Genomic DNA, 108,447 nt, shown 5'->3' with positions numbered 1-108,447 from the left:
CAAGATCATGAACTTTTAACTATGTGGGATTCTGATGTAATTTCCAAAATTGGGATTCCATAGCAATGTGCTAAGATGTCTGCTTTATTAAATTGGAACTTTAAGGAAAGTTTTGCCTTGGACTCTGATTTAATTCTACATGATACTTGGAATGCTGACATTTGATTCCATTTAAGAAAATTGCTAATAAGAAGAATACTTCTGTAGAATATTTTGGCTAATTGGAATGAAATGTATATATAATTTCTTAGTGCTCACATCCTGAACAATTGAAATTCAAATTTTCTTCTTCCTGTTCCTCTGAATTGGCACATACTGTGACCACTGTGACCATATGTAATCTGTGTCTGCTCCTTCATCATAGCATAGGATTGCAGGTTTCATGACTTTTTTTATGTCACTGATAGATGTTAAGATTCAGTCTGAATCAGAAGTTGATAAAGTTCACAAAAAGGCCCCTGAACATGTTTCTCTCTTGCTGCTTTCCATTTTCATATACTGCTTACAATATTTAAATATTTTATTGATATCCTCTGTTTTATTGAGAATCCTCTGTGAAAGATATAGGTGGTTTTAAAATATGATAAATAAACCAATGATTGTGCTCTGATTATGAAGTATCCGAATTTTAATGACCATGGAACTACAATGAGTACAAATATGAGGACCTTTCAGAAGTTCCCTTTCAATATCATCATAAATTCAATTGGTCTCTTAAGGAGTGGACATTAAACAATCCATAAACAATTAACTATGTATTTATATTGAAGGATATTTAAACAGCAAGAGATAAATGGAGAGAATTATAGTTCAGACTTGCTGAGTTGTGCACACATCCCTTGATTATGTTAGCATCTATCCAGACGTGGGTTGCTCCCGGTTCAGCTGAACCAGTAGTGGTATTCAGGCCTGAGTCGCATAACTGGCAGCAACCCTAGGTTTGCCACGCCCCTGAACCGGTTCCCTCACCTCTGCTGGGCCATCACCATTTTGGATTTTAGTGACTTTGTGTGCTCAGTTCACTGTAAATTGTTCTGCTCATGCGCGAAGAACAATTTACATTGAACAGTGCACATGTGCACAGGTTGTGAGCCCATGGTAAAACTGGCAGCAACCCACCTCTGCATCTATCAGACAAAATTGCTGAAGTTTGTTCATAGACCCAGGAAGCCAATGCCTATGGAGGAGTCTCGCTTCAATATCTGAATATATGGATATATTGAATCCATTGAGCCTGAGAAAATGTTCTCCTTCTTTCTATAGGGTACATTTCAGACCGTGGTAACTGGGGAAGCAATGTTGTCTTTGGACGCTACTGTGCAGTGTGAGGTATCATTAGTACAAAAAGTGGCATACTATGGATCTTATTTGCTAGAAAGATGTTTTTGATGGGTCCTAGAGGAAGGAAGGAAGAAGATAGGAAGATAAGAAGAAGGGAGGAAAGAAAGGAGGGAAAGAGGGAGGGGATTTTCTATCTTTTTTACAGTTTTCAGTTATCAGATAAATATAAATAAATATCATTTTTAAGAAATAGTTTTATTAAACATTTTCAAGTATAAAAAGAACAAAAACATACAAAAACAAATTCAAAACAGATAAAAACACGAACAACATAACAATATAATATACTTTTACAGCTTCCCGTATCAGCATGTATATACTGCTTTTGTAGTTTACGACTCAATTTTTGCCCTCTCATAATTTTAACAGTTGTAGTGATAACATCATAATTATGTTATAATATAACAGTATAATAATATTATGGAGGTGGGAGTGGGAGGCACCGTGCTGTTGCAGCAGATTGTGGTTTGTAATCTACTTACGAAAGATCAGGACTTGAGACCACGAAGGAAGAGAAACAGGTTTATTGGATGCATCGAGTTCAGCATGTTCACACACCAAAATCTGAACTGGCCTGGCTATGCCCAGGGCAGTGATTTTATACCTTTAATCAAACTCCGTCAATCAGAGGGCGTTTAAAGAGGCGTATTCATACAAAACGTAAAAACCCCTGTTCAGAACAGGGAAGTACATATTGGAAAACTACAAAAGCAGATATTCATACCAACAGTTTTCTGCAACTTCTCTGTTCTATCTCTACCCCCACGTCTGGCTTCCTGTGCCCCTCCTTTACAGAGTCTTGCCACACTGTTCAGCCCTATTTATAATATGAGGAAGTTAAAAGTCAACTTTGGGACTCCAGGGCACTGGAGTAAAAGGCCAAACTAAAATGAATCTATAAGGTCCATTCTATTAAGACCACCTAACCTGGCCAGCCACTGGTGGGTTTACCTGTGCAACCCATGCTGTATCATTCCCCCCTATTGAAACTTCACCCAATCCTAAGATTACTGTGTAGTTTCATAAATGGCAGGTTCCTCTCCATGAAGCATGAGCCCAACATATTTGCTCGAGCGTCCTTCTTCTGAGCATCCCACCAGGGCCAGGACCTTTGCAGTGGCCCATTCCTCCATCAAGAGGGGTGAAACCCTGGCAATTTCGGGAACCAGGAGTTAGAAGTGGAGGTGAAATCAAATCCTTTCCATTCCTACCCTGGGAAATGAGTGAGTTGCCTCATTTCTGTGGTGAGCTGCTTAATGACACATCCAGTCTCATCAATGTGAAGGCAGCAATTAAACAAGTTGAACTTCCCACAGACCCTCCTTCCCTTGCGTGGAAGTAATCAAGAGCCAATCGATTTTGGTACACTGCAGTACAGAGTTTGCCAGTGGCACTGGAGAGGATATTCAAAGATTTATCAATCCTCTCCCCAGCCAAGTCCAATGCTGCCTGCAAATGCATGATCCAGTTAATCATGTAGATTGGGGTGCAGTAACCCCAAGACCCATCCTCTGCCCTAGTGGCCCTCCCATAGGTGCATACGGTTCTCTCTGAGTTCCACATGTCGAATTTCTCGTATTCAGCCAGTTCCTTACAAGGAAAGTTAGAGAAGGCTATGTCTACCTTCCTCTTCTGACGATGGGGCCTACTGAGTCATACACCAGGACCCCTAGCACCTGTTGTGATTGGATGGGCAACAGAAAGAACCCAAAGTTTTATCCATCCAAGAACACAGGGAGGACTTCGTAGGCCAATGTGCCACGAATCCAATACATGTTTTCCGGGGCTTCCCAAGTGCTAGATGGGGTTTTTGTGGCTTTTTTTCCCCATTTTGCATTCCAATGGAGAGGGGGTAATGGCCTCCCTTGTGGCCCTGGGTTCCCTTGGGGCTCCCTTTTCCTTCCCTTGCGGGCCGCCCCTCCCACCCTCCTGAGTGGTCCATCTGGGATGGGGGTTCCTACCCTGTTGTAGGAGTGGCTCCAGAACCACCGTTCCCTTTCCCTGTGTGTTTAGGGTGGCTATAGCTGTTCTGCTGAGGTTCTTATCAAGTGTCCCCGCATGGCATTGATATGTTTCCAAGTAGTTGGATTGGGTTATCCAGACCTCCAGGCAACTGGCTTTAGCACTAGTGTTGCACGTTACACCTATGCGCCAGTACTTACTCAGGTCTTGTGCATCCATGCTTGACAGATTTTCATCCTCTGACCACCATTGTAGAAACCACTGATTCCCTATATCCCCAATAAGCTGACAAGTTATCTCCACTATTATGGGAATCTGGTCATAAGTTATGTCATATTCCATTTTCATACTGAAATCAAGGGGGGCCCACTTCACCTGAGCCCTTGTCCTTTCTGGAAAGGGGTCTGGGAAGGGTCTCTGAATGGGCTTTTTTCGATGGCACCTAATGGTCAAAGTGTATCATTTGTTTGGTGCCCAAGTTGTGACATTGGGGTTCATGCAACACTGCCAATAGTTCCCTGTCTCCTCTGAACAGGGGGATAGCCCCTCCTCCGGATGGCAATTTAATAACCAGCATTCATTATACACAAAATTCAGTCCCTGTTCACCCTGATAAAAGCAGTCTTTGCAAAGGGGGAAAGGCCCTGAACCCATTTTTTCTAGCATTGGCTCAGAAGTTACCTGTGCAGGGGAGTCATTTATAGAGGTGAGGGGCCTAGCTTCCATTTGTTGGGGAGTACCCTCATTATCCTCATTCCCCTCTATAGGAAAGGATGGAGTGGGGGTCCTCGTAATCATTCGGAACTTCCCACACCACCAATGGGCCTCACCCTTTGCTCTGGCCAAGATTGCCTGATAGAGATAAAGAGAGTCAATGAGAATAGAAATGAATAGGAGAAAAACCACGATCAGAACTGCCGGCATCAGGCCTCTCCTAATGCATGCAGCTTGGCGTAGGTGCTAGTCAGTCTCCATGGTTGTGCCTGGGCATTGGACGGGGCGGAGTTTCCACGGTAGGCGCGGTATGTTGCCTGTGCGATGGGTGTCGACGGCACCTGGAGCGACACCTGCAGAGGGCGTTGGTTCTTCACCACCTGTTCGTAGAGTGACAGCTTCCCGTGTGTCCGCAGAAGAGGTGGCGTTCCTCCTGGTGTTTCCAAAACGTGAGGTATAGAGGCTTGGCAGGGTCTTCCAGAGGCTTGGAGGCCTTCCAGTAAGCTTTCGCAGCCAATTTAAAACAGGTCCAGTGAATCCAAGGCCTAATTTCAGTTACCTTAACAACAAGGGGAGAAAAAACAACAACAGTATACGGCCCCCACCATTTGGGGCCCAATAGTTCCTTCTACCAGTCCTTCACCCAGACTTCTTGTCCTGGGTGGAAGTTGTGGACTGGAGTTACAATTCCATGAGAACGACAAGACAGAACATATTTTTGCAATTTGTGGACTATGGCATTCAGGGCTGGCAACTGTTTGAGCTTCACCATGTCTGTAACTTGGGGTTGGGCAACACCTGTGGGCCACGCAAATTAGGAACCCTCCCATACAACAACTCAAATGGCGAGACACCCAACTCCTTGGTGAGAGTGCACCTCTTTGCCAGCAACGCCATGCTGTGGGCATCATCCAGCCATTTGAGATGGGTTTCCTGACAAATTTTGGCCAACTTATCCTCTATGGTGTGATCTGCCCTCTTGACCCTCCCACCTGAACTGGGCCTTGATGGAGGGTTATTAGCAGCACATACCTGACATCGAGAGCAAACAGCAGCTGCCAGGCTAGACAAATTGTTGACATAGACCTCCCTGAGCCAAGGCTTTTTCCAAAGCCGTTTTTCCTAAGTGCAAATGCTTATGCAGGGAGGAGACAGCATCCCATGCCAACTGCTGGGAAACAAACACCTTTGTGTCCAGCAGAACCTACCACCCATATAGTAGTTCCACCCCTATTGCTTCAGCTTGCTGGGTTCCTGAGTGACTATACGATGGGGGTTGTTCTTCCTGGGCCGGGGTCCACAGTGTAAGGCATGTGGCCTGTAAAGAAGGGGGATCCAAGGCTGCTGCTCTGGCAACTTGATCAGCTTCGTTGTTTCCTCTTTCAGTTGTTGAAACCCCTTTCTGATGACCCATACATGCATAATGGCAACTTGTTTGGGGGCCCATACACTGTCCAACAAATGCACAATTTGGGCCATATTTGATGTCCTTTTCCCCAGCTGTGATGAGGCCTCTTTCCTGTGAAGAGCTCTTTCCTAAAACTCCATGGACTTGGACGGTTAGGAAGGCCTATTTGGACTCTGTGTAAATGTTGACTCGTAGATCTCATGCCAATTTCAAAGCCTTGTGAGGGCATGTAGTTCTGCCAAGTGGGCACTGGTTTCCGGTGGTAGGGGCATGGCTTCCCACACATCATCACGGGTGACTACAGCATAAGCTGCTTTTCGCATGCCCTCATGTAGAAAGCTGGTTCCATCTGTACAAAGTGTTGCATCTTTGTGTGAGGGGGGTTTATCCTTCAAATCTGGGTGACTGGCATAGGTTTCTTCAATGGTTTGCAAACAATCATGAGTAATTTCAGAGTCTGGTTCAGGCAACAGGGTTGCTGGATTCAAAACATATGACTGGACAAGCTTGATGAGGGGGTTATGTGTAATAAACCCCTGGTATTTCAACATTCGTGGATTGGTAAGCCACAAATGACCTTTCTGGTCTAGGACAGCTCGAAGAGCATGGGGGGGTGTAGATATTTAATTGCTGTCCAAAGGTGAGCTTATTGGCTTCCTGGGTAAGTAGGGCAGTTCCTGTCACAGCCTTGAGACAGGCTGGCCACCCTTTGGCCACCTGATCCAGCTGTTTGGACAAATATGCAACCGGACGATTCCATGTTCCCAACTGTTGGGTCAGTATCCCAATGGCCATATTCTGCTCAATGTCCACAAACAACTGAAAAGGCTGTCAAGTCAGAAAACTAGGAGCCTGAGTCACAGCATGCTTCAATTCCAAAAAGCTGTTCTGTTCCTCTTCCTCCTAACTCAAGGGTTCCTTTTCCATTCCCCTTGGTAGCTTCATAAAGTGGCTTTGCTAACAATGCAAAGTTGAGAATCCAAATGCGGCAAAATTCTGCTGCCCCCAAAAAGCTCCTTAATTCCTTCCTATTTCGTGGGGCTGGAAATTGGCAAATGGCTTCCTTCCTCTCATGGCCCAAAGTTCTTTGTCCCTGCTGGATGTTGTAGCCCAAATATTTAACTTCCAATTGGACTAATTGGGCTTTGGTCCGAGAGGCCTCATAGGCTTTCTCCTGTAGGAGGAGCAGTAGGGCTGCTGCATTGGCATGACAGGTTTCCTCCGTCTGGCCTGTGACCAACAAGTCAGCTACATCTTGCAAAACCACATCAGGTGGGGCAATGTCTAAAAGTTTCAAATCCATGGCTAATGCAGCTCCAAATAAGGTGGATAAGCCTTGATGCAAGCGTGTCCAAGCATATTGCTGCTTTCTGCCTGTGACTGGGCATTTGAAGGCAAACAAAAGCTGACTTTTCTGATTGATGGGGATTTCAAAGAAAGCATCCTTTGAATCAATGGCTGAAAACCATTTTCCTCTGCATGCCATTGAAGGCCCTCCTGTAAGATTCAGGTCTCCTGGGGCAGCTTGGTGGGGGGGGATCCTAGGGCGGTCATCTTCCCTTTCCTCAGGGGGTGGAGCCCAGTCCTGGTTGAGGCACTCCCCTCCCCAGTGGCCATGTTCGTAACAGATGGCACATCGGTTCCGTCCCAAGGGTGGGGCCCTGTTCCCCTCCCTAATTGCTGCCGCGAGCACTTCTGCTTTTTTTCTGCATCTTTTGATTTTTTTTTCTTTTCCTCCAACAAGTCTCTATTGACGAGAGTTTTTCTAGCTACTTCCATAAGCTCATTGAGGGGCTTCCCCAGTGCCCCTTCCAGCTTCTACAGCTTGTGTCGGATGACTGAGAAATAAAGGCCATAGCTAGCATCCGAGCATTTTCAGGAAGGTTAGTGGTTACCATAAATAAAAACCTCGGGGCTTTCGGCAGAGTTTAGACATTTTAGTGGCTGGCTTTCCTCCCAGCCGGACAGCCCTTACAATTAACTGTTGATGATTACGTAGCAGAGTCAACTGGTGGGGGTCATAGGGGCTCCATCTCGGGTCCCTTGAAGGGAAGCGTTGCTCAGTAAAGTCAGCCAGATTGGTGTGAGCAGGAACATCAGGTTTTAGAATGTTAGACACTGCAATTCTAATCTTCTCCCTCTCTTCAGACTGCTCTATCTCCTCTTCCTTCTTCTCCCAAAATTCTGGTGAGCTCAGAGGGTCCCCATCCCCTGTCCCTCTGACAGGACTTTCTTCTGACATCATAGAGGTCACACCGTCCAGCCCTCACTCTATCAACTCCACAGATGCTCGGCTTGTTGATGCCCTCAAGTCTCTTGAGCTACTAGGTGTAGCCCCCCTTTGGCATGGTCGTGGTGAGGGTCGTGGTGATCCTCTTCCTGTTCTGGCAAGTCTTCTGGGGCACTAGCTAGGATTGGTGGTCTCTGCTTGGGACATTTGGGGTTTGCAACCCGAACAGCCATAAGAATACACTGTTGGTCTTTTGCATTTGTTTTTTTAGCCAAGCTGTCTCCTCAACAAATTGTACAGTGGTTCTCCTCTTACCTCTCTGACAGGTCGCAGTCAGTGTTGGTTGGGCGACAGAGGTCGACCCCTAGGCCCTTTAAATGTGGGGTGCTGCAGGGTTCGGTTCTGTCCCCCCTCCTATTTAACATCTACATGAAGCCTCTGGATGAGATCACTAGACAGCACAGGGTGAAGTATCATCAGTATGCTGATGATACACAATTATATCTCTCTGCCCCATGCCAGTTCAGTTCAGGCTGACGTGATGTGCCGGTGCCTGGAGGCTGTTAGGATCTGGATGGGGGTAAACAGACTCGTGCTTAATCCCGACAAGACTGAGTGGCTATGGATGTTCCCCCCGAAGGACAGCCCAGACAGTCCATCCTTGATCCTGGGGGGCAAAAACTTACACCCCTCAGAGAGGTCACATAATTTAGGGGTCCTCCTGGATTCACAGCTGACACTGAAACACCATCTGTCAGCTGTAACCATGGGAGTCTTTGCCCAGGTTCGCCTGGTGCATCAATTGCGGCCCTACTTGGATCGGGGGGCACTCCAGACTGTCAGTCACGCCCTAGTCACCATAAGGCTGGATTACTGCAACGCGCTCTACATGGGGCTACCCTTGAAAAGCGTTTGGAGACTGCAACTAGTCCAGAATGCAGCCGTGTGAGCGATATTGGGTGCACCTAGGTACACTCATGTTACACCTATCCTCCGCGAGCTGCACTGGTTACCCATTGGTCTCCGGACGCAATTCAAGGTGTTGGTTATTACCTTTAAAGCCCTTCATGGCTTAGGACCAGCATACCTGCGAGACCGCCTCCTGCCACACTCCTCCCAATGGCCGGTAAGATCCCACGGGGTGGGCCTCCTCCAGATGCCGTCAGCCAGACTATGTCGGCTGGCGGCTCCCCGGAGGAGAGCCTTCTCTGTGGCTGCCCCGACTCTTTGGAACGAACTACCCCCAGAAATCCGGACCTCGCCCACTCTCATGGCCTTCAGAAAAGCTCTCAAGACCTGGATATTCCGGCAGGCCTGGGGCTGTTGACCTCATTGCTGAGGTCCAGCCCCGACTGAAGTGAATGTATTGGTGCTGTTTTTTTTAACTTGTTTATTTTTATTTTTTATTTTATTTTATTTCTTTTTCTGTAAGCCGCCCGGAATCCTCCGGGATTGGGTGGCCTATAAATAAAATTAAACTTCAAACTTCAAACTTCATATAATCAAATTTTACATATATACATTTTTCTCCATAGTATAAATAGTTTTCAAAAAAATTATTTCTTATTTTGTCTTCTATTCTCTAGCCACTTGTACAGTCTACTCCAAAATTTATAATAGTCTGACTCTTCTCTTTCTTTTAATTCCATGGTCATCCTGTCCATTTCAGCACATTCGAGTATCTTTCTAATTACTATCTCATCTGGAAAGGGGGTAGTTTTTTGTTTCCAATTTTGCATAAAAGTGATCCTAGCAGTGGTTAGTATGTGTAATGTTATATATTGATATTTCTTATCCATTAGTATACCTAATAAATATAATTCTGGTTTCAATGCTATCCTCTGTTCCGTGATTCCTTCCAATCAATCCTTAATTTTAAGCCAATATTTCCTAGCATGGGGACATGTCCACCACATATAAAATGTTCCAGATTTATGCCTACATTTCCAACTTTCTGAAGATAGGTTTGGATACATCTTGCCCAATCTGGTGGTAAGTGCCATTGGTAGAACATTTTATATAAATTCTCCTTATAGGCTACTGCCATCATAAGTTGATAGTTTCTTTCCCACAATTTGTCCCAATCCTCTAATTTTATACTATGTCCAAAATTTCTGGACCAGGTTATCATGGTCTCTTTTACAGTCTCTTCTTCCATTTTATATCTTAAGAAAAAGTTGTATATTTTGGTAATCATTTTTCTCCCGTTTCTTGCAATAATTTGTCTATTTCCAATTGTTTATCATATATGCCATATTGTTCACAGTCTTTTTTAAACCTTGTTATAATCTGTAAATAAGGCCACCATTCCATCACATTTCCTTGTATTTTCAAATCCTGGACTAATTTTAATTCTCCTTTGTTGTCTAATAGTTCTGCATAGCTGACCATTTTATTGAGAACTGTGGTATTTGGGTAGATCATTGCCTCCATCACTGGAGGCAAATTGGGATCTTCATATAATGTTTTTTTTTTTTAAAAAAAAAACCCAGGTTGTAAAAGAAAAAAAAAATCAGTATATAGAAAAAGAGCTGAAGTTTTTAAAACAGAAAATTGGAACAAACATACTTATATACAAAATTTATGGGACACAACTAAGGCCTATATGCGGGGCATAACAATTGCATATATGGCAAGAAGGAACAAAGATAAAAAAACCAATATGTAGAGCTCCAGGGGAAACTGAAGAAATTGGAACTAAAAATGCAAAAAGAACCCCAAAATCAGAAACTTGAAGAAGAAAAAGAACTAACCAAGCACATGGTTATATGAACCATAATGAAGGTTCACCCAGGAAAATGATCGGCATTGATATTTTTTGATACACAAAAAGCATTTGATAAACTGAATTGGGATTTTCTTATAAATAAATTAGTAGAAATGAACTTTGGAGAGAAATTTATTGGCATGATTAGAGCAATCTACTCAAACCAGGTGGCAAAAATAATATTAAATGGAGAATTAACAGAAGGATTTAATTAAGCTAAAGGGGTGAGACAGAGATGTCCCCCAATTCCCCCTGTTGTTCATTCTCTCAATAGAGTAATTAATGATACAAATCAGGCAAAACTAGGAAATAAAGGGATTAAAAATTAAAAAGGAGGAATATAAACCCCCAGCCTTCGCAGACAATATGGCATTTACTATAGAAGACCCATTAGAAAGTGGACAAATATTATTACAAGAAATAAAACAATTCAGCAAAGTAGCAGGGCTTCAAATAAATAAAGAGAAAACCATAATGTTAACCAAGAATCTTACTGATAGACAAATTGAAGAACTGGAGGAGAAATTGGGGATTTCAAGGTCAAAAAAAATTAGATATTTGGGAATATGGCTAACGGCAAAATGTACAACAATAAAAGAAGACAATTACAAGAGACTGCTAAAACAAATACAAAAGGATTTGGATAATTGGGCCAAACTATAGATAACATTAATTGGCAGAATTTCAACAATTAAAATAAATATATTATTTGAATTGCTATATATTTTTCAAACAATACCAATAAAATTAGGCATTTTTTGAACAATTAAATAAAATAGTATTTAAATTTATTTGGGTAGGGGGAAAAAACTACGTATAAAACTCAAACTCTTACAAGGACAGCAGAAGTAAAGGAGGATTGCCCTCCTGGGGACTGGGGACTCTATTATCAAGCTGCAGCCATGATGTGGCTTAAGAATTGGATTCAACTGAAAAATAAAAGGATACTAATGATAGAAGGCCATGACCTCCAACTTGGCTGACATTCCTTCCTCTGGGAGGGGAAAGTAAATCCCACTCATATTTTCAGAAGCACATATTAAGAGATGCCATATTAGGTACATGGGAAGAAAATATCATTATTCTACTTTCTCATGATATAGTGCAAATGAATGAAAACTGCACATAAAATGAATTAAAATGTTCTATGCATGAGTTAAAATCATCCTGTTTAATGGACTGTCAAAGGGGATTTAAGAAAAAGACCAGAACTAAAAGAGAAATAGATGACCTACTACAATGCTTATTACACATTTTTGCTGATATATACTAACGTTTGATAAACACAGAATACTATGATATTATAAGAATTTCTCCTCCTTCTCCTAAAATCAGAATATTCAATGGATTAATAATTTCTAAGTAGGCATTGTCATTTTCTTTACTCTACTCTACTCTATTCATTTGTTTTTCAATTCTAACAAAGAGTTTAGCTTCTCTCTCTTGAAAATGCAAGCCAGCATAAGGCATTATAATGCAAGCTAGCCTTAACTTTCAAACAGTTCATTTAGTGACCAAAGTTACAATGGCATTGAAAAAAGTGTCTGATGACAGTTTTCACACTTAGTGACCATTTTCACACTTAGCGACCATTGCAGCATCCTCATGGTCATGTGATCAAAATTTTGATGTTTGGCAACAGATTCATATTTATGATAATTTCAGTGTCCTGGGGTCATGTTTGACAAAATATAAAATTTTTAATCAAGCCCCCCACCCCGCCCTCCCGGTCAATGGTGTCCCTCTTTACCAATCTGAAAATCTGGTCACCTTAATCTTATACGATGAAAAATACAGTAATCATCATTTCTAACCTGGGATCTTCTGTTTCATCAAAGTATAGAGTTGCAGACTTCATGACCTTGTAAAAAAGCACCATAATATTTTTCTCCCTGACTTCCATCAGTTCAAATATGAGTTTGGGTAAGAAAATGTGAATAGTCCTTCCTCACTAATGGTAATTGGGATGAGAGACTTTATTGCTAAGTGCCTGATGTTCTGTCACAGAAGATCCAGCAGTCCCAGTTGCCATTGTTAGAGAGATCCTGTGAAGTCACAGGAACCTGTGGTCATGTGATCACTATTGCCAACCTCCTACTGGCTTCCCTATTGATTTTGCTCTTAGGAAATGAAAGTTACAAATGACAATTGTGGGTCATTTCATGTTTTAATGAGGGACAGGCCTAGGGGGCCTGTCTATGGAACCACTACATTATCCTGTCCCACCAGGTCAGGCAGTGGAGGTACTGTATATTGCTGACCTCATTAGCCAAATAGCAATAGCAATTAGATTACTATACCACTCCATAGTGCTTTACAGTATTCTCTGAGTGATTTTCAAAGAACATCATATTGCCCCCAACACTCTGAGTCCTCATTTTAACACCCTCAGAAGGATAGAAGGCTGAGCTGGTCAGAATCAAATTCCTGGCAGTTGGCAGAGCCTGCAATACTGCATTCTAACCACTGCACCAACCCAGCTCCTATCCTGTATGCTGACTGGCGAGGTTCGGGAAGTTTTCTCTGCCATTGCCTCCACCTTGTGAAACACTTTCCCCTCATAAGGGAGGCAGGGCCCCCTCTCCTAACCTTCCAGAAAGGCATGAAAACATAGTTCAATGGTGTAGCTTAGGGCATATCCAGAAGCATGTAACTATGGGGTAGTTAGTGAGCTAAAAACTCTTTTGTCAACTTTGAATTAATTTTTAGTATTGTTTGATACACATGTGTGTGTAAGTGTATGCATATGTGTGTATAAATTTTTTGTATTTTATTTAATATATCTATATATTTTATATATATATATATATATATATATATATATATATATATATATATATATATATATATATATATATATATATATATATATATATATATATATATAATTTTGTTATTGTGTGTGTGTGTACAAAGTTTTTAATATTTTATTCACATTCACACACACCAAAGTCCCTCAGTTAGGATGATAGTTGGGTTTAAAATTTGATAAATCAATAATTGTGATTTAAATTCCAAACACTCATATTGTGATCCTATGACAATGGAGGTATTACAATCAGTGCAGCCACAATGACCTGTCAGCAGTGGTGGGATTCACATTTTTTACTACCGATTCTGTGAGCATGGCTTGGTGGGCGTGGCTTGGCAGGTGTGGCTTGGTGAGCATAGAAGGGTAAGGTTACTGCAAAATTCCCATTTCCTCCCAATCAGCTGGGACTCGGGAGGCAGAGAATAGATGGGGGCAGGGCCGTTCAGAGGTGGTATTTACCGGTTCTCCTAATTACTCAAAATTTCTGCTACTGGTTCTCCAGAACTGGTCAGAACCTGCTGAATACCACCTCTGCCTGTCAGATATACCCCACATTCCTTACCATCGTAACTTCAAATGATCATTTAGAGAGTGGACATTAAATGTGATAACCTATAAACAATTAAATATCAATTGACATTGCAGCTGCTAAAATATTAAAAGATAAATGGATGTAATTGCAGCTCTGTATTCTCACCAAACTTGCTAAGTTATGGCACACGCCTCTTGATTATGAATTAATAATTATGTGTAGTAAATGAATATAGGGAAACAATCCATTCTTTTTTTCTGCTTTTTAAAAAGTGTTGAAAAAGGGGCCTCTCATTAAAACATATTTATTTCCTCACATTCTAACCTGGGATCATTTGGGGATTAAGCTTTAATAGTATATACAAGCTTTTCTGGGGAAATTATAGACCTAAAACTCTCTTGCTATTTCAGATTTTAAAAAAAGTTATTTTCCATTCATTGTCTCTGGAAGGAGTCATGATTATCTTTCCTATAATTACCAAAATACATTTTATAAATTAAATTCCTTCTGAAACCTCTATGGGGCTTCAGGGAGCATACCATAACAATGAAATATGATTGAAGGGAGCCAATAACATTTCTTGTCCATTCAGGCGTGGGATGCAAAAGGCAGAACTGTGACAATCCAGTTCTTCAAACTGTACACTTCCAAGTTCCAAGCAAGCAAGTAAAATAGCATATATGCAGGCTATTATACTTTAATGACACTTTTATTTTTCAGAAGGAAATTCAGATTTCTTGTACAATATGTTACTGTTCATGTCGCTGATGATATTACTGCCAGATGTGGTATGCCATATTCCTGCTACTGCTAGCTGTCTAGTGGGCAAGACTAATCTTCTTAAGCATAATTATTATCATAGAGGAGATCTCATCATTGCTGGCATTATTTCTCAGTTCTACATGATTTCTGATGCAGTGGATTTTAGAAGGCATCCAGATGAAGAACTAGTTGATGACCTCATGTATACTGCTATTAGATATCTTTCTTTACTATGATGACTTGCATGTTTAACTATATTTAAAGAGGGAATGTCGACCTAATAGTAGTAACTGTGAAAAGGATCTTGGAATCCTAGTGGACAACCATTTAAATATGAGCCAGCAGTGTGCATCAGCTGCCAAAAAAGCCAACACAGTCCTAGGCTACATAAACAGAGTGATAGAATCAAGATCATATGAAGGGTTAATACAACTTTATATTGCCCTGGTAAGGTCATACTTGGAATACTGCAACCAGTTTTGGTCCCCATGATGTAAAAAAGATGTGGAGACTCTAGAAAGAGTGCAGAGAAGAGCAACAAAGGTGATTAAGGGATTGGAGGCTAAAACATATGAAGAACGGTTGTAGGTACTGGGTATGTCTAGTTGAATGAAAAGAAGGACTAGGGGAGACGTGATAGCAGTGTTCCAATATCTCAGGAGATGCCATAAAGAAGAGGGAGTAAAACTATTCTCCAAAGCACCTGAGTGTAGAACAAGAAGCAATGGGTGGAAACTAATCAAGGAGAGAAGCAACTTAGAACCAAGGAGAAATTTCCTGACAGTTGGAACAATTAATCAGTGGAACGGCTTGTCTCCAGAAATTATGAATGCCCCAATACTGGAAGTCTTTAAAAAGATGTTGGATAGCCATTTGTCTGAAATGGTATAGGGTTTCCTGCCCAGGCAAGGGGTTGGACTAGAAGACCTCCAAGATCCTTCCAACTCTGCTATTGTATTATTGATGGAAATCCTACCTTCCAATTGCTTTATAGTAATGTTTAGCATATAATAATTGCATTATAGCATAGTATCATCATTATCAACCATGCCAATAATAGTTGGTATTTCTTGTTGATTGATCCAAGTTTCTTGTATGTACTTAGATGCCCATGTATACTTCTTGCCTTAAAAAAATAAAACAAAACCTATAATATCAAGTGACTAAATAAAATGTGCAGTCATTCCTTTTGTTTTTAGAAATGGTGAAAATCTACAGTTCACTTTTTAATTTATATACTGTAGAATGTATCACCAATAATGTGTCCCTGATCACTTTTTGCAATTAATCAGACATCAATATTTAGGATTTGAATTATTTTCATGGATATTAAGAAAAATATAGGTCTGTGTGCATTTTGACTTCAAGTCTTAGATGGTCCTTTAGACCTTCTAAGTTCTAAAGTATATCTTGAACATATTTGAAGTAGATACATTTTTCTCGAGGATTGCTTATTCTGCTTTCTGCAGTTGTTGCGTGATCCTGGCAAATAGCAAGGTTGCTTTAACAGTTTCAAAGAATTAAAATAATTGCATTCTTGCATCTTGCAGAGCTTAAACTTTTACAGAAAAAAAGTGAAGAATAGAATAGAAAAAATGGAATGGAATAGAATAGAATAGAATTCTTTGTTGGCCAAGTCTGATTGGACACGCAAGGAATTTGTCTTTGGTGCATATGCTCTCAGTGTACATAAAAAGAAAAGATACATTCATCAAGAATCATAAGATACAACACTTAATGATAGTCATAGGGTACAAATAAGCAATCAGGAAACAATCAATATCAATATAAATTGTAAGGATACAAGCAACAAAATTACAGTTCTGCAGTCATAATTGGGAGGAGATGGGTGATAGGAATGATGAGAAGACTAATAGTAATAGTAATGCAACCTTAGTGAATAGTTTGACCATGGTAAGGGAATTATTTGTTTAGCAGAGTGATAGCATTAGGGGAAAAGCTGTCCTTGTGTCTAGTTGTCTTGGTGTGCAGAGCTCTATAGCGTCATTTTGAGGGTAGGAGTTGAAACAATTTATGTCCAGGATATGAGGGGTCTTAAATATTTTCACGGCCCTCTTTCTGACTTGTGCAGTATATAGATCCTCAATTCTGCAATTCTGATTATCCTCTGAAATCTGTGTCTGTCTTGTTTGGTTGCAGAACCCAACCAGACAGTTATAGAGGTGCCAATGACAGACTCTATAAGAAAGAAGATGTATAAAGCAGGATTAAAAATAGTAAGACAAGCCAAATGTAATATCATTCATGAATATTCTATTTGGCCATTCATCCATTCTCTAGTGAAATATGTTTGTTCTTTTTCATATAAACATATATTTCATGTTTTAAGTTAGTTTTAAAATATATTTGAAAGCAGAAAACCCAATTCTAGTTGCTGCCTGAAGATCACATTGTTTTTCACTCTAGAACTCTATGCATCCATAATTCTCATTGCAGGTTTTTTCTTCAAAACTATCAACACACCTTAGCTTTAATTTTTGCTGTAAAGGAGATCAATGAAAACCCTCAGCTCTTATCTAATGTGACCCTGGGCATTCGCATCACGAACAGCAATTTCATGGCTAAATGGACCTATTTTGCTTCACTGGAGCTATTGTCCACACAGGGCAAATTCATCCCTAATTATAAATGTGATATGCAGGAGAAGACAATATCTGTTATTGCAGGACCTAATGCAAACATCTGTCCATTTATGCCAAATATTCTGAATATCTACAAGATGCCACAAGTAAGAATAACTTATGAATAAATATCTTTCTTTTCACAATGTCTAATATTCATGGTTGGTTAGCTTTTTTATTTAAATTTCATATATAGTGTGAGTGTGCATGTGTGAGTGTGTGTGTATGTGTGTGTATGTAAATTTGAGATTTGCATACAAATTGACCATCTGAGTAAAAAAAAAAAGGCAACATTGCCTAAACAGTAGGGATTAGTTATGTGATATGTGCCTAAAGGACGTGGAGGCTCAGTGGCTAAGACGCTGAGCTTGTCAATCAGAAAAGTCGGCAGTTCGGCGGTTGAATCCCTAGCGCCGCATAATGGAGTGAGCTCCCATTACTTGTCCCAGCTTCTGCCAAACTAGCAGTTTGAAAGCATGTAAAAATGCAAGTAGAAAAATAAGAACCACCTTTGGTGGGAAGGTAATAGCATTATGTGCACTTTCAGTGTTTACTCATGCTGGAGTGGAATTGATGCAATCTTACAAAGCATTCCCTTAAGCTGCATGGCCTTTTATGTAACTAGATAAAAACTTGTATTCATATCCATGATAGTTGGAAGGAACAAAGAAATATTTAATTCAGTTGGTTTGAAATAGAAATGCAAATATTTAGAAAATCTCATTCCTTTTTGGTGGAGAGAAGCAATCCCAACAAGCAGAGCCTCCCTTGAAGACTGAAAATTGTGCAGATGGCTTCATTTGTTCTATCATGCTTACAACTCTTTGGGATAATTTTCCCCCAAAAAAATATTTTTATTTTTGAAGAAGGTGAAAACAGCTTGAGATTCATTTGACTTTGTGGAATCTGAGGACATGGATAAGGTGTTCATCAGTATAAGTTTTATCACCTGTGGGCTAGATCCATGATTCTTCTGTGTCCTTCCGATGGCCCATCAGAATCTGTGCACTTGAAACCTTATGTAATATTCTAACACCGATGATGTTGCCTAGTTTGAGTAATAAAACATCTGCAAGAAAATAACCTGAGATAGTGTCCTTTATTGAGATATTCTTTATTTTCATTTGAGTGTAGAAGAGTGTGGGCAATCAAGGCGGTGATCACAGTGCATGTGTGACACTGGCAAGTGTATTTGAGTAATTACCTGGAAAACACATTCATAGCTCCTCTAATCTCCAAACTTCCTTCCAAGACAGCATATTGTCTTGGAAAAATACATAGAGCACATTGCAATAGTCTGACTATTGTACAAATGTGAATCAGTGTCTTCAGATTATTATTTGTATTTCTCACTCCTGTTCTAAAGAACGGGGCAAGGAGACACTACTTCCTAATCAGGCCACTCTTATATGGAAGGCAATATACTATATCATATTGTACCATATCATATATCACTTGTCATACCATCAAATATCATAGCAGATCATCACATGGAAAATGAGAAGATTTTGTGAATTCAAATAAATCTAGAAACATTGCAGAGACCAGCAACAAAAATGTTTAGGGAACCGAAAGCTAAAAACTATGAAGAACAGTTGCAGGAAGTATGTATATCTAGTTTAATGAAAAGAAGAACTAGGAGTGACATGATAGCAGTGTTCCAATATCTAAGAATATCTGAGATAAAAAAGGGGAGGTGGCAACCTATCTTCTAAAGTGCCTGAAGGCAGAACAAGAAGCAATGGATGAGAATTAATCAAGGAGAGAAACAACTAGAATTAAGGGCAGAACAATTAATCAATGGAATGACTTGCCTTCAGAAGTTGTGGGTGGAGTAGAGGATCTCAGAGGATTGGACATGAGAATTTTAAGAAGAGATTGGACAATGATTTGTCTGAACTGGTATATGGTTTCCTGCTTGAGCAGAGGTTTGACTAGAAAACTTCCAAGGTCCCTTCCAATTCTGTTATTCTGTTATTTTGTTATCCTGTTAAAGTTCAGGAATTACTGAAACAATAAATCATCAAATCTCTGGCATTGAAATATTATTTATTTTTATTCACTTATACTTATTAAAGCAAAAAAAATCTTTCTAGACTATATTTCTTTTGAAGTTTGCAATCAACGTAGTCTGAATCATAAACTCTAAAACCCAACAAATTTAAATTATTTTTCTTAGCTCATCTATGGATCCGCTCCAATGGTAGACAACAGCGAAGACACCGTTTTCTTTCATCGTTTTTTCCCAAATGAGGCGCTTCAGACCAAGGGGATTCTTCAGCTGCTGTTGCATTTAAAGTGGGTGTGGATAGGGCTGATCTCCCAACGTGATGAGAGTGGGCAGAGGTTCGTACGGAATGCCCATATACTGTTTGCCCAGAAAGGTATTTGCTTTGACTTCATGCAAGAGTTGCCCAAAGAAACTTTTTCGAATGACATTGACATGGTATTTAAAGATTTTATTGCCTTGTACAAGATTGTCATGAACAGCACGGCCAATGTTGTCATCCTCTACTGTGAAAACCAGGTCATTGCCGTTTTCAGGATATTTCCCTATCTTTCAGAATATGAGTATATACCGGTAAGGAGAAAAGACAAAGTCTGGATCATGCCAGCCCAAATGGAGTTCACATCAGTCCCTTTTCAAAAAATACGGCCTTTGGACTTTATTCATGGTGCCATATCTTTTGCAGTTTCTTCCAAGGAGGTGACGGAATTCAAACCATTCTTGCAGATGAGAAGTCCTACTTCAGAAGAAGAAGACCATATAACAAGATTGTTCTGGGAACAGGCATTTGAATGTTCTTTCTTTAAAGATAGGTTAGGTGAGGCGGGTGGAGTGCTGTGCACTGGAGAAGAGAAGCTGGAGACTCTTCCTAATTCGATATTTGAGACCACCATGACTGGGCAGAGTTACAGCATTTATAATGCAATCTATGCCATGGCATATGCTTTACAAGCCATGTTTTCATCCAAACACAAACACGGAGCAAGGGCGGACCATGGAAGCCTGATGATTCTCAAGGAAGAAACATGGCTGGTAATATTAGAAGAAATTACTGTATTTTTGGAGTATAAGACACACCTTAGTTTTTGGGGAGGAAAATAAGAAAAAAAATTCTGCTTCTACCTACCAGCATCCATCGCAGGGCTGACGTTCAATTTTTTCTCCTACTAGTTTTGTGGGCATGGCTTGATGGGGGGAGGTTCCTGTGACTGAGTGGGTGTGGCCAACTTAATGTCACTCACGGCCATGCCCACTCAATCACAGGACCCCCCCCACCAAGCAATGCCCACAGAACTCAGTAGGAAAAAAATGTGTGTATGGCACGAGAAGGGCTCATAGTGAATGCTGTGTCAAAGAGAATCTGAACATTTCTCCCTCCATTCACAGAAGAACTGCTGCTCCCTTTATGGTCCCCCCCCGGCCCACTCCCTCCCAGGGACTACCTTAAAGCGATAGGCTGCAGGAGCTCCTCTGTGAATGGAGGAGAAAGATTCAGATTCTCTCTGCCGCATTTAACATTGACTTATGTGCTAGAGAGAATCCAACTGTTTCTCTCTCCATTCACAGCAGATTTGCTCTTCCCTTTATCATCCACCCTGGCCCCCTCCCTCCAAGGGACTGCCTTAAAGGGACAGGCTGCAGCAGCTCTGCTGTGAATGGAGGGATAAATGTTTGGATTAGTTAGGCGGGTTGAGCAGTCAGAAGGGCCATGCGAGTGGACGGAAGAGATGAGCGGTAACTGGGTGGCCATGGATGGGGCCAACCAGGGGTGATTTCTACTGGTTCAGGGAGCCGATTCAAATTGTCCCTATTGGTTTGCCCGAGCTGATGAGATCCAGTCAAATTTCAGCCTGATCCATCAGTATTTATCTGGCTAGCATCATTAATAAACAGCCTGGTCAGTTTCAGCACTTTACCCTAATTCAGCACAAGCAGCTGATTGGCGGGTGGATCAGCCTCCCGGAATACCCTCAATCAGCTGTTCCCAGAGATGAACGTTAGCAACAGGTTCGCAGGTTGTGAGCACACAGGCCTTGTTGGGGCTGATATGCAGCTTCAAAACCACAGCTGATTGTCACAGGGAGATCCAGTGAGTACAGCAGGCAAAGCATGGAACTAGTCAGACAAGGCAGCAGCTGTTCAGGGTCACTATTTTGGCCTCTATGCCTTGCATTTTCACCCTCCAAATGCTCCATTTGAAACTGTTCCAGGCTGCAGGGACCACTAAAGCACATTGCCGCCGATCGTCGCCCGAAAACATGATTTGTGGACGAGAAAGGGTAGGGGCCGGTGGGTCTGAGGGGCTACATTTGGTGTAGAGCTGAGTTGGTGCAGTGGTTAGGGTGCAGTACTGCAGGCCACTTCAGCTGACTGTTATCTGCAGTTCAGCGGTTCTAATCTCACCGGCTCAAGGTTGACTCAGCCTTCCATCCTTCTGAGGTGGGTGAAATGAGGACCCAGACTGTGGGGGCGATATGCTGACTCTGTAAACCACTTACAGAAGGCTGAAAGCCCTATGAAGCGGTATATAAGTTTAACTGCTATTGCTATTGTATAAGATGCACCAAATTTCCAGCCTCTTTTAGGGGGGGGGTTATGTCTTACACTCTGAAAAATATGGTAGAATGATACATTGATCAAACTTTCCTGATGTGTTCAGGTGATTTTCTGACCGGAAAAATGCACATTTCAAGTTCAGTATCCACATAGTTTAGAAATTACACAAATCTTTGCCCTGGTCCACTTTTTATGACAGCAGTGTGGGGGAGCTGTGTAAGAACAATTCAATTTGGGGAAAAATGCATTTGACTAAATCACCGTTTCATAATGCTGTTTGAAGCTTTGTCAAGCCATTTCCCTTTGGTGAAATTATGTTTATTAATATTATAATTCACCTGTACAGTATTACCCAGAACTTTTAAAAAGTAGTACTGTACATTTAGCATAGGAATATTTATTTTTTCAAGATCAATTGCATTTATTTATTTATTTATTGAATTTATATAGCTGCCCATCTCACACACGTAACCCTGGACAGCCTGCACAATTAAAACACAAAGCTAAAGAATCAACATAATTCAAACACAAAACATTTGTGTTTGATTTGCTTCCATTTAGCTCCATCCTTACCTGAGAACAGTCTTATTTAACAACAGTGTTGGGGAAAAAGTTTTCTTTAATGAAAAGGGGGAATTAGGAACTGGATTTGATATCATCAACTGGATCACATTCCCAAACCAAACTTTCCTTAAAATCAAAGTTGGAAAGGTAGACCCATTGGCTTCTCCAGAAGAGTCTTTCATAATTTCTGAAGAAAACATCATCTGGCCGACCATGTTCAACCAGGTATTTCCTACTGACATTTCAGGTTGTCTAGAATCCTCCTCCTTGCCATTTTCAAGCATCACTTTTATCATTTGAGATTCTTCATTTAGTAATAAAATTAAGGCAATAAAATGTGTTGAAAAATGAACAGAGTAGGGATTGGGTTGGATTGGAATGGAATGGAATGGAATAGAATAGAATAACAGAGTTGGAAGGTCTTCTAGTTTAACCCCCTGCTTAGACCCCCAATTATATAGGGCTTCCATTATTAAATTTTTACTGTCTTTTCAGAAGTACATAGGAAACCATCTTTGAATTATAAAAGCTGGAAATTATTTAATAATAAACAAGCTACATGCTGAGACACGGTACTGGTTAAAATATCTTATTCCTCATTGTTTCAAATTTTTCCTTCTTCATCAATTAAAGGTCGTAAATCACTACCTTATAATTTTATTATATTCTAATTGCACATGTTTTGAAATTTCATCTATTTTCTTTAGTTTTAACCTGTAACTTTGACACCTTTACAAAGTGATCTGTTTCATAATTTTATATTCTACAAGGCTGATTAAATGCAAGTGGAACTCCGTATCCCATGAGTAAATGCTCTATAGTACTACTTTTCACGATCTATTTGACAGAAAGGACTGGAATCAGTGAAAATGCAAATAATGCCAAGGTTTAATTTCACCTATAAATCATGGGATACATTACTGATCAGATTCACCCCAAAGGTGCTTTTCAAAAGACAACCGGGCTTTGTTTTTTTCCCCTTGTAAATATTTCATTTCTTATCCAAGAAGCTTCTTCAGTTCTCAAAGAACTAAAGGTTTCTCAAATGTTTTCAAGGACAAAACCCAAGAAAGTTCTGTTGCTTTTTGTAAAGCACCTTTGGGACAACCCATCAGATGGATGTTTGAGAATCTCCATGGATATTTTCTGATTAGATTGACCAAAATGGAATTTGAGGGAAATCCAGTTCGAACAATTAAGCCTTCAGAAAATCTCTTAGACTATATCAGGAAATGCACGATTCCATGAGGACATATAGACAATGTCACGTTATTATGGTGACATTCATTCAAGTTTCCTATCTAATAAAATGTGGATTTGTATGCCATGTATAGAATTTCTCAAAACCTCATTCAGATTTATCAGAATATCATATATACAGTGAAATACGAGTGTATAAAACAAAACTATTGAACTCCCTCCTGGTTTCATTTCTGAATAGGCGCTACCACTTTCTGTATGCAATGAAAATTGTTATCCAGGCTACCTCAAGAAAAAAATAGACGAGAAACCGTTTTGCTGCTATGATTGTCTTCCTTGTGCAGAGGGGAAAATTTCAAACAGAGTAGGTAAGATGTGCCATGTATATAATGGAGAAAGCTTATTGACTCTCGCCAGGAGTATTGTGTACCTATCTGTGTTTAGTCTGCACTGTATTGTTCTCAAATGTAATCAGTTATTCAGAATGCAGAGTATTGGCTTCATTGAAGCAAGGCAACCTCAGTATTATATATTTTTTTTCAAAAGTGTTTCCTAACATCTAAATCTAAATTGCTGGCCCCTGTTGTTGTCCCTGACATTATATGTTTTGACCCAGCTACCCCAAAATGACAAACCGGCTGACATGAACTCAAAAGATTCTTTTATTAGGAATGCTGGCAGCCCTAACAAAATGTTTCTCTGGCAGGCTAACAAGTCCTTCTGAGCAGAAGATGAATAGCTGTCTGCCACACCTATTCATCTCCGTCCCCTGCCTTTTATCCCCAGTGCAAGGTGGGGTCTAGTGGTGGGTTTCAAAACTTTTTAGAACCTCTTCTGTAGGTGTGTCCGGCTTTGTGAGAGTGGCTTGCCAGCCATGTGAGAGTGGCTTGCTGGCCCTGTGACTGGGTGGGAGTGGCCTGCTAGCCATGTGACTGGGTGGGCATGGCCAACTTGTAAAATGTGGTGAAACGTACTTAATAACACTCTTGCTTAGCAACTAAAATGTTGGCTCAGAAACTCTGGCATTTGAAGCACACAAGTCTTAAAGCTGTCAAGTTACAAGACCCTTGCACCCCTAACACCAGGAGTGTTCAAACTTGACAGCTTTAAGACTTGTGGACTCCAAGTCCCAGAATTTCTTCTCCAATGATGTTGGCTCAGGAACTCTGGCATTGAAGTGTGCAAGTCTTAAAGCTGTCAAGTTACAAGACCCTTGCACCCCTAACCCTTTAGAAAAAAAAACAGGGGTGTTCAAACTTGACAGTTTTAAGACTTGTGGACTTCAACTCCCAGAATTCCTCCTCTCATTCTTCTCCTTGATGATGTGCAGATGGGCAGGGGGGGAGCTGGAACCAGTTCTAAATGGCACTGTAGATTTGTGGAACCTCTTCTACGGAAGAGGTTAGAATTGGCTGCCCGGAGTCCTCCAGGATTGGGCGGTCTATAAATTCAATAAATGAAATGAAATGAAATGTCAGGAACCCACCCCTGGTGGGGCCTCACTAGCAGCAGTGGCACTTCCTTCCCTAGGATCGGCCCATAGATTTCCATTGCTTTCCTCTCCTCTGCTTTTTGTGCATCTGTGCATCAGACACTGGACCCAGCTGTTCCTCCTCTTCCTCATCAGCCACCTCCAGATCTGGGAGCTGTTGACTCTCCATCTGAGGGCTGACGGATGGCCCAGGCTTTGTCTCTTTCTCTCTCTCTCTCTTTGTCAGCTCCATTCCCTCTTCCCCCTTGGAGCTCCCAGATTGCTTTGAAGCTGACCCTGACTCCCATGCCTCCACCTCTTCTGATTTGGCTGCTGAACTGGCTGGTGGCTGACAGGCTACAACATTATATCTGATTTTGACTTTCCATATGTGCAGAATCAGATGTAAAAAAATTCTACATGATGAAAAGACTTCTCACTAGGTGAGAGTAAAATTATCTTAAAATTAAGGGAGCACTTAGGAAAAGTTGAGCACTTCTGTTTTATTATTCTTCATCTTTGAAGGAAGAGAATTGAATATGACAATAGCACTTTGACGTATATAACACTTCACAATGCTTTATAGCCCTCTCTAAACAAGTTACAGACTTGGCAATATGCCAAAAATCTGGCTCTTCATTTTATCTGCCTTGGAAGGATGGAAGGCTGAGTCAATCTTGAGCCAGTGAGAATTGAACTACTGAACTGCTGGCAGCCAGCAATCAGCAGAAGTTGCCTACAGTACTTCATTCTAACCACTGCACCACCATGGCTCATGATACTGTTAGGTATAAAGAAGCAAGAAGATGAGTGTGTGCATTTTGGAGAGAAGCAGGCACATAAATAGATATGGAACATAAATATTGGTTCTTCTGCTGCTCTGATAATGAATTACAATATTAATGGATCTTTAAATATAAATAACTGGAATTCTTGTTAAAATAATTGTCAGTTGAACATGAAGAATATCCAAAATGAAAAACTTTATGAGTTAAGGGAAATTTCTCCAAGGAATTAGATTACTTCTTCCTAGATATGGTGTTTTCCAGAAATTGACCCTGTCTCATATTTTTTTGCCACTAAAAAAAGCACCAGCTCTTTTTTTTGTGGTGGGGTTGGAGGAATGTCATCCACTGATTCACCTCACTTGGGCATGTCATCACCAGCAAGGCCAGTAAGACTTTCCTGAAGGCCTATGTAGCCGATAACAGAGCTCTGGATTGATATGGAGCTCTGTTATCTAGAGAGGCCTTTTGGAAAGGTTTCTGCAACTGATAACAGAGCTCCGGATCAATCCAGAGCTCTGTTATTGGCTACATAGGCCTTCAGGAAAGCCTTGCCAACTGCAGAGGAAATAGGCTGAGGTGTGTGATGCATGGCTGCAACTGTCCAAAGGTATTTCCCTGTGCACCTGGAGTGGGCGAGGTCTTAAATAGGGCTTATTTTGGGGATAGGGCTTATATTGGGCACAGGTGTAAAAATCAAGCTAGGACATACTTTCTGAGTTGGTTGTATTTTCGGAAAAACACCAGAGGTGGTATTCAGCAAGTTCTGACCAGTTCTGGAGAACCAGTAGAAGAAATTTTGAGTAGTTCGGAGAACCAGTAAATACCACTTCTGACTGGCTCCACCCCCCCCCCCCCCCCATCTATTCTCTGCCTCCCTAGGCCCAGCTGTCCGGTATGAAATGGAGATTTTACAGTATCCTTTCCCTGGAGTGGGGAGGGAATGGAGATTTTACAATATCCTTCCCCTGCCATGCCCAACAAACCATGTTCACTAGGCCATGCCACACCCACCAAGCCATGCCCACAGAACTGGTAGTAAAAAAAAATGAATCCTATCACTGAGAAACATGGTATTAAGAAAAAAGATAGATTTTAACTCATCTTTCATAAAATAAGTCAGTTGTTAAGTAAGATTCCAAGATGAGCTCACAAAGAAGTATCACAATATTTCTCTGCAAAAAAATAAATTAGGAAACTCTGAATTGACATAAACTTTTGTCTTATACAATCCTTCCATCCTCCAAAATGACATTGAGATCGACACAAGCAACATTCTTGGTCTCTATATGACCAAGCATATACAGGTTACTTTTCTGCATGTAGATGTTCCCATTCTCAAGTTGCAATGCTGTAATACAAATAAAATGTACACAATTAATTAGAAATAAATGGAGTTGCATTCACAGGTTATTTGGGCCACAATGTTTTCTTTGAGCAGTCCTTAGTGCTCTCTGAGCTTGGTTGTTTTCTTGCAAATGTTTCATTATCCCAACTAGACAGGGGTGGGTTCCAGCAGGCACTACTGTCAGTTTGCTCATGTGTGCTTTATGTGCATGCATGCACTTTGTGCTTTGGGTGCGTTTGATGCACACTGTGCACCCATGCACAGTGCAATTAAAATTGCTCTGCATATGCACAGAACTAAAATGCAAGATTGTTGCGCTTATGGCGCCGCCCAGAGAACCAGTTCGCGGGCGTGGTATACCTGGGTTCGCTGCCTGTTCCAGTGACCCAGGCTGCCAAACCACTACTGGTTCAGCGAAACCGGTCCTAACCGGTAGGAACCCACCACTGAAACTAGGTAACATCATCAGTGTAGTCACTAGAACTGATGATATTACCTAGGTTGGGTAATGAAATATCTGCAGGAAAACAACCAAGAGAACACCAAGGATCCTTCATTTCATAACTCTGCGTATAAATATTAATGCTTTCTTTTGCAGATGCAGATGACTGTTTACAATGTCCAGAAGGTCAATACCCAAATGTAGCTCACAATCTTTGCATTGAAAAACGGATAACATTCTTGTCTTACGAAGAACCCTTGGGAATCACTTTGACCACCGTAGCTGTCTTGTTTCTTGCAACTTCGGCTTTGGTGCTGAGGATCTTCATTAAACAGTGGGAAACCCCCATAGTCAAAGCCAACAACAGGAACATCACCTACATTCTTCTCATTGCTCTCCAGCTATCTTTCCTCTGCACTTTTCTTTTCATTGGGCAGCCTGATCCAGTGAAATGTCTCATGCGGCAAACTGCTTTTGGCATCATCTTCTCTGTAGCCATATCTTGCATTTTGGGTAAAACAACCATAGTGGTTCTTGCTTTCATGGCCACCAAGCCAGGATCCCAAATAAAAAAATGGGTGGGGAAAAGGCTAGCCAACTCCATTGTCCTTTCCTGCTCCCTGATACAAGTCACAATTTGTGTTGTGTGGCTGGCAATTTCTCCCCCATTTCCAGATTCTAATAGTCACTCAATGGCTGAAGAAATTATACTAGAATGTAATGAAGGATCAACCATCATGTTTTATACTGTCCTTGGCTTTATGGGATTCTTGACCTTTATCAGCTTCACTGTGGCCTTCCTAGCTAGGAAGTTACCTGACAGCTTCAATGAAGCCAAATTCATCACCTTTAGCATGTTGGTCTTTTGCAGTGTCTGGGTAACATTTGTTCCCACCTATCTGAGCACCAAGGGGAAGTACATGGTGGTGGTGGAGATCTTCTCCATTTTGGCTTCAGCAATGGGATTGCTTGGCTGCATCTTTTTCCCAAAATGCTATATTATTCTTCTGAGACCTGATTTAAATAGAAAGGACAAACTTATTAAAAAAAACTGAATTATGTTTCTGAATCTTATAAATTCTCCTCAATGTTATGTTTCCTTTTTCTGCTAGACTTTGCAGTCTGGGAAAACTGAGCCAGATTTTTTTTTCAAAAATGCACAAAATAAATGTTTGTCTAATGTTGGAATGTGTCTAGGTTTATATCCATGTCAACCAATAAAGTACAATTTCTTCCCATGGCAATTTTGTCCAGCATTTTGTTTGCCAGTGGCTTAGATTTTTTTATAGTCTTGGATGTTCATGAGTAATGCTTTGAAGGAGGCTTAAGTATAATATGGTAGTTACCAAAATCCAATTCAGAGGTTTTGAGACGCTAAGAAGCCCTTATTGGATTCTGATAGTAGTATCCAACTTTTTGGGGGGTGGGTGGGAGGACAGATTATTGAGTAAATAGTATAGATTCACTGTCAGGTCAGCCTAGGTGGATCTTTTTCAGTCAGAATACATTAATAGATGGTAAAGACCAGGGTGTTAAACTCAAGGCCCAGGGATTGGATCTGTCCCACGGGGTACTTAAATCTGGCCCATGGGGCCACCCTGGAAACAGCAAAGGACTGGCCTGCAGTGCTTCTTCCCGTGAAAATGGAGCTCAGGATGGCTGCAAACCTTTTTGCTGGAAGATGGTTGCAGGACACTATCGCAGCCAAAAATGGCACCCATGAGGGCCATCGTTGGCGTTCCCATCACTATTGCATGTGCAGTAGTGAAAAATTGCTTCTGTGCATGCGCAGAAGAAAAAACAAGATGGTGGTGCCTACGGCACCACCAACAGAACCAGTTCAGAGGCTTGGGCACCCAAATTACTATCTTCTCGGTTGAACCAGTCTGAACTGTAGTAGCCCACCTCTGAAATGAACCCATTATATGATCATTATTTAAAAGATGGTTGGCCAGAGAAGAAGAATAAACTATTGGAAAAGTATCAGTAATTGCATATGACAGATTTATTAATATATAAAGTTTTAATTGATTATGATGTCATGCTGTCTGTACCAGTACAGAGCTAGTAAACTTGTTCTTTGTCCCTCATTATCTTATTCATTTGCTCTTCTTTGCCTTTGATTGCAATCTGTTGTTGATTTTTCTTGCTGCTACACAGAGAGCTACAAATCTTTTACACCAAGGTAATATCACCTATCTTCTTTTGCAATATCACAAACAGCTGAGCAAGCGGTGTTATGCCCTATAATTTACCATGTTTAATTTTATTCCTTTGGACCCTAGAGGGTTCCAAACAGCAAAGCAAAAACAGGAGCCCAACCAAGACGGACTGATGTTATTAATAGTTCCCTTTTCCTAAACATATTTAAACATAAAGTCAGAAAAATGATGCTGTTTTTGCTATACATTTTTGGGTTCAGCTCAAGAGAAACAGCCATAGCAACGTGATCTGCTATGTTACTCTTCAAGCTATGGGTGATAATATGGCTTTCACAATTCACATGCTATGATGCTAAATGCTCCATCAGCAGCCTTAGTATTAAATACAAGTCTTATCATTCAGGTGATCTCATCATTGGTGGCATTATATATCTGATTTACATAATGTCCAACCTGATTACCTTCAAAACAATTCCATCTGAAGACTTTCTTGATGATCCTGTGTATGTAGCTATTATTCTTACTTATACCAGCACTCAGCTGACAATGGGTCAATGTGTCTGAAATGATTGAAATTTAAATTTCATCTCTTTCAATTATCCTTCCTCTGCTTGGATAATTCTTACATACGTCATGATACCTGGTTAATAACAAGGTTTTCCACTTTGTTTCACCTTCATAAATTTTGTAAAACTGTACTTGCTTAGGTGTTGCTTAAAAGATATCTGAATTTTATCCAACCTCTGCTTCCTAATTTCCAAATGCTTCTGCCCAAACATTTCCATGACAGACCACTTCCAACCTAGTACTTTATACCTGTAACAGATAAGATCCCGTCCTAAACAGAAATTTCAGAGATACATTTAAAATTTTCAGTTGGGAAATGAAATACACTAGTCTATGCATTTCTACTGTTTCCATTATGTAAATACTATGGTTCCACGTCACTTTTTTTCTTCATTGAGTCTGCTTGAATTCCTCAGTGAATTAAAGAAGTTGAGGTAACAGATGTAACAGCATCTGGTTTGCGTCATCATATTATTAAAAAGATGTTGATTCTCTGGAAAGAATATAAATAAGAGTAACAAAGATGATTAGGGGGCTGGAGGCTAAACCATATGAAGAACAACTGCAGGAAATGAGTTTGTCTAGTCTAGTGAAAAATAGGATTGGGGTGACATGATAGCAGTGTTCTAATGTTTGAGGGACTCCCAGAAAGAAGAGGGGGGTCAAACTATTTTCCAAAACACCAGCATGCAAGGCAAGAAACAATTGATGGAAACTAATCAAGGAGAGAAGCAATCTAGAACTAAGGAGAAATTTCCTAACCTTAAGAATAATTAACTAGGCCTTGCCTTCAGAAGTTATGGGTGTTCCATCACTGGAGGCTTTTAAGAAGAGACTGGATAGCCATTTGCTTGAGCAGCGAGTTGGACTAGAAGACCATCAAGATCCCTTCCAATTCTGTATTATCTTCTGTTCTGTTAGAAACCAAGCCAAGCCTATCTTCAGTTGTGAAGGATAATCCTTATAATGGTTTATGACAACATAAAATCTAATTACACTATTATCCCATGTACTTTTCAAGTCTATAACTCATTTCTTCAGATATATAGAATAGGGTCCTGAGATGACCCAGAAGAATGATGTAGAATAATTCTTTATAGAGGGATCCAGAAAAGAGGGATAATTGTTTTAGAGGTGAGAGATAAAGAGGATTACTTTATGTAATGACTGTAAACAAAGAACAGATGGCAAACAATTTGCTTCTAGGGGAATACTTGAATCAGTCCTAGATACTTGAGAATCCTATATACTTTCTTATAAATTAAATTATGAATTCTTGCATGACATTATTGTTATGTTGAGAAAGGAGTTTAATTACACTGCAGTAGAGAGGGGAGAAAGAAGTCAAATAGGAAGAAATGATGGAAAGGAAGGTGGAATTTTTAAATGTGATCACATAGAAAACATATATATGTTTTCATTAACCAAATACAGTTTTTATCAAAAATATGATTCCCTAAGAGCTGAAAATGTATTATATATTGCTTTTTTCAAATATGGTTCAGGATACTAGAATTATAATAACAGAGTTGGAAGGGATCTTGAATTTCTTCTAGTCCAACCCGCTGCTTAGGCAGGAAACCCTACATTACTTCTGACAAATGGATATCCAACATCTTCTTAAAAACATCCAGTGTTGGGGCATTCGCAACTTCTGGAGGCAAGTCATTTCACTAATTAATTATTCTGTCTGGAAATTTCTGCTTAGTTCTAAGTTGCTTCTCTCCTTGATTAGTTTCCACCCATTGCTTCTTGTCCTACCCTCAGGTGCTTTGGAGAATAGCTTGACTCCCTCTTCTTTGTGGCAACCCCTGAGATATCAGAACACTGCTATCATGTCTCCCCTAGTCCTTCTTTTCATCAAATAGACATACTCAGTTTCTCCAACTGTTCTTTATATGTTTTCGCCTCCAGTGCCCTAATCATCTTTGTTGCTCTTCTCTGCACCTTTTCTAGAGTCTCCATATCTTTTTTTTTACATTGTGGTGATCAAAACTGAATGCAGTATTCCAAGTATGGCCTTACCATGGCATTATAAAATGGTATCAACACTTTACGTGATCATGATTCTATCCCTATGTAGTCTAGAACCATGTTGGCTTTTTTGGCAGCTGCTGCACACTGATGGCTCATATTTAAATGGTTGTCCACTAGGACTCCAAGATCCTTCTCACATTTATTACTCTTACATACTACTACCATATATATGGTACCTATGCATTTTGTTTTTCTTGCCTAAATGTATAATCTTACTTTTTTCACCATTGAATTTCATTTTGTTAGATAATGCACAATATTCAAGTCTGTGAAGATCTTTCTTAAGCCTGTCTTCTGGAGCATTGGCTATTCCTGTCAGCTTGGTGTCATCTGCAAATTTGATGACTTACCCAATCCATGTAAAACAAAATGAGTTTTTAATTTAGGGAATAGCGAAGACAAATATTTTCTATACTGTTTTTCTTGAAGGGTGGGATGCAGTCTAATTTTTGACCTTGTTGTTAACAATGATTTTTAATTTGAAATGTAAAAAAAATTCTCTGCTTGGAAATGCAAGTGTGTGACAAGGTCATTAACCTCCCTTGAAGTATGTTTCTACAGAACTACCAGCATATCCTATCCTTGATCTTTGCTACAAAGGAGATCAATGAAACTCCTCAGATCTTGCCAAATATCACTCTGGGTTTTGGGCTATCTAACAGTTATTTCATGGCAACATGGACCTACCTTGCCTCTATGGAGCTTCTTTCTTCAGAAGGCAGATTTGTTCCCAACTATAAATGCAGCATTGACCAAAATTCAGTTTGTATTATTGCGGGACCCAATTCTTTTATCAGTGAGGTTATGGAAGACATCCTGAGCATTTACAAGATTCCACAGGTAATCACTGCTCAAGAAAAAAAATCATATTGATATGTGACTTCCTCTTTAAAGCAAATGAAATCCTAGGCTGCATTAATAGAGGGATAGAATCAAGTTCACATGAAGTTTTAGTACTGCTTTACAAAGCCTTAGTAAGGCCACACTTGGAATACTGCATCCAGTTCTGGTCAACACAATATAAAAAAAGATGTTGAAACCCTGAAAGAGTACAGATAAGATGATTAGGCAATTGGAGGCTAAAACATAAAAAGAATGGTTACAGGAATTCAGTATGTTTGCTCTAATGAAAAGAAGGACTAGGGGAGTCATAATAGCAATGTTCCAATATTTGAGGGACTCCTACAAAGATGAGGCATCAAACTATTTTCCAAAATGCCAAAAGGTGAGACTCGGAACATTGTTACCTTCCCACCAAAGGTTGTTCCTATTTTTCTACTTGCACTTTTTACATGCTTTCAAACTGCTAGGTTGGAAGAAGAAGGGACAAATAACAGGAGCTCATTCCATTATGAGGCTCTAGGGATTCAAACCATTGAACTGCTGGTCTTTCTGATTGACAAAGTGAAACAAGTAATAATGGATGGAGACTAAGCAAGAGAGAAGCAAGCTAGAACTGAGGAAAAAATTCTTAATGGAGACAACAATCAACCAATGGAATAGCTTTCCCTCAGAAGTTGTGAGTGCTTCATCATTGGAGGCTTTCAAAAAGAGACTGGACAACCATGTGTCTGAAATGGTATAGGGTCTCTTGCTTGAGCAGGGGTTGGACTAGAAGACCTCTAATAGACCTCTTCTAGCTCTAATATTCTATGTTGTATGAAATTTTATTTATTTTTATAAATAAATTGAGGTAGTGAATTCACACAATTCTCTTTCCTCCCATTTTTCAATGCTGTGAAATAAGTTGGCTGAAAGTTATCCAGCCAGCTTTTATGCCTAAGATCAGACTAGAAGTCACAGTCTTCTAGCTTCTATTCTTGTGCCTTAACCAGGAGAACACATTGGCTCCATTGGAATTGCTTAACAACCTTAGTGCAACAAAAAAGTAGATAAAATTCAGTGCAGCTGATTTAACAACTACATTAGTGATGTGAGTTTCAATTGTGGTTGTAAGTTGAGGACTATATGTACTGCAAAAATTGTCCCAGAACACAAGTAATCGGAACACACTCCATTATGTGGTACTAGGGATTCGAACCACTGAACTGCCGACCTTTCTGATTGACATGCTCAGCGTCTTAGCCACTGAGCCACCATGTGCCCTTAAGAGTATTTAAAAAGGTTCTTTCTAAAAGGCTTTCTAGGTCTCATTTACTTGTGGACTGAGATATTTTTTTACGTGATTGTTGGCTAGTCTATGACTCTGTCTCCAGCTTCTCAAGGTTGTCCCCACATCCCATGTCCCACATACTTTTTAAAATACCTATGTCTATGTTTATGTCTATGTCTATGTCTTTTTCTATTTTCTTCCCCCCCCCCCCTTTAGCTTACATATGGCTCTGCTCCAGTGATCAATAATGTGTTTCATGCAGCTTTCTTTCATCAGATGTTTCCAAATGAACATCTCCAAATTCTGGGGATCCTCCAGTTGCTGCTATATTTTAAGTGGAGTTGGATTGGGTTGATTTGTCAAGCAAATGGGATCGGTGAAAGATTTCTGCGGGAAGCTCTGATCCTGTTTTCCGAAAAAGGAATCTGCTTCGATTACATTGAAGAGCTTGTGCTAGAGGTTTTCACGAGCGAGCTGGAAGAGAAAATGGACAACTTTCTTAACATATATGAAACCATTATGACAAGTTTGTCCAATGTTGTGGTTGTGTATTGTGAAAACCAGATCATGGTTCTTTTCAGAATGATGTCCTCTGTTTCAGAATATTTGGATACACAGGTTCAGCAAAAAGACAAAATTTGGATTTTTCCAGCCCAGATGGAGTACACTTCAGTTCCATTTCAAAGAGAAAGCAGTATGGGCATCATCCATGGGGCTCTTTCTTTTGCAGTTTCATCAAAAGAACTATTAGGGTTCAATAATTTTTTTCAGGCAAGAAACAGTGTTCTAGAAATTGAAGATCATTTTTCAAAGGTATTTTGGGAACAAGCCTTTGGATGTTCCTTCTCAAATTCAACTTTAAAACCAAAATCGGAGAAAAAATGCACAGGGGAAGAGAAGCTGAAGACTCTTCCAGACTCTGTTTTTGAACTGAGCATGACTGGGCAAAGCTACAGTATCTACAATGCAGTCTATGCTGTGGCATACGCTCTCCAAGCCATGCTTACACCACACTCCAAAAACAGAGCAATGTCTGCTAGAGGGACATGGAAGCTTCTCAATCCTCAAGTGTGGCAGGTAATCTCCCGTATTTATTAATCTAGCAGATGATATTGCTTTCCTCTCTACAGCTGTCCACGTTTATAGAAACCAATTTAAATATGAGGCTTGAGAAAAGGCTTAGATAGATCATAATGTCCACATCTTTTCATATCAAATGATGGTCCTCCCAGATTGCTTTTTTAATGACACAAAATTCCAGATATTTTGATTAGTCTTCATATTCATATTTTATATAGATTTTTTTTAAAGTATTGATAACTGGTATCAGTTCTGCTCTGTAACAATACAGCATTTTAGTCATCTGCTGATCAAAGTGGGCTTTAGAATAGAATAGAATAGAATAGAATAGAATAGAATAGAATAGAATAGAATAGAATAGAATAGAATAGAATAGAATAGAATAGAATAGAATAGAATAGAATAGAATAGAATAGAATAGAATAGAATAGAATAGAATAGAATAACAGAGTTGGAAGGGACCTTGGAAGTCTTCTAGTCCAACCCCCTGCTCAGGCAGGAAACCCTACACCACTTCAGAGAAATGATTATCCAATATCTTCTTAAAGATTTTCAGTGTTGGAGCATTCACAACTTCTGGATGCAAGTTGTTCAACTGATTAATCGTTCTCACTATCAGGAAATTTCTCCTCATGTTTAAAATTGCTTCTCTCCTTGATTAGTTTCCACCGATTGCTTCTTGTCTGACCCTCAGGTGCTTTGGAGAATAGGTTGAGTCCCTCTTCTTTGTGGAAGCCCTTGAGATGTTGGATTTTTGTTTCATTAGACTAGACATGCCCAGTTCCTGCAACCGTTCTTCATATGTTTTAGCCTCCAGTCCTCTAATCATCTTTGTTGCTCTTCTTTGCACTCTTTCCAAAGTCTCAATATCTTTTTAAAATCATGGTAATCATGGCCTTACCAAGGCATTATAAGTGGTATTTCTAAAATCGTGTCTCCTCTATTATGTCATTCTTTAGTTAAATTATAAGCAGTTCTGTCACCCACAGAACTTTCCCTTTAGTACTATAACTGTCTGAACATATTTAAAAGTGGTGTGAGAAACACTCTTTTCTCTGTAGAAATCTAGGCACGTGATGCATCCATTTGTCTCTCAACATATATAGTAGAGAATTTTGAAAGGCCATTTTTGGTTTAAAGAAGGATGCATAACTTTAAAAGGAAATAACAGGGCAAAATGTTGCTAGGATCAGGCACTAAGAATGAAAATTATATGGCAAGAGGATGATATTGTTGTGAAACAATAGTAAGGCTGAAAGGCTGATGCTGATATAACTGATGATTTAGTGCTACTGCTAACATACTTTGGGACCACATTAATATTTTTTGATTGAGATATATATATCTCAATCAAAGCTGCCGTCTTTCTATAAATCTTGGTGGGTGGGTGTGGAGTGCTGGCTTTGTTTCAGTAAGTGGATTGATTGGCTGTGTGGTTGTATCATGATTGGTAGATTGGTGCTGATTGATGCTGGCTGCGTGTCTATTGTTGTTTCGTGTTGTAACAGCCTGGGTGGTGGGTGGGGCTCGTTTGTTGACTAGGGCTGGTTTCCAGATGTCTGGTAGGTGGGAGGTATCATCATGTTTATTCATGTTGTGGTGGTGTTCATCTATTTCGATAGCTTCCATAATTATTCTCTTGTTAAAGTGTTCAGTTTGAAGATTAATTTGATTCCTTCAAAATTAATTTCATGTCCTGTAGCTTTAAGGTGCTGGAAAAGGGAGAAGTTTTTTCTTTTTTTCTTACTGGGTTCTTTCATTCTGCGATGCGTGCATTTATTCTCCTGTTAGTTTGTTCTATGTATGTTGCAGGGCAGATTTTGCCTGGTATTTCATAGACTCCTTGGTTTTCCAGCTGGATTTTGTCTTTGGGGTTTCTTAAGATGTTGACTATTTTTTCGTCAGTGTTGAAGGCTGTCTTGATATTGTGTTTGTGGAGAATTTTGCTGATTTTATCTGTGGTGCCTTTGATGTAAGGGAGGAGGGTGATGCCGTTGTCCTGTTCTGTGTCTCGGTTCTTGTGTATACATACATACATACATACATACATACATACATACATACATACATACATACATACATACACACACACACACACACACACACACACACACACATTTGTTTTCATAGATTTTCATGGGTATAGGTATTCAGGTCTTCCCGTATAAGACTGACAGTATGTTGGCGATGTTTCGATGAGGTCACACTTGTTATCTTCAGGCTGGTGCCTTTGGCTTCATGCTTGTGTGAGCAAAGCATGATCTGAGCTGCCATTTTTCTATAAATATAGGCGTGTGTGTGTGTGTGTGTGTGTGTGTGTGTGTGTGTGTGTGTGTGTAATGTTGGTTTTGTTGCTTTAAACGGATTGGTTGGCTGTATTGTCACATCTGGATTGGTTGATGGAATTGATGTTTGGTGATGGTTATTGGTGATGGTGTCCTGTGTTCTTCTGGGTCCTGTGTTGGTTTTTGTGGCTGGGACTCATTTATTGACTAGGGCTAGTTTCCGGATGTCTGGGAGGCGGCAGGTATCATCACATTTATTCATGTACTATTTTGTGTGTGTGTATGTGTGTGCGTGTGTGCGTGCATGTGTGTGTGTGTGTGTGTGTGTGTGTGTGTGTGTGTGTGTGTGTGTGTGTGTATGGATACTCTGGAATGCCTCAAGCAATTTCAACCAAACTTACCCTTTGGAAAAAAATTACTGTGGAGGTAAGACACCCTAACACCTCTTGGGTAGTGTGTTCTGTTAAGATGCAGCCTGTTGTGCCTTATAATGGCTTTTACTATATTGCTATTAAATGGTGCAGTGTTGTGGAATTGCCATGGTAACAGGTTTTTTAAATTTTGTTTAAACCAGAAATGTTTCTCCTAGGCATAATACTGGAGGGGTTTAAGAAAAATGTATATCTAATTATACATGTACTAACTGTGGCACACATAACTTTTGTGCAGTATTGGAAAAAAAGAAAATATACCATCAGAACTAGATTAAATCAGAAAAGTGTTGGCCTGTGTGGAAGCAGAAAGGCTCACTCTTGAACTTAAAAATAAAAGGGAATCAGAATATTTTGGAGTCGGGAAAAGATTTTATGATTGGTATAAGACAAGGTGACAAGACTGGAACAAACTGTATATATTGTGATTGGACAGAAGGATAGATAATGCACTAAGTAGGCTAATAGTTAATGGTTAAGACTAATTGTGTATAATGTGAATGTATGGTCACTTCGAATCTGCGGTACTGCATTGTTTTAAATGTAAAAATAATAAAAATATATTTTTTAAAAAATTACATTTTGTTCAGACATTTTCCCCCTATAAACAAATACATGGGCAATGCTGGGTTATCAGCTAGTGTGTGTGTGTGTGTGTGTGTGTGTGTGTGTGTGTGTGTGTGTGTGTGTGTGCAATGTCTACCATTTTTGCATATTTTTATTAATTACTGTCATGTTTTCCCCTTTAGCTTCATCACTATCTGAGAAAAGTCTCATTTAACAACAGTGCTGGAGAAAACATTTTCTTTGACCAGAATGGGAAGGTTGCAACTGGCTTTGATATTATCAACTGGGTCACCTTCCCAAATCAGTCTTTTCATAAGATCAAAGTTGGGAAAGTAAATCCATCGACTCCACTTGAAAGCCTTCTCTCTCTATCAGCAGATAACATTGTCTGGCCCAACCTTTTCAACCAGGTATTTTTTTTAAGGCCATATTTTTAAGAAGTGGTTCACTGCTCATGCTGGAGCTGATCTTCAGATAACTTGCTTGAACAGTTGGACAAATTAATGAATGAGATATTTGCTGATAGTTTTAAAACTACAGTTGGAGTAGCCTACATGAAAAGCAATGTTTCTTGATGTATAGTCAATAGTCCTTCCTATGTCTGTGCTAACTAGCACTAACCCTTGAGATCTGTCAGATGAATAAGAGAAAGTTCCATTTGCATGATCATTATGCCAGAATGATATTTTAAGGGATGAGAAAAGCATAGGATTTTGATAACTCTAATAAAAAAGGAAGTAAAGATTCCTTAAAGAAGGTCATCTCTAGATTGCTAATGTTTAAATTCTGTATAGAATGATCTTTGTTTTATTTACAGACTCAACCTCTTTCTTTGTGCAATGCTCATTGCTCCTTGGGTTACAGCAAGATCAAAATAGAAGGGGAGCCATTTTGCTGTTACGGATGCCTTCGTTGTCCAGAAGGAAAAATTGCCAACCAGACAGGTAAGAAATATTATACAGTACAAGAATGATGATATCTATTAGTTGTGATGGTCAATAGGTTCAAAGCATTACCTGAGTTTTAGAGGCTGGAGTCTTTACCCCCTACAGACTTTGGGGATAGGAATGGTTGAGAGAACAATAGTCAAACACAAGAAACCAGGAGTTAGGATAGAGTTCAAAGGCATTGTGAGTTTATTACCATATAACATATACAATAATCTGATCAACTAACAGTTGGCACCAGTTTCCTCAACCATTGGACTTCAAGTGGGATTGGACTTAGGTCTGTTTTGGACAATAAATAATGTCAAAGTAATTTCAAAGGATTTCATATCAGACAGTTTAGTTTTAGAACTTTCCTGGCCTTACAAATAAATTAGATATCTGTTCTGACCCCCCCCCCTGTACAGTGAGGCACGCTGACACAAGATTACTGCTAGACAATTTATTCACAGTAAATTAACACACCGACAAGACTTTTGCAGCAACCCAGACTTCCAAGATAAGAAATACACATGAGAGCTTCTCCAGCATTAGTATATTAGTGGAATCTCGCAAACAGCCTCCTCTCAAAGTCTCTCCTTATATACTCTCTTGGGAGGGACCTAATCACAACCACCTGGGTCCAATTATCTTCTTTGTCTCCTTAATTGCTGCCGGCATTTATCCGCCCGCCTCTGCCAGGCATCCGGGACCAATTCCTTCTAAACCTTGTCGCTGCTCAAAGGCCTGATGTCTTCACCACTGCTCTAGGGCCTGACTTCATGGGCATGTTTCCTTTGGCTTTCACCACTGCTCCATGCCTCAGGCACCTCCTGGTGACCAACCAGCCTCTCTAGTCCCTGCTCAGAGTCTGAACCCTGTTCAGGGTTCTCCACATCTTCCAGAGCCAACTCATAGGGCCCCTTGCTGTCGGAGTCTGTTTGCAGTTCTAACAGCTCATGCTGGGCCACAACAGATATCAAATCCTAAAACTCCCCCTCTGTATGGTGACAGTTCTGAAATTCCAGGTACTGAACATCAATGCTTCTGAAAGTTGGGGGTGACTGTGCTAACTCTCAATATGCTTGACAACACTGTTTCTTCTTCCAGATTCAGATGACTGCTTCCCATGTCCTGAAGAAAGTTATCCCAACAAGGATCAGATCGTTTGCATCAAAAAACTCACAACTTTCTTGTCTTACAAAGAACCCTTGGGAATCATTTTGATCAGTGTTGCTTTCTTCTTTTCTTTCATATCAACTGTGGTGCTGGGGATCTTCATTAAAAATCAGCACACTCCCATTGTCAAAGCCAACAACAGGACCCTCACTTACATTCTTCTCATTGTTCTGCTGTTCTCTTTCCTTTGCATTTTGCTTTTCATTGGTCAGCCTAACCAAGTAAAATGTCTCTTGAGACAAGTTACTTTTGGCATCCTTTTCTCCGTAGCCCTTTCTTGCATATTGGGCAAAACAGCCATAGTGATTCTTGCTTTCATGGCCACCAAGCCTGATTCCAAAATGAGGAAATGGGTGGGGAAAAGGCTAGCTAACACCATTGTCTTGTCTTGCTCTCTAGTGCAAATCACCATTTGTAGCGTGTGGCTGTCAATTTCTCCCCCATTTCCAGATTCAGACATGCATTCCATAGCAGGAGAAATTGTCCTGGAGTGTAATGAAGGTTCAGCCATCATGTTTTATATTGTCCTTGGCTTTATGGGATTCTTGACCTTTATCAGCTTCATTGTGGCTTTCCTAGCCAGGAAGTTACCTGATAGCTTTAATGAAGCCAAATTTATAACTTTCAGCATGTTTGTTTTTTGCAGTGTCTGGATGTTGTTTGTCCCCACCTATTTAAGCACCAAGGGAAAGTACATGGTAGCTGTGGAAGTCTTCTCCATTTTGGCTTCTGCAGCAGGATTATTGGGTTGCATCTTTTCCCCCAAATGCTACATTATTGTTCTGAGGCCTGATTTGAATAGAAAGGAGCAACTGATAAAACACCAAAAATGAATACCAGCTTTTGTTGTTACTTATTTAGTAGGTTTCTTAATAGATCAAGCTTCATTCTGATGAACTGCTTAGGCTTTGCTAAAATTAGCTCTAACTTTAAATTTCCCTTAGTATTTAAAAGAATAATTAGTTTCTCCAACTGGAGTTTAAATGGAAGAAAAGTAATGGAAAATTACAATGATCTTTAGGTTTCCTAGGTTTCACGAAATTCTACAGGCAATTCATCCCCTCCTTTGTGAAAATTGCCAAACCCCTAACAGACCTCCTGAAGAGATAGAGCCCAGGAATGAAACCCTGTCTGGGGCAACCCTTGACCTCAAGACTGGATTATTGTAATGTGCTCTACATGGGGCTGCCCTTGAAGAGTGTTCAAAGACTTCAGTTAGTCCAGAATGCAGCCGCGTGAGCGATTGTGGGTGCACCCAGGTACACCTACGTCACATCTATCCTCCGCAAGCTGCAGTGGCTACCCATTAGTCTCCGAATCCACTTCAAGGTGCTGGTCGCTATCTATAAAGCCCTACATGGCATCGGACCTGGGTACCTGAGAGACCGCCTCCTGCCAATTACCTCCCATAGACCGATTAGATCTCACAGGTTAGGTCTCCTCCGGATTCCATCCACCAGCCAATGTCGGCTGGCGACCCCCCGGGGGAGAGCCTTCTCTGTTGCAGCTCTAGCCCTCTGGAATGATCTCCCCATCGAGATCCGGACCCTTACTACCCTCCCAGCCTTCCGCAAAGCCACCAAATCCTGGCTGCTCCAGCAGGCCGGGGGGCTTGTGAAACATCCAGCCCCACGGAAATGGTGAATGTTGCAGTTTTTGTTTTAAAGTGTTGTTTGTCCAGTTTTCCCCTTCCCTTGTCTATTGTGAGCCGCCCGGAGTCCTTCGGGAGTGGGCAGCATACAAGACAAATAAATACAATACAGTACAACCCCTACAGTGGAACCTAACCTGCCAAGAGGCGTTCAAAACAGAGATCCCTCCTTCCGGCCCTATGAGTCCCACTCCAAGGCCAGATGGCGTGAGTAGTCAGGACCCTGGTCTCAGGCTGCTGTTGCTAAATGCCAGGTCTGTTGTTCACAAGGCTCCTCTCGTCCGGGACTTAATTTCTGACGAGAGGGCAGACCTGGCATGTATTACTGAAACCTGGCTGGGCACAGAAGGAGGAGTCCCCCTTGTAGAGATGTGCCCAGAAGGATTTCAGGTGCTTCATCAGCCGAGAGCCCAGGGAAGGGGTGGCGGTGTGGCTATTGTTATCCGGGAGTCTCTAGTACCTCGTAGGGTCCCTGCTCCGGAGCTTGTCGGGTGTGAGACTCTGCTGGTGAAGTTGGACCTCAAGGATCAAGTGGGTCTGCTGCTAACGTACCTGCCTCCCAACTGCGTTGCAGCAGCCCTCCCCTCGCTCTTCGAGTCAGTAGCCGAGCTGGCAATTGAGTTCCCCAGGCTTATGGTTCTGGGGGACTTCAATTTGCCATCGCTCGGTGAACACTCTGATGGGGCGCAGGAGTTCATGGCTTCCATGACAGCCATGGGCTTGACCCAGGTAATTCGGGGCCCAACCCACTCAGCGGGTCACATGCTCGACCTCGTATTTCTCTCGGAGCAGTGGATGTGTGATCTTGGTCTGAGGGGAAATGACACCATACCCCTGTCATGGTCAGACCACTGCCTACTGAGGCTTGACTTCCGGAGGCCAAACCCCCACCGTAGGGAGGAGGAACTGACCAGGTGGTTCCGCCCCAGGCGACTGATGGACCCCTTGAGGTTCCAGACGGAGCTTGGGGTTATTCCTGATACTCTCGCCCACAGTTCGGCGGAGACTCTGGCTGCTGCCTGGTATTCGGCGGCATCGGAGTCTCTTGACCGGATTGCGCCACTACGGCCCCTCCGGGTCAGTGGATCCCGGAGACCCACTTGGTTCACCGAGGAGCTCCGGGAGAAGAAGCGCCGGAGGAGACGCCTAGAGCACTTGTGGAGGTCCGATAAGTCCGAGTCGAACCGAGCACTATTAACAACCTGCACCAAGGATTACATCAGGGCACTTAGGGCAGCAAAAAGATCCCAAATTGCCAACTTGGTTGCGTCCGCTGAGTCCCGCCCAGCCGCCCTGTTTAGGATAACCCGTTCACTCCTAAATAGGAGGGATACGGGGGAACCCTTGCAGGGTAGAGCTGAGGATTATGCCCAATTCTTAGCAGACAAAGTTGCTCGGTTTCGGTCGGACTTGGACTCCACCGCAGCAGATCCAGCCGGGACACAAGAGGATCACTTGGCAAACCATCTCTGGGTTGAGTTTCAGGATGTTGCCTCTGGGGATGTGGACAAGGCCATTCGAGCTGTGAGTGCCTCCACCTGCATTCTGGACCCGTGTCCCTCCTGGCTGGTTGCCAACAGCAATGAGGTGACACGTGGCTGGATCCAGGCGGTCGTAACCGCCTCCCTTCGGGAGGGGCACTTCCCCGCCGCACTAAAAACGGCGGTGGTGAGACCCCTCCTGAAGAAACCATCCTTGGATCCAGCCATTTTAAATAACTACCGTCCTGTCTCCAACCTTCCCTTTGTTGGGAAGGTTGTTGAGAAGGTGGTGGCCTTCCAGCTTCAACGGGCCTTGGATGAAGCTAGCTACCTTGACCCCTTCCAGTCCGGCTTCAGACCCGGTTACAGCACAGAAACCGCTTTGGTCGCATTGACCGATGATCTCTGGAGGGCCAGAGATGGAGGCCATGCGTCCATCCTGGTTCTCCTTGACCTCTCGGCGGCTTTCGATACCATCGACCATGGTATCCTTCTGCGACGACTGTGGGAGGTGGGGGTGGGAGGCACTGTTTTGCAGTGGTTCTCCTCCTACCTCTCGGACAGGTCGCAGTCGGTGTTGGTGGGGGGGCAGAGATCGTCCCTGAGGCCCCTAAAATATGGGGTGCCGCAGGGTTCGGTCTTATCCCCCCTACTATTTAACATATACATGAAACCGCTGGGCGAGATCATTCAGAGGCACGGGATAAAATACCATCAATATGCGGACGATACGCAATTGTATCTGTCCGCCCCGTGCCAACTCAATGAAGCGGTGGATGTGATGAACCAGGGTCTGGAGGCTGTTAGGAACTGGATGAGCGCTAACAAACTGGTACTCAACCCGGACAAGACCGAGTGGCTGTTGTGTTTCCCTCCCAACAATTTGGCTAATGTTCCATCTATCAGGCTGGGGGGTCAAATTTTATACCCCTCAGACAGGGTTCATAACTTAGGAGTCCTCCTGGATCCACAGCTGACTCTCGATCATCACCTGTCGGCTGTGACCAGGGGGGCATTTGCCCAGGTTCGCCTGGTCCGCCAGTTACGACCCTACCTGAATCGGGAGGCTCTCACAACAGTCACTCGAGCCCTTGTGATCTCTAGGCTGGAATACTGCAATGTGCTCTACATGGGGCTGCCCCTGAAGTGCATCCGGCGACTGCAGTTAGTCCAGAATGCAGCCGCGCAAGTGATAGTGGGCGCACCGCGGTTCGCCCACATTACACCCATCCTCCGCGAGCTGCACTGGCTACCTGTCGATCTCCGGGTGCGCTTCAGGGTACTGATGACCACCTTTAAAGCACTCCATGGTAGTGGATCTGGGTACTTGAGAGACCGCCTTCTGCCGATTACCTCCCTCCGACCGATTAGATCGCACAGACTGGGCCTCCTCCGAATTCCATCCGCCAGTCAATGTCGACTGGCGACTACACGGAGGAGAGCCTTTTCTGTTGCAGCTCCGACCCTGTGGAATGATCTCCCAGTCGAGATACGCACCCTCACCACCGTCCAGGCCTTCTGCGCAGCCCTCAAGACCTGGCTCTCCCACAGGCCTGGGGATAAGTCCTTAATTTGCCCCACCCGAGTGTTGAATGTAGAATGCATGTTGTGTTTTTACTACTTATCTTGTTTTTATATCGTTTATTGTGTATTGTACCCCCTCCCTAATGGTTGTAAGCCGCCCTGAGTCCCCTCAGGGAAAAGGGCGGCCTATAAATTTTAATAAAATACCATATAAAAAAAAAACACTAAAAGGAATGTTTGCAATGGAGCCAGTGCTGAAGCATCCTGACCCCGAGCAACCTTTCATGATCCAGGCAGACGCCAGTGACATGGCAGTGGGAGTGGTGCTACTCCAAAGAAACAACCAAGGAAACATACATCCCTATGCCTACACCTCCTGCAAACTCACAGACACAGAGAGACCATGGGCCGCATGGTAAAAGGAGGCTTTTGCAGTGAGATGGGCACTGCTAAACTGGAGACACCTGTTGGAAGGGGGCCAGAAACCATTCAAAGTCTGGACCAACCACAAAAATCTAGAGGCGCTTAAGACCTCATGGAAGCTATCACTCAAACATGTCCAATGGGCTCAATACTTCAACCATTTTGATCCCGCATGCCTCAATACAAATGTGAATGGGAGCACCTAGTGGACGCCATCATTCCTTCTACCCAAACCGCTGCCCAAGTGATCACCAGACAGCAACGCCATGACCAGCTTGCATTTGAATGCACCGCTGTGTGTCACGATGGTTTGGGCCTCTGCTGTGGCGCCATCTACAGGCAACTGCTGGTATCCCTGCACCATATCTAATTTTGCAAAATCTTTTCCGGGGCCTAATGAATGTAGTAAATGCTGTACAATGGGTACAGGATAAGCACTTTGCTGTAAAGCTTTGTTTATTGTGCACTTGTAATCCGTGCAGATGCGGACAGACCCATCAGGATTGACAGGTGTCACTATAGGGGCCTCCCAGCGTGCGTGAGCTAATGGCTCTAGGATTCCTTGGCCAATCAATTGTCTAGTTCCAAATCAATTTTAGGGTGGAGAGCGAAAGGTACTCTCCTGGGGTTTAGCCTGATGGGGCTACATTGGGGTCCAAGTTAAAAGATATTGGAGTCCCCTCATACTTACCTAGACCAGTGACGAAGATGTCCTCGAATTCCTTAAGGAATTCCTCAGTGCTTTCATCTCATATGGCCTTGATTCCGGTCACTTCTAGGCCAAGAGCTTCAAACCAGTCAAGGCCTAGGAGGCTGCAGGTCTCCATTGACGACTGTCACTGGTAGCTGGCTAGCCTGTTTGAGCGCTGCCCAAGACATTATGGTCAAGGATGACCCAGTGTCGATCTCCATGTTGCATGGAGAGTCCTCAATGAGGACTGTGACTTTCAGCTTTTTTGGCCACTTTGTGCAGACTTGGCCTATGGAGGTGTGGTAGGTGACTCTAGTGTTGCCTTCTGTTCACCATGGTGGCAGCTACCATGTCCCTTGGTTGGGCCTCTGCTGGCGGTTAAGTATGCTTCTGGGCTTCCAGGTTGTAGCGGGGTGATCGCTTCTGCAGACCTTGGCGATGGGCCTCTTGCGTTCACAGCATTGACAGATGGCATCACGGAAATGGCAATGTGTTCTGAGGTGGTTTCCTCCACATCTGGCACAAGGCGGGAAACGCAGTTCAAACTTTTGCGCCAGCTTGGAGCGATCACTGCTCATGTAGTAGCTGTCATCTTCACTCTCTGAGCCGTCAGACTCTGTAGCCTTGCGATGCATGCCTGTGCTCTTCTGCGTGCTCTTTGGACTATTTTGGCAATGCAGGGTTTCTGTTGATTTAATTGAAGTCTCAATAGCCCTGGCTTCATCTAGGGCAATTTGGAGCGTAAGATTAGTTTTTGCTAATAATATCCTCTGCAGGCCAATGTCCCAAACACTGCATATAATGTGGTCAAGTAGTAGTTCAAGATTTCTAAACTCGCAGTACGCTGCGGCCTTTCTAAGTGCCACAACATTTTCGTTGATGGGTTCCCTTTCTTTTCGGTTACGGATGTTGAATTCATACCTTCGGATGTATTTAGACAGTCTAGGAGCATAGTGTGTCCTCAGTGTCTGTTGTAGAACCGACCAAGCGACCGATTGGAGTGGTGTTGGCTCCGACAAATCCTTCGCCATCTCAAACACCTCTGGTCCACAGTAGCTCAGGAACATATTCTTTTTCTGGCCTTCAGAAAGGCCCATGAGGTCATTGGCTTCAAGGAAGCAATCGAACCTCATCATGTAGGATTCCCAGTGTTTGGTGGCTGGGTTGTTCAGAGTTGGCATTGTCATCTTGAGTTCCTGAGTGCATTTGAATTTGCTGCTCAAATATGGCTGCTCGATGCCACGTCATGCTCTGGGCTGGATTTACTTGCTGGATTGTCATGCTCTTTTTGTCTACCTAGTTGGCTTCCAATCCCATCTTCGTCACCAGTGTTAGATCGGGTGAATGAAGGCACACTCAGGCTTGAGAGTAACAAACAGCTCTTTATTAATAAAAGTCAACGCAATACAATCCAGCGAAGGTTCGGTCTGACAGCAGCCCTTTTATAGGGGGCTGTCAGACCCTTCAACCAATCAGATTGAATCTCTGTTCCCATCGGAACAGAGGACCTTGGTGTAAACCATTATCAATGTTTCTGGTATCTAACAATGGTCATGTGGCCAGCATGACTAAACACCGAAGGTGCATGGAACACTGTTACCTTCCCACCAAAGGTGGTCCCTATTTTTCTACTTGCATTTTAAGTACTTTCAAACTGCTAGGTTGGCAAAAGCTGGGACAAGTAACAGGAGCTCACTCTGTTACATGGCATTAGGGATTTGAACTGCCAAGACACTGAGCTTCTGATCGAGAAGCTCGGTGTCTTGGCCACTGAGTCACCGTGTCCCCTTATGGACATGTTAAATGGCCAAAATTATAATGAACATGCAACTCTCATTGTAGATATGGTGGTGCAGTGATAAGAATGTAGTATTGCAGGCTAAGTTTGATTATTAAAAATAAAGTCTGGAAAGCTAAGGCTCAAATTGTGTTGAATATACAGGTGTTTATTAAAAGGCCGGCAACAGCCTATGCTGCTCTCTGATTGGCTGGGACGCAGCATAGCCTGTTGCTAGCCAGTTACCAGCCTCTGATTGGTTATGACAAGCTCCAACCTGATTGGTTTTCAATGTTCTGTCAGTTAAAGTTATGAGTATAAATACCCTGGCGCGTTACCGGGCGGGTTTGAATCGCTGTCATCTCTGTTTTAATAAAGATCTTGTTCTTCACATCCATGGCTCCTGCGTCTTCCCTCACGACACAAAAAAATGAACTGAGGTTTGCAACAAAAGCTAAAAACAACAACAACAACAAAAGCTTTTAAAACATGTATAAAAACATGCAACTACGTGGCATGGGGTCCCATATAATTTATCACTTTTGTGAATTTAAATTTGAAGAACATCCTTGAATAAAACCTGATGATGTCAGATTGTAAGGGTTTTCTTTCTTTTTATAATCTTATAACCCCAAATTTCTTATATGAGTTTTTCATACATATAGACTTTATTTCTAATCAGCAGCCAGGGTGACTCAGTGGACAGAATGCAGTATTGCAGGCTGACTCTGACCACTACCAGCATTTCAATTCTCACTGGCTCAAGGTTTACTCAGCTTTTCATCCTTCCAAGGTTAGTAAAATGAGAACACAGATAGTTGGGGGCAAGAAGCTGGCTTTGTAAACCACTTTGAGAGTGCTGTAAAGCACAATAACAGTAAATCTAAGTGCTATTGCCATCATTATTGCTGATGATGATCTAGGCTTTCTCTGTTTTTCAAATGTTTCTAGTTGTGGAAGAAGAAATAAATGTAAGCTGTCCCACCCTGGTGAGTCAGAAAAGAAAGACTCTTAGGCCTGTGGTTAGCCAAAGGTATACTTTATTAAAGTCAAATAGTTACAGAAGAAGCAAAGCTGAATCTCTGGTTTTCATGCCCAAAGTATATGCAGTGGTGGGATTCACACCATTTTGGGAGAACTTCTTGTTAACTTTCTGAGCAGTTTGGTGAATTGATTGTTGGAAGAAATCATTAGGACAGAGAACCAGTTGTTAAATTATTTGAATCCCACCACTGATTATGGTAGTTTTCCCTGTTCCCTTCCATCCCCTGATTATGAAGAAGTGTCCAACAATGTGTTAACAAATTGTTTGGGTAACAGTCTCTGTCTTCTCAGCTGGCTGCAGTTCTTTGCTTGATCATGGAATGGCCAGTAATTTTCACCAGATATGAGGCTTGTTTTTGTTTCCTCATGGTAACCCATGGTAACCCTCCCTCTCATTCCACCCACAACTCCCTCCCCACTCCTCCCAAGTGCTGCCCTGATAATAATATTGTTTAGCTTATGTTAAATTGTTTCCAATAGAATGTATAAAACTTTGATGCAGGAAATCTTTTGAAGATTTTTAGTGAGCTTAACGTAATTCTTTTAAAAGGTTCTGCATTGTTATTGCTCACTATATATATATATATATATATATATATATATATATATATATATATATATATATATATATATATATATATATATATATATATATATATATATATATAAATAATTACACAATAAATGACTGATATCTGCTGGATCTGTTCCTATTCTTATTTGTGAAAATATTGGTAGAAAATAAATGTGGTGTCTTGAAAAACAGCATTATTTTTATCTCTACAAAGAAATATACATATTATATTGCAAATCTTCCTGCTGCTACTTTCATTGGCATTTGCTCATTAAAAAAATAGCTGAAGCCTCAGGCACTTAGTCTGATTCATTGCTTCAAGATTCTATGTTCTATTCTCCACTCCCAGAGTATCTATTCAAATCCTGGTGGTATTCAAGATACAAATTTGCACTCAGATGATCTTCAAGTAGAAAATGATAGATTTTCTATTTAGATGCATTCTCAGATATAATCCTTGGATTAATCCTTAGATGAAGTATTGGAATATATATACACTTTCCTATGGAGTATAGGAAATAGAAGATAAAACAACTGCATAATAACGAAAGCATGAAGATGTTTCTTCTAATGTTTTTGATGCACGAAGTAGTTACTCTGAGCTGTCCTGCAAATGATGCTTTCCTTGTTCCACATGAGTGGTACCAGCCTGGACACTTCACTATTGGTGGGATGGCATCTCACATCGTTTACCACTTTTATGAAATGAAATTTGATGAAAACCCTGCTATAACATCTTATGAGGCACCAATGTAAGTCATTTTTCTTTGCTATTTAATCTTAGCCAATCTCAACAATTCTTCATATGAGTCAAAGCTGTTTGTGCACAAATCTTTTTTTAATGTAATATATGCTTTATGTGTCTTTCAAAGGTATCTGGTTCTAACCAAATGAATATTTTTCTTAACATTTTTTAAAAAGATGTTTGCTCATCTTGTTGAACATCTACTGAGATTAAGGTAATTTTAAAATGTTTGGCATTATCTCTCCTCACCAAACCTACATACAATAAATGAGTGACACCCAATTAATATATTCATGTAACATTTTCTGAAAGTCTTGTAGAAAATACAGTATTTTGAAAAAAAAAAAGTCACTACTTGTATTTGTTGCAGTATATATTTTTTAGTTTAGTTTTTTTTTTTTAGTTTTATTAAACATTTATAGGCCGCCCATTTCCCTGAGGGGACTCAGGGCGGCTTACAATAATAGGGGAGGGGAGTGAAATCATGGAAATATTGTGCAAAATTGTAAATTTGAATTGTAGAAATTATGAATAAAGCAGAATATTTGTAGCTCATGGTTGAAATGAGGGATCTTTGGTGCTCTCTGAGATTGGTTATTTTCTTGCAGATATCTCATTATCCAAACTAGATAACATCCTCAGTGCTGGGCAATGATAATGTTACTTACTTTGGTAATGAAATGTTTGCAAGAAAGCTATCAAGCTCAGAGAGCACCAAGGATACCTCCGTAGAAATTATTAAGATTTTTAGAAAAATGATTAACTTTTTACTACTGTCAGAGAAACAATGATTTGTTATTCAGAAAGAAATGATGAGAATTGTCAACTTACTTTTTCAACTGGGTATTTAAAATATTTGCAGTGTAATCACCAAGTTCCATCAACATATCCTTGCCTTGGCTTTTGCTGTGAAGGAGATCACTGAGGATCCCCAGATCTTACCTAACATCACTCTCGGGTTCCACATCTATGACAGTTACCTCCATGCAAGGATGACCTATCGCACCACTCTGGACCTACTTTTCAAATCCAAAGAATTTCTCCCTAACTATAAATGTGATAGCCAGAAGAATCTCATGGCTATCATTGGAGGATTGGATTTTGATACATCATCTTATATAGGTGAACTTATAGGTTTCTTCAAGATTCCACAAGTAAGCTGTGATGGGATTGAGGAGGACAATTTTATATTTTGCTTTTGTTATGGAATATATAATGAGCAACAAGGATTAGGTTTAGGTTTGTGTTAAGATGATATGCATGGTTTATGGTTTACTAATTAGAATTCTTTTCTGAATCTATAATGCCAAATACCAATGCCAAATTCAGGAAGTAAGTAAGCAGAGTATTCCATACTTAAGGGAAATTGATATAGTACTTTTGTGCCTATTGAAACAATTGTACTCTGAAGTTCATTCATTCATTCATTCATTCATTCATTCGTTCATTCGTTCATTCGTTCATTCGTTCATTTATTCATTTATTTATTTATTCATTCATTCATTCATTCATTCATTCATTCAAGCATGTATTAGATGACATATATAAGTATAAACATGATTTTGAATACATGAAATGGATGTGAATAAAAAGGAACATTAGGACAGGGGCAGTAGCCACATTGGTGCACTTATGCACGCCCCTTACAGACCTCTTAGGAATGGGGTGGGGTTGACAGTTGACAGTCTAAGGTTAAAGTTCTTTCTATATTAATATTTAGAAGAAGTCTAAGGAAAATGTTCCCTGAATTAATTTAATAAGAAAACTAGATGAGAAAAATATATTTGATTTAACATTTCAACAGAATACTATTATACTTTCTTATAGCTGACATATGGTTCATTAGCCCAAGATGTATTTGAGGCCAGTAAGCTCTCTTCACTTTATTTCATGGTCCCAAAAGAAGACCATCAGTACATTGGGATTATCCAACTGCTTCACCATTTCAAATGGACATGGATTGGGATTTTTGCTGTTGATAACAACAATGGAGAAAATTTCTTACGTAGAATGCAGCCCTTGCTTTCAGAGAATGGAATCTGCTCTTCATTCATAGAAAGACTTTCACAACTAATTCATGTGGAAGACTTCCCAGGAGTTTATCAAACAGTCTCTGCTATCTCCATTAACATGATGAATAGCAAAGTGAATGCATTTCTGGTCTATGGAGAATCCTGGGCAATTATGTGGCTAAGATTTGTCACATTTGTGGTAGATCCTGAAAGCAAGGAAACTGCATTGTTTAAAAAGGTGTGGATCATGACTGCACAGATTGATTTCATATTATCAGGATTTCAAGTCAGTTGGGATCTCCAGATGTTCCATGGGGCTATTTCCTTCACTGTTCATTCAACAGCTGTTGTAGGTTTCAAGGAATTTCTTCAGACCATCAATCCTCTTTCAGTCTTCAGAGATGGGTTTTTGCAGGATGTTTGGGAACAATCATTTGATTGTACATTTCCAAAACCAGAATTACAAAAAATGCATAGTACACAGTGCTCTGGGCAGAAGAAGCTGGAGGATCTTCCTGGGCCTGTGTTTGAAATAGAAATGACTGGTCAAAGCTACAGTATCTACAATGCTGTTTATGCTGTGGCTCATGCTTTGCAGGCTCTGTACACATTACATTTCAATGGAAAAGAAGCTATGATGGCTAAAAAATCTGATCCATCAGATCTCCAGGCCTATCAGGTATTCTCTCTGCTTTTATTTCAATGAGCAGTTTGATGTAGAAGTATCTTTTGAACCCATTGTGGAAAGTCTTAATATTTTCTATGTGTGGAATCAAGTTAAGTATGAGAAATAATCTAGAAATAAGGGTGAAATTCCTCCAAGTGAGAATAATTAAGTAATTAGTGGAAACTTTGCCCCTAGAAGTTGTGGAGACTCCAACACTGCAGAGTTTTTACTAAGTGATTAGTCAGTGATTTGTCTAAAATGGTATTAAGTCTCCTCCTTGAACAGTGTATTGGAGTAATAGACTCCCAAGGTACCTTCCAACTCTGTTATTCTTCTTCTTTGTAAAATAGATTCAGAAAAACTAGTTTCTGTTTTTCTATTTTCCATTATTCTGATCATTGAGAAATTACTATATAAATGACAACAGAATAACAGATTTGGAAAGGACCTTTCATACAAAGGGTTGTCCAATCTTTTTTTCAAAACCTCCAGTGTTGGAGCACCCACAACTTCTGGAGGTAAACCACTCATTAATTGTTGTCAGGAAATCTCTTCTTGGATCCAACTTGGTTCTCTTCTTGATTAGCTTCCATCAATTTCTTCTCATCCTGCCTTCAGGTTCTTTGGAGAACAAGTTGACTCCTTCTTCTTTGTGACAGTTCCTTAGATATTGGAAGATTGCTATCATGTCACCTCTAGTCCTTCTTTTCATTGAACTAGACATTTGTACAACCAGTCTTTGTTATACTGTATTTTCCGGAGTATAAGACACACCTTTCCCCCCCAAAAAGTGGGTGAAAATTTGGGTCCATCTTATACATTGAATGTACCCACTGACCCCAACCCTTTGGCCTCTGCCTATAGAATGTTAAAATTATTAGACTTATTTTTAAAGACTTCTTTATTGTTGTTCTAGACAACTTAACAAAATGAAGACGCTTTTTAAAATAAATGCTTGATCTGAAGAGGTCCAGTGCTATTGTATCTTCTTTGAATAGCAGAGAATAACGTATACTTCCTGAAAGCCACATCAAGTTTAACAGCATCTGTACAAGTACAGTCTGAAATGTAACACCACTAACAGTCTATATTGTCTGTACTGTTTGCTATTTGCTGCAGGAAAGCAAATTGCTGGGAAGCAGATTTTTTCCCTTGTTTTCCTCCTCCAAAATCTAGGTCTGTGTCTTATACTTTGGAGCATCTTATACTCTGAAAAATACAGTAATGCCATTTTGAGTAATCCTATTTTCATTCTGCTTTAGTTCTTTTTTGTGTTTCCTTAAAATAATATCAAGTTAATAATAGAGTGGCTATGTACTGTGCATTTAAATGAAATATCAATTATTAAATTTCTAAGTGTACAGATTTAATAATGGTTATAGGAATGGGAAGAATGAGTCAATGAAACTGGAATATGGTGTTCTCCACTCCACTACATTGTATTCAACTCCCTTTCTCTTCCATTCTTTTTCAAGTAGCTCCATTCATTTCTTCAAGGTATCTCTTTTAACAATTCAGCTGGGGAGAGAGTGTTCCTGAATGAGAAAGGGGAAGCAACAGGTGGATTTGACATTACCAATTTCATCACATTTCCAAACAGATCCTTTCAGAGAGTTAGAGTTGGAAAGATGGATCTCCAGGCTCCAAAAGGGATGGAATTATTCATTGATGAAGATATGATTGTCTGGAATCCAACTTTTAACCTGGTATTGAATTATTGAATCAGCTAGGCTTAATCCATTTCGATCTGATATTGAACGTAATCTGTTTAGAAATTTGATTTCTGGGTTCTTTAAAAAAAATAAACAATGGCATATTCCTTTCAAATATTGTTGATGATTAGGCATTCCTCAAATTGACAATATGATATTACAATGTAAAAGGCATGTTTGCATTTTTGGTTTGGATTTGAATCAGAAATCACTAGAGTGATTTTTCACTTTTCCATGAGTTTGTCACTATGTTCAATTATTTACACCCCCTGAACTTCAAACAGGATCTTTCCTAAATCACTGCAATTTCCCCATCTTTTTAAGTTGATGAGGTTGAAAAATTGAACCAATTTTTGCAATCTTCTTTGCTCATCACAGGTTCTTCCATTTTCCCGATGCAATGACCCATGCTTCCCTGGATCCTGGAAAAAAGGGATTGAAGGGGATCAGTTCTGCTGCTATGACTGTGTTCCATGCCCAGAAGGGAAGATTTCAGATCAAAACGGTAGGGTAGGAATTCTACCATTTTTCATTAGACTTTAATATGCCAGTTTAGGATGCAAAAAAATAACAAAGTAATTTCTAATAACTGGAATGCCTGGATGACAAATTCCTTGATTTTATTTCCAGAAATGGATGATTGCTTTGAATGTTCCGAAGATCATTATCCAAATAAAGAAAAGAATGGATGTATCCTGAAACCGGTGGTGTTTATAAAATTTGAAGAAATCTTAGGAATTGGTTTAGCTTCAGCAGCTCTTTGTTTTTTCTCCCTGACATCTTGGGTACTTGGAACTTTTATTAAGCACAGGGATACTCCCATTGTCAAAGCCAACAATAGGTTCCTCACCTATATCCTCCTTGTATCTCTTCAGCTCTGTTTTCTCTCCTCTTTATTCTTCCTTAGCCAACCTGAAAAGGTCATCTGCCTTCTCCAACAACCAATTTTTGGCATCACCTTCTCAGTGTCTCTTTCCAGTGTATTGGCAAAAACTGTTACTGTGGTTGTGGCTTTCATGGCCACTAAACCTGGTTCTCCAATGAGGAAATGGGTGGGGAAAAGATTGTCCTTTTCTATTGTCCTTTCCTGTTCTTTTGTCCAAGTATCTATTTGTATTCTTTGGTTGTTGACATCTCCTCCATTCCCTGAGTTGGACATGCACTCAGAGTTCCATGAAATGATTTTACAATGCAACGAGGGGTCACCCTTCTTCTTCTACTGTGTCTTGGGCTACATGGGTATCTTGGCTATTGCCAGCTTTATTGTGGCTTTTTTTGCCCATAAATTACCCGACAGCTTTAATGAAGCCAAGTTCATCACCTTCAGCATGTTGGCCTTTTGCAGTGTGTGGATCTCCTTCTTTCCAGCCTATCTGAGTACAAAAGGCAAAGCCATGGTAGCTGTGGAGGTCTTCTCCATCTTGGCCTCCAGTGCTTCATTACTAGGATGCATATTCTTACCAAAGTGCTACATCATTGTTTTACGGCCTGAGCTAAACCACAGGGAACAACTCAGAAAGAGGAATTAGTACATCGTGTTATATTTCTACCTCAGAGAAATTGCTGTAAAAAGAAATAGAAAGAATGCTGTCTATAGGAAACTTGTATAAAACTATAGGAACATAGAAATTTTTATTTCTGTTAAAGAACAATTTGTGTATGATATTTATGATCATTAAGATTTATTGTGATTGCCCATTCCAAAAGAATTTTCATGTTGCTGTATTTTCAGCCTTTTCGAAGGTTCTTTAACCAAATCCTTTCTCCTTTTCAACACATCTATTGACCTAGATTTTGGTCATCTAGCTTTCTTATCACTTTCTGCTGATGATCCATTGAATAGATTCTTCTGCATATACTTTAAGCAATGAATCAGGTTATTTGAACATTCATGTATGTACCTGGTTTTTTTTTCTGCCTGAGATTAATCTCTGCTCCCAAATTTATTTACTGGGTGGCGAAGTTAGATTTGAATGCTAGGCTCCATTGCCTCTTTTCTCCTTTATCCACTCCATCAACTAAATATCTGTAGTGAATACAGAAACCCTGCATGTTAGTTTATGGGATTTTCACTTCTGTTGTGTTCATGAGTGACAATAAAATGAAAACTGATTCTGAAAGTGAGAAAGGGATGGGGGAGAGAGAAGTCAAAGAAATAAAAAAATTCAAGAAGAGCTTTTCTCTCTTTTGAAATTTTGAGGAGTAAATGACCACAGATTTTACTATGGAGTTAAAGCTTTGCTGGACTTGGTTCACAGAGGGTTTGAAACCTACAATAAAGATCTAAGGCTGCAGGCATTTCCAAATAGAAGAAAAAATGTATTTCCTGCTCATGGCTAACTGAAGTAAAAATGTCACCCATCATTTTGGGAACAATAGAGGTGTCTCCCTCCCTACTCTAAGGATCTGGAAAGAAACCATTCAAAACTTCTTAATATGAGAGAATACCAAAATATCTATGCCTCTTAACACTATGCAAAGGAAGGTAAACTGCATGTATCATTCATTGTAAAAAAATAAATAAAAACAATTTAAAAAAAATCAAGTGTATTTTGTATTGTAAATAACCCTCTCTACATTTTATTAGCAATTTTAAAAAGCATTTAAACAATGGCCACTTATTCTCTCATCAAAAACAAAGCAATCATCCTCTACAGGAGATATTTTCTGAACTAGGCAAAAACATCAAAGACTGCATAGAAGGCTATTTCAATTCAACAACAATCCATGTATCTTGAACCCCAGGTGGATTGGCAGAAAGATAATAACTGCGGTGTGTCAGAGTCATAGCTACAGGTTTCCTCCCTCTCTTCTCCTCTGCCAGAGTATCTGTTCAAACCCTGATGCTATTCGAAACATGAATTTGCACTCTCATGGATCTCCAAATACCCAAAGGTGGATATTCTGATTGGGTGCATTGAATGAATCAATCAATCAAACAAACAAACCTTGAATGAGGTTTCTTTAAGTTATGGATCCAATGTTATTTCTATCTCCTACCCTAATATTCTACTCCACCATTTCCTGCTCCTCTTCCTTCTTTAATGAGATGCCAATGCTGACTTTTTTTTTGTACATCACCTAATTATTGCCACATGAAAAAGGAATGGATTGATATTAAATTATTATCTGCCCAAATGATATCAAGCAGGAGGTTGTAAGCTATCTAAATAAAAATATATTGAAAAAATAGTTTTTGTAATAGAAATCCAACAATAATTTAGTAATAATATCAGCAATTCAGAATTTATCCCTCATTCTAATTCAATCATGCTATACATTTTAACTATTTCTGAACTACATTGCTTAAAACTAAGAGTTACATACATGAAATCATCAACTAGTTCCTTTGATGGATTTCTTGTGAATGTTACTTTTTCAGACATAATTTAAATTAGACAGGAAATGCCCACCACGACCAAATCTTCTGAATGATATTGCTTGTGCTGAATAAGAAGCTGTTTTCCTACAGAACATTTGCCAAGAGATGTATCAGATTCTACATACAAGGACAATATTGTATAGTTGCAAAGAATAACATCTTACAGACCAACCCATCTCTCACCCATCTGTTCATTCAATTAGTCATTTGAAGTAAGACAATCTAATACACATTATTCCATAAGGTTACTTAAAAGTCAGAGATGTGTTTTAAAAATCATAATCAAAGGTCTTTGTTCTCCAGCTGCACCCTGGGGAGGGAAGAATATTATATTTTTATTGCTATTGAAATACATTGCTCTTAATATTTTCTATAACTACAAGATTGAAAATAATAATGCATAATTTATAATAATTGTACAGATCAAGACATGCTCAATTTTATAAACCAATTTGTGACATGCAGGGAATTGTACTGTGTGGAATTAAGGACAAAATAACAGTGGCAGTAGGATCAAAAGAACAAAATGATATAAATAAAGAATGTTGTTCTCCTGTATCTGGGTTTTTTTTCCAAGTGAGAAAACAGTTGAATTCAAATAGAAATTTCAATCATTTATTAAACAACAAATAAAATTCAATTGTTTTAAATGAAATTTAGATCTCACTGTTAAGGAGAATCTTTCCCTTCAGATATTCTACAATAAAAGAATCAATGTAGGGGTATTGCATGCATTTCATATGCCTATCCAGTCAGTGTGCTTATTTGGGGAAAACCTAAAGGCATTTTTCCAAGAGGCAACTGGTTGTTGTTTTTTCCTTGAAAATGTTTCAGTTCTCATCCAAGAAGCTTGTTCAGTTCAGAAGTCTTGGTAGTGCTTTCATTGGTCTTGCTGGTTCCTTGATTAAGCTGTTAGCTAGTTTTTCTTCATTATTAATTCCTTGATTAGTATATTGTTTACTTGATTGTTGGTCTAGTGTTAATCGTGGTGTTAATCTCTGCTCATCAGGATGTTGATTGCTGGTAAGGAAGTGTTTTGATCTTTTTGTTTCCAATTTGGTTTTTTGAAAATTATCTCTTTTGAATGATATATCAATATTGTTAACTCTATGTTTGTATTTGGGCTTAGCTTGGTCTCTGATGCTGACAGCTTCACATCTGAAACTATGGTTAAGTCACTCCATTTGTTACAAAATGAAGGCATTTTCATCCTAAGTTCTTACTGCTAGTTGCTGTTCATGGATGTGCTCTGCTAATCTTCTGCTTCTTGGTTTTAAATAGTGGCTATTACCATCCTTACACTGTGTGTTGTAGATGATTCCTTTTTCTCCTTCTGGAGCTACTGAATTGTTGCTTTACTTAGGCTGTTTTAAGTGGTACAGTGGCTCAGTGGCTAAGATATGCGGTTGTCGATCAGAAAGGTCGGCAGTTCAGCAGTTCAAATACCTAGCGCCATGTAACTGAGTGAGCTCCCATTACTTGTCCCAGCTTCTGCCAACCTACCATTTTGAAAATGCAAGTAGCAAAATAGGGACCACTTCAGTGGAAAGGTAACAACGTTCTGTGTGCCTTAAGTGTTTAGTCATGCCGGCTAAATGACCATGGAGATGACTTTGGACAGTGCTGGCTCTTCGGCTTTGAAACAGAAATGAGCACCACCCCCTAGAGTCAGGAATGACTAGCACACATGTGCAAGGGAAACCTTTATCTTTACCATTAGGTTGTTTTGGATTTATTGGTTTAATGCTGTGGTGCATTCCTTGTCATTTATTAATGTAAGTTAATAAATTGCATTAGTTATTCATTTTATGACATTTACCTTTTCAAGCAGATGAAATTATGTAAATTTCAATAAAATTGCTAATCCTAATCCTAGCTATAATTGCATGTGTAACCTCATTTTGATCTTCTCAGTTTCCTTTTAGAAGTTTACCTATTGCCAAAAGTGTTATTTCCCAACTTCCCTGTCTTTTCTTCTATTTTGGGAGTGTTTAATTTTTTAAAAAAGTAGAACAAAATGGCAAAAATTAGGTTCAATTTTTATTTCTCATATTTCTTGTTCTTCTTTTTGCTTTATATATATATATTTAGCTTCTAACTCATGGCTTTCCTATGGACTCTCTTTTCTGTGACAGCCTTCAATACCTCTTTTAGCAGCTACCATATTTCTTTATTTCTCACAAAAAAGCCCACAATCTGATATGTAAAGGAACCATTCTATAAAAACTATATTCCATATTTTATGCCTAAAGAATCAGATTTATTTCTTTACCAGCTGTTCCTTTCTGTTCAAATCAGGCCTCAGAACAATAATGTAGCATTTTGGGGCAAAGATACAGCCCAGTAAACCAGCAGCAGAAGCCAAAATGGAGAAGATCTCCACAGCCACCATATACTTCCCTTTGGTGCTCAAATGGGTGGGAAGAAATGATATCCAGACACTGCAAAAGACCAACATGCTGAAGGTGATAAATTTGGCTTCATTGAAACTATCAGGAAGCTTCCTAGCATTGAAAGCTACTATGAAACTGATAGAAGTCAAGAAACCCATAAAACCAAGGGCAATATAAAACATGATGGCTGAACCCTCATTGCATTCTAGGATAATTTCTTCAGCCATAGAATGAATGTCTGAATGGGGGAATGGGGGAGAAGTTGCCAGCCACACACTACTAATGGTGCCTTGCACTAAAGAGCAAGAAAGAACAACAATATTGGCCAGCCTTTTCCCCACCCACTTCCTCATTTTGGAGCCTGGCTTGGTGGCCATGAAAGCAAGAACCACTATAATTGTTTTGCCCAAAATACAAGAAAGGGCTACAGAGAAGATGGTGCCAAAAGCAGTTTGTCGCAAGAGACATTTCACTTGGTCAGGTTTCCCAATGAAAAGCAAAATGCAAAGGAAGGAGAGGAAGAGGGCAATGAGAAGAATGTAGGTAAGGTTCTTATTGTTGGCTTTGACAATTGCAGTGTCCTGGTGTTTAATGAAGATATGCAGCACCCAAGCTGAGATAAAAGAAAAGAAGAAAGCAATAATTGTTAAGCTAATTCCCAGAGATTCATTGTAAGACAAAAATGTGATGCGTTTTGGAACACAAAGATTGTGAGCTTTGTTTGGATATTGATCTTCTGAACATGGGAAGCAGTCATCTGCATCTGAAAAAGAAATTATTGCATTCATTTATAAATTTTATTTCTGTCCTATAAAGAAGAGGATCATAATTAAGGCAGATCTACCATTAAGGGCCTTTTGACTTTTCTTTATTACTACCCATTATGTTACTCATTCCAAGAAACCACACAGCACCACTTAAAATCAGGCAGAATCTTTCTTAAATCTGTCAAGGATGAAACTTTGGCAATAACGTCCCTCTGTGTTTCAACTTGCCATTAAAGTGAGGGGAGAGGTGTTGCTTTCAAATTGGTTAGATAAAGAAAACTTCTATGATTCCACTAAGGACTGTGAGAGCCTGGAAACCTTAGAAGGACATCCTAAAAGATGTAGAGTTTGAAGCAGATGGTTCCCATAACAAATATAACTTATGCAGTATGGAGTACATGAGAACCTGGGGGTTTGGAGGGGGGGAAGATTGTGGTTTAATTCTATGAACTGGTGTTTGGGAATCTCAGAGTTAATATTGCCTTGACATTACCATGCAGTATATTTAATAAAAAGTAATATTTTTGGAAATGGAAATGATCCTGGAGTTCCATTTGAATTCAGGAGCTGGATGTTGATAAAATCTATAGTTCACTGGCAATTTAAGGAAAAAAATTATCTCCGTGTTATTTATTTGTTGGTTTGGTTTATTAGTTTTCTATGATTAAGGAACCATTACACATAGATAACTTTTAAAGATTGCAAAAAAAAAAAAAAAAATCAGTTCAAGCTTAATTTTCTCTATGCTTCCAAGAATATTTTTTCTTCTTAGATTAGGGTTAACTAACTCAGATATCCCTTTAGTATTTATTTAAATCTTCTAAACTGGAAATCTCCAAAATGATAAAAGTTTGATTCCAGCCAGCATTGATAATCTCTTTATTTTCATAGAGACCATAGGTGAAAGATTTAGTTTGTCATCTGATTTATCTTTCCCAAAGTAAAAAAATGGCATGATATTTGAATAGATTGATTAATCAAAATATCTCCTGAATTATGGACATTTTTTTAAGAGATGGTAAACTACTGTTTATAATTAACAAGTAATAAAAAATAGATCTAAGAACATTGGAATTGTTACCTGTCTTGGTTGAAATTTTCCTTTCTGGACATTTAAGGCAATCATAACAACAAAATGGCCTTCCTTCTTTTTTTATTTTGCTGATAAGCAAACCTGATAAGCATTGAGGATTGCACATAGAAAATGGTTGTACCTATTCGACATTCAGAAAAAAAATATGAGAAATTATTACTTAACATTTCAGGAATTTTTGCATCTGAAGAATTGGATTTCATTAGTATTTTAATCTTGTAAAATAATTGCATTCATGTGTGGCATAAATTTTTTTTTCAACTGGACATATAGCATTTTAAAAATCATCAAAGTATTCATGTAACATCTTTTGGAACTAAAAAAAAATACCCTAAGTTACCTTAAAACAGACATTCATTTGAAGTTTTGGACAATTCTGGATGCTGTTGCAATATTTTAAGTTTGAGCAAATATTCTTGAAATTCTAGACTAATATGCATAATTAAAGAAGGCGGAAAGAGTCCATATGGTTGGAATAAAACAGCCATAAATAACCAAGTGACAGGAAGGGATTGAATATGAGAATAAAGGTAAAGGTTCCCCTTGCACATATGTGATAGTCGTTCCTGACTCTAGGGGGCAGTGCTCAACTCCATTTCAAAGCCGAAGAGCCAACACTGTCCAAAGACGTATCAGTGGTCATGTGGCCGGCATGACTAAAAGTTGAAGGCACATGGAATGCTGTCAGCTTCCCACCAAAGGTGATCCCTATTTTTCTACTGTGCATTTTTATATACTTTCAAACTGCTAGGTTGGCAGAAGCTGGGATGAGTAATAGGAACTCACTCCATTACACGACTGTAGGGATTCGAACCGCCCAACTGCCGACCTTTCTGATCAACAAGCTCAGCATCTTAGCCACTGAGTCACCATGTCCCAAATGAATATGAGAATATGAGAATGAGAATAGCTCTATTGTAAAATCAGTTATTCATGTATCAGCCCGATGTCCTTCATCACAATTTGTAGCAGGACAAATAGAATTCTCAGAAAGGAATGTCTTTAGCCAGTTTATTTGCCAGTTATGACTCATCCATAATGAAATAACATCATAAAAGGCTTGAACTGATTGAAGTTCTTTATCCCTCAGCTCAGTGGTGGGATTCAATTTTTTTTTACTACTGGTTCTGTGGGTGTGGCTTGGTGAGCATGGTATGGCTTAGTGGGTGTGGCTTGGTGGGTATGGCAGGGAAAGAATACTGAAAAATCCCCATTCCCTCCTGATCAGCTGGGATTTGGGAGGCAGAAAATAGATGGGGATGGGGCCAGTCAGAGGTGTTATTTACCTGTTCCCTGAACTACTCAAAATTTCTGCTACCAGTTCTCCAGAACTGGTAGATCCTGTAGATGTGTCCTTGTTTCCTCATTGATCCACAGAAATTTGAAAACATTTGATCAATGTTCTCCATGAATGCTAAGGGCTGGAGTGTTGCATTCATGCAAAGGGGCTCACACTGAAAGCCCTTGTGCTATCATGCCAATACAGGAAGAGTGTGCCTGAAATTTCCGAACAAACTGTTTGATTCTTGAACCAGTAAGTGAAAATAAAATGAACAATAGATATTTATTCCCTATGGTTCAATTTTGGTGCCAAAACTACCTGGTTAAACATGTTGGGCCAAATTATTTCCTCTGCAGAAATAGTAAGAACATTTTCGCCGGAAGCCACTGGAGCTATGTTTCCAATTTTGATTCTATGAAACGATTGGTTGGGGAATGTGACCCAGTTGATAACATCAAATCCAGTTGCTAGCTCTCCTCTTTCATCAAAGGAAATCATTTCTCCAGCGCTGTTGTTAAATGAAATAGTTCTCAGATACCAATGGAACTGAATGGGAATCATTGAGAAAAAGTTTTAAGCATTGGAAATAATGAGCATGAATGAATGAAAGAACTTTCATATGTGATCCTTTTGAGGCAGACCAATCAGCAAATGTTGTACAAAGAATCTATTTTTATTGTTATAGGGTATGACAACAGACACCTGAAAGCCCAGTAAACTTTCCCTCTAAACAGAAGTGTCATTTGCTCATTTGCTTCCTATTAATACTCCTTCTGCTGACTTTTGCATCTTGTCCCAATGGTATCCCTGCATTCGTCTACAGTATTTTTAGAATTCCTCTCACATTCTCATCATGCAGGAAGGAACATTAGCATCTATTCCTGTGATGGTGAACCTATGGCACACATGTCAGAAGTGGCATGCAGAGCCATCTCTCTGGGCATGCCAGCCATCGCCCTTTGATCTTCCCAGTTGCACATGCACATGTATGCAGGCCAGCTGGTTTTCGCATGTGGGAACACCGGAAACCAGAAGCACAGCTTCCTTGCACTTGCATGCGCACCGGGGAAATGCTCTTCTGGTTTCCAGTGCTCCCGTGTATATGTACTTGGGGAGATGCTCTTCCGATTTCTGGTGCTCACACACATATGCTCCCATTTTGGCACTTGGTGCTAAAAGGTTTTGCCAACACTGATCTATTCAATCACATAACATTTTTGTGATATCCTGGGTTCCAGTCTATTGCTCTGCAGCTATATGGTGTATTAAAATGTCTTGCATATGAGGAACAGACAAAAAACAATTTTGCTCCTTGTGATCTGCCTGTTAATCAGTATGCAATGCCATTCTTTCTTTCTTTTCTTACGCATCTCATACCCTTCTTCTCACTCTGGAATCATAATATAGAACCAGAAGCAAATATTGCATTTTGTAATATGTATTCAGTCATGTGAAAAAGCAAGGACATTCTTTTAGGTTCTATAGCTTCACACATCAGGACATATTAGAAATTATCAATTCCTTAGCAATTCTAAAAAATAGATAAATACAACCTCAGATGAACCTCACTTACTTTATTTTTTTAAAGGCAAAATGGAGAAGCCATGTGTGAAAAAATAAGTATATCTTATTATTCAATCACTAGACACCTTTAGCAGCAATAACTGAAATACTCATTTTCTGTATGATTTTATCAGTCTTTGATATAATTGTGCAGGATTTTTAGCTTACTCTTCTTTATTGCTTCAGTTCATTAAGGCTAGCACAGGGGTGGGAAGGTGGGACCAACTTATCACCGGAAGTACCAGTCTGAGCAAACTGGTCCAAACTGCCTGCATAAGATCTCCTTTTTGAACATGGGCTTGACTAAAAGACCTTCAAGATCTGGTGAAGCTCAGTTCTGATTCTGATTTCTTTACACACAGTTCTCTTGATATCCCACCACTGCATCTCAATCAGGTTGTGGTCTGGACTTTGAAGGGACCATTGCAATGGCTTGATTCAATTCCCCCTCGCCCATTCTGTTGTAGATTTGCTGGTGTGCTTGGAATCATTGTCCTGTTCCATGACACAATGTCGGGCATGCTTTAGCTGTGAGACAGATGGCTTTACATTTGATTCTAGAATACTTTGATATATAGAAAATTCACAGTCAACTTGCATGGTAGTTGCTGATTTTGTGGATTGAAAGGAAGCCCAATTCTTGACAGCTTCACCACCATGCTTGATGATTGGTATGAGATGTTTGGCCTGTGTCTGTTTTTTTGCCAAATGTGGCATTGTGCATGATGGCCAAACATCCTCACTTTCATCTCATTTGTCTAAAGGAGAGTGTTCCAGAAATCTGGTTATTTATTTGGCTGCAATTTCGCAAATAGAAGCCTTGTTGTCATGCTTTAAAAAAAAAAAGAGCAGAGGCTTTCTCCTGGCAATCCTTACAATAAATCCATTTTTCATTCTTTTTTAAATTGTACTGTCATGAACTTCCAACATTTCACATGCTAACTAAGGTTTGTAGAGTCTGAGATATAATTCTTGGATTTTTCTTTTTGGCACAGCTTTCCATTCTTTTGAGGTCAGTAAAATAAGGATCCAGATTATTGGGGGCATATGCTGCCATTGTAAACCAATCAGAGAGTGCTGTAGAAAACTATGGGGTATATATGCCTAGGTGTTGGTACTATTGTTAAAATGGAATACTTCCAGCCATTCTGTTAGTAGTCTTATTTAGAAGAAACATTTGGATACTGAGATTCAGGGATTGTATAGGAATGCTTGATAAAACCACTACAAGCTTATACCATTATGTATCAATTTGTCTATTAAAGAATCCCATTCATGTGGAAACTGATTTCCCCACATCACTGCCCTCTGTCATCAGTCCTGTCTTTCTCCTAAATATCATTTTCCTCTTGAATTAACATTTGATATTGCCTCCTTCTCAGCATTATTGCATCCCACATTTAGTGTTACCCTGAATTAATAAAAGTTACTCTCCTTTGAATTTCTGATGTATCGCTTTGATCTCATCAGCTATACAACTCCAAAATACTAGCTGAACACTGTTACACAATAGTCATTCAAATAAAAAGATATTTATATACATTTCATTTTTACCTGCCATGATTGTTGATTGTGAGTCCTGAGTTCCCAAGCATTTCCTCTTTTTCTGCTCTGAAATGAAAGCATGGCTTGCAGAGCATGGGCCACTGCATAGGTGGCATTGTAAATGCTATAACTTTGCCCAGTTATACTAGTTTCAAATAGACATTTGGGAAGGGTTTCCAGTGACTCCACACCAGTGCATCGATTGCCACTGTCCTCATCTAACCCAGCATTTGGGAAGGAACATTCAAATGCATGTTCCCAAAACAATCTTGTCAAGCTGTCCTCTTCTTCTGAAGAGGGCTTTCTCATCTGAATGAATTTCTTAAACCCTAGTATTTCCTTTGAGGAGACTGCCAACGATAGGGCACCATGGATGAAGTCCATGCCTCTGATTCTTTGAAAGGGGATTGATGTGAATTCCATCTGTGCTGGCATTATCCAAACTTTATCTTTTCTCTCCATTGGCATGTCCACATATTCTGAAATGTAGGGCAACATTCTAAGGACAGTCATGTCCTCATTCTCACAATATACAATCACAACATTGGCAGTACTTTTCATAATAACCTCATATATCATAAAACAGCCATTAAGTTGATTTTCAATGTCATTGGTAACAGTTTCCCTTGGCATTTCTTCTATGAAGTCAAAACAGATGCCTTTCTTAGAAAACATATCAAGCCTATTTTTTTTATAAAACTCTTCCCTCTTTCAGGATTTAGTATAATGAGACCAATCCATTTCCACTCAAAGCGAAGCAATAATTGGATGATTCCCATAATCTGAAGATCTTCATTGGGAAATAATTGATGGAAGAAAGCAGCTTGTATATTATCATCCATCTCTGGAGCTGAACCATATATGAGCTAAGAAAAATGAAGAAACTGGATGATATATTTCCAATTAAAAGTACATGTATCTATTGTTAAGGAAGTGTATTGATACAAATATTAATATAAAATATAAAATGATATGCTCCATTTTATATCCATGTCCCTACATAAAAAGGAGTATCTGTACAATATGTTTGGGGTAGATCTACTGTACATTTTATTATACATAGAGTGAGTTCTTGGATGAGTTTATTGCAGAGTCATTTTCATTTCATTTATCACTATATACAACCATAAAGCACAAACCACAAATAATCATATAAATATGTGAATGTTCAAATTGACTTCTTTCTTTCTGGTATAATTCTTACTTGAGGAACCTTGTAAATGCTCAGAATATTTGACATGAACTGACCAACATAAGCATTGTGTCCTGCAATCACTGATATTACATTGTCTTTGAGGTCACACTTGTAGTTCGGGATGAACCTTCCCTTTGTAGACAGGAGCTCCATGGAAGCCAGATAGATCCATCTTGCCAAGACATAACTATTGGAGATATGGATACCGAGGGTCATATTAGGCAAGATCTTGGAATTCTCATTGATTTCTTTGACTGCAAATTCCAAAGCCAAATTATGCTGGTAGTTTTGCATGTATAACCTGAAATGAGTATTGCAGCATCTGTAGCCAAATTAGGAATTTGGTGCATTCTAATTTATGTTTTCTAATTTTGTATCACACAAAATTAAATTACATAGCCCATGAACACTGAAAGGAGGGGATACATTAACATTCAAGCAAGGCATTTCTTTGATTGTCTAAGACAATTAGTCTCAAGACAGAGAGAAAAATATATAACAATAGGTTTAAAAATCTTCCTTGAATATTGGGGTTATAACACTCCACTTCATTTTGTCCATTGCAGATGGTCCTAGTTAGTGGGATACATTTAGAAGGATGACTTCCAAAATGGAATGATCATAAATCATTACATAATGCTTCTTTAATTCAGGGATCCTGATTTAAGTCTATGTCCTATCCAAATATTCTATTCCACCATTTCAAGCTTCTGGTCTTTGCTCTTAATCCATACAATTATGATTCTTGAGTTATTGAAAAATAATGTGTTAATACAGATGGATTCAGAAACAGAGTTAGTTAAAGATTGTATGGTAAAGTGGGCTCAAAATATTGAAGAACCAATAATGTTAGATACATGGGGAAAAAATTGGGTAAAAAATGTGAAATTTACACAAGCTCAAAAGCTGAGAGAAAATTTTTACAAGATGTTCTATAGATGGCATTTAGATCCTAAAAAGGTGGCTTCTATGTATCCGAATTTACAACCCAAATGTTGGAGATGTGGTTCTCTCGATGCTACCTATTTCCATATATGGTGGACTTGCCAAAAGGTTAAGGCATTTTGGATAAAAATATGGTGGATTATACAAAATATCTTTAAAAGAAGGATAAAGTTTACTCCTCAGTTATTTTTGTTAGGTATAAGTACTGACTTTACAGCGGTAGAGACTAATTTGATCCTGCACTTAATAACGGCAGCAAGACTGTTGGTGGCGCAATACTGGAAGAAGGAAGACCTGCCTACAACTCAAAATGGACATTGAAAGTTACAAATTTAGCTGAGATGGCTAAAATATCGGCATATCTTAAAGATCACTCAAATGAGAGATATAAATGAGACTGGAAAAAATGGATTGACTATATACAAAATAAATATGGGACCAAGAAATTCCAGTTAGCCTATGCTTAAGATCAGGAATGATTTAAATTGTTTAAAGTTAGCTTAGCAAGAAGAAGCTAAGATCAATGTAGAGATGTTATTAATTTCTTTATTTCTTTTTTCTCAATAGATTTTAGACTGTGTTTGTTAAAAATCTATATCGTGTACGGGTTCTGGGAAGTCGAGGGGGGATGAGGTGGGGGGTTGAGAGGGAGGGTGGGGGAGGGAGGGATATATATTAGGCTAGACACGATGTGTTAGATCTCAATGCAATGTGATTTCACATGTATACTGTTTTTCTTTAATTTTTCTTTAAAAATAGGATAAGGGAAGAAGGCGGGGGGAAGAAGGCGGGGCTTAGCAGTGAGAAGACGGACTTCCAGGCAGCTCCTGAAAGGGACCATCTAACCGGGTCATTTGGAGGGTTCTTTTTGGAGCTAAGCTGTCCTGAAGAGACAGTGAAAGGTAGAAGGAAATCCAGTGGTCCCAGAGACGTTCGCAAGGTCTTTGGGGGCCCAGAAACCGCTCTTTGCCAGTGATTTCCGGACCAGCCACAAGGCTGTTGAAACTGCGGATAGCCTAGAGAGAGTGGATCAGAACATGTCATTTGGTGTGGGTTTAAAATCTTTTTATCTTGTTGGAAAGAGAACACTCTAAGTTTGGAAACTTAGTTTGAAATAAGGCTGACTAGTGAGAAAAGTGGCAAGAATAAATGTTGCCGATTGAAAGATTATTTTTCTGTTCCTTTTTTTTATCTTTGGAAACTGGGCTGGACTTTCTTGTAATCTAAATCGGCTTTTTGTGCTCCTCTTTTTGCTGTCGATATTTTTAACTTTGAACCTTGTGGGGACATTGAATTTAAACCTAAAGTGCTTTGAAGATCGGTTTTTTGTTTTCTTTTAGCTTTTCGGTTGTATTTTAACAATTAGTAATTAGCAATCGCTACGGAAGTTTTAATAAAGCTAATGCAAGCTACAAGCTACAAGCTAACACTGCCATCTAGTGGACTTGAACTATTGTTACCAAAATTTCCCCTGTAATTCATTTGAAAGCGTTATTTACACAGGTGTTACTGTTTCCTTATCTGGACTTCTGTTAGACCAAACAACAGAGCTGTGATGGAGCTGAGAATGACCTTGGAAAGACTTTTATCTTAGGAGGGGGGGGAAGAGTCCGAAAAGACTATTTGTTTTAGCTTGGTGGCATCCTTTCTTCTTTCAACACTATTTCCATACCATTTTGCTGGGGAGATATTGACATTGATTCTTTCTTTTTTGGTCATTCTTTTTGACCTTTTGAATACTTACACCTTTTTTTTTCACTTGTGGCTTGAAGCACCCCTCCTTTTTTGGAGGGGGGGGTTCTTATTTTATATCTTCTTTTTGTATTTTTTTTTTGAAGACATTGGGACATCAATAGAACTGGAAATGAACTGGTATTCATATGTACAGATACAATCTAGATATAATGAAGATAGAAAAACCAAAGGTTTTTACAATAAAATGACTGAGTTAGACAAAATTTTAACAGGTACTGATGAAAAAGTAATTAAAAACTATATGGATATTTATTGGAGTTTAAATTGCAAGAAGAACAAGTTAAAGAAACTATGATAGCTTGGGGGGAAAATTTAGGTATGGGATTGACTTAGAGAATTGGCAGAAATTGTGGTCTCAAAATTATAAAATGACAATGTCTACTGCATATAGAGAAAACTTGTATAAGATGTTTTACAGGTGGCATCTACCCACAACCAGAATTGCAAGAATGTTCAAGAATAAATCAGAAAAGTGTTGGAAATGGCACCAGATAACTGGTTCATACTACCATATGTGGTGGACTTGCATTGAAGCTAAAAGATACTGGACTAAAATCCACATGTGGTTGGAGAAAATGACACACAAACAAATAGACTTTAAACCAGAGGTCTTTTTATTGGGGATCATACCAGAAATCTACAACAAAGACTTAAAATATTTGATTGTAAATGTGTTAACAGCAGCCAGAATTGTATTTGCAAAAAACTGGGAAAATGAAACAATACCAAAACAGGAAGAAGTTATCTGAAAAATAATGGACTGTGCTGAAATGAATAAATTGACACTTGAAATTAGAAAACAAGAGGATGAGCAATTTTATAAGATATGGGATTTGTTTTATCGGTGGCTAGGGGGAAAAAAAAACCTTGGAAATGAAAAATGATATACCTAAGCTTCAATTGAAGAAGTTGAATGATGATACAACTATGCTGTGAAATAATCTAACAATGATACAATGAAAAATTAATATATCAATGAATTGAATACTTTAGAATTTTTTGTTTTAAAAAGGATAAGGATAATAATGATTTTATGAATATTTAATAGAGGTTTGGTGATATAATGCATAATGTTAAGAACGTATTTCGCTGCTGATAAACAATTTTAATAAGGGAATAATTGTAAACTGGTATATATATGCAGTGACGTTTTCTTGAAAAATGAAGGAATAAGATCTCTGTTTGAAGGTATGAAGTACAAGGATAATAATGAACATAAGTATAATTTCTGGAAAAAAATAATATTAACGTTAACTAAATATATATTGTAGAATGAAAATGAGGTTTTTAGTTATACTAGATGAAAAGTTTGAGATGGTAAATATTATTCGAGGATGTGGATGTTAAAACACTTGTAACCAAACAACATGCTGTATGTGATAATGGTTTTTTGTGTGTGTTTTTTTATTTTTATTTTTATTCTATCGTTGTGTCTATTAAATATAAAACAGAGAGATACGGGGTGTGTGGGGGGGGGGAAACGTAGTTGGGATGGATTGCCACAGGTAGGGGAATAAGAAACGATACTAAATTATAATCTATTAAATGAAACAATGAATGTATAAGAATGATAAATGTTTAAACACCTGTAACCAAACGACATACTGTATGTGATAATGGGCTTTGTTTTTTTTCTTTTGTGTGTTTTTTTTCTTTTCTTTTTTCTTTTTTTCTTTTCTTTTTCTATTGTTGTGTGTATATGTTGTCTATGTAACAAAAATAAAAAAAATATTAAAAAAAATAGGATAAGCCAAGTACATTAACATATAGTGGAAATACACCAAGGGGAGGAGGAGTAGGAAAGAAGAAAGATGGGTAGAGAGGGAAGGGAGGGAGGGTGGGGGGCAAGGCGAAAAGGAAGGGGGAGGCGGATCTGGAGAGAGGAGTGGTAGAGGGCAAGGGGAAGTAGGGTAGAGGGGGATGATGGAGGGAAGATAGAAAGTTGGAGGGTGGTGGAAGAAAGAGGTGTATGGAGAATGGAAGAGGTATATTGGGCTTTTATTTTCTGGGGTATTGTTGACAAGAGGAATTGATGCAATTATTGTTTAATACTGTATGGTGTATACATGTGAGTGTATGAAAATGAAAATAAAATATACTAAAATACTATTTTTGCGTTGTATGAAAATTTTTGTTGCTCCATATAAATTTTTTAATCAAGCCCCCCCCCCCCCCCATCAAAGGTGTCCCTCTTTACCAATCTGAAAATCTGGTCACCTTAGCTTAGCTGCCTGTCCAGCTGCACACAGACCCACGTGCAATGGGAACGGAAGAAAGGTGGAATTTCACCAGGCTAATCACAAACCCACAAATACGGGAATTTATTTTTAAAAAGAATACAGCATTTTCCAATTAGCAGTGCTAAATATAAAAATGCCATGATATCTACTCTTTGGAGCTATTAATTCCCTGAGTAATTAAATTGGCCAGATCCGTTGAGATGGTTCCCCTCCTTCTCCTCTGGATTCCTCCTCCAAAGGATTTAAGATTAATGGATCCATATCGGGATCCCCTTACCTGCCATGGCTGCAGCCTTTGAGACCCCAAGATCTTTTCTCCCTCCTTCCTTCCCCTCCTCGATCTGGCGGAATATGCAGCATTCAGGGCCTGGGCCAGAGTCTTTGCGAAACTGTAATGGTTGTAGTTATTTGGGACCCTTTTTCTGTCCCATTTCCACTGGGTCTCCAGTGGGGCTTTTTGGGTGCATCTTCTGCGGCCTTTGACAGAAAAGACATTCTTTGAAAGAGAACAATGAAAATAATGATCTTGAAACTTTTCTTCCACAAAGAAAAAGGGTTTAAAGGCAGAATCTTTTGGCCTTTCTTTTACCAGAAAACCAAAGTTCCAAATACTATGGATGTATTTGAGAAGTCTGTGCTTGTTTATTTTGTACTCTATTAAACTTGTGAGGATCCAGACTTTCCCCTCAATGGGTCCTGGCAGACGCATAAGTGTTAAATGGAAAGGAAGAATTCTCTCCCAAAGGGAATCAACGTCCATGAAGTGAACAAAGACGTTGACTTGTCTCCACTTAGAGAGGGAATCCATGAGGGCTGCTGTATGTCCAGTTGTTGAGAACAGTTGTGATATAACCACACAAATTCCATTCCTGACAAGCACAGGAGTGAAAGTCCTCATGAAATTCTCTCCCTTTTCTGTGTCTGAAGCAAAGAGGCCAATCAGGGTCCATCTGAAGTGAAGGAGCAGCTGGACAATTGCTGGGTACTGGAATCCTTCTTTGGGGAGAATGTGGTGGAAAAAGGGGAATCAACTTTTATCACTCATAGCCACTGAAGCTGTTAAATGATTGATCTGAAAAAGGAATTGAAAGGATTTGAGCCATGATGGGGAACCTGTGGCATGCAGAGCATCCTCTCCCGGCACACCAGCCACCCCAGCCCAGCTCCACTAGCATCCACATGCAGGCGCACCTCTTGCCGGCCAGCTGGTTTTCGGTCCTTTGTGGGGGGCCAGGGCGGGGGATGCGTGAGTATGTAGTGTGTGTGTTTGTGTGTGTGTGTCTGTCTGTCTGTCTGTTTGTCTGTGCTCACATTGCGCAGGAAACTCCGGTGGGCTGGAATGAATGGTCTGGGCCTCAAGTGCTTTCTTGCTCAGTTGGAGGCTTCCTTCAGCCTTAAAACAGTTGCAGGGGTTTTATTTTTTATTTTTTGCTTCGAGGTTTTGCCAGCTAACAGGGCAACACTTTGCGTGCCCTGACAAATGTCTCCATAGGTTCCATAGGTTCCATACGTGCCATAGGTTCACCATCCTAGTTCTAGGCATGCAATTCTGTAACCGCTCTGTAGTTCGTGTCCAGCAGATACGTGATGCTGCGCGGCAGTTAGAAACTACTACGCGGCGTATTGCAGCCATGTGCGCGGCCGCACAAGCGCACACCTTAGAGGAAACAGTGCTGCCCAATCAGGATGGGAGTTTCTCCCCCCTTCCCTGACTCTGACCTCCACTCCCAGCCTGGCGAGATCATCCTGCAATGCAATGAAGGGACTGTTGTCATGTTCTACATTACCCTTAGCTACATGGGCTTCCTGGCTTCCATCTGCTTCATGGTGACTTTCCTGGCCAGGAATCTGCCTGGGGCCTTCAACGAAGCCAAGCTGATTACCTTCAGCATGCTGGTCTTCTGCAGCATCTGGGTGACTGAGCACCAAAGGGAAATACATGGTGGCTGTTCAGGTCTTCTCCATCCTGGCATCCAATGTTGGTCTGCTGGTCTGCATCTTCATCCCCAAGTGTTACATTATCCTTGTGAGGCCAGACCTGAACACAAAGGAGCATCTTACAGCTAGAATAAATGTAAAAACATGAGGCATAACACCATGAGTTTAAAGAATTGTAAAGTTTCCTTTTATTTGAAAGAACACATTATTTCCACTTAGATAGTATGCAGGAGTCAAAGAATATCATATGTTCATGTTTCAAAATGAGAAATGGTTGAATAACTTCAATTCTTTTAACTCCCTTCCCCTTCATCTCAATAAATCTTGCTGAAGAAAACTCTGTGAAAGTCATTCAGAAAAAAAATTGTTGTTCAGCAACAGCTACTGAATGTGATACATTTTAAGAAATTATTTGAGCAATTATTCCTACTGAGAGTGCATGTGTCTGAGAGAGTAAGAAGATAAGAGGTAAAATGGAAGCTGTAGGAAGCAAACTCCAATCATGTTGTATGACAATCTCCCTGAGAACTACTGCCTGTCCCACCAGGCTGGATAGGGTGGCCTCCTCCAGGTACTCATCCAAGGAGACCAGATTAGATCCTGCAGCCCCTGTGAAAGAGGAATCCTCATGAGATCCACCATCCTCTCTCCATCCCCTTGTTGGGCGATGAGGACACCACAAACAGCCAATTCTCTCCCCAATTCATGGGCCAGGTTGAGACTGGAGTCCAGAAGATGTGGGTGGAGAAAACTCAGGGATGAGGGGGCTACCTGTGTCTGTACCATGTGAACAGATGGAAGCAGGAGGTTGGGTGTGTTGTGAACTCCATCAGGGAAAAGAGTTTCTGTCTCCAAGGTGGAACATTGCAACATTGGAAAGTCTGGTTCAGCAATGGGAATGTTACGCTCCATTTGGGTTGTAAGTCGGGGATGACCTACTTCAATTTATATTTGTTATCTCTGCTTCTGAGTCTGCAAGTCTCAGACCTGGGAGGGGGAGGGGTGGAGAGGGTTGGGGAAGCCAGGGGAGGGGAGGGTGCATGGGGCTGTGGGTTGTTACATGAACAAGGGAAACTTCTTCAGTGACTTTCAACCTTCTCTGCCAGTTTCCCAATTGACTTTATGGGGAAGCCGGCAGGGAATGTTGCAAACGGTGATGATCCTGGGGCATTGCAACTGGATGTGCTGGATCCAGATAGTGACTGTGTGATTATGGGGGTGCTGGGATGGCCAAAATTCCAAGGACTGGCCAGAACCAGCATTAATTGAGTGCTGTTGTAACTTGGAACGGTTGATGACTCAATGGCCATAGGTCGAGGACTTCCTGTACTGTAAGATGCTGGGATCTCCTTTTCTTTTGTTTCAGCCATGAAGAACTAGTAGGAGAACTATTTACTTTTGGGCCCATTCAGATACGGTGCAGGGAGGAAGGTTGGCAGGGAAGGTCAGAGGAGTCAAGATAGAGGCCACCATTCACATCAAAATGGGCTGAGCTTCTCTTGTATTGTTGTGCCTCCCCCATCCTGTCTGTTTTGACCACGTCCTGCAGAACCTCCCCAGATGCCATCACTGGAGCTCAACGGAGAAATGAGTTGTTCCTCCTTCACTTCATGATGTGTCATCAGGTCTCCCTTCTTTGGGGGGGGGGTCTCCTGTGAGGGGGCAGTTGGCCTTTGAGTCCTGCATGGTGGGGAAGAGGGTCCCAAGCAGAGCCCATTGGGGCAGGGAGGGAGCCCCAGAAGCCCTGAGAGAGGGTCTCCCTAGTCAATCCGGCTGCCTCTTGCTGGACCTAGTATCAGATTTGGGGGCTGGATGACCCTGTGGGATTCATTGCCTAGTTTGGAAATTACACAATCAACAGCCAAAACATCCAAGAGAAAAGAATGGTAATTTTATTCTGCACTTTGCAAAGCGGGTGGACCAGGCACACACAGGTACATTGGACACACCCCAAATCATCAATACATTTGCCTTGCATTCCCTAGTACCTTACAAATTTCCTCCCACCTCTTCTTCATTGGCTTAGGCATGAGGTCATAACCCATCCAAAGTGTCTAAAATGAATACCCCCACCTCTCTCTCTCTCTCTCCCTCTCTCCCTCTCTCCCTCTCTCCCTCTCTCCCTCTCTCCCTCCCTCTCTCTCTCTCTCTCTCTGATTTATTTTAACTCTGCAAAATTTTGGCAACTACTTTTTCACTAAAATTGATTTTGTTCAACAGACTGGGTGCACTATTGCATAAGCCCTTTTGTGTGATGCCCTTGAGCATTAACTTGCAAAATAAAGTAAACTTTGGTTCCAACTCAGCTGGCAGCTATTTCAGATCTGTGACATGCTCTGGCATTAACTGTCCCCTGGAGTTTTGTTTTTATGTAACAAATATCAGATTTATTTGTTTCTTCAGCCACAGGCACCGTGTATTACCTCTGGAGTCAGTTTCAAGCATGGAGACCCCAAACCTCTCAATTCTAGATGACCAATTTAATTCAATCTCTGCCCCTGTTATTATGAATCACATGGGGATTATTCCCCTTTCATTTCCCTCCAGAGAATTTTCCAACAACCTTTGAGTCCAAGAACTGGTTGAATTATCCAGGGATCCCTCCTGAGAGGGAAAATTATGATAAAAGTTTCAGCTCTGCTCTTTGGCCAAATCCTCCAGGGGAGACTTTGGGCAGAGAAATAGGGAGTTTTGGGACAGGCAGCATCTGTGCTCTTGAATGTACATCTCTTTCCTTTCTAGGTGAAGTGAGTGTTTCTCTGTGTTTGAATCAGGAAAGACACTGGATCATATTCCACCTTGTGAGAGTCCTTTGAATTCTTCTCATTCTTCTTAAGAAACAGGAAGGGGATTGATTGATTCACCCCATGAATGATGGACCTCCTGCTTCTGTTTCTGATGCAGCTTTTATCCCATCCAGTTTCTGGGAAGCTGAGAATAAAATGCCCACTGAATTCAGAGCACCAGGATGGAAAACAACCACAGAGCTTTTACAGCCCAGGAGACCACCTCATTGGTATAGTCAACAGTGGAGATGAAATATTGCATACAAAGTTGCTTTTCAACGTGGCTCCTTCTGTTCAGTTTGTTTTCCGTGATTTGTAAGTCATTCAGGGTGAATGAAATGCATTCCCTCCATTCTAACACTCTCCTTCTTTTCTGTTTTTTTTCCATTTATTCCCTATATTGGGGGATATGTCTAATTTCCTGAATGATTTTGATTTCCTTGGCTTCTCTCTCTTGTCTGATTTTGTGAAAGGGACTCAAAAAGGGGTCTGAGAAAAAGCTGAAAGGGCTGCAGATTATTTTTCTCTCTCAGTTCAATCCTTAATTTATTGCTTGAATCATGAATTTTATTTAAAGTAGTGGTGGAATCAGTTGTGGTTGCTTTACCTAAGACAATTCCCATATTTGTGTAACTGATCATTGGTTTTGGATCAATGTTGGCTTAAGGCTCAGTAGGCTTCTGTAGGATTATATATTAAAAAACAGTATTTGTTGTTGCTGTTGATTATAATAACATTTTTTTTTACAATAGGAAGACGTCTTCTTTTTCTAATGGCTTACTATTCATTTCCAACATTCAACTTCTCAAGAAGAATTCCCAACTCCTGCACAATCTCACACTGGGCTACAACATCCAAAACAACTATATGAGCACTTTCCGCACTTCCGATGCCTTGCTGGACATTCTCTCCACTGGAGAAGCCAATGTCCCCAACTACGGCTGTGGAAAGAAGGACAACCTTCTGGCTCTTTTTGATGGAGCTGACAGGGACATCTCCATCCAGGCATCAACATTAGGAGGCATCTACAAAATCCCACAGGTTTGTGTTTTTCTCCATCTGGTAAAGTGAGTGGTGGGTAGTGGTGGGTGAGCAATAGATGCAGTCATGTATGCCATGATCCTCTTAGTTAAACTTGAGAAAAATGCATTCCTTGCAGAAGAACCAGAAGGTTTTAGGTAGTGAATAGCTATATAGATTTTATAATAAGTATTGCATGTTAATAATTTAATATTGGTAACAAATTTGTCCTTAAATATCTCATCTATATCAGCAAAGTAAAACACAGTTTGCTGGCTTTCTAGATGTTAGTGCCTTTGTGATAATTAACAGAGAAATATTATATAGGAAATTGGTTGCCCTCAAAATGGAGCTCAGCCTGTTGGCCCTGATCCAAGCTCTTTCTCCAGGTCCTTGTTTAAGAGGGAGGTTTGGGCTCAATGGAGCCATGAGAAGAAGGGTTGATGCTTACCAAGGAGGAAGGGAAGGATACTTATTTGAACCCCTGTTATTCAGTCTTGATATTGACAAGTTACTTCAATGAATAAAGGATCCAAAAACAGATGATAAATAAATGTTGTTTCATTCTTTGACAAAAATGGCTGATTTAGTGGACCAGCAAAAGGCAGTGCACATAGTATACAGTACTTGGATTTTAGAAAGGCTTTGACAAAGTAAACCACCATCTACTTCTTGGTAAGCTAAAAATATGTGGGATAGACAGCATCGCCCCCAGAAGGACTCAGCCTGTGGTCCTCAATGGAACTATGTCTGCATGGAGGGAAACAAGCAGTGAGGGACCCCACGGTTCCATTTTAGGCCCAGTACTCTTCAACATCTTCATCAATGATTTGGATGAGGGATAGATGGGGAAATCATCAAATTTGCAAATGACACGAAAGAGGCAGGAATAGACAACACTACAGAAGATAGGCTCAAGATCCAGAGTGATCTAGATAGATTTGAACCCTGGGAGTATTTAACAAAATGAAATTCAATGTAGAGAAAAGTAAAGTCTTATACTGAGGCTAGAAAAACTAAATCTACAGGTACAGATTAGGTGAAACCTGGCTCAATAGCAAGAACTGTGATAGGGATCTTGGAATCTTAGTGGACAATCTCTCAAATGTGAGCCAACAATGTGTGGCAGCAGCCAAAAAAAGCCATTGCAATCCAAGGCTGCATCAACAGAAGGAGAGAATCCAAATCACGTGAAGTATTGGTACCACTTTATAATGTCCTGGAAAAACCACCCTTGGAATAGTGCATGGATGGAGAACGTTTTCAGCACCTAGAGTCTCTTTCTTGAGCAGGGCGTTGGACTAGAAGATCTCAAAGTTCCCTTCCAACCGTTATAGGTACATATGTTTAGCATGCTAAATACCTATTGGAATATGCTGATTTAAACTGTGACATTATCATACTTACACATTGGATTATATACCCTGTGAGGAAGACTTGGGTTCTTTTCTCATAATAATTATCTGATAATTAATAAATCAAGCTCAAAAGTTATGGTCTTTGGGAAATGACATCGTAGCCATAGATGGTCAGCCAATGGAGCAAGTAAGACCTTTCCTTACCTGGGGTAATTTTCTCTGAGACTGAATCTTGGCTCCCTCATCATCAAAGGAACTCAGTTAGATCAAAGACATGAGTGAAAGTGGTGCTTAAAAGAAAACCTCATAGCTCTCCAGCTTCCTCAGCCCCAATTATTAAAGTATGTGAGGCCAAGGTTTTCCCCATGTTCTTACATCAATCTGATGTTTGGGGCTTCAGAGAGAAACCACTAGCAGAACCAACTGAATCCCAGCCACTGAGGAGTATCTTGGGGTGGACAAAAGGACTCTAGCTGCTGCCCCTCAGAGCTGATTTGGGAATTTAGATAATTTCTACTTTGCCTAAAATCAGAAAATGTGGGTATTGGCATAAAATTTAATCTATGGAAACTGACAGACTCAGAAAATTGTGGCTGTTAGAACAAAGAAAACTTCAATTAAAGACCAATCTTGTATTGTACAACTGACAAACTTTATTAGGAACTGACGTCTCCCTGTTTCTTGTACAACTGGAGAAGAAGCTAAAAAGATTCCTCCACAAAGAATCTGGGCCATAGAAGCATTAAAATATGCAGCAACCCTCAAAATTATAGTAGGCCATTTATTGGAATAGAATACTTCAGTTGGCATTTGCACATGTTAGTCTAGTTGCAATAAATTGTAGGGGTGAGATACAGTAATATGATTTACATTGTTTATAGTTTTTTAATGTGTTTATTATTTTCTGCTTTTATTATACAATCTTGCTAATATTCTGTCTTTAATATTTTAAACCATGTCTAATTAACAAATGATTCTATTGCTTTCATGAGAACAAGATTGGATTTATTAAAATCTAATATTGTGGACTTGATGTGACTCCAAATATAACACAGCATTCTTCATTGTGCAAGATTTTTGAATGCAGCTAAGAATCTGATAAATCCAGTGAAACTCTGAAGATGTGGCTACGGATTATCAGCTTTTATTTCTGCAGAAAGCAAAAGACTGGACGACCTTTTGGTCTCCCACCTTAACAGAGCGGGCAGAGAGAGAAAAGCAGGTGCACGCCAAAAACTTTTCCAAACAACTTACAGCTCACACAGCTTGCACAGAATGGCAGTTGGACTTACCTGAACTGCATGTTTAGAAGAGAAGCGTGGGAGGAGTAACATATGGGTATTAACCAAGCCTTCTTGCCTATTGGAGACTGAGGTACTAATCTTTTGGAGCCACACCTACTGACCTCCTCCGACTCTCCCATATTAACCGATGGATCGTAGCAGAATCTGAAAGGAAGGACAAACAAGAACAGCCAACACATATCCTTCCTAAATGCTAATGCTGAACCTGGACTCGCTCAGGCCCCCCTAGGCGCGGGGTGCCCAGAACGGGAGGGAAGTGACTCCTCCCACACTTCTCTTCTAAACATGCAGTTCAGGTAAGTCCAACTGCCAGTTTCCGAAGAGAAGGTGTGGGAGGAGTAACATATGGGACATACCAAAGCTAGATGTCCTGGGAGGGATTAACTGGGCCTGAGCCCCCTGGGGAGTCCAGAACCCCCTGCAGAACCCGCCTGCCAAAGGCAGCCTCCGCAGAGGCGTAGGCATCCAGTCTGTAATGTTTAATGAAGGGAGAAGGAGAAGCCCAGGTGGCTGCCCGGCAGATCTCCTCTATGGGAGCCTGGGTGGACCAGGCTGCAGAGGTTGCTGCACTTCTAGTGGAATGAGCCGTGATGCCCTCTGGGACCTGAAGTCCTTGGGCCCTGTACACCTGTGAGATGGCTGCTCTAATCCATCTGCTGATGGTGGCCGGAGAGACCTTGGCTCCCCGGGAGAAAGGTTGATAAGAAACGAACAGAGCCTCGGAGCGTCTAAAGGGGGCCGTATGCTTTAAGTATATGCGTAAGGCTCTCCTGACATCCAGCTTGTGCCAGGATTTCTCCCTGTCACCTGAAGGGTGAGGACAGAAATCAGGGAGAATAATCTCTAGAGCCCTGTGAAAGTGGGAGTTAACCTTGGGCATAAAGGCAGGGTCAAGCCTGAGGATGACCCGGTTATCTAAGAAAGTGCAGAGGTCCGCCCTGCTGGATAGGGTGTTAATTTCAGAGACTCTCCTGGCCGAGGTGATGGCAACCAGGAAGACGATCTTGTGGGTTAGTAGTTGCAATGAGACCTCTCTCAGGGGCTCAAACGGGGCTTCTGTGAGGGTCTGAAGGACTGTGGGAAGGTCCCAGGTGGGGAATCGATGGACCACTGAGGGTTTCAGATTCGCCGCCCCCTTGAGGAAGTGCTTTAGGACCGGATGTTGGGACAAGGGAGGAGCATTCACTCCCCCTAGGACTGTGGAGAGGACGGAGACCTGTCGCCTGAGCGTACTAGTGGCTAGACCTTTCTCGTCCCCCTCCTGGAGGAAGTCCAGGACCTGTGGAACTGATGCTGCAGCTGGGCAGAGACCCTTAGATCGGCAGCAGTCCGCAAAGGCCACCCAGGAGGCGTTGTAGATGCATGTGGTGGACTGTCTCCTGGATGCTTCTACTGTTTTGATAACACTCTCGGAAAATTGAGCCGCCCTTAATTGTTCCTGCTCAATCGCCAGGCGGTCAGATGAAGCCACTCTGGATCTAGATGCTCCAGAGATCCCTGGTGAAGAGCCACCACCCCGGCTGGGATCCTCCAGTGGGGAGCTGTGGACAGATCCACAAGGTCTGCCAGCCAGGGGTGGTGGGGCCAGAAGGGAGCCACCATTATCATTTCTGCCTCCTCCGCTACCACCCTCCTCAGGACCCCGGGAATGAGTGGAAGGGGGAGAAAGGCGTAAAGAAGACCTGGTGGCCATCTGCACCGCAGGGCGTCCATGTCCATGGCTCCCCTGGTCGGAAACCTCGAAATGAACTCTGGCAGCTGGGCATTCTGCGGGGTCGTGAAAAAGTCCACCGTCGGATGTCCAAACCTCTTGCAGATCTGACGAAAGATCGAGGGGTGGAGCTGCCACTCTCCGTTGTCTACAGTCTCCCTGCTGAGCCAGTCTGCCTGCTGGTTTTCTGTTCCAGAGATGTGCTCGGCCCTGATGGACTGTAGGTGCCTCTCTGCCCAATGTCCCAGCCGCAGGGCCTTCCCCGCAAAGGGCCTTGGAGTGGATGCCGCCCTGTCTGTTCACGTGCGCCTTGGCCGCTACGTTGTCAGTCAGGACCAGGATGTGATGTCCAGCTACCGATTCCTTGAAGTGTTGAAGGGCCAGATGGATGGCTCTGAGCTCCAACCAGTTGATGTTGTTTCGAAGATCCGTCGAAGTCCAGCGGCCCTGGGCGATCTGATTCTCCAGGTGGGCCCCCCAGCCGAAGAGACTTGCGTCTGTGGTGAGGGTCCTCCTCGTCGGTTCTCTAAAGAGGCACCACCTGTTCAGCTGGTGGGACAGCCACCAGCAGAGGGATAGCCGTACCTGGGGTGACATTCTGATCCTGAAGGTAGCATCGCTCGTCCCGGCTCTCTGGTGAGGTAGTAGGAACCACTGGAGCTCCCTGGCGTGTAGTTGAGCCCACGGCATGATTCCTATGCATGAGATGAACTTCCCCAGGAGCCTGGAAAGAAGAACTACAGGGACAGAGCGTAACTTGCGAACCTCAAGGATCATCTTAACGATACTGTCCTTGCGATCTTGGGACAGGAACACCTCCTCAGACTCAGAATCGATAATGGACCCTAAGTGAAGGAGCCTGGTGGATGGGACCAGGTGGCTCTTCTCCAAGTTGATGGAAAACCCCAGAGCCCTAAGGGTGTCAATGGTGATATTCAGGTTCTGTTCAGTCAGGTTGGGGGTTCTGGCTAAGACGAGGATGTCATCCAAATAACAGAATAATCAGACTGGGAGGGAGTGGAGGTGACTGGCTGCTGCTGCTAGGATCTTGGTGAAAGTCCTGGGGGGCTGAGGCCAGCCCAAAGGGAAGGGCCCTATATTGGAAATGTTGTCCCTCATGTGAAAACCTGAGGAACTTACGGTGATCCGGGGCGATCCTGATGTGTAAGTATGCCTCTGTGAGGTTGATAGAGGCTAGGAAGTCGCCCGGCCGGATGCCCTCCAGAATGGATTTTAGGGAGACCATTTTAAATTTGTGGTATACCACCCTGGAATTCAGTAGTTTAAGGTCCAGGATGGCCCTCCATCCTCCGGAACTCTTAGGGACTAAGAATAGGTTCGAATAGAACCCAGAGCCCTCCTCCCCCTCTGGAACTCTTTCAATGGCCCTGATATCAAGAAGATATTTAATAGCCTTGGCCTTAAGGGCCCGCTTGGCCGGGTCCGTGGAGGGGGTGAAGGTGCGGAATCTTCTGGGGGGGAGAGCACGAAACTCCAGGTGTAGCCCGAGCCTTACAGTCTGGAGCACCCACTCATCCGAGGTGATATGTTCCCAGTGATATGTGGAACTGTCTATCCCCATGCCTGTGGAACCTGGGGTTCTGATACCTCTGGCTTTGGTTGTCCCTGTCGGGTGGTCTGTACGGGGTCCTCCTGGGATATGGCGCGTGGCGGAAGTCCGAACGCTTGGCTGTTGTCGGCAGAACCTTCCGCTTGTTCTTATCCTCCACAAGGAGGGGGTCCAGCGCCGTCCCAAATAGCTTCTCCCCGGTGTAGTTTGCCCCCATCAGGTGCCACTTCATCCGGGATTCCGCCTGCCAGTGGCATAGCCAGCGAAGGCGCCTAGAAGCGACTGAAGAAGACATAGTGCGGGATGCATACTTTACTGCATCCAGGGTAGCATCCACTGAAAACTGGGTTGCTGCCAGCATCTTGGATATATCCTACAGTAGGCGGACCTCTGAAGCTGGAGTCCTGTCTCTCAGCTGCTCCAACCATAGGACCATGGACCTGTTAAAGAAAGAAGCAGAGGCGGCTGCCCTGATGGCCCAAGTGATGGCCTGGAACGTCTTGCGCAGGACGATGTCTGCCTTCTTATCCTCTGGCTTCAGGCAGTTGGCCGTGTCACCTGCGACAACCGCTGAGGCTGATGCCAGGGTGGCCAATGGATTGTCCACTTCCAGAACCTGGAGAGCCTGGGCAAAAGTCTAATTGAGATTGTAAAATTTTCTCTCATTTGCCCCTGGGGTGGGGAAAGACCTTGGTTTGACCCACTGCGATTTGAGTACCTCCATGAACATTTCAGGCGTGGGGATCTCCTCCTTAGCCACAGGAGGCCTGTGGAAGGGGCCCTTTTTCTTCTTGCTCTTACCTTTGCCAGAAGACTCAGCTGCGGGCTTAGGATCCGGGGTGGATCTATGTCCGCTGTGGCGGCTGCCTTGCATAGCAAGGAGATGAATAGAGGGGGGGGGAAAGGCCCGCCACGGTGGAATCATCCTCTACCTGGGGGTCCTCATCCTCTGAAAATCCCACCTCCTTCAATTCTCCCTCTTCCAGGTCAGATGCCTCACTAGCTGTGGAGGGAGAGGGATACCTGGCTTCTCTAGTAGCCGAGGTGCTGGGGTGATCAGTCTGCCCACTGGGAGGATCCTGTGTGGGCCTGCTCCTAGAGGTTTGGGGCTGCTGATTTAAGCTGGATGCCATTACCTGGGCGAAGGCCCTAGCTAGCATATCTTGGAAGCTGTTGGGGAGATCAGGCAGGGCAGGCTGGAGCTCTGGAGGCTGTGAATAATCTCTGGGCTCTGGAGATAGAGGGGCCAAGCGAGGCCTGGCTGAGAAGGGCTGATGTTGGCCCTGAAGTCCCTGGCCGAGGCCCTGGTTGATCTTGCTTTCTTAGGGGCCCTGGCCTTGTCCCTCCTCACTGGGGATCTCCCTCTGGGAACTGGGCAAATAGCCCTGGATGACCCTTCCTCTGGGTCCACACCCCCTGGGGCTCTGGACCTGGGGCCTCTGCTTCTTGTCGCCTCCACCATTACTCACAGTTAGAAGATCACCACCTCCTCCTCTCTGCAGCCAGCTGTAAAAGTAGATTCTGCCTCTCGAGGCTTGAATCCACTCCTTTCTTCCTCGTGAGGCTCGCGGCTTCAGCTACCGGTAGGCACGGCCTTGGATTACCCCCCCAGATCACCGGTGGGGTAGAGCCTGGGAGAAGCCTCTTCCAGCTTCGCTGGTGCCTTTTGAGCACTTTCAGCCTCCGTAGGGAGGTTGATCATGCGCTCTCACACATGCTCCAAGATGCCGATGGGTCTAAGTTGGCGACCGCCAATGTGCGGTCCGTTCTCCTGTTGCTGGGGTTCGCAGGGACAATCCTCCAGGAATCTCCGGCCTCCTACGTGCTCCTCTGCTTCCCTGAGGCTCTGGAGCCACTCCGATCCTCTCTGCAACATGGAGGCTGCTTCCCCCTTCCTGCGACTAGCCAGACGCTCAGGGCGTGCGCGCGCACACGCTGCTCAGCACGAGGCTTTTTCCAGCGGCGCTTGAGTACGGTGGAGGAGAGGTGAGAGAATTAAATGCAAAAAGACCTTGCTGTGGAAACAATTGCTAGAATCCTGAAAGAAAAAAACTCCTAAGACTTCGAAGAGAAGGGAGAGTCAGAGAAACACTCCTTTCAGGCCGTAGACTGAGGTTAATCTGGGGGAGTCGGAGGAGGTCAGGAGGTGTGGCTCCAAAAGATTAGTACCTCAGTCTCCAATAGGCAAGAAGGCTTGGTTAATAACCATATGTTACTCCTCCCACGCCTTCTCTTCGGAAACCATCATTGCTATAGAAACATAAATCGATGTCATGTGAATTTCATGATTTTTCTCAGTGCTCTGAAAACAATGGACTTTAGAAGGGAAAAGAAATACATTTTCTGGCAAATAACTAAGAGCTTTGTTAGGGAATGCAGAACTTACATTTTAAGGTACAAACAAGGCTTCTTGGCAGAATCCACATTTTACTTTTCACAAGATGTTACTTTCCTAGGCTAAGCTTGGCAATTCACCTAGAACCAGGATGGCGAACCTATGGCATGCATGCTACAGGTGGCAAGCAGAGCCATTTGTCAAGGCACGCGAAGTGTTGCCCTGTTAGCTGGCAAGCGCGCATGCGCGCAGTGGCCAGTTGAGTTCAGCCTTTTTAAAAGCCATTTTTCACCCTTCCTACCCTCCAGAGGCTTTATAGAAGCATGAGGAGGGTGAAAACAGTCTCCCCCCCCCCCGATACCCTGAAACCACCAGAGTGCAAAAAACCGGCCCTACGTGCAAACTGGAAATTTGGGAACAGACTTCCAGTTTGCTTGTAGGTCATTTTTCGTCCTCTGGAGCCTTCAGGGAAGCTTCTGAAGCCTCTGGAGGGTCTCAGGGGAGAGTCAGGGGAGCCTGTTTTTGCCCTCACCAATCTCATATAAAACTTCTGTTGCCTCGGGAGGGTGAAAAAAGCATGGAAAAAAAGTGGGTCGTGCCTATTATGCACGCATGCACATGGGGGGGAGGTGTCACACATTGCATTATGGGTGGTTCACGCCTGCGCACGACCCTCCTGCACTCCCCCACTTATGGCACGTGAGCCAAAAAAGGTTTGCCATCGCTGGCCTAGAAGTTTTATCCATGCTGTTGGCACCTTAGGTTACAATGGAGTGTCTCTCACTAGCAATTTAACAAAAGCTGAATTAGGTTACACTCTGTGTATGCTCTAATCCAATGATGGCAAACCTTTTAGAGACCGAATGCCCAAACCACAACCCAAAACCCACTTGCTTATCTTGGATTGCCAACACGACAATTTAACCTAAATAATGAGGTTTTAGTTTAGAAAAACAACACATAGGTGATTCATGTCTTTTCTCTGAACCCCCCCCCCCATCACAATAACAGCACTTTCAATGATACAAACACCTTTTTATTGAAAGGTAAATGTTTGCATTTGGCGTGCTTTTGATTAATGTGACCTTTGCTGTTGAATTCACACTGATAATTTTTCTAACCTTGACTCAGACTTTGGAAGTTTGAGAGCAACACATGCAGCACTCAGGTCGTCTGTTAGTCCAGGGGTGTCAAACTCAATTTCAATGAGGGCCCCATTGTGGTTGATTTTGGAGGCCATGATGGGCGTGCTCTCACTCCTGCTGTGCTCACTCTCCTTGGTTGTCAATGGTGTGTGCAGGAGGGCAAAGTATGTGGGTCAGAGGGAGGCCCACTCTCTCTCCTTATGAGACCTAGCTTTGTAACCAAAGCAGCCTCAATGATAGGATGGGAGACCACCAGGAGAGGTCAGGAGGAGGAGACAAGGGGTTGGTAAAAGGCAGCAGGGCTGCCGGAGATCAAGTGCTAAGGAAGGATTTACCTCACACCTTCACTCTCTCTCCTTATAATCTCCTTCCTTCCATTCTTTTTCCTTCCCTCTTCATTCTTCCTTCTCCTCTTTTCTCCTTTTTGCTTCCTTGCTCTCTTCCCCTCTTTCCTTATTTTTCTTTGTCTTTCCTCTCCCGACTGGGATGCTCAAATGCAAAAGGGGAAACATTCCTTGCCTTGTGATCAAATGGCACTTTTGCTAGTAGTTTGTGGCTACTGAAAAGACTGAGAACAAACCAGGCTCAGTTTATTCCATGCTTGCATTTCATGAGAGAAAGCGTGCTTCAGCCAGGGCACCCAAACTGCTGCCAATGGTGTGGGCGACAGCTGAGCAGGGAGGCAGGGTGTGTGCATAACTTCATCCCCATTCAAGCAGGGCCTCTCATTTCCTCCCTGGCACAGTTGAGGCATGGAGGCTGCCACCACCTAAGCACCATGATTGCCCCCTCCCCAGCCAGCCAGCCCACCTGACCTGCTCCCTGCCGGCTCCTGCAAATCCTCGTCATTCTCCTCCTCCTCTTCTTCTTCATGTCATTGTCCTCCTCGCCCAAGTGGCAGTGGGCTCCACAGGACAGGGTCTCATTTCTGCATTGGGGCAGAAAACTCTGGTGGGCTGGAAGTGAGTGTGGATGGCCTCTCCCCCAGTGATTCCTTGCTCAGTTGGAGGCTTCCTTCAGCCTTCAAACATTTGCAGGGTTTTTTCTTTGCTCCCAGGTTGGTGCAAGAGGCTTTCCAGGGCCAAAATGGGGGGGGACCCTGCACTTTCTGCACCCCATTTTGGCCCTGGAAAGCCTCCTGCACCAACCTCAAAGCAAAAAATAAAAAATAAAACCCCTGAAACTGTTTGAAGGCTGAAGGAAGCCTCCTACTGAGCGAGAAAGCACCGGAGGCCCAGACCATTCATTCCAGCCCACCAGAGTTTCCTCCGCAATGTGAGCATGCACGCACGTACACACACAGACACAGACACACAGCATACCCATGTGTTACCTGCCCTGGCCCTCCACAAAGGCCCAAAACCACCTGGCCGGCAGGAGGTGCGCCTGCATGTGGATGCTAGTGTAGCTGGGCTGGGGTGGCTGGTGTACCAAGAGGGGACGCTCTGCATGCCACAGGTTCCCCATCATGGCTCTAATCCTTTCAATTCCTTTTCCAGCTCAATTATGGATCAGCTTCAGAGGCTCTGAGTGATAAAAGCAAATTCCCCTTTTTCCACCAGATGTTCCCCAAAGAAGGATTCCAGTACCAGGCAATTGTCTAGCTGCTCCTCCACTTCAGATGGACCCTGATTGGCCTCTTTGCTTCAGACACAGAAAAGGGAGAGAATTTCATGAGGATTTTTACTCCTGTGCTTGTCAGGAATGGAATTTGTGTGGTTATATCACAACTGTTCTCAACAACTGGGCATACAGAAGCCCTCAGGGATTCCCTCTCTAAGTGGAGACAAGTCAATGTCTTTGTTTACTTCATGGAATTTGATATAATTTGGGAGAAAATTCTTCCTTTCCATTTAACATTTATGCGTCTGCCAGGACCCATTGAGGGGAAAGTCTGGATCCTCACAAGTTTTGAAGGTTATGAAATGAACAAGCGCAGACTTCTCAGATACATCCATAGTATTTGGAACTTTGGTTATCTATTTAAAGAAAGGCCAAAAGATTCTGCTTTTGAACTCTTTTTCTTTGTGGAAGAAAAGTTTCAAGATCATTATTTTCATTGTTCTCTTTCAAAGAATGTCTTTTCTGTCAAAGGCCGCAGAAGATGCACACAGAAAGCCCCACTGGAGACCCGGAGGAAAAGGGGTAGAGGAAGGCTCCAAAATTACTACGACCATTACAGTCTCATGAAGACTCTGGCCCAGGCCCTGAATGCTGCATATTCCTCCAGATCGAGGAGGGGAAGGAAGGAGGGAGAAAAGATCTTGGGGTCTCCAAGGCTGAAGCCATGGCAGGTAAGGGGGTCCCGATATGAATCCATTAATCTTAGATCCTTTGGAGAAGGGATCCAGAAGAGAAGGAGGGGAACCATCTCAACGGATCTGGCCAATTTAATTACTCAGGGAATAAATGGTTCCAAAGAGTAGATACCATGGCATTTTTATATTTAGCACTGCTAATTGGAAAATGCTGTATTCTTTTTAACATGAATTCCTGTATTTGTGGGTTTGTGATTAGCCTGGTGGAATTTCCCCCTCCTTCCCATTGCACCTAGGTCTGTGTGCAGCTGGACAGGCAGCTAATCCCCCCTATTCTCCTCCAATGAAAGGGAGCCTGGCGTGGATCTGGATGCTTTATTGGGAGAAGAGGGCAGGTGAAACTGAGCAGATGCAAATAGTGGAAATCAAATAGAAAGACGAGATAGGCAGCATTAACTAACAGCCAGCAAAGATGCAGCTGGAACCTCTCCAGCGATGCTCCGTGTGAGGGACGGAGGCCGTCTCCAGATGACCAGGGGTCTCGGTCACAACAGCTGCTTCCGTCTTCTCCAAAGGCTGACAGAAAATGGAGTCTGGATTCAGAACTTATAGTTAGGCTTATCTGCCCCCGGCCGCTAGGTGGTGCTAGAGCAACAACAGCACAACAGTTACTGTATTTTTCGGAATATAAAACGCACCAGTTTCCCTCAAAAAAGAGGCTGAAAATCTGGGTGCGTCTTATACATCCAATACAGCATTTTTTTCCCTCCCGAAGCCCCGACCCTTCACCAAAATGGCCATGCATACCCTTATGGAGGTTTTCAGAGAGCTCCTGGGGGCTGGGGAGGGAAGTAATGAGCAGGAAATGGACCATTTTTGCCCCCCCAACCCCCAGCAGCATTCTATAAGCCTCCATAAGGCTATGCATGCAATTGTTGTTGACATAAAATGGGCTTCTTTTTGCGAAAAATGGACCATTTTTTGCTCATTTTTGCCCCCCCAACGAGGAGCACTCTGCAAGCCCCCCCAGGCTATTCATGACTTTTTTTAAAACGGGGGGGGGGCTGTTTTCACAAAAATAGGCTGCTTAGGGGAGCTTTGCAGAGTGTAAAACCTTTTTTTTCCCTTTTGGAAAGCTCTTTAACTGGTTGATGAGAATTACATTGAGTGCTGTGCCAGCAGAAATAAAGTCTTAGGTGCTGCAGATTGTCAGCGATTTCCTTCTCCAGCACATGGATAAATACACCTGGAAACCTCTACCTACCTACCTACCTACTCTCTCTCTCTCCCTACTGTATTTCTCTCTCTATCTCTTTTTATTTCTCTCTCTCTATCCCTCTACCTTCCTATCCCCGCTCTCTCTATCCCTACCTACCTACTGTATTTCTCTCTCTTTCTCTCCCTCTATCTACCTATCTACTTTTTTTAAAAAAATTGCCTCTTCAAAACCTTGGTGCATCTTATACTACGGTGCATCTTATACTCTGAAAAATACAGTGCATGTTGTGGCATGAGAACCTTTATAAATTTGGAGGAAACCCTGTGACCATCTAGTCCAACCCCTCCTCTCTGCAGAAATCCCAGTTCAAGATTCTCTGACTGATGGCTGCTCAGTCTTTGCTCTCAGACGATCCATGAAGAGGAAACTGAACTTCTCTGCTTTACAAGCTCAGCTCTGAAACAGCTCATCCTTTTATCATATTTTTTCTCTCATTCAGTTAAAATCTCCTCTCTTGTAACTGAATTCACTTTTTCCATGTCTGACACTCTGGAATAAGAGTGAGCAGATCTTACACTCGTATGTAGCAGGAATCAGTTATTGGAAGAGGGTTCTATCAAGTGGTGGGATTCAAATCTTTTTTCTACTGGTTCTGTGGGCATGGTTTGGTGGTCTTGTGACTGGGTGGGCATGGCTTGGTGGTCATGTGATTGGGTGGGTGTGGCTGGGTGGTCATGTGATTGGGTGGGTGTGGCTTGGTGGTCATGTGATTGGGTGGGTGTGGCTTGGTCATGTAACTGGGTCGGCGTGGCTTGGTGGTCATGTGATTGGGTGGATGTAGCCAACTTGACACCACTCACATCAAGAGGTACCTTGCCTGGTCTCTCCTTGCATCAACAAGATACAATTTCCCTGTCTATTTATTTATTACTAATGAACAGCCAAAATACACAATTTAATCCTATGTATATATGCCATATGTATACATACATGTTATGGTATAGTGTTTGTATAGGCACACAAAAAGATACGTTATCTACTTTATACACTGTATGTGTATACACACACACACACACACACACACACACCTCTTCTAAAACTATACACATTCAACCTCACTTATTGCGTTTGAAAAAACACACCCAGAGTCCACTTTCTGCCACACATTTAACTATCATTTCTGCACATTAGAATGTTACACAGGCCTTCAGATGTTCTTCCCTAGCCTGCACATGACTGTTAGAGCCAGGAGATGTCATGGATTGAGTAAAATGTGGCAAATCTCACTTAACAATGCTCTTGCTTAGCAACCAAAATGTATGTATGTATGTATGTATGTATGTATGTATGTATGTATGTATGTATGTATGTATGTATGTCTCTCTTAGGGAGATCGGAGAAGTCAGGACAGAGAGGAATTCAGTAGAAAGCTATCACACATTGGGGAAATAAATTTGGGAGATCTGAGGAGGCAAGACAGAGGGGAATCCAGGAGAAAACTCCTGAGCTTGCCTCTCCTGTCTGGTCGATTGTGCCGTTGGACCTGTCCAGTGGGCGGGGGTGAGCGTTGAGCGACAGGGAATCCAGGACAAAGCTATCACACGCTGGGGAAAGAACTTTGGGAGATTGGAGGAGGCAAGACAGAGGGGAATCCAGGAGAAAACTCCTGAGCTTGCCTCTGCTGTCTGGTCGATTGTGCCGCTGGACCTGTCCAGCGGGCGGGGGTGAGCGTGGAGCCACAAGGCTGGGGCAGGCATTTGGAAGTTACGTAAGTCCGGGTCCATTTCACCAGCCGGTTATCCCGATCCGGTGAGAACTGGCAGAAACCCACCACTGATTCACTTCCTGAGATTCTTACAGCTGCATCTACATTCTTTCCATGAACATCTCCCGGCCGACACATTCTGTTTTCAGTTAACTACGATTTTGAGTCCTTTTCACAAGCAAATATATCAAGTTTGGTATCCCTCATCTTTTTTCCAGTGCATCATTCATGTTCTTATATGAGACTCTATTGTTAGTCAAGTCCTAATTGCTAAAAATCAGATATTTCTCTACTGCTTTTTACTTATGCACCCTTCTCTGCATGCTAATCATAAATATTGTTTCTGGAAACTTGATATTCCTCTTATAAAATTTTTTATTCAAAAGAGTAAAATAAAACTATCACAATGACAAAACAAAAGTAGACTTTTTAAAAAAAATGTGCATTAAAAACAGACAAAAACATGCATATTTCCTCCCTGTTGAATACAATAGAGCTGTAATAGTTTCTCCCCCTTGCAAAACAGGCCCACTATTATAAATTACACATCTATTTGCAACTACTTGATTTGTCATCTATCTGCTGTATATAAAAAACGTAGTTAACAGGCAATCCAACACTAAAGTTAAATTTCAAAACTTCAAACTTTTGTGTTATCTGCTGTTGTATTTAACTCACAGAATATTTACCGGGGCTTCTTCTCTACTACAGACCACCACATTCATTACCTCTGATCCATCCAGAATCTGTCCAGGGTTAAACATCTTTGGTTGATTCTTAATAATAAGACATTTCCTTAAAATTTTAATTAGGATCTTTCTCAACAACTGCTTTCCATTCCCAAAGTCATGGGACCTCCTGTAAATGGAAACATGACAACTTTGTTTTCCAGTTAAATATGACAAGTTCATTCCCAAATCTCCCTCAATCTTCTTGAAAGAATCCATTTCATCAGTCCTCCATTCTGTCCACTTTGAGTCTTCAGGGTCCATGGCCTCTCCAGCCATCTCGAAGCAGCCTGCCTTCAAACCAGACTCCTTCCTCAGGGATGCCAGCAGCAAATTAAATTCTAGTCCATCCAATCCATTCTATTCAACAATTGTTGCTTACTTCTGATTATTGCCTTTAAGTTGATTTAAAACCATTGTTATTTTATCAAACCTTTTAAATGAAATTTAAAATAAAGTTTCAAATAAAGCTTCTAAGTTGAAAGACTTTATATTCTTTTTTTTTAATTTTTTTTTAATTTTTTTTGTTACATAGACAACACATACCCACAATTAAAAAAAACAAAAAGAAAAAAAAACATCATCACATATAGCATGTCGTTTGGTTACAAGTGTTTTAACATTTATCATTCTTATACATTTATTATTTCATTTAATAGATTATAATATACAGTTTGGGTTGCTTTGTTTACCATCCCTTCCTCCTGTTATAACACCACCTTATTTTCCCTTTCTTTTCTCCCTTCCTCCCTTCTCTACTTTCTTCCTTCCTGCTCTCCTTTCCCTTCTTTCTTCCTGTACCTTTCTCCTACTCCTGCTCTTCCTCATCCCCTTCCTACCCTGTCTCCCCCTCTTTCTCTCCTTTACATCCTCCTCTCCTTACCTCTTTCTTTTCACCCTTTCTCCCTTCTCTATCTTCCTCCTCTCCTTCCCCTTCCTTCTTCCCTTACCTCTCCTTTACTCCTACTCTTCCTCTTTCCCTTCCTACCCTCTCTCCTTTCTTTTCTCTCCCTTCCATCTTCCTTTCCTTTCCCTTTCCTTTCTCCCTCCCTCCCTTCTCTACTTTCCTCCTTCCTCTCCTTCCCCTTCCTTCTTCCCATACCTTTCTCCTACTCCTGCTCTTCCTCTTCCCTTTTCTACCCTCTCTCCTCCTCTTTCTCTCCTTTCCATCCTCCTCTCCTTACCTCTTTCTTCTTTCCCCCATCTTCCTTTCATTCTCTCCTCCTTTCTCCCTTTCTTTTTCTATTATTGTTGGTGTGTCTATTTTAAATCTCAGTTTATGTTTCCTTGGGATGGTACTTCCGCCAACCCAGATGTACTTTAGTATCATTTCTTATTCCCTTACCTTTGCTAATCTATCCTAACTATATTTCCCCCCACAGACACACTTTGTATCTCTCTAATTAATATATATATATATATATATATATATATATATATATATATATATATATATATATATATATATATATATATATATATATATATATATATATATATATATATATATATATATATATATATATATATATATATTTGATACACACAACAATAAAAAAACACACACAAAAAACCACAGCCAACATATGTTATAAAAAAGTATATCAGCTTGTTACAGAAAGTTTTTGTGCATCTCTTCCATTAATTCTATTAATTAATATTAATTCGAATGTCTTAACTCAAATATTTACTATATTAATATCATCATACCTCCACTTTTAGTTGACTACAGTTATTTAAACATCCTTCATCTTTAATACTGGCATTTCATTTACTTATTTATAAAATCCTCCATTAACATTAAGTCCTCATATCCTGTTTTAGCTGAACATCCATAATATTTAATGCCAAAGATTTCTAATCCTCCATGTATATAATTTATTATCATTCTCCTTTCTTTATTTAATTATATCCTATATCATAGCATTTCCCCCCTATTAGTTAAGATTTAAATGTATATAGTTTTATTTTTATTTTATTTTTATAATAATTATTATTGTTATTAATAATATTTATATATGGTCCAAAAATATTTCTAATCTTCCCTTCTCATATCCAATTATTACTTATCGTATCAACTCAACATTGTATACATTACTATCATTATCAATTTTTATTCAACTATACCTATTACAAATGAATTTAACTAAGTTTAGCTAATTTTGAAATATACTCTTCCATCTATCAACCTGTATCTCTCCAATAACAGAACAATCTTATATCTGCTGCCATATGTGGGTCCAATTCTCCAAACATCTTTATGAACAAGTCCATATGAAGAGACCTTTGCACCTTCTTGTCTGTAGTGCCTCTCATATAATGTTGCCTCCCTCTTTTTATTTCCTTTATCAGCTTGTCTTTAATTCTCAGTAGTGGTATCAAATGTTTTGCAGATGGTATTTCATAAACTATGAATTCTTTGATGTTTCCTTCTCCTCCTGCACCCTGTCTTTGGAAGTAAAGGTTCTGTCCGTTTAACTCCCCTTCAAACATTCCATTCTTTCCTCCTTCAGAAGTAAACCAATTGTCACGAATATCAACAAGTTCATATTCTTTATTTCCGACATTCTTATTTTGTATTTGAAAAACATCCTCAGTTTTTTCCTCATACTTTGTTGCCAAAAACACCAAATATCCAATTTTTTCTGAATTCTGTCTTCTGTGTCAGACAGCGTCTGTAGCACTGAAAAAATGACTTGGAAAGATGCTTGAAGAGACGCCATGTTTATACGCAGTTAGTATTTTTTCTTGACAGCTCTGAAGTATTTGCAAGTAAAAGCAGACTGAAAGCTGTACAATCTTATCAGATCTTAAGACAATACAGCCAAGCAATAAAAGTGTCAAGATGTAAACAGCCAAATTATAGTGAATTGGTTTACAGCCCACTTGCAGAAGATCAGAGGAGATGTTGGAGTAATCTATCCATTATCCGTGTGAATAACATTTAAAAGGTAGGATAACCACTGTCCAAAACCATTAAAAGGATCAAAATCGCCGCTAGATTCTTCTGTTCTTTAATTTAAATTAGTTTGAATTTTTAGGCAGTCAGTTTCTCTCTAAACAATAAAATGTTCTTACCAGCTGGAAACACTTTCTCTTTCTTTAGGGCTGTCTGCAGTTTCAATAGCCTTGTAGCTAGTCCAGAAGTCATTGGCAAAGGGGTTTTTTCCTGGGTCCCCAAAGAATTTGCGAATGTCTCTGGGACCACTGGGTCTCACGCTACCTTTCACTGTCTCTTCGGGACAGCTTGGGTCCAAAAAGAACCATCCAGATGCTCCAGCATAGATGGAGATTCAGGAACAGCCTGAAAGTCTGTGTTCACACTGCTAAGCCCCGCCTTCTTCCTAAAGACTTTATATTCTTTAAATCACATCAAATTAGGTTATACTAAGATTGTGTTAATTACAGTATTAATGACCAATGGCAAATTATAATCCATCACCTTCAGGTTTCATAGGAAAGATTAAAAATTGTTAAAAATTATTTGAGTAATATTTTGAAGACAGTTTTTATCCATTTAGTTATCATACCACCCCTCAAGTTTCCACAAAATTCACAACATTCTTTGTGAGTCAGTCCTTTATTGAAATCCAGTTCTATCACCAGAGTTCCCATAATCCATTTAGAAAGTGTAATGATATGTGAGAATGACTTTTGGGATGAGGAGAAGAGAGGCTGCCTAGGGAGGGATCAGATAAGAGGGGAGAATCCTGCAGCTGCATAATGGGAGAGAAAGAAATTCAGAAAGGATCCTTCCTAACTTTTCAGGCTGAGAAAAGTGTTGGTGAGAGATTTGTTCTTTTAGATTTTAAATTTTTTGTTAAAGTCACATTACAATAAAGCAGAATTAGCACACCTGGAGGTGTTTTCCATCAGGATTACAAGGGAGAAGATTAGACTGAAATATTTCTTCTTGATCAACCCATGCTTTCAGGGAATCAACCTGTTGTTTTCAAAGAGTTTATGGATCATCTTTTTTTTCTCTGTTTATTTTATTGAATGCTCCCTATAATTGATCAACTGGGTGGATTATATTTTCTTTATATTTTGTCAATATGTGATTGACAAATTTTTCTCAAACTTTTTCATTCACTTATGAAGATATTGGCAGTATTTGTACCCCATATAACCATATTTGGAGATTGGACAATTGTAGAAGAAAGATTCAATGTGGCATAAGAAACAAAGTTTTCTGTTTTTCAAATTCCTGGATGTTCCCATTCTAGTTTCATCCCTTTCTGGAGAAGAATGAATTTTGGAATATTTCTGAAATTGAACTGTACTTGGACCAAAATGGAGAGATAACAGCAGATGTTGGCATTCACGGCTTCTTGATTCTTCCCAACAAACATCCCAGGAAAGAGATTCTGGCGTATTTTAAAAGACAGAGACTTTCTATCAAAGAAGATGCTCTTTCACAGTTGAAGTTGCTCAATAAGGTGAGAGAAATTTTGGTGTCTTTTCTCTGTTTCCCAAAGCCTGAGGTCCCATTTCAAGTGGGCAAAGCCGAGAGTCTCCAGGGTGGTTGGGCTCCCATGCCAGTTGGTGTCATCTAATGGAAGTTCTTCAACAGATGGGACCTAAGTGGAGGGGCTTTGCCATGTTTTATGGAAACCTTTCAAGATCTTACTGGTCAGAGGTTTCTTTCTTCATCATTTTTATTCTATATTAAAAAATCTAATGGAATAAAAGTTTCCTAAATCTTTTACATATGTCATCATAATTTTTTTTTCAATTCAATCTGTTAATAAAGTTTAAAGCAGAAAAGTACTTTATTGTAATATTAAATACCAAAATCAAAAGGGAGGAAGTAAATAAAGAATCTTCCAGTTGTTATCCCTCCTGCATCTGTTTAGAAGTAGTCAGAAATTTCATATTTACCTCAGTGAAGACCAGAGGCTACTTATCTCCACCCATTTCTCCCTCCATTTTTCATGGACGGAGAGTCCTAACATCTTTTCTTTGGCATCCTTCATTTTTCTGCTCAGTCACTGCCTCAGTCCAACTGTGTGGAAAATTGTCATCCTGGATTTGTCAAGAGAGCTCGAGAAGGAGAGCCAGTTTGCTGCTATGACTGTGTTCCTTGCCCGGAGGGGACCTTCTCCACTCAGGAAGGTGGGTCACACTGAGGAAAATGGGAGGCTTTGTGGAACCGTGGCATGACAAAACCGCAAAGCCCTTATCCGTGGAGATATAAGCGCGTCGCTAAAGCTGCGACATCATCACCGTGCGTCATCACCGCCGCAACAACAGTGCAGCAACTGAAGGGCGCTTTAAAACGGTGCTGCGGCAGAAAGCCGATTTCAATTAAGGTAAGGGTTAGGATTAGGTTTAGGGGTTAGGTTTAGGGTTAGGGTTAGGTTTAGGGTTAGGTTTAGGTTTAGGTTTAGGTTTAGGTTTAGGGTTAGGGTTAGGGTTAGGGTTAGGGTTAGGGTTAGGGTTAGGGTTAGGGTTAGGGTTAGGGTTAGGGTTAGGGTTAGGGTTAGGGTTAGGGTTAAGTTTAGGTTAGGTTTAGGTTTAGGTTTAGGTTTAGGTTTAGGTTTAGGTTTAGGGTTAGGGTTAGGGTTAGGTTTAGGTTTAGGTTTAGGTTTAGGTTTAGGGTTAGGGTTAGGGTTAGGGTTAGGGTTAGGGTTAGGGTTAGGGTACTGAGTGCTTGGGAATGTGCGGATTTGCCCTCCGCAATTATGTCATCTCGGTAGGGTCGCGTTTTTCCTTAGCGCTTCGAATGGCGCTAATTAGTCTTCACGCTTATATCTCCGCGGATAAGGGCTTCGCGGATTTGTGGTGGAACCTTGTGGAAATTGATCCATCCAGAACATTTTCATGAAAGTGCAATTTAAAAGACAGATTGAAGTTCACCAGTTTTTTTAACCTGCACAATTTATTATTTAAAGGAAGTAAATCAAAAAAACTTTGAAGGAGGGGCTGGGAAGAGTTGGGAAGAGGAGGTGGAAGACTGAGCAAAGCTTTACTATTATTTAAGGAAATATCTTTTCTGCTTTTGAGTTTGGACTTGTGCTGCTAAATTCACCTTTCTAGGAACATCCGAGTTCTTTGAAACGTGATGAATTGTTTTAGGTCCACCTTCTGAAAGACCTTGCAATTCACTGTACATTGAATCCTCCCCTTGAGGATCACTGAGAAGATGTCACTGGTCCATAATGTGGTGCTGTGGATAGTTATGGAAGGAACTCATTACGCAAATATTCTGCAGTCATGTAGATCAATCAATCAGAGTAGAGCTGGAAAAGACCTTGGAGATCTTCTACCCCTGCTCAAGCAGGAGAACCTATACCATTTCAGGCAAGTGAATGTCCAGTCTCTTCTTTAAAATGTTCAGAATTGAAGAACCCAAAACCTCTGGAGTCCAGTTGTTCCACTGGTTAATTGTTCTTACTATTAGGAAGTTTCTCCTTAATTCAAGATTGTTTTTAAGTGTTACAAGATACTGTAGGTATCCTCTAAGTCCAGTATGTTAACTGCCATGTGGCTGAACTCAGGATGTTTGCCTAAAAAGATTATATGATTCATTATTAATTTCAAGTAATGTAGCTCCCTATGATAATACTACACATTACACAAGAAATAATTAACATCCTAGGACTTCACTCAACTTCAAATACATACATACATACATACATACATACATACATACATACATACATATTAAAAAAATATCCTTCTTATGCTCTTTTTAATGAAATCATTAAGAAATACTTCTTGGAAAATGTCCATGGTATCAGTTGTTATCCAAAGAAGGGATTTACTGTAAGATAAAAGGACAGAATGTTAAAGAAAAATGCTTTTTGGTTTCTCAGATGTGGAAAAATGCATCAAGTGTCCAGATGATAAATATCCAAATGAGGACAGAGTCCAATGTATCCCCAAAGTTATAGCCTTCCTGTCTTATGAAGAACATCTGGGCATCATCCTGGTCTCTTTTGCCCTGCTCTTGTTCCATACTACAGTCCTTGTTTTAATTATCTTCATTAAATATGGAGAAACTCCCATTGTCAAAGCCAACAACCGGGACCTCTCCTACATCCTCCTGGTCTCCCTCCTGCTTTGCTTCTTGTCTCCTTCTCTCTTCATTGGTCAACCAAGGAAAGCCACCTGCCTTCTCCGACAAACATTTTTCAGCATCATCTTCTCAGCTGCCATTTCTTCTCTCTTGTCCAAAACCATCACGGTGGTGCTGGCTTTCCTGGCCACAAAACCAGGAAACCGAGTGAAGAGATGGCTGGGGAAGAGCTTGGCCAACTCCATCATCCTTTCTTCTTCTGCAGTCCAAATTATCATCTGTTCCTTCTGGCTGGGAGTTTCTCCCCCATTCCCTGACTCTGACCTCCACTCCCAGTCTGGAGAGATCATCCTGCAATGCAACGAAGGGGCTGTTGTCATGTTCTACGTCACCCTCAGCTACATGGGCTTCCTGGCTGCCATCTGCTTCACAGTGGCTTTCCTGGCCAGGAATCTGCCTGGGGCCTTCAATGAAGCCAAGCTGATCACCTTCAGCATGCTGGTCTTCTGCAGCGTCTGGGTGACTTTTGTGCCCACCTACCTCAGCACCAAAGGGAAATACATGGTGGCTGTTCAGGTCTTCTCCATCCTGGCCTCCAGTGCTGGTCTGCTGGTCTGCATCTTCATCCCCAAGTGCTACATTATCCTTCTGAGGCCAGACCTGAACACAAAGGAGCATCTTACAGCCAGAACAAATGCAAAAACATGAGATATAATACCATTATGATATTGGAAAAATTGATAAAGTTTATTTTATTTGAAAGGAGATAATCTTTCCATTTAGACAGTGTACAGGAGTCAAAGAAAATATTCATATGTTTCAAAATAGGAAATTATTGAATTGTTCTAGCTCCCTTCCCTTTCAACTTAATAAACCTTGCTGAAAGTTATTCAGAGGAATTTGCTGTTCAACAACAGCTACTGAATTTGACACCTTTAAAAATAATTCAGGCACTTGTTCCTACAGCTAAAAGTAAGTGTGTGTGTGTGTGTGTGAGGGAGAGAGAGAGAGGGGGGGAGGGAGGGAGGGAGGGAAGGAGAGAGACATAGAGAGACATAGAGAGAGAGAGAGAGAGGAAAAGAGTTCAGGAGGAAGCTGTGGGAACCAAGAACCAGCCTGGTTGCCTGATCCTCTCCCTGATAATGCCAGAATGATATGAAATCCCATGTCTGACTGGCTGTCAGCTGCTGAGGGAAATTGAATATATAATTCTTTCTTGATTTCCTGATAAAACCTCCTTTGCAGAAAGGGTTCAGCAGAACAGCTGTCTGGGATTTCAGTTTGGGATTGTTTTTGTTTTGTTATGAACTTCACACCAAAATAATAAAAACAAAGTAAATAAAAATGTGTAAAATTTCCACTGTATTTTTTTTTCTTTGATCAACCAGAGAATTAAAATAGCGGTTTTCACACCCTTTATTTTCCCACTCTACAATTTTGACCTAAAGCATTTTCTCTGGTTCTCTTCCAAGCTTGTCTTGTCTGTGAAGAGCTGGAGAAGATGTCCAGAGAAAGGGGATCTTGAGACTCTCCCCAGGAGGAGGTTGGAGGGATCCTGTCTAAAGTCAGCTGCATCATTGACCAGGTCACAAACCTTCAAGGCCGCAAAATATTCATCCAGGTCCAAGAAGGGGCTGAATTAGGGGGTGGGGGACTTTGAGGTTTCTAGGAAAATGCACCCATGGAAGCTGCTCTGCTCTCCAACCACAGAGATTGCTGATCTGTTGTTAATCAATGTTTATGTCTATGAATGGCTCCCAATTGGGAATAGGATCCCTTTACGAATTTCATTTTAAGGAGGTAAGAAAAGATCTGATGGCCAGAAGAAGATCACTCTAAGATTCACAGGGACCACACAGAGGCCTCTGGTTCTCCCACAAGCAGAAGAAGGCAGAGATGTATGGCTTTGCTCAACATAGAATAGACATTTTTGCACAATTTCACTTTCTTTCATCACACGCCACAATATTGGACACACGGACATCTCACTCTAGGGATCCCCAATTCTGGTATCCCAAATTAATCTAAGAAAATATTTTTAACTTCCACAGCCCCATTCAATAAGAACTAAGGTGGGACTGGAACTCAGGAGTCTCCTGGTGATTGGCCCAAAGTCCCCAAGGAAGTTTTCATGCCTAAGGGAGGATTAGAACTCGAGTCCCCTGGGGATTGGCTCCAAGTCGCCCCTTTGGCTTTTATTTGAAGGTAAATAAATGTAAAAACATGCGATACAACACCATTATGATATTGGAAGAATTGTTAATGTTTCTTTTATTTGAAAGGAGATATTCTTTCCACTTAGATAGTAGGAGGGAGCCAAAGAAAATCAAATCTACTTGTTTCAGAATGGGAAAGGATTGAATGGCTGTACTTCTTCTATCTCCCTATTCATCCCAATAAATCTTGCTAAAGAGAACTCTGTGAAAGTCATTTAGAGGAATGTAATATTCAGCAACCAGACACCTTATGAAAAATAATTGAGGCACTTGTTCCTACTGACAGAAACTAAAAGTTCATGTATATGAGAGAGAAAGATCCTAAGGTCAGATGGGAGCTCCCTATTCATCCCAATAAATCTTGCTAAAGAGAACTCTGTGAAAGTCATTCAGAGGAATATAATATTCAGCAACCAGACACCTTATGAAAAATAATTGAGGCACTTGTTCCTACTGACAGAAACTAAAAGTTCATGTATGTGAGAGAGAAAGATCCTAAGGTCAAATGGGAGCTGTAGGAGCCCTGCTCTAACCGTTTTGTTTGCTCATCTCCATGAGAAGCCTTGGAATGGCAGAATGAGCTGGAATGCAGGGATTGACCTGCTCTCCATCACTGTCATGTCCTTCTTTCTTGATTTCCTGATAAAACCCCTTTCACAGAAAGCATCTACCAGAACCGCTGTCTGAGGTTTCCCTTTGGGTTTGTTATTATTTTAGAAATCCCCACTCTATTTTTTCCTTCCTCATCCAGAGAATGAAAATAGCAACAACTAACACTATTCCAGCCCTTTAATTTCCCACTCTATAATTTATCCATAAAGCCTTTCCCTGCGTTCAATGCCCCCTATTCATCCAGGTCAAGAAGGGGAGGGGGAGTAACAGGGATGGGGGGGCACATTCAGGTTTCTAGGAAGAGGCACCCATGGAAAGTCTTCTGCTTTCCAACCACAGAGATTGTGGGTGGATCAGGAGTCAGCCTGAGGTTTCAGAATGGCTTCTGATTGCCACTCGGGTCACTTTGCAAATTCCATTTTAAGCAGGTAGAAAAGGTTTGATGGATCAGACCGAGGTCAGCCTAAATTTCACGCTGACCCCCCAGATGCCTCTGGTTTGCCCACAAGCGGGGGGGGGACATATCACTTGGACCAACATGGAACCAGCTAGGGGTGGGATTCAGCCAGTTCCCATGGGTTCCCTAAAACCGGTTGTTAATTGTATGAGCTGTTCGGCCAACTGGCTGAATTGTCTCAGCCTGGCCCCCAACCCGCTCTTGAGGGTGTCCCCCCCCCAGACAGGTCTCAAGGTCCCATGGACCTCTTTGGCTCAGGCAGTCCAGTTCCCCGGTGGCTCTCTCTCTACGCAAAGTGAAGGAATCGCAGAAACTCTGCAGAGCCCAGAATGGGGCTTCCTCGAACTTCGGGATTGGGAGGGTCCAGAAAGGAGGAGGACCAATGGGAATTATCTCTGCTTGAGCGTCATCGGTCTCCATGCAGAGTCTCCCTCTACTTCACCCAGTGCATGAGAGCTTTCCAAGCAGAGGAGAAGCCCCAGTAGGTTCTTCAGGCCAATATCCTCCCTCCAACTTTCCCCGCCTCTCTCTCTCTCTCTCTGCAGAACTGGCTTTCCTCCTTCAGCTGAAGCCCCAAAGGATTCTGCCTGGAGACCGATGACGCTCAAGCAGGGAGAATTCTCATTGGTTCTGCCGCTAGTTCTGTCCTGGCCCTCCCACCTCTGAAATCCAAGACAAACGCTCCACACCCCTTCCAGATTCTTCCTCTGGGGCTGGAAGCATCAGGCAGAGATACACACATGCACTGCTGAGCCCAGAACGGGCCTTCAGATGATGCAATGCCTGAGAAACTCGGGATGTGCAGAGAAATGCAGGCTGCAACCAGTGAATCGCATTTTCCCAGGATCCGGTGAAGCCCCAGCAGACCAATACAAATTCTCCCTTCTGTAGCGTCATCAGTCTCCGGGCACAATCAGAGTTGAGGGGTGGGAAATCGGAAGGGACTGCTTTGTCCAGACGTTCTGAGCAGAAGAGACGTGTGTTTGAAGAAAGGAAATGGTGTTTTTCTTCTGTGAAATGAAGCGGCGCCTTTCTTGAGAGAGCCCAGCGGAGGATTTCCCTGGGAAGCTGGGGAGAGGATCCAGCAGGATTATTTCCCTAAGGATCCTCTCCGCCTCTTCCTGGTTTACCTGAGGGCTTTCTGTAGCTTACTTTCAGATTGGGGGGTTTCTGTGACCCCCAAGTCTTCCCTGGCTATGGGGTCCGCCTCCCCTCTTCTCATCCAGCACAGCACCTCTTCCTATGACAGAAACCTTCATCTCTGAATTGAAACATGTGAATCGGTGGTTCTGAATTGGGGGAAGGAAGATTTGATCTTGGACTTTGGAGATGGGAGGGGCCAGAACCATCGGCAGCACCAACTTCCTTTTATAAGAAAATATGACCCAGTACCATAGAGCTCCAGGAAATACTTTGGCTAGAGAAGTAGTGATTGTTCCTTCCTGGATTTCCCAGAGGGGAGGGGCACGGAGGTTGGAGGTTAGCTCGTGTGGGAGAAATGGTGGCAAGGTTTCTTTGAAAAATATTTCCCTGGGACTAATTTCACCATTTTAATTTGCTCAGTTCTTTGTATTAACATCTACATCATTCTGGATTGACTTAGAGTGCCTGCCTGCTGGTAAGTGAGCCAGGTTTTTTTCTTTTATTTTTTAATGTATTTTAAAATAATATTTTATTTATTGTCCATAGGATTTTTTTTTTAAAGTTTTATTCTGTGTGGATTCTTTTTTTAAATTGTCTTAGACTATTTAAAAAAGATTCTATCCAAAATAAATTGAAATAAACCATTTTTAAAAATTCTATGCACAATACTTTGACATGTATTGTGCATAGAATTTTTAAAAATAGTTTTACTTCAATTTATTCTGTGTGGAATAGTTTGAAATGTTTTACTTCAATTTATTCTGTGTGGATTCTTTTTTTAAATTGCCTTACACTATTTTAAAAAAAAGATTCTATCCAAAATAAATTAGAATAGATAGAATCTTTTTTAAAATTGTCAGGAGTCATTGACACTGAATTTGCACTTTTAATAATCAGGAAGCACATACTGAGTTTCTTTGAAAGAAAATCCAATAATTTAAAAATCCAATAATTCATTTCCTAGTATAATTTGATTGCTTATTAGTAACCGATGACTATCACTAAGTGTTGTAGCTTATGATTCTTGATGAATGTATTCTATTTTATTTTTCTTTATGTACACCGAGAGCATATTCACCAAAGACAAATTCCTTGTGTGTCCAATCACACTTGGCTAATAAACTATTCTATTCTACTCTACTCTGCTCTGCTCTGTCTACTCTACTCTATTCATTTCTATTTCAATTCTAATAAGGAGTTTAGCTTCTCTCCCTTGAAAATGTAAGCTAGCATAAGGCATTATAATGCAAGCTAGCCTTAGCTTTCAAACAGTTCATTTAGTGACCAAAGTTACAATGGCATTGAAAAAAGTGACTGATGACCATTTTTCACACGAAGCGACCATTTTCACACTTAGCAACCGTTGCAGCATCCCCATGATCACGTGATCAAAATTTTGATGTTTGGCAACAGTTACAATTTATATTTGTAAATTGTAGTTATGTTGAAATAAAAAAAATTATAATACTATTTTTGCATTGTATGAAAATTTTTGTTGCTCCATATAAAATTTTTAATCACCCCCCCCCCTCAGTGAAAGGTGTCCCTCTTTACCAATCTGAAAATCTGGTCACCTTAACCCTACACCACTTCAGACAAATGGTTATCCAACATCTTAACAACTTCCAGTTTGCAGCATTCACAACATGTTTTTCTACTGGTTAATTGTTCTAATGGTCAGGAAATTTCTCCTTAGTTCTAAGTTGCTTCTCTCCTTGATTAGTTTCCACCCATTGCTTCTTGTCCTACCTTCAGGTGCTTTGGAGAATAGTTTGACTCCCTCTAGAATAGTTTGACAGCCCCTGAGATATTGGAACACTACTATCATGTCTCCCTTAGTCCTTCTTTTCATTAAACTAGACATTCCCTAAACTAGACATACCTAATTCCTGCAACCATTCTTCAGGTTTTTTAGCCTCCAGACTTCTAATCATCTTTGCTGCTTTTCTCTGCACTCTTTCTACATTCTCCACACTTGCAATATTCCATGTGTTGTATTAATACTTCATGTGATATTGATTCTATATCTTTGTTGATGCAGCCTAGAACTTTGTTAACTTTTTTGGGAGCTGTGGCACAGTCCTTGCTTTTATTTAAATGGTTGTTCACTAGGACTCCAAGATCCCTCTCACAGTTACTACAATTGAGCAAAGTACCACATATACAGTACCTGTGCATTTTGTTTTTGTTTTTCTTGACTAAATGTAGAACCTTACTTTTTTTCACCGTTGTATTTGATTTTGTTAGATAGCGCCCAATGTTCAACTCTGTCAAGATCCTTCTGTATCTTAAGCCTATTGTCTGGAGTGTTGGTTATCCTTGCCAGCTTATTGTCATCTGCAAATTTCATGATTTCCCCATCTATACCCTTAACCAAATCATTGATGAAGATGTTGAAAAGTTCTGGGCCTAAAACAGAGCATTGGAGTACTCCAATGCATACTTTCCTCCATGTAGATGCAGTTCGATTGAGGACTACACATTGATTGTGGTTGATCAACCAGTTACC

The 108,447-nt window shown here is 41.1% G+C and overlaps 3 protein-coding genes and 1 pseudogene across 3 annotated transcripts; 3 read left to right on the top strand and 1 right to left on the bottom strand.

Moving 5' to 3' along the window:
* Nucleotides 1-14,512: 14,512 nt before the first annotated feature.
* Nucleotides 14,513-28,599, top strand: LOC106548054 (vomeronasal type-2 receptor 26-like). The gene is made up of 6 exons (XM_087712048.1): nucleotides 14,513-14,730; nucleotides 17,100-17,277; nucleotides 19,350-20,210; nucleotides 22,296-22,523; nucleotides 23,740-23,866; nucleotides 27,701-28,599. The coding sequence occupies exons 1-6, from the start codon at nucleotides 14,513-14,515 to the stop codon at nucleotides 28,597-28,599; spliced, it is 2,511 nt and encodes an 836-aa protein (XP_087568174.1).
* A 1,401-nt stretch (nucleotides 28,600-30,000) lies between these two features.
* Nucleotides 30,001-41,788, top strand: LOC148046496 (vomeronasal type-2 receptor 26-like). The gene is made up of 6 exons (XM_087714784.1): nucleotides 30,001-30,209; nucleotides 32,973-33,150; nucleotides 34,640-35,500; nucleotides 38,969-39,196; nucleotides 39,604-39,730; nucleotides 40,823-41,788. Exons 1-6 carry the CDS (start codon nucleotides 30,001-30,003, stop codon nucleotides 41,722-41,724), a joined length of 2,505 nt encoding a protein of 834 aa, XP_087570910.1. The 3' UTR covers nucleotides 41,725-41,788.
* An 8,820-nt stretch (nucleotides 41,789-50,608) lies between these two features.
* LOC148046495 (vomeronasal type-2 receptor 26-like) lies at nucleotides 50,609-56,721 on the top strand. The gene is made up of 5 exons (XM_087714783.1): nucleotides 50,609-50,808; nucleotides 51,664-51,955; nucleotides 52,629-53,492; nucleotides 55,571-55,697; nucleotides 55,823-56,721. Exons 1-5 carry the CDS (start codon nucleotides 50,609-50,611, stop codon nucleotides 56,719-56,721), a joined length of 2,382 nt encoding a protein of 793 aa, XP_087570909.1.
* A 4,113-nt stretch (nucleotides 56,722-60,834) lies between these two features.
* Nucleotides 60,835-86,172, bottom strand: LOC148046494 (vomeronasal type-2 receptor 26-like; annotated as a pseudogene).
* Nucleotides 86,173-108,447: the final 22,275 nt, after the last annotated feature.

Source organism: Thamnophis sirtalis, unplaced genomic scaffold (genome assembly GCF_051295495.1).
Source record: "Thamnophis sirtalis isolate CommonGarterSnake01/CBP01778 unplaced genomic scaffold, rThaSir2_p1.2 scaffold_4, whole genome shotgun sequence".
In the NCBI taxonomy this organism is placed as follows: domain Eukaryota; kingdom Metazoa; phylum Chordata; class Lepidosauria; order Squamata; family Natricidae; genus Thamnophis; species Thamnophis sirtalis.
The sequence above is the reverse complement of the archived record's forward strand: the minus strand, read 5'-3'. Positions and strand labels throughout refer to the sequence as shown.

Bases quoted from the DNA above. Each gene is read 5' to 3' on its own strand.
- LOC148046495 (XM_087714783.1), top strand. From the start codon at position 50,609: ATGAAGATGTTTCTTCTAATGTTTTTGATGCACGAAGTAGTTACTCTG. The intron at 51,956-52,628 runs GTAAGCTGTGAT...ACTTTCTTATAG, and splicing joins GTTTCTTCAAGATTCCACAA to CTGACATATGGTTCATTAGC. The intron at 55,698-55,822 runs GTAGGGTAGGAA...TTTTATTTCCAG, and splicing joins GAAGATTTCAGATCAAAACG to AAATGGATGATTGCTTTGAA.
- LOC106548054 (XM_087712048.1), top strand. From the start codon at position 14,513: ATGTTACTGTTCATGTCGCTGATGATATTACTGCCAGATGTGGTATGC. The intron at 14,731-17,099 runs GTATACTGCTAT...CATCACGAACAG, and splicing joins GAACTAGTTGATGACCTCAT to CAATTTCATGGCTAAATGGA. The intron at 23,867-27,700 runs GTAAGATGTGCC...TTTCTTTTGCAG, and splicing joins GAAAATTTCAAACAGAGTAG to ATGCAGATGACTGTTTACAA.
- LOC148046496 (XM_087714784.1), top strand. From the start codon at position 30,001: ATGTTACTCTTCAAGCTATGGGTGATAATATGGCTTTCACAATTCACA. The intron at 30,210-32,972 runs GTATGTAGCTAT...GCTATCTAACAG, and splicing joins GACTTTCTTGATGATCCTGT to TTATTTCATGGCAACATGGA. The intron at 39,197-39,603 runs GTATTTTTTTTA...TTTTATTTACAG, and splicing joins GGCCCAACCTTTTCAACCAG to ACTCAACCTCTTTCTTTGTG.